The sequence below is a fragment of the Schistocerca gregaria genome, chromosome 2 (genome assembly GCF_023897955.1).
Source record: "Schistocerca gregaria isolate iqSchGreg1 chromosome 2, iqSchGreg1.2, whole genome shotgun sequence".
Lineage (NCBI taxonomy): Eukaryota > Metazoa > Arthropoda > Insecta > Orthoptera > Acrididae > Schistocerca > Schistocerca gregaria.
In genome coordinates, this window is record NC_064921.1 from 682,794,919 (window position 1) to 682,928,152 (window position 133,234).

General features: G+C 43.0%; 1 protein-coding gene across 1 annotated transcript; it reads left to right on the top strand.

The window, feature by feature from the left end:
- Positions 1–19,723: 19,723 nt before the first annotated feature.
- Positions 19,724–64,707, top strand: LOC126334753 (uncharacterized). The gene is made up of 3 exons (XM_049997321.1): positions 19,724–20,630; positions 58,372–58,729; positions 64,382–64,707. The coding sequence occupies exons 1-3, from the start codon at positions 19,867–19,869 to the stop codon at positions 64,532–64,534; spliced, it is 1,275 nt and encodes a 424-aa protein (XP_049853278.1). The 5' UTR covers positions 19,724–19,866; the 3' UTR covers positions 64,535–64,707.
- The last annotated feature ends 68,527 nt before the right edge of the window (positions 64,708–133,234 follow it).

A 133,234-nucleotide genomic window follows, 5' to 3' on the forward strand; every position in this document is an offset into this window, starting at 1 on the left:
ACACGTCGGTCAGGGGGCCTGAAGATGGCGTAGGAAATCGCCGAAACTGGTAGCGCAATAAAATAAGAGTTTGAAAAATAGACGGCTGAAAGGTGTTTAATTTGACAAAATTAATATTTTATGAACAATATGAAAGTTTCATTGTAAGTGAAAACAGTCTTACATTTCCTTTTTTCAGTGCAATGACGCTGTAAAGATACTACGTGTCATTGTCAGATCATTCGCCACAAGCAAATGTCCCACATGTAATGATAAATGGTGGCAAATATAATCAATGTGAAGAGCAAATAATAAACTGCTACATCTGCAGGCAACGTCTGCTTATACTATGTGTGTTGTTGAAAAATTGTCTGAATATGATGGTGGCTAGGTAGGGAGAAGCTACGTGAACAATGTGGCAGGGTCACCAAATGAAAGACATCTACTATAATGGGGAATTAAACACAAGTGGTCAATTATTAATATGTGGATAACATCCCAGTAGGGTGAACTAAATGAAATACGTCTACTATGATCCTGGCAGGGTGACTTAACTGAAAGAACCCTGTCGCCATACTGGCAGGATGAGCTAAATTAAATAAATCAATGTTTATAAGGAACTATGCGAGCTGTTATTTTCTCTACTTATTCACTTCGAGGGTCGCCAGATGCTTGAGCATCGATGATTAAAACAGAAATGAAGTAATATTTTCCGTTGGCCGTAGGCTGACCAAGAGCTGTCAGAAATATAAGAGAAATTAAGCACCACCTAATAGTCATAGAAAGGCAATGTTCTTCACTTACATGTATGACTATTGACCTTGTGTAATCTGTATAGAAATGTCAATGGGGCAAGTAGTTACTGAAATGATATTCAGAGGAATTCGATTAATATACGTTTATTTTATAAATATTTCGACACATGTGATAAACTGAACATGGCGCGTGTCGTCCAAAAATTACGTGAAATACGATAATGTTTCAAAATGTTTCAATTACAATTAATTACAATGTATTGTCAGGCCACAATGTACAAAGTGCCGGGAAACACTACGTAAAAGAGACGTTATTTCCTAAGATCGCAACTGAATATGCTTGGTATGATGTGGCAGAAGTAATCACATTACCCATGGCATTAAGATGAGGTTACATGGAGCAGAATTAATAAATGAATCAGATTAGTTAACGAGAAAATCAATGGTCACTTACAGTTCATTGCAAAAAAAATGTTAAGACCTGATACTCGAGAGAACTTAAACGAAAAGTTAAAAATCATGAATTCGGCCGTGAGACAATTTTAACTTGATCTTAGGGTGTCTAAAGTTCACTTGGTGTTGAATTGGATTAAATTCACAGCGCAGCAGCGTAAACACTCGCTATTTTAGCTGCCGCCTCAGATAAAGAACGAAACCAAACTGCTCTCTGCCGATCTCCGACAACCAATCTTCTCTCGACCACCCTTCAGGACAGAACATTCTCCCGTCTTCTATCCAGAATAGAATGTCCTCTCGAACTCTTCGATCGCTTCTGCATACCGATTGCCCTCTCCATTCTCTCGTTTAAGTCCGGTGTCTCAACATTATAATTCCTCCAAAAACTCCCCCAGTCCTCCAGGGCTTGTAAAAAAAAATTCATAACAATCCCTTCCTCTCGTCTTAAGAACGTCAGAACGAATTATGTCAGATATTAGAGGCCACTGAGAGCTCTAGTGCTGGTGTTAGCCTATTAGACGTGATCAAATGATTTTTCTTCCCCTACCATCTATAATATTTTTTGAAAGCGTCTCAATTCTTCTCACAGTTTCAGGTGAACATCTCTGGCTTCAGTACATCTGTTGAGTGCGTAACTCGCACCTTTATCACCAAGCTGTCAACTTTCGCCAGCATGTCGCATATGGGCGTGATTTCTCACTCAATCAGCAAGCTGTATATCTCGTACGGCGCCATCAAGTCACCTGGGGGCATAAAACTGCCTTCACTTTCTGAGCTGTCCCTTAGAAAGAGCACCAACGAGACTGCAAGTAGCATGTCTCTTCTGGTTATCAGTGGAACTTCGTGCATGTTGCGTGCAGCTGAAACACATCATAACGAAAACGCACTGTGGTACTCTCCAGGGTACAGTGCGTGGAACTCCACCGTGCAGAGCGGACTCATGGATACCTGGTCGTAAGGGGCCGCTAAAAGTCAAGCGCGACATTCAGCTATCTCAGAATTACCTCAAAAATGGTTCATATGGCTCTAAGCACTATGGGACTTAACATTTGAGGTCTTCAATCCCCTAGTCTTAGAACTACTTAAACCCAACTAACCTAAGGACATCACACACATCCATGTCTAAGGCAGGATTCGAACCTGCGACCGTAGCAGCAGCGCGGTTCCGGACTGAAGTGCCCAGAACCGATCGGCCACGGCGGCCGGCTAGAATTACCTCGTGTGGAAGAAAACGCTATTACTTCAGGTGCATTTAACTTGCTTGTACTTGACCAGTATCAAACTGTCTTTCTAGGATTGATTACGATGGTAACTGGAGTTGTTTCCTCTCCATTCATATTGAAATTACCGCTGGAAACCAACCTTAACTCGCATTTAATCACAGAAGACCAATCTTAATTGACTAGTAATCACGGCAGGTGGATGCCTCAGTCGATGTGCATTTAATGAGGCACACGTCAGCATCTTCCCATGTTCTTTTTACTAATTTACCTCTCGTCTTGGTCGCTTGGTGTCAGGTTGGATTTACATACAAGATGTATCAGGAAGGAAATGAAGAGAGACACATATTATCATTTATTAACATCTAAAACCTAAAGAAAACAATGGCACACGCTTCCTTCCGAGACATTGGTGATATTTGCAGACAGTTAGCAAATAGCAAAAGCCAATGATTGATTTAGAAAAAGCAAACGATATTAGAAAGATCTTACAGATCTCTCTCATCGTTAAAGTTAACTCCTCCGACATACATCTTGCGAAATGATTGGGACGAGGAAGTCAGAGAAATTAAAGCTCATATGAAGCTTCACCGACATTCATTCTTTCCAAGCTCATTCGTAAATGGAACAGGAAAGGAGAAAAGCGCCCTCCACAACACACCATACGGTGTCTTATGAAGTATAGATGTAGACGGAATTGATTATCTCTCTTGAATAAATTCAGAGAGAGTTGATCATGTCAGATATTAATGCCGTTGAGTAACTGTTTATCTTACGATTACATTTTGTTAAAACATGTCGTCAAACAGTTTTATAAGACTATCGACAGTCACAAATATTGAAATGTTATCACGTGTTCATTGAAAATAAACAGAGTTGCCAGTCTTTTAGGACCGAGGAGAACGACGGGTTGTTGGAGACCCAATCCATCGTAGATTCTTTCCAACTAAATTATAGGCGAGCTGGTAGTGGGGAGAAGGAGAATAACTGCGAGGAAATTATCAATCCCTGCACTTTCCTTACTGCCAAGGCAGTCCTCCCAAAAACCTTCTCTTGTTTCGTTAAAAGTATTTTTACTAATTTATTCCGTTTCTGTTCTTGACGGCTCCTTTCATCTCACGTTGGCCAGGCTTGTGGGTACGGTTCCTGTTGTCTTTCGCAAACCTTTCCTTCCTTCAACTAACCAACCTCCAACATCGCTGTCTCCCACCGATTTTGCATTACTGTGGTAATACTAGCTGTCAAACCTGTTAATCACAGTATCAAACTTGAGAAAAGTAGTACGCAAAATATAAATTCTCTGTACTGGCAGCTGGACGCACCTGGTTCGCATGTCTATAATCTGAATTTGTAAACGTCTCTATGGCAACGCCACATCATAGCTGTATAGACGGCTATTGTTTTCGGCTACAGCCGTTTTCGCTTCGCAGCTGAAAGAAGTCAAAAGCTCTGCTAGGTAGCAGACATATCTTTAAGCTGACTCGACTATAGGGATTTCTTAGTAGTAAAGAAAAAAATGTACTGAGACGTCATGCATGATTCGTCATTTTTCAAGAATCTCAGTGTTTATAAAGTTGTAGCTTTTGAACTATGTGCCATATAATGATATATTTGTGTAGGTATCTTCAGCGACAATGTCTGCGAAACATGTTGGGAGTATAGTTACTAGCAAACAAGTAATAAACTCAAACGTCATGCTTGAGTGGCCGTTTTTCACTCATCTTTTCGCTTATGACGTCTTATCTTCTTAACTATCATAGGTAGGTGGTTCTTACTCCCACAGCAATTGTTGGCGACAGTAGGGGATACGTGTGCAAAGTTTGATTGAAATCTGTCCACTGTTTCAGGAGGATATGTGGTACATACACTTACATATAACGTACAAACATATCTACACTGATACATTTTTGTAATACGTGTAGATGTTTGGTCATAGCTTTTAACAATAAATATTGCGTACAACTTTTCATACAGACCCTTACATGACGAGAAGTATCTACAAAATTTCGTCTTTCTTGTATTTATATCAGCAAAAAAAAAGTGGCAGTCATGAAAAAAGCTGTATGGGGCATATGGTTTACCCTGGGTTTCGGCTCATTAATATCTTAATTTTATTGCACGTAGCTTTAACAATAAACATTACTTTTTTCAATTTTAGATTATTTCCGTCGGAATTTTGGTTGTGAACTTATGAGAGTTGATTTTCTGTCTGTATGCTGTCCGTGTGGTTTCTAGTGGATCAATACTGAGTTCCGTGAGCTCATCTTGGGTTTCTGTTAGCCAACGTACCCTGGTTTGGTGAGTTCCTTTGATGATAAGGAAGATTTTCTTGGTCATTCTAGAGGTGTCCATTCTTGCTAAATGTCAGTAGAATTTGGATCGGCTTTTCCGTGCAACTGACGTGAAACGTTCAGCTTTTGTGCATCGAGGTACCATCTTCAACATTGGGTCCAAATATTTTCCTGAGTATTTGCCTTCCCATTTTCTCAATGTCCTTGCTTTTGATGGTTAATGATGATGTTTCAGTTGTATAGTGCGCTTCTGGAAGAGTGACTGTATGATAGTGGTGAAGTTTGGCTTGGGTGGATAGCGATTTCTTATTGTATGTGTTCCAGGTCGTTGTATAAGCTTTAGGTAATTTTTCTGCTGGCGTTTTGTGAGCTACTTTTTCGTTGCCAGTGTTGCTGAACATTTCACCTAAGTACTTGAAGTACTTAACTTGTTTGATGTCACCATATTTCGTTGCAAGTGGTTTCAGATTTGAATTCTTGGAATCCATGAATTGTGTTTTCTCGTAAGAAATTTGGAGTCCGGTTTTGATGGCGACCTCATGAAGTTTCCCGATGGCATGTTTGGCTTCCTCGGGAGTCCGCGTAATTATTGCTAGATCATCAGCAAAAGCAAGGTATTTTATGTTGATTCGTTTGTCCTTTTGTCCCACATTTATCCCAAGTATTTCTTTCTCCCACGTCTTGATAATCTTGTCCAGTACCAGTTTAAAGAGGAGTGAGACAACCCATCAACCTGTCTCACTCCTATCTTAATTTGAAAAGGTTCAGAAACGTCTTCCAGGAATTTTACTTTTGAGGTTGTGTCTGTGAAAGCCTACTTAATTCATGAAGTAGTTTTATTCTCTACACCATATCCACGAAATGTATTGGACAGACTGGTGCTATGAATCGAATCGTATGCTTTCTTGAAATCTACGAATCTGACTACTGTGCGTTTCGACTGATGGTGCTGCAGTGTCATCTTCAGGTTCCAAATCGATTATGCACAGGATCCATGTGGTTGGAAGCCTGCCTGATATTCACCGATCATATGTTCTGTCTGTTGTTCCAATCTGGTGGAAGAGCACGTGAGAGCACTTTGTAAGAAACTTATAGGAGTGAAATGCCTCGATAGATGTTGGGATCGGTCGGCTTGCCCTTTTTGTGTAGAGAGTGAGTCAAAGCAGTTTTCCAATCTGCTGGTAGGACTTCACTTTCCCTTATACACTCCTGGAAATTGAAATAAGAACACCGTGAATTCATTGTCCCAGGAAGGGGAAACTTTATTGACACATTCCTGGGGTCAGATACATCACATGATCACACTGACAGAACCACAGGCACATAGTAACAGGCAACAGAGCATGCACAATGTCGCCACTAGTACAGTGTATATCCACCTTTCGCAGCAATGCAGGCTGCTATTCTCCCATGGAGACGATCGTAGAGATGCTGGATGTAGTCCTGTGGAACGGCTTGCCATGCCATTTCCACCTGGCGCCTCAGTTGGACCAGCGTTCGTGCTGGACGTGCAGACCACGTGAGACGACGCTTCATCCAGTCCCAAACATGCTCAATGAGGGACAGATCCGGAGATCTTGCTGGCCAGGGTAGTTGACTTACACCTTCTAGAGCACGTTGGGTGGCACAGGATACATGCGGAAGTGCATTGTCCTGTTGGAACAGCAAGTTCCCTAGCCGGTCTAGGAATGGTAGAACGATGGGTTCGATGACGGTTTGGATGTACCGTGCACTATTCAGTGTCCCCTCGACGATCACCAGAGGTGTACGGCCAGTGTAGGAGATCGCTCCCCACACCATGATGCCGGGTGTTGGCCCTGTGTGCCTCGGTCGTATGCAGTCCTGATTGTGGCGCTCACCTGCACGGCGCCAAACACGCATACGACCATCATTGGCACCAAGGCAGAAGCGACTCTCATCGCTGAAGACGACACGTCTCCATTCGTCCCTCCATTCACGCCTGTCGCGACACCACTGGAGGCGGGCTGCACGATGTTGGGACGTGAGCGGAAGACGGCCTAACGGTGTGCAGGACCGTAGCCCAGCTTCATGGAGACGGTTGCGAATGGTCCTCGCCGATACCCCAGGAGCAACAGTGTCCCTAATTTGCTGGGAAGTGGCGGTGCGGTCCCCTACGGCACTGCGTAGGATCCTACGGTCTTGGCGTGCATCCGTGCGTCGCTGCGGTCCGGTCCCAGGTCGACGGGCACGTGCACCTTCCACCGACCACTGGCGACAACATCGATGTAGTGTGGAGACCTCACGCCCCACGTGTTGAGCAATTCGGCGGTACGTCCACCCGGCCTCCCGCATGCCCACTATACGCCCTCGCTCAATGTCCGTCAACTGCACATACGGTTCACGTCCACGCTGTCGCGGCATGCTACCAGTGTTAAAGACTGCGATGGAGCGCCCTATGCCAAGGCAAACTGGCTGACACTGACGGCGGCGGTGCACAAATGCTGCACAGCTAGCGCCATTCGACGGCCAACACCGCGGTTCCTGGTGTGTCTGCTGTGCCGTGCGTGTGATCATTGCTTGTACAGCCCTCTCGCAGTGTCCGGAGCAAGTATGGTTGGTCTGACACACCTGTGTCAATGTGTTCTTTTTTCCATTTCCAGGAGTGTATTTGCAGTGATAGTTTTTAGTCTATCAATCAAGAGTTCACCTCCGCAATTACACCGTCTTCCCCTGATGCTTTGTTGTTTTTCAGATATGATGCAACGTTTCGGATCTCCTCACTCGTAGATGGAGTTGAATCCTGGTTTTGGGGTGTCAACATGGGAGTCAAGTTTGTCTGCTCCTGGTTCACAGTTGTGTAACTTCTCGAAATGCTGTTTCAGGATTTCACAGTTGGCCTTTGGGTTCGTCTCAAGTGTTCCATCACGGTGCCGAAAACAAAGAGTACGTGGCTTGAAGGTTGCTGGTTCTTCCCTAAATGTCCTATAAAAGTTTCTCGTGTTGTTTCTTTTAAAACCATTATCAATTTCCTGTGTTGGTTTGTGATGGTACGTGCGTTTAATTTGTCTGGTGGTTTTGGGTGTTTTCTTCTGTGTTTCCAAAAAGTTCTGCCAATTCCCCGGTGTTTGATGGCTCTGCCAAATCTTCCACGCTTGAATACGTGATGCAAGTGCTCTGTCGCAGTCTGTTGTCCACCACCTATGTATCCTTTTCGGTGACGGTTGACCGAGTTTTCTTGATGACTGCTGGATGGTTCCAAGAAGCTCTTCCCATGTTTCCCTGTTAGCATCTAGTGATTTTGCAAACTCCTCTGCATGTTTCAGCACTTCTTTCCATCAGGTATGAAGCGGATTTTGACTTGTGAGAGATAGTGATAGGACTTCACGAAACCTTTGCGTACCGGCACCCTCACGCTCATTATTTCTGGAGAGAATTTTCTAGTTATTGCTACATGGTAAATTTGATATTCCCCAATGTGTTTTTTTGCAGATTCCCATGTGGTTTCTTAAAGTGAGTGGACATTATTTATAGGCTGGCAATCACACATATGTTGATTAAGCGATGTCCATCGGTGTTCGTATTTTGGTTTGCTGGAAAACTTCCAGTTATATGTCTGTGTTCACGTTCTTTGCCAATTTGTGCATTGAAATATTCCAAAAGGACTTTGACATGGTGTTGAGGGATCTTGGTGAATACACGCTCGAGTTGTGAGTAGAACTTCTCCACTTTGTTTTTGTCAGCATCGTTATTGGCTGAAGCATGTACGTTTATCAGTGAATAGGCGGCCGGCCGCGGTGGCCGTGCGGTTCTAGGCACTTCAGTCCGGAACCGCGTGACTGCTACGGTTCCAGGTTCGAATCCTGCCTCGGGCATGAATGTGTGTGATGTCCTTAGGTTAGTTAGGTTTAAGTAGTTCTAACTTCTAGGGGACTGATGACCTCAGATGTTGAGTTCCTTCGTGCTCAGAGCCATTTGAACCAGTGAGTAGGCCTTATTAGCACAGTTAACTGTGAGTATATTCTACATATATTTATATTATAAAAATAAATGATCACTGTTTGTGATAATGAAAAATTTATCACAATATAAATGGTAAGAAATTTCCCCTATATTTCAGTCGGCCGCATCACCTTCGACTGTATACCCTTCCTTCCTCATTTAATGTGGACTACGAGCGACTGCGTTATAGTCCCATTCACGAATGATCGCTGTCCGCGCAGATAGCGGCACGGTCGGGAATTGCAGTGTTGTCTGTTCCAAGCTGCAGTTGCGGTACGAAGATAGAGCGGCTTTGTTCCTGAAGGAAGCCTGTACCCTGTATATCATATATATCGCTTACTTATATACTGTAGAATGCCGGCCGCGGTGGTGTCGCGGTTCTAGGCGCGTAGTCCGGAACCGTGCGACTGCTACGGTCGCAGGTTCGAATCCTGCCTCGGGCATGGATGTGTGTGATGTCCTTAGGTTAGTTAGGTTTAAGTAGTTCTAAGTTCTAGGGGACTGAGGACCACAGCAGTTGAGTCCCATAGTGCTCAGAGCCATTTGAACCATTTGAACTTATATAGAATTTGTCGCTTACCACCCTCATCGACCATGACAACGAATGGAATCTTCACTAAATAAGTCGCTATAGTCACATTAAATCAGTGGTCATCCAACTGTGCCCCAGGGTTCTCAGCCGTATTTTATAATAATATGCGCCTAGCAACTAACACCCGAATCCAAACACGTCAATTAACTGTTAAGAGCTTCTTAAGAATGTAGCTTTCCCGCTCAGTGACAAACGAAAAGACTTAAGAAGACAGTCATATTTTAAGTAGTGTTTAAATTTAAATGGTATGGGTGAATTCGCCAGTGAACTAAGTACAGTTGGTAGCTTTCGTCAGTGGCAGAAGGATGGTAGATACGGCGGCCACTGAAGAGTTAGAGGATGTGAGAAATGGACTGTTTAACTGTATGTCTTCCAGTACTGACAACGCACGGGCCTGCGCGACTCGTACGGTTCAGCTGCTGCGGCAGAACTTTTGAAACGTAAATATAATGTATTGGTGAATGCACATATAGAGGTGGTCACCTTCAAATGTGTGACAGATTAACTGTGGCTGTTGTGAAAAACGTAATGAGTATAAAAAAAATGACATCAAAACATTAACAAACATTCTTGATCGTGTTTCATTCGCTTAAAGCATTTAAATGTAAATACAGTTATTGTTATGAATCAATTAATCATCAGCTCACACACACACAACACAAAAACACTTTCTCAGGAAAGTATAGTATAACAGCTTTTGGGGTCGCTGAGGGTGGCAGCTATCTGAAACAGGGAACAGCCGACACGATGTCTTCGAACTAGTGCCGACTTCTAACAGTCAGTACTTGGTAGGCCGACAGCAATTTACAGCGCGCTTATTACGGGAAATCTATTGGAGGTTTATTATATGCTAATTTATGTTGTTGTTGTTGTGGTCTTCAGTCCAGAGACTTGTTTGATGGAGCTCTCCAAGCTACTTTATCCTGTGCCAGTTTCTTCACCTCCCAGTACCTACTGAAACCTACATCCTTCTGAATCTGTTTAGTGTATTCATCTCTTGATCTCCCTCCATGATTTTTACCCTCCACGATGAACTCCAGTACGAAATTGGTGATCCCTTGATGCCTCAGAATATGTCCTACCAAGCGATCCATTCTCCAAGTCAAGATATGCCACAAATTTCTCTTGTCCCCAATTCTATTCAATACGTCCTCATCAGTTATGTGATCGACCCATCTAATCTTCAGCACTCTTCTGTAGCACCACATTTCGAAAATTTTATTCTCTTCTTGTATAAACTATTTATCGTCCACGTTTCACTTCCATACATGGTTACACTCCATACAAATACTTTCAGAAACGACTTCCTGACACTTAAATCTATACTCGATGCTAACAAATTTTACTTCTTCAGAAACTCTTTCCTTTCCATTGCCAGTCTACATTTTATATCCTCTCTACTTCGACCATCATCAGTTATTTTGCTCCCCAAATAGCAGGAATTAATTAACGACTTTAAGCGTCTCATTTCCTAATCTAATTCCCTCTGCATCAACCGATTTAATTCGACTACATTCCATTATCCTCCGTTTGCTTATGTTGGTGTTCATCTTATATCGTCCTTTCAAGACACTGTCCACTCCGTTCAGCTACTCTTCCAAGTCCTTTGCTGTCTCTGACAGAATTATAACGTCATCGGCGAACCTCAAATTTTTTATATCTTCTCCATGGATTTTATTCCTACTCCGAATTTTTCTTTTGTTTCCTTTACTGCTTGGTCAATATGCAAATTGAATAACACCAGGGAGAGGCTACAACTCTGTCTCACTCCCTTCCCAAGCACTGCTTCCCTTTCATGCCCCTCGACTCTTATAACTGCCATCTTGTTTCTCTACAAATTGTAAATAGCCTGTCGCTACCTGTATTTCACCTCTGCCACCTTCAGAATTTGAAAGAGAATATTCCAGTTAACATTATCAAAAGCTTTCTCTAAGTCTACAAATGCTAGAATCGTAGGTTTTCCTTTCCTTAATCTATTTTCTAAGATAAGTCGTAGGGTCAGTATTGCCTCACGTGTTCCTACATTTTTACGGAATCCAAACTGATCTTCCCCGAGATCGGCTTCTACCAGTTTCTCCATTCGTTTGCAAAGAATTCGTGTTAGTATTTGGCAGCCGTGTCTTATCAAACTGGTAGTTCGGTAATTTTCACATCTGTCAACGCCTGCTTTCTTTGGGCTTGGAATTATCATATTCTGCTTGAAGTCTGAGGGTATTTCGCCTGTCTCATAATTCTTTCTCACCAGATGGTAGAGTTTTGTTAGGGCTGGCTCTCCCAAGGCTATCAGTAGTTCTAATGGAATGTTGTCTACTCCCTGGGCCTTGTTTCGACTTAGGTAATTTATGTAGGTTACCAATTAATAATAAGATCGATGCAGGTACTGCCCAAGGTGCCGCTCCACCATGTCACTGTCGGTTCTCGAGCAACAAATTTTGACGATCTCGGCATTAAATGCTCGCACTCGTTACGCGTTCACAGCAAAGCGCTCAGAGCACTAAGAAAAGTGGCAGGTAACGGGTGACGTCAGACATGCAAAACGAGTCTAAACTCGACTGCCGTCATTCGTGACTCCAACTACAGCACAGCATAAGCTGACGCGTCAACAACCACCAAGAGCTTTCCAGGCAGTTAACTGTTACAGACTGAGAGTATCTAAGGTGGTACTGGATAAGCAGTGAGGAGCGTAACTAATTTAATACGCAACATAGCATTCATTTTCTAGAATGAGGAAAGAGAAAGCAGAGCACAGTGAGCTCTGGAGAGACTGAATAGGTTTGTGAAAGCACACTATCCATCAACGTCACATCAATTCCCCTGCCATTATCATGATGAACGGTTCTTTGTGTGTTGGTTTTATTTTTCCTGACCTTTTCAGCTAGTGTTGCCTGTAGTAAGGTTCTCCATGCCATGCGTTGAGCGTCACAGGAAACCAGTAATGAGGGCAAGGGATAGGTAAAAGCCATAACAAGGATCGTCCCACTGCCTGAGGAAGCAGAAAAGGTGACTTCCCGCCCTTAACGAGGCGTCTGTCCTCTTCTAATGAGATACTATCAGTTTCTCTGTACGTAACTCTGGCGTTACCGTGCAGACGTATTTTGATAGAATAGTTGCGAGTAGGATTCTTCTGCAGATCCACAGATTCCGATAACGGCCGCTTCATGCAAAAGTTATTATTGATCTTAAATTTAGTCAAATTTAGGGCACGTTCATTAGTAAATTAACTGTCATATGGAACAAGGGAATCGAGAGGAGAATTATATCGTTGGTAACTTAATTCACCTTTTTCTACGTCTGCATCTATACAAATCATTGTGAAGCGAATGGCAGAGTGAATTTCCCACGGTAGAAGTTATTACGATTTTTTTCCGTTCCATTCGCGTGTGGAGTGCGAAAGAATTAGTATTTAATTGCCTCTGAATCTAAAACCGCCTTCGCGGCCCCTACGGCAGTACATTTCTAGGGACCTCACTTTACAATGGTTTTCGAAATTTTATAAGTAGGCTTTGCCATAATAGTTTTAATTTATTTTCAAGTGTCTGCCATTCAGGTTTTTCAACATCTACGTGATGCTCTCACTTAATAAAGTGCAATGACCCGTTTCAGCAGTGTACGTGTAAGCGTAGTTGTGCATCGTTCTGAGCTGGCGTTCAACGTTAAAAATTAAATAGTTCGTTGCTTAAGGATGGTAAATATACTTTCTTTCCGAAGTTTTCAGTTGCAGGTTCGTCTAAAATCATGGTTAGATGAAATATGGGCACAAATGACTTTTTTTCTCATCAGAAATAAATCCCAGTGAAAGACTTCATAAAACCGGCCGATGTGGCTGAGCGGTTCTAGGTGCTTCAGTCTGGAACCGCGCGAGTGCTAGAGTCGCAGGTTCGAATCCTGCCTCGGGTATGGATGTGTGTGATGTCCTTAGGTTAGTTAGGTTTAAGTAGTTCTAAGTTCTAGGGGACTGATGACCTCAGATGTTAAGTCCCATAGCGCTCAGAGCCAATTGAACCATTTTTTAACTTCATAATATCTGTGCAGTTGATTGTCCGTTGTTTTCATATACGTAATAAACAATCCACATTAAACGAATCTGGTTTTTGTGATGACTCGTAAATATATACCTCTCCTTTATATTAACAATTACTTCTGTAATTTTGTAATTTCAGAGACTCTTCAAACAGTCCATACTCCTCAGTACAATCTATAAAACAGCAGCGATTATAGTGCATTTTGCACTGTCTCAAGTTAAGTAATGTGATCAAATTAAAGGTTGTGCAATGAATATTTCTTTTATAGTGACTATACTGTTGACTTAGACTAACAAATCTGCTCTTGTAACACGAAAAGAACTTTATCTGTATGTATAATGTTAAATGCATGGTGAGACAAACTTTCTTCCTCTTGTAACAGTGAAAAGAAATCTGACTGCTGAATATTTTGCTATAGGAACCAGAGATAAGACTATGCTGCAACTCTGTGAGTTGCAGTAACCTCTCGATACGAATTAATGATTCTCAATTAAATTCAAATTCTTTTAAAGTTGCGTTCTTACAGCGATCAGTTTTCAGAATATGAAGTATTGTACTTTCCAGCGGTAGACCATTTACAACTAACTTCCTTTCAGGTAATATCAGAATAGTCTGTAATAAATCCACTGGATTGTTACGCTGCAAAATCACAGACATGATTAATTTTGACTCTCCACAATATTCATTACTGGTTTCTTTTTTTCTTTTCAAATATGAGAAGTCGACGTTTAACTGATCATGACAGCGCAAATGAAAATGGAGTTTGTTACTGCTATTCACTATCAAAATCCATAGTGTCTAAAATATTTTTTGTCTTCCCCAAAATAATTTTACGTTTTGAGCATGTGACAAACAAAAGCGACGACAAAGATTTTGTAGTTTTTTTGTAAATGACAATCGGCAACACAGCATTCATTAAAACTAAAGTAGATTATAAACATACCTGACCATGTACCATCTAGGTGCCAAACAATACAGTGGTCTAGCGTCTTACGATGTATAGACAGAAGAATTAAATTTGGGACAGGTGTCTGCAATGATACTCCGCAATGGTTTGAAAGCATAGTACCCTGCAACGTCATCTTCTGGCTCAGTGAGAAGTTGACACATGCGGAAAATGGTAGAACTCCTTTCATCTGAGGTGTAATGTGGGTTAATGACGTAACTTTGGCACCATTACACCAAAGTTCTGCCCAACGCCACCGAGGATGTGTGACATGATGAGAAGGTCATCAAACTTCCCCTTAACCATATCTGATCCCTTTTCTTAATGATTCTACGTTGAAAGTTGGAACCGTTAACAGGAAAACGCCTCAGGATGTGATATAAAGGCATCAATGAAAACACTCCTCCCTTTGAGGCTTTCATTTACTCTCATTTCGTTGTCAAAACCGACGGTACTTGGTGCGATGTGCAACAGATTGGCGCCCTTGATAACCTTTGGCAACTGCAATATGATGTGACTCCCTTGGAGTATAACACGACCACAATTTTTGATCTGGTATACAGCCGAGAACCACTAGGAACTTTAAGTAATATCTAAAAGTGATCCGAAGCAGTGAAGGGTATTTATGCTTTTTCAGCCCTCTTATTTCGCATCCTCCTTTGACATGACGATGAGGGTGTGCCACATTGACACAAACATGAACAAAATGACAGAGGTTCCCTCTAAGACACCGCCTCCTCGTTCGGCAACATACCCAGTGCGACCCACGCACCGTTTTTGATCACTTCAAAAATGTGCCTGTACAGGGACAATTCTTCACCGGTTTTTAGTCACCTGCACACAGGCAACCCCTTTGGTACACTACAGCTCAGTGGCGCTCCACTGCTGGTCTACCACCTGGCTGCAGGCATGCACAACCTGAGAGGTGTTGAAGCAGTTGCCTGCCTGCAGGTACCAATTATTCGGTCAAGAGTTTTCTGTGTATGGGTACGTTTTTAATCCCAGAACATTAAAACAGAGAACATGTTACATTGTTACTAAACCATCGTAATTTTTCCTATTCCATATTCTATTCAAAGGACGCATAACATATAGTTTGTGTACTAATTAATTACAATTACAAGGCGTCCAGAGGTATGTAATGTACAAATACCTACAAAGTGTTCTGTTTTACACAATACACTGACAGTACCACATTGGCGAGAAGAGCAAAGTGGTACCAACTTCAAACGTTAATTTCACGAGGGTCTAGTAATCTAGGGTTAAAGTCCTCAATAAAGGTGTGCAGGTGTCATTGATGGTGGTGCCCAACTGGGAGGAGGTCTTAGAGAGACTCTTTGCAATTTTTCCCATTTTGCACTCCCTCATGGTCACACCAGAGGAAGACATGAAACAAGAAGGCTGAAAACCCATAAACACCCTTTGGTACTTCGCATTACGATCAGTTTTCATCATATGGTTTTGAATGGTGTCTGTAGTTCAACCCTGTATGTCAGAGCAAAACCTGCAGTCGTAGAACGCTCCAGAGGGATCATGTCACGCTACAGCTCCTGGATGTCCTTAGATAAGGACTGAATCGTCCGAGGAGTGTCACCGATGTCAGAGGTTGCCGTAATCGACGTTCTGTTGCACATTACAGTGCGTATTGTCTTCTTCGAGCACGAAATTAAGTGAATCAGTGTCCCTTGACGCCCTTTATGCCATCTTCTCAGGCTTTCTCTCGTCCGTTCTGAGAAGCAGTGGGTCTGAAAAATTTTCCTCGGTCACTCGCAAGAAAACCGCCTCATTTCAATGCTAGAAGTCGCGCTTCTGATCTCCATAGCAAAGACGGGAAGACAAGGAATGAGAAGTGGTTAAGGCGGCGGTGTGACGACGTTCTCATAGTATTACAAGTCAGCAGTGACGTTGGGCGGAACTGTGGAGTAACTTTGTGCCAATGTTTCACCATAAACCCGCATTGCACGTCGCATGGCAGACCTGTGGCTATCTTTTCGCATGTTTCGACATTTTGCCATTTGAAGCGTCGCTGAGGCCGAGTGTGATGTTGCAGAGGGCCATGCGTTTGCCTATTACTTAGGAATGCCGTAGGCACCTTTTGCCTAAATTTTATTCTTCTGCATCGCAATGGGGGAAAAGACAGGATTTCAAAAAAGTGACTCTAAAACTTTTTGTGTAGGACGAGGGTTGCCCAGAATGTAATGAACCGCCTTTTTCTTCTTCAACAATTCTTTATTGAACATAATGAGAATTACACACAAGGGAGAATGGGATTTTATATTCACACCCCGTTTTTCCACGTAATCTCCATTCCGTTCTATCGTCTTCCTCGGCGTGTGTGCCCCTTCGGTACTAATCCTTGTCCTGGTGGCGGAGCCAGTGCTTCACTGTGTGAATCACCTCCTCATCGGCTTCAAAATGTCATCCACAAATGGCATCCTTTAATAGAAGTGGGAATGCGAGGACGCTAGGTCAGATGGATGATCTCCCCGATCGCCGCAAATCGTGGAGCTCCGCCGAACCGCCTTCTTATGACCTCACCCTCCGTGCACAGCGGCTAACTGTACTTCTGTCGACAGCACACGCTCCATAAACTTTGCACGAGCGTTTGTGAATATTCGCCACAGTTTCTTTCTGTGCAATTTTGAAACTGCCCGGTTGCTACGCTATGTGTCGGAAGTGACGGAAATTTGGCGCGCTCACTCAGGAGACGTCAAACAAAACAAACGTAATGTTCCAATTCGTAGCATTATTTTCGGCTGAGTAAAAAAAAAAAGCGGTGCATTACTTTCTGGGAACACTCATATATGGACTCGTAACACGAGGTTGGATGCACCCTCACATCACGCAACAACTGCTCCTTCGTTTCGTTACTGTAGAAAAATGTCTTTAATATATGTCATTACTGTTTAACGATGCTATGCTCTATACAAATGGACCTTGCTGTTTTCCGTCTTTAAAAACGACTTATCTTAATAATGTATACGACACTACCCACAAGCGATGAAAATTTCGCCTTGACAGCAGCACGGGGAACTGATGTCTATAATCGGCAAAAATGTATGCGCTTTACTTCCCTTTCTTACTTTTACTTATTGGCTAAATAATGTCTGCAAGAATATCATTTAATTTTTAAATAGTGTGTGGTTAATAGTTAGATGCTGCTATCCCTGAGATGTACAGTGTGTCCATAATTAAAGTTCCAGTTTCAAAATTTTGTAGAAAAAGAACCACTGCTCACAATGACGTCATGGAACAAAAAAATTAATGAAAATTTGTTAAATAGATGGAATCATAGTATGCGCACCAACAGACGCGCGGCACACGGCTGTTCCACTGCTTTCCTCCGAAACGCCCAACATAACTGTCTCCATGACGGATCGTGCACTGATGGTAAGGTCTTTTATAAGAACGGTGACTGTGCGTCAATAACACCACAGAAGTTCCGGGCACTCAAGCGTATGAACAAAGCCGTGTAATAAGCGTCTGCCGGCCTGTGTGACCGAGCGGTTCTAGGCGCTTCAGTCTGGAACCGCGTGACCGCTACGGTCGCAGGTTCGAATCCTGCCTCGGGCATGAATGTGTGTGATGTCCTTAGGTTAGTTAGGTTTACGTAGTTCTGAGTTATAGGGGACTGATGACCTCTGATGTTATGTCCCATAATGCGCAGAGCCATTTGAACCATTTTTTTGTAATAAGCGTCTGCAGAAAATGATTGCAGAATTCGAAAAGACAGGTTGTTTTGAAGTGCAGTGTGGCATATGGAGGAAAGCTGTTGATCTGACGTCTGTCGAAGATGTGGCCACAGAGTTGCAGGAGGCGTCGAGCAGTGGTGTGCAAACAAGCTGTGCCGAACGCTGGACATGCCTGCGAGCACGGTGGATTAAATCCTACGAAACATACTGCTTAGCTTTCCATACAATATCACCTATGCTCATCAGTTGTTTCCTGCTGACATGGCAGCAAGACAAACGTTCGCTGTGGAAGTTCTTGCTCACATGGAAACGGACAATGAACTGCCATAGGATATTCTGTGAACATACGAAGCCCATTTCCATCTTCAAGAACGTATCATTACGCAGAATTGCAGAATACGGACAACGGAAAATCCTTAGCGCACCTCTTCGTTCTCCAAAGGTGAATGTGTGGCATGTGTCGACTGAATCGTTAATAAAAGTTTAATTTATTTATTTTTTTCGAGTAAACGCGTCCTGTGGGTCCTGTTACGTTTAGCGTCACTAGTAAACGCTATAGAGTCTTCTTCGAGCCAGCGTCATTCCAACCCTTCAACAGCTTGGATGTGTGGGTAGGATCATTTTTATGCAAGATGGCTCTTCTCCTCACATTACACAACCATTGAATTGCCTGCTGCAGACGTATTTCGGAAATGTTAGAATTGTCAGCCGCTATTTCGCTACAGCCTGCACGTGACCTTAATCAGTGTGACTTCAGGCTGTTGGGTTATCTGAAAGATGTTATGTTCAATGGTCTAACTACGACCGTAGCTGAACTGAAGGCACTCACTGCGCAACGCATTTAAGAATCTGACCTGATCCCGAGACACACTGATCTGTTGTGGAACAGGCTCTTTTCCGATTTCTACTTTTTGCAGGAAACGATGGATAGCATATTGAACACGTCTTACGCCAATCTCATGACAACGAGAAATGTATATCATTTGACTTTTTATGAAGTTTTTGGCTAGAGAACAATTTAAAATACCTAAAATATTCCGTGGGAGCAGCGGCGGTTTGGCTCGGAAGGTCGATGTTTTAGGATTCCACAGAAAATGCCGTTTGGAAAATCTCAGATACATGTGCACCTCTTCTTGTATGTTTCTTTTGTAGAATAAACACAATAATTTACTTGCTGTACTGCACGTCTCCACTACCGTTAAACTTATATAATTTGTGGAGGAAAATTAATTGAGCATGTTTGAAAGTAGAGCATAAAACTAATCGCAAATATACAGACACAATGCTGAGCCAACAGATCGAAAGCACAACTTGCAAATTGTCAACTTAACCAGCTGGTATGTTTGTCATTTAGTATAGTTAAAGATGTGAAAGAAGTAGAAAAATAGAAGAGAAAAAATTACCTGCCGTGTTACCTAAGTAGCGTGTTCAAAATTGAGATGCCTTCCTACTGTTTAACGTTGCTACAAGACCTAGGAAACGAAAACTCCATCAACTGAGAACTTTGTAACGGACTCAGCACGTGGATTTTTATCAAAAGTTCATGAAGCGTGCCAGGTAGAATGTTGCATCATCCTTAGTATGTCGGTTTCTCAGATACAGCGATGTGGAGGTAAACATGCCACTAGCAGCAACGTAGATAATAAAGCGGACGACTAAACTTCTATACACGCAAACATCCTCCTGTCTTTATGAACAATGACTCGGTCTGTGTATACAACGTAATATCAAGGGCGCAAATCCACCATAATGCGTACGTGACAGGAGAGGACACGCTGAGCACACCATGATGAAACACTGTGGCTCAGTTAACAGCTCGTTCTCAGGGAACGTCATGACGAAACCCTCTAGTTCGTTTAGCACACAAGTTTCGTACAACTCCTATAAGTGAAGACGCTATCTCTGGTAGTCAGTAATCACTGCCGTCATCCGCGAGAAACAAGAAGCAGAAGTATGGACACCGCATGTCCACTGACTCGTGAGGAATGTCAGAAGATTGTCGAGGCCCATTTCCAAACGGACACCGTGGCGATGAGAGAATTTTCGTTGACGTCGCGAAGCAACGATATACAAGGCTTCATGGGCGACCATCTACAGCTTCGTGTATCGGTGTCAGTCAAGGGTAAAGACGAGAAGGACAGCACTGAAGACGTGAAGTTCTTCGTGAAGAGCGTCCCAATGGAGGAAGGCTACCGACGGACGTTCGCCACGTCTGGCGTGGCCTACAAGAAGGAGGTGCTATTCTACGGCGAATTGTTGCGGGGTTTCCAGAAGCACTTGCGCTGCGCGGCCTACGAGTCGTCTACATTGTTGCGAACGGTCCCGCAGTGCTACCACCTGCGGCCAGATGTGCTGGTGCTCGAGGATCTGGCACCGGCCGGTTTTCATATGCTGGACCCTTCCGATCCGTTGGACGTCGATCACAGCGAGTGTGTGCTGAAGGCGCTGGCCAGACTTCACGCCGCCTCGCTCATCTTCGAAGAGCGAGAAGGTCGGAGACTAGCCGACACCTACCCGCTGCTGCTGGAGGAGTCTCTGTTCCTGAAGCAACCCGAGCTGCCGTTCTACCAGTGCCAGAGGGGCTGCGTGGATGGCATGCACGCTGCCGTGGACCTGGTGGCTCGCTACGCGCCGGGCACGCCGCTCAACCAAGATCTGCACCGCCTGCTGCGGCCCACCATGGACACTATCTACGATCTCGTGCAGCCCACCGACAAGTAAGTTCCCCTGTGGAAGAGCGATCGTCCATCTAAGTCTCTCACTCAGATTTCACTGTTTAGGACGATGATTTTACAATGAAATGAACACCCTTAGCTGCTTACAGGCGTTAACATACGTCAACGGGGACAGATGAAAATGTATGCCCCGACCGGGACTCGAAACCGGGATCTCCTGCTTACATGGCAGACGCTCTACCCATCTGAGCCACCGAGGACACAGAGGATAGCGCAACTGCAGGGATTTGTCTTGTCACGCCTCCCGCGAAACCCACATTCTCAACGTATTGTCCCGCACTACATTCGTAGGGCCCCCGCCCATTATACTCATTACTCGTGGCGCGTCCCGTAAAGAGTTCGGACACTGTTTGTGCATTCGCACAGAATAAGAAGATGGTCAAGTGGCCGGTGAGCCTTAACTACATACCGGGTGATCAAAAAGTCAGTATAAATTTGAAAACTTAATAAATCACCGAATAATGTAGATAGAGAGGTAAAAATTGACACACATGCTTGGAATGACTTGGGGTTTTATTAAAACCAAAATGCAGGATGGCGCTCCACCCCATATTGCTAGACTAGTGAAAGATCTCTTGCGTGCGTCGTTTGGTAATGATCGTGTGCTCAGCCGCCACTTTCATCATGCTTGACCTCCCAGGTCCCCAGACCTCAGTCCGTGTGATTATTGGCTTTGGTGTTACCTGAAGTCGCAAGTGTATTGTGATCGACTGACATCTCTAGGTATGCTGAAATACAACATCCGACGCCAGTGCCTCACCATATCTCCGGACATGCTTTACAGTGCTGTTCACAACATTATTCCTCGACTACAGCTATTTTTGAGGAATGATGGTGGACGTACTGAGCATTTCCTGTAAAGGACATCATATTTGCTTTGTCTTACTTTGTTTTGCTAATTATTGCTATTCTGATCAGATGAAGTGCTACCTGTCACACATTTTTTGAACTTTTGTATTTTCTTTTTTTTGTTCTAATAAAACCCCATGTCATTCCAGGCATGTGTTTCAATTTGTACCTCTCTATATACATTATTCTGTGATTTATTCAGTTTTCAAATTTATACTGACTTTTTGATCACCCGGTATATACCAAGATGGTATCAGTTCTTTCGGACAATATATATACGATGATGATGTTGCGGTCTAATATTCTTTGAAAAGGAGACCAACTGCGAAGCATCGCAGCGTGTCATCTAGGAATATAAATTGCTTATTAATTTCCCATCTTTTCGATTAATTAACACCTTCTTCGCAAACTTTAGTCCGCCGAACTCAAGAAAACAGTTTTCAAAGTCAGCTAGAATTGAAGAGTCTAGTCAGCCTTAGACAAAATATAGGAGCACAGATCTAAGCTGTCATCGCACGGGACGAGTTAGCTATGATGATGGGAGCTGTACGAGTTTTCAGACGTCACTACCTGCTGTTTCACTTTGAGAAGCCATTTTGGCACATGAAACACAAAAAATTTCTGCAACAATTCGGAAACGTGTGGCGTGAAGCAGAAGCAGTAAGATGGAAGAACGGTCGCTACATCACTTTTTTCGGTTGAATCCTTTGACTTCTTTTTTTTTTGTTATAAATTACAGCCTATCGATATATCCTGTTTCTAAGCGCCAGAACGTGAGAAGCTCTCGAAAATGATTTGATGTAAGAAAATGACGAGAAACTTATTATTGGTGGTTAAAGAATACTGAAATTTAGTTACTTTCGTCCTACAGCTCGTGTGTTAAGAAAGTCCGCTGTTTTAAGGCAATGGAACATTGAAGATTTACCGGCCGCAGTGGCCGAGCGGTTCTAGGCGCTACATTCTGGAACCGCGTGACCGCTACGGTCGCAGGTTCGAATCCTGGCGCAAGGGACGAAATGGTTAACGTGATTCGCACTCTCAGGGCTCTCCAGAGGCAGTTGTCGGCTTTATTTCGTTCCCAAACCAAAATTTATTACAAAAACAACTTGACCATTCGAGGCGATGCTGTCGTGGGTTATTTTGAGTCAGTTGGTCGCAATTCTGGTTGCAACGATGTGTTAAGTAGAATTATGCCTTTTAAGGATACAAATTCAACAATATATATTTAACGGGGCATATATGCGGTATTTGTTAGTTGGAACTGTACTGCCCACATATTCCATTTTACGCGAAGAGAGGTGGTGAAGCGTTGCGCAGCGTTTAATTGTAGGAATAAATTCTAGAAAAGAATCGACAGTATATTTCATAGATATGTGGATACGTTTTTGATGTTTTATATGTTAATACACTCGTCCGACAAATGTGTCTACGAACTGATAATATAAAAAACGTGCATTTAATTGCAAGTTTCCTGTTTCAAAGCCTCAACTCTTAGGAACATCGTTAAAAGCCGTTAGAAGGTAAGGTTTATAACTGAGAAACAACCATTTTCTATGTTTGGAACATTTCGAGGATACTTGTTCCCTTGCGAACTACGTGAAGACTGGAAGATGATGCTGTTCCTCCTTCCTGCCGTTTTTCTGTGGATGTATGGCAGAATGTAAATTGTTCTTGTAAAAAATAGGGACTAGGGCCTATGATATTTTACTTTAACCGTAGACTTTTAAAGACGCTGAAGTGTAGGCAAGACGAGATTTCGCGCTTAACTTTACCAACGCAGTGGTCGATATTCAATTTGTCCACAGTTCACCGTAGACCACTCACGAGATTGTGGGGCATTGCGCAAACCGCACAGTTTGTTTACAGAAATGAACTCTACTTAGAATTCCTATGATAGCTTTATTGAAACACACATCTCCCCCCTTGTCTATATGCCAGTCATGTTGTTCTGTCTGTAGTATACCTGAAACAAACTTCAGCATCCGTGAACATGTTATGACAAAAAAGAAAGTTTCACGTTCAGGCACAAGGGACATCAGCTTATAAACTTCACAAAATCGGACAAACTTATTCCTGGGAGATAGCACGTATATTTACGCAACATCGAATATTGTAGAAACTATTTCTGTCAATTTAATAAGAAAGTCCCACAACCTGTAAGAAATCGTGAAAGTGAGAAAAAAGGTCTGTGTATAACGGAATGTGCACCCGCTACATGATGTATCGAAATTTGGCGCCGCTACCAATTACACTACGCAGAGTTCGTCAGTCCGTGGCCTCGTATTTTATGTTACGGTCTTCTGAAGGCCGCTGAAATGTTGTTAATTAACGTCTCTTGTGCCGACAGCTCTGTGTCTTATGAGATCGAACGTTCCGTCCGTGTTCACGTCAACGCTAGCTGTCTCGGCCCGTATGGGAATGACTTTAAAAGTAATTAGCACACGATCTACGGCTTATTCTGTGTGCCTTATTTGTACGTATTGGATTTACTATTGCCGTCATTTAACGGAAAACAATGATCCTATTCCCTATTCGTAAACCTTTGGGAATAAGTAAGGGTCACACATAATATGTCCTGTTACCAATGACGATATTTATCACCTAATTGCCGAAGATATACCTCGCAGAGTTATCTTTGGTTCTAGTGTATAATTGTTGACAGCCCACAGATTTAGTCCACTCATTTTTCTAACGTTTTAATACACTGTTATTAATCTCATGATCACAAATAAAAAACGTGCATAAATTAATGAGGAAAGAACACAAATATTTCAGATAATCTTAGAGAATTGTGAAGTTCAGTGAAGGTATTAAATCCGATAAAGAAACGAACACTTTTTTACACAATGCAAATTTTTAAAAATATGTTTGTATTAATATATTCATCTCCAGTATGCTTCAGTACGACAAAGATAAGTAATCCTTTTCCTAATTTATGATTTCATAAATTGGTTACTGAAAAAACGCTTTCACATAGGAATTTCGTTCTGAACGTACGATACACTCGAGCAGCTATTTAAACAACTGCGGCAACTGATTACGAAGAAAATTCTTACAGAACAAATCAAAATTTTCTGCAATGCGAAACCTCTCCCTCTCCATACGGTGGCTATAAAGTTATACAAGCTGAACAGTATTTGAGGACATGTGTTTCCAATGCCCACTGCAAAGTAGTTGCAAAATATTAAAATCAAGTTCATACTGATTGATGCCATTAAATTCACTGTCATAAGTTTCTCTTAGAGCCTGAAGCACAGCAACAAATGCATCGAAATGTTCGTTCAGTGCCTCCTTTACCACATTTTTTTCCATTTTCAATCACTCTAATGTTTGGCAAGCACATAAACGAATATAGTGACAGTTGCTTTTTCTTTAGCACTAATTTTCAAGCCAAATATGAACTAATTATGGAAGCAGTTGATATCATCAGAAAGAAATTCTTGTCATTTTGAATCTGGACGGTAACGTTATACAGATTCACTAGGAACAGCGCTGATGTTAGAATTATAATCCAGCAACTTGTTGTAGCAATTAATCCAGAAATCGAAGCTATGAGAAAAAGATAATTACATCAAGCAACAACATAAACTGTATGGGATATAGCAAGATAGAGAATGGTGGTGCCAGAAAGTCAGAGGAACAAATAGCTCCAAAAATAAATGGGACTTTGGTAAAAAGTGTGTATAGTGTTGCAAACCTCTTAAAAAAGTACTTCGTTTCTGTTACTGCCAGCTTGGGGGTTATTTGGTTTGGTGAAGAACGCAATGGAGTATCTGAGGCCAGCCTTTAAAAATAACTTCAGTAAAATGGAAATGACACTCACGTTTCCCAAAGAAGTAGCATCCATCATGAAATCCTAAAAATCTAAGTATTCCTGTGGATATGATAACATATTGACGAAGTTAATCAAAGAGTGTTCATGTGAGTTGTGTTCTATCTTAAGTTATCTGTGGAATAAATCTCTTATCAGTGGAACATTTCCAGACTGGCTAAAATATACTGACGTTTACCCTGTTTACAAGAAGGATGATATAAAGAGGAACCAGCAAACTACGGACCATTTCATTTTTGACGGTTTTCTCAAAAACATTTGAAAAGACTGTGTTCAAATGACTCCTTAAGCATCTGACTGCAAAGAATATATTGCCCAAGTCACGGTATGGATGTCTTAATGGTTCTGATACAGAGAAAGCTATTTACACTTATAGCGAGAATGTACATAATTCATTAGATAATACATTAGAGATACTGGCATTTTCTGTGACCTGTCAGAAGCCTTTAACTGTATGAACACCAGCATTCACTTAAGTAAATTAGAATATTATGTTGTCACCGGCAATGCTGCGAAATGTTTGAGTCTTACCAATCTAGCAAGAAACAAAGGACGTCATTGCGAAATACCTGTGCAGTAAGCAGTCATGCTTCATCTGACTGGGAATTAATTACATGTCGTGTTCCTCAAGGTTCCATCGTGGGTCCATTCCTTTTTCTTGCATAGATTAGTGACCTCTTATCTGTCACATTGCCAGACACTAAGTTTGCTTTGTTTGCAGATGATGTAAACATTTCAATAAGTAGCAAGTCAAGTGCAGATTTAGAAATGACTTCTAATCAAATTTTCACTGACATTAAAAGCAGTTTAAAGCTAATTTACGGTCATTAAACTTTGAGAAGACCAATTATATGCAGTTCAGCACATGTGAGAAATTTCCTTCCAGCACGTGTATTACGCATGTAGACATCTACATCTACAACCATATTCCGCAAGCCACCTGACGGTGTGTGGCGGAGTGTACCCTGAGTACCTCTATCGGTTCTCCCTTCTATTCCAGTCTCGTATTGTTCGTGGAAAGAAGGATTGTCGGTATGCTTCTGTGTGGGCTCTAATCTCTCTGATTTTATACTCATGGTCTCTTCGCGAGATGTACGTAGGAGGGAGCAATATACTGCTTGACTATTCGGTCAAGGTATGTTCTCGAAACTTTAACAAAAGCCTGTACCGAGCTACTGAGCGTCTCTCCTGCAGAGTCTTCCACTGAATTTTATCTATCATCTCCGTAACGCTTTCCCGATTACTAAATGATCCTGTAACGAAGCGCGCTGCTCTCCGTTGGATCTTCTCTATCTCTTCTATCAACCCTATCTGGTGCGGATCCCACACTGTTGAGCAGTATTCAAACAGTGGGCGAACAAGCGTACTGTAACCTACTTCCTTTGTTTTCAGATTGCATTTCCTTAGGATTCTTCCAATGAATCTCAGTCTGGCATCTGCTTTACCGACGATCAACTTAATATGATCATTCCATTTTAAATCACTCCGAATGCGTACTCCCAGATAATTTATGGAATTAACTGCTTCCAGTTGCTGACCTGCTATTTTGTAGCTAAATGATAAGGGATCTATCTTTCTATGTATTCGCAGCACATTACACTTGTCTACATTGAGATTCAATTGCCATTCCCTGCACCATGCGTCAATTCGCTGTAGATCCCCCTGCATTTTAGTACAATTTTTCATTGTTGCAACCTCTCGATACACCACAGCATCATCTGCAAAAAGCCTCAGAGAACTTCCGATGTCATCCCCCAGGTCATTTATGTATATTGTGAATAACAATGGTCCTATGACACTCCCCTGCGGCACACCTGAAATCACTCTTACTTCGGAAGACTTCTCTCCATTGAGAATGACATGCAGATCGAAGAGATTGACAGTGTTCAATTTCTGCAATTACAACTCGATAGTGAATTCCGTTGGGAAGGGCATACCACAGAATTGTTTGAGGGCGTAAACAAGTCTGTATTTGCAGTGAGAATGATGTTGGATGTAGGAGTTATAAATATAAGAAGAAATTTGTATACTTTGATTACTTTCGTTCTATTATGTCATATGGGATCATATTCTGGGGCAACTCATCAAACTGAGCAAAAGGTTTTAGGGTGCAAAAGCATGTGATAAGAATCATTTGCGGTTTAAATTGAAGGAGATCATGTAGAAAAATGTTAAAGGAACTTTGTATTATAACTACTGCGTCTCAGTACATTTATTCCTTAATGAAGTTTGTTGCAAGTAATACATCTCTATTTCCAACCAATTAAATACACATTTCAGCACTAGCACATTACTAAAACATTGCAATTTACACCATGAAAATATGTACCGAGTTTAATGTTAATAGGTGAAATAACATTATCGTCCTTTTGAATTCTTTTTACATTGCATGGTATGAAGAATATCATATTCATTATTCGATCGACATGAAGTGTAATGTTAATGAAACTCTTATGATATGTTGAAGAACGAAGTGAAAGTATCGTTTAGGTCAGGGTAAAGCAAATGCTCTCTCATATGTCCGCAGAACCTTTCCGTACCTCCTTCTTCTCCTCCTCCCCCCTCCCTCTCCTACTGGAACTCCAACAGCCCTAGTTTCCCGTTCCCATCCAACACCAAAACACTTCTAGTGCGGCTCTTTTCAAACCTACAAGCGTGTTCTAACGTCGCTTGTTAACTTGGTGTGTAAAATTGTCTATGCTGAGCTCTCGTTTCTAGTAACAAGTCAGAGCTAGAGAGAAGAAAATAGCCGTGGAGTAGTTAAGTTGCCCAAAACGGAAATTTAACGAATCCTTACGCTTTAACCCACATTAGGAAGAAAATTATTTTATACTGAAAAGCAAATTAGCCCTCGTTTGTTATGTAATACAAAATACTGACCTCGAACAAGGATGGCATGCAACAATATTTCCATCTTCTTCAGAAGGAAATACCCATCAATTTGAATACTGAAGAAAGGAAAGCCAAATTTCTAAAGATAAGACAGAATAGAGAGAATGAGGTAAGTATTCATGTAGCATTCATATACGTCAATTTTGAAATTATTATTGTCACTGATTTCACATTATGGATGTTTGTCCTTGACGTAATCTCGTCACTTAAAGCACTTAAATAAAATCATACGAAAATGTGTTATCACGTAGCTCTCAAAACAGCTATAGTAGTATGCCCCTTCAGCGACGGAGAATTTATGAAATGCTGCCTTGTGGCTGCCACGACAACTGTACGCTTAGTGGAACTTTCTCTTTTGGAAAGTTTCGTGGTAAATGATACTTTCTCTTTTATCGAGATCGGTTTGCTGGCATACTGGATAAATGGCGAACGATATGGAAGCACGACGTGGAAGCATAGCTGATAGACAGGAATAAAAGTATTTTTTGTCTTTGGTTTTGTGCGAAATCAGTGATGTAACCTGTTGTTTAATTTAGCGTGTTTCTGAGAGTTATTATTTTATTTACGGCTCTTACTTTTTCAGCAACAGTAGTATATATTTCACAATGAAATCCAGTCGTCAGTTGGACAGTTATTTTTATTTTGCTTTATCGGTCTCAATACAGTAATCTGTCATTCTCAGAAGCCTACAAAATTAGGGATATTGTAACTTGCCCATACATTGCCCATACATTTATGTAAAGCATAAGAAGTGTATCATAAGAACTTACGTGTTATTGGTTTAGCAGAAGTCAGTATCTTCTTCACAGAAGCATAATGCTTCCGGTAGTTGAGTGGAAAGCGCGACAGAATGTCAATCCTAAGGGCCAGGGTTCGATTCCCGGCTGGGTCCGAGATTTTCCTCGCTCAGGGACTGGGTGTTGCGTTGTCCTAATCATCATCATTTCATCCCCATCGACGCGCAAGTCGCCTAAGTGGCGTCAAATCGAAAGACTTGCACCCGCCGAACGGTCTACCGACAGGAGGCCGTAACCGCACAACATTTACATTTACAAAAACACAATTTGACAGATTGATAATTAACAGTAAACGATTCAAATTTGTGTACGTAGAAAATGTGGTAGCAGAAAGGAACATATATAAAAGGATATAAATGTTCTTACCCAAATTCAAAAGATTTGTTGAATGATTAGAGTGCATTGAGAAACAGACACAGATTGTACAGCACCTCTTACAAAACGTGACAGTTTAGATATTAGAAATATATTGTTTTTCAAATATATTGTATGTAAATTCTTTGTACACGTTAGTTATACTTTTTGTATGCATTTATATATATTCCTAGTTGCTGGCACAACTTGACCATGTACATAAGACTAATTTATTTACTATAAATTTCGTATCTTATCTGTCTGCCTGCGTTTATAATAATCACATACAATAAGTACATATTTGGACATGTCTTGAGATTATACTTCTGTGAAGAAGATTTTTGACATCTGCTAAACCAATACTAATTTTTCTGTAATACACTTCTCATACTTTTCATAAATGTATGGCCAAGGTACAGTTATTTATAATATCGCTAGTTATGTACGCTTCTGAAGATGACGGATTAACCTGTTGAAATTGATAAAGCGACATAAAAATATATGTACATCTGTCACTGAATTTTATTCTGAAATTTCTGAGAGTTGTCGATTCTGAATTCAACGTGATGGGGAACTGTTTGGTTTGATCACAATGTATGACACAACTATAGACTACGGCTTTAGTTGGGAAAAACTTCCGTCGATCGGTACCGATGGAATTGCTGCAATGATTGGTCACAAGTCTGGTGTAGCTTTTGCGAGGAAAGAGTTGAAAGAAGTTGGTATAAAGTAGGAAATACAAGGAATGTACTATGTCAAGACGATCTGTTTGAAAAACGTTCAATTTCAAATCACGAATAATGTAGATTATTTAATTTTCTTTGAAGTACTTGGTGTGCCTTATTTTTCTGAAGAACACTGGTTGATTAGAGGTGTTGTTTACCATTATATCTGCGTGAAATGTAAATACATGACGCTCTTCATCGATATAAGAAAGCTAATACAAGAGTTTGACAACTGTCAGTAGGTATTGGATGTACGTACCATTGGTCCACTATCATTAGCTTCGATACGTAACTGACAGCTAGCTCTACAGAAAGACTATCCAATACTCGCAGATCCGCAACAGATCAACCTAAAAATTCAGGTAATTGCACAAATCCTGACGACATATCTGAAATGCCTTTCTAACCTAATACAAAGTACGAGACAACACATAACGTTTTTAGGAAGGTAAATAAACAGGGTGAACCAGAACTCCACAGGCGAACTTTCAGAAATCGTAGTATGGACCAAAACAAGAAATAAGTTCCTAGTTAACATGCCACAGAATAGACAAAACTTTTTAAGCATAGGAAACCATTGAGCAAAAATATCAAAATCATAAAAAAGTTGAAGAACACCAACTTCAATGAAGAATTTATCAAAAACAAGACAAGGAATTTTTATAACACTTTTAAACAAAAAATAACAGCATATAACCCACCGACCCTATAGCTCCAAGACAAAAAAGAAAATATTATCCACAACAACAAGGGTAATTGAAAAATATTGGCAGAATATTTCAGAAACTTTCTCAACTGTGAAGAACCCATAGAAAAATGGACTTTAGATTTCAACAATCACCAACGCTAACTGAACCATCCTCCGCCGAGGAACTATAGTCATTTCAAATCTCGAACAAAAATGCCATATACTCTCTTCTCTCCAAAACATCTCCGAAGAAATCTGGTTAAATGAAAGACTCTCAAATGAATAGAAGATGGCTCTCATCCACCCACTCCATAAGGACGGGTCCAAAACTGACCCCAACAACTGCAGAGGAATCTCACTTCTAAATGTAACGTGCAAGATATTCTCTAAGGTCCTGCTAAACAGGGCAGAATCCCAATTAGACCATCAATTTAGAGAATACGAAGCAGGTTTCAGGAAAGGAATATCCTGTCTAGAACAAATATTGAACCTCAAAAACCTCATGGACCAATAAAAATCAAGAACAAAATCATATGTTACCACTTTTATTGACTTTTAGAAAGCGTGCTACTCAATACACCGTGAATCTCTCATCTCTAAACTTAAAGTATATAAATCTCGACAACAAGACCGAAAACCTAATCAGAGACACCCTTACGAATAAATGCTCAAGTCAGATTCGTGGGAGAGCTCTCCGGCCCTTTTGAGGTTAAAACTGGGGCACGGTGAGGAAATGGGGTCTCTCCACTGCTTTTTAACTGCACCCTAGGAAAAGTAGTCAGAAGGTGGAACATGGAGGTACATAGTGGAAACCGACTGGGAACAAATACCAAAGGCATCAAAGTCAATTATCGAGCCTTTGTAAATGATATAGCCCTACTAGCCGAGACCTGGAAAGAATCCAAATAACAGACCCTCGAACCATAAAAAGAAGGTGAAAAAATTGTATCTCAAAATCTCCTTTCGAAAGATCAAGATAATAACAAACAAAAAAAAAACAACCAAAACATATTAAAGTAGGAGAACAAAAAAATAGAGATCGTCAAAGAATTAAAATATCTTTGATAATGGATTCGGTGGAATGCTTCGAGAAAAAAAGCAATGGAATTTAAAAGAAGTACAGATGAGCTGGCCTTACAGTGCACCAAAAACACATAAAATGAAACGGCAGTCTCATGAAATTTAAAAATTAGACATTACAATACATTAATCAAACAGGAAGCGTTGTGTGCAGCGGAAACATTGTCCATTACCGACCATGGTCCAGTTGAAAGATTGGAGATAAAAGAAAGGAAGATATCAAGGAAAATCCTTGGTCCCAGCTTCCACAAAAAGAAAGTAATTCGCATTAAAAATAAAACCATTTAACAAACTACCGAAAGGCTTTCAGACATAATGAGGAAAAGAAGAATTTATTTTTATGAACATGTCCTCAAAATGAACTCAAATAGATTAACAAAAACATTTTAACTACTTCTGAAAACACCAAAAAGCCAACCAAATAAGTTTAAGAGAACTTCAGTCCACATAAAATATGCTCATAGGTGAACAGCAAAAAAAAAAAAAAAAAAAAAAAAAACAGGAACCAGAAAGAGAGCTGACAAGTCAAAATGAAAACCAAACGAACAATAAAGATCTCTAAACAAGAAAGGAAAGGAAGATATGGAAGATAAGAAAGAATGAAACAATACTGGGCTAATAGAAAGTCACACAACACTAAAACCTGATTGTTTTTAAGGTATCCCAAAGTAGGGCAGAGCAAAAGAAGAAGAACCGTGACCTGTAAAATGCATACTTTAAGAGCTGTGAGCACTTGTCCATCTTCAGCATTGTGAAATGCAACTATTTGCTTTAAGTATTATGGTAGGTGGCAGTACCGACCAAGACAAGAAGCATAATCTCTAAAATATATACTTAATAGCTATGAGCGCTTGTTCAGTAGAAGAGGTGTGTTTCATGTATCGAAGATGAACAAGTGCTCATAGCTCTTAAGGTATGCACATTAGAGCTCATGTTCATTCGACATTTATTTTGGTCCATACTCGAAATGTGGAAAGCAAAGAACCTACAGAAGAAGAAATCTCTCAGACAGCTCACAAGCTCTTAAATTATGCATTTTAGAGCACAATTTTATTTCGTATTTTTTCTTCTTTTGGTCCGTAATTCCACGTATGAAAGTTGTCGGCGGAGTTCTGTTCATCCCTTTAGATATTATGGGTTCGTGTCCAAGATTAAGTTATTTAATGGTTCATCATGCTGGGTTTAAATCATTGACTTTGTTGCCGTCTGACAGTGCCTGATGTAAGTATGGTATTCATATATCATTTCATTTTTTTGCATCACCTCGTTTCCGAGAGTTTCGGAACCTGTACAGAAAACAGGAATTGAGATCAACATACACATCACTTCCGCCCTCTTAATTGCTCATGGAAACCACACACTGCATGTTGTAACACCATACACCGAGACCTTCAGAGGTGGTGGTCCAGATTGCTGTACACGCTGGAACCTCTGATACCCAGTAGCACGTCCTCTTGCATTGATGCATGCCTGTATTCGTCGTGCCATACTATCCACAAGTTCATCAAGGCACTATTGGTCCAGATTGTCCCACTCTTCAAGAGATATTCGGCGTAGATCCCTCAGACAGGTTGGTGGGTCACGTCGTCCATAAACGGTCCTTTTCAATCTATCCCAGGCATTGTCGATAGCGTTCGTGTCTGGAGAACATTCTGACCCCTCTAGTCGAGCAATGTCGTTATCCTAAAGGAAATCATTCACAAGATGCACACGTTGGAGGCTCGAACTGTCGTCCATGAAGACGAATGCCTCGCCAATATGCTGCCGATATGGTTGCACTATCGGTCGGAGGATGGCATTCACGTATCGTATTGCCGTTATAGTGCCTTTCATGACCACCAGCGGCGTACGTCGGCTCCACATAATGCCACAACGAAACAGAAGGGAACCTCCACCTTGCTGCACTGGCTGGACAGTGTGTTTAAGGCGTTCATATTGACAGGGTTGCCTCTAAACACGTCTCAAACGATTGTCTGGTTGAAGGCATATGTGACACTCATCAGTGAAGAGAACGTGATGCCAATCCTGAGCGGTCCATTCGGCATTTTGTTGGGCCCATCTGTACCGCACTGCATGGTGTCGTGGTTGCAAAGATGGACTTCACCATGACGTCGGGAGTGAAGTTGCGCATCATGCAGCCTATTGCGCACAGTGGACTGTAACCCGGCGTCTTGTGGCTGCATGAAAAGCATTATTCAAAATGATGGCGTTGCTGTCAGGGTTCCTTCGAACCATAATTAGTTGGTAGCGGTCATCCACTGCAGTAGTAGCCCTAGGGTGGCCTGAGCGCGGCATGTCATCGACAGTTGCTGTCTCTCTCTCTAACTCCTCCATGTCCGAGCAACATCGCTTTGGTTCACTTCGAGACCTCTGGACACTTCCCTTGTTGAGAACCCTTCCTGGCACAAAGTAACAATGCGGACGCGATTCAACGGCGGTATTTATCGTCTAAGCATGGTTGAACTACAGACAACACGAGCCGTGTACCTCCTTCCTGGTGGAGTGACTGGAACTGATCGGCTGTCGGAGCCCCTCCGTCTAATAGGCGCTGCTCATGCGTGGTTGTTTACATCTTTGGGCAGGTTTAGTGACATCTCTGAACAGTCAAAGTGACTGTGTTTGTGGTACTATATCCACAGTTAACGTCGATCTTCAGTAGTTCTGTGAACTGGGGTGATGCAAAACTTTTTTGATGTGTGTATTATTTTACGATTGCTAAGCAGAAGAAGCATTTCTAAAAAAAAAAAAAAAAAAAAAAAAAAAAAAAGTGTTTCTTAACATCGAATGTAAATTTAAATATTAAGAGTTTTTTCTGCAGGTATTTGTTTTGTGTGCTTTCTTGAACAGAAGTGAAACGTGAACGATAAGCAGTTCACAGATGAAGAGAATAGAGGTGTGGTGCTACAGAAGAATACTGGAGGTTAGATGGGTAGATCAAACAACTAATAGGAGCTAATGAATTGAATTGGGGAAGAAAGAGATTTACTGCAAAACATGACTACAAGAATTTCACAAGATACATGCTGGGGCTTCAAGGAATAGTCAATGTGGTACAAGAGGGAAATTTGAGGAAGAGGGGAGGGCAAATTGGAGACGAAGCGATGAATATGGTAAGCGGGTTCCGATAGATGCAGTTTGCAGTATTCATTAAACAAAATGGAGAGACATGCACAATATAGACTAGCGTGGAGAGGTGCATGAAATCGGCCCAAAGACTGACACCAACGAGGAGCGGAACAAAAGGAGGCCCAATGAAGGATTTTCAATCTACAATTAAGTTAAGACCCCACAGCGTGTGAGTTTTATCGCTCTCCTGCAACGTCTCAGTCGCTTCTTTGCCTCCCAGCACGTGTAACTAGTTTCTGCTGAATACAAAGGAGGAACTCTGAGGCCACTGCTAAAGGTGATTAGACAATTCACTGCCGCAGCACTTTGCCGAGTCTGGGAAGGCATTAGCTAGCGTCTCTGTGGTCCACTAACGCGGAGGCGCAGCTTTACGCTGATAGCGTCTTCGCAAACTCGATTGTCTCGGAAGTAGCACTTCCGAAACTTCAAGGCGAACTGATTACTATAATGTTCACTAACAGGCTGCTCCTGTAATAGTGGCATACTGCCGTCTTCTTCTTTATAATTATCACTCTTCCGACTATTTTTTTTTTTCCCCAAAATTTTTTCCTAAGTCCGTTTAGCATATTCGCTTCTGTGTATTTGTCTCCCACAACATATGTTTTCGGAAATTTTTAAAAACAAAGATTTCCACTAGCATGGTATTTCCATTCAGACTTTATTCTTTTGGTTTCCGATCTGTACTTTGTCCACAACATTTCTAAAATTCTCCGGTATAGTATCACTGCATTCAAAATCCCAATTTTTCTCTTCTCTCTCCATGTGCCTTTGATTTAAGCACACTAGAACGCGTTAGATTTACAGTTCAGTTTCAGAAACTTATTTGTGAATTCTAAGCCAGTATGATCATTTCTTTAAAACAAAGCTTTCTTCCCATGTATCAGTCTGATTTCCTCCATTTCTCCATTGTTTTCGTAGATTTGACCTTTGCTAGCTTTTAATCTTGTTTGTTATACTCATCGTTGTTTTCGTTTTCCTTTCTTTTGTGTTTCAAGAAAACACTTCTGCCGTGATTTACACCTAATAAGAACCTTTGTAACACATGTTTCATTGCTTTTTTAACTATAGTTCTCTTAAACTGCGAGCCGGCTTTATCGGCTTTGTAATGGTAGTTTGTCTCTCTGGAATGTTTATTCTCATGATTCTCATTCGGTTTCGTTTACATGAAATAGATACATAATTTGTGTCCGTACTTCATGCATACTTTCATCAGTTATCTAAACAGCTTATTTCATTTTACATTGCCACAGACTTTTAATGTCCCAAATTCCATTAGTGTATACCGACTTCATCCACTTGTTTCCTCAAGCCAAAGTTGGAATGATTCCTTCCTTTACTGTTTGTCAAGCCGAAATGGTATTTATCCAGTGTTTCTTCGACACTGTATCATCTGCCACCATTATAATCAGCTAGAGCTTTGTTGTTTCAGTCGGATGACAGATTTTAATTCGACCTACTTTTGTAAAAACAAGAATGTGAATACATACGTACATATAACTCATTATATGCGATACGTAGCATAATGTTTACCTTGGCATACCTCGGTTCAGAGCGAAACGGCTTTTTTCCCATAACTTTCACAAAGTTAACGGCTTTTTTTTGGTAAAAGTATAGATTTGCACCACCGACTTCAATTTGGTAATGTCCAGAATATTCTGGACATACGTGTCAACAAAAGAATATGAAGTTCATCTGATGTACGGAAATCATCCACATCAACAAAAATGCTGCCATCTGGGTGTTAAATGCTACAACTTCTACTTAAATCACTACTGTGGTGCGCGTTAGTATGTCGCAGCTATAACCCTGGACTGTTCCAACGTACCACGAATCTGTTACCTGTACGCTGTAAATACGCTGATAAAGAGGTAAGCAAACCGTTAGAACACGTGCACAGCAGTTTCCGTGCTGGAATATGGCGCTACTCTCTAGTCACAACCAAAAGCAGCCCCTGAACAGACATGTAATTGGGGGCATCCATTATTATTTTACTGAATGGCAGAATAACAGCCGATATAAAAGTAGAAAATATCAAGAATACCTTCAAATGTAAGTTCCTCCCGAGTTTGTTTAATGGAAAACCGTTTTCGGCGACATTTTACGCCTTTATCAGACTGTGTACACTGGAGAGCGGCTGAATTTTCATGTGACAAATGTATGTATGTCGCACGTGAAAGTAACCAATCTTCGCACCAGCTTATCCACGCATGACATCAGCGCTGACAACACCTCGTGTGATAACGTCGAGGTGCTTAAGCTGGTGCGAAGATTGGTTGTTTACACATATGACATACACACTTTCGTTATTGGAAGATCCAGCCGCTGTCTTTATAGAGGGTTTGAAGATGGCATATCGCCGAAACCAGTAGCTACAAAATAAATTGGAAATAACTTGCAGCTGACGGTGTTATTGATATTTTCTACAAATCTATAAGTGGTCACTGCCGGACCATTCAATGACGGGTCACAAAGTTCCACACTTTGATTTCAAAGTTAATTCCTCTGAAAACCTTCAAAATGCACATAATGGTAACGTTATTATTTCAAACACTTCTAGGCAAATAGTGGAGAAGAACATATTCGAAGAAAAATGACAGTAAAGTACGCAGTGCAACTTCGCAAATTCGTGTTTTAAAGTACATCCTCAGGACACTAATATGTTTTAAGCTGTTATAGAGTTCCTTATATTTCCTCCTAATGGAATCCAGATCGTGAGGTTACGGTGAGCGTGTATTTGTGCTTGTGCTCATCGGCAGTAGTGAGACAAATAAATACTCTTAGTCGTCGATTGACTCTAATGCTATAACAAATATTTAAGATTTGAAAACGGAAACTGGTTTGATGATGGATTTTCTTTTTGCATGGCTTTACAAGCCTCCGCGGGTATTAATCTCTAGTATTCCCTCTGCAGCCCGGTTCTCCGCCATCCTCACGTTCCGAGAAAATTTATATCTTTTCCATGTCATCTGTACACCACTCTTCTCTCTTGACGCAATTCGTCTTCGTAAAAGTAGTCCACTATTCCTTGTTAGGTTATTCGTGACTGCAGGCTTTTTACAAGGCAATCACGTGCTCGGCGCCCGACATGGAGGATCAGGCTTTCATTTTTAGGTTAGCACCCACAGGGCTCCTTGACGGTCTTGTCTATAGAGGTCCTCCCTCTCGTATGGTGTGGGACACATTCCGTCTCGTTACTCAGGTGGGGCCAGCTACTCTACCGTCGACATAGCCACCACCTTTTTATTATTTATTTTTTATTTTGGGCCTCCCATCTCCCCTACAGCCCGACCGTTTCCACTCCAATAACGCCGCCATCCACTAGTGTCGACGCAGCACGCGAAACGTGGCGCTACCAGTGGCAAGACTCATTGCAAAGACGAGTAACAAGGGTAGGCACACACTGCTATGCCTCATAAGGGAGGCGACGCTCAGTAGAAAACACACCTCCCTCTGCAGATGTGAGGCGGGAGACGAATTAAGGAAATATGAAGCAAAGAAACAAAGAAACAAAGTAAAGCACAGGAGGGCGGCACACTCAAATGGAACTGAACAGGCGAGATAATCCCATCGCCTATCGGAATAAGACAAAATGTATACCTCTAAGAGAAATTACAGGTTTTCCAACTTTCCAAAAATTTTCACATTACCATTATCATAAGAGAATAGACTTCCGTAACGCCCAGAAGGGCAAGTCAAATCAAGTTTAAGGTGGAAGGCCGAGGTACAGAGTTCCCGGGCCGCGCTCAGGCAAGCCCCGTACGAGGCGACTAAGCCAACCTGGAAAACCTTTTGATATCCATGAATCATTGCCGCTTTAAGAATCCCTGCAAATGTAACGGTATATTGCCGGTTGGTTTCCGCCATACGATGCTGCCTCCAAAGGTAGTCCATGAAGGAGACAGCATCAGTGAGGCGAAGGTCATAAATTGTGAAAACGGTGTGCCCCAACACCATTGCGTTACGTCGTGTTCGGGGGTTTGTCTGAAGGTCAGGGGTGAGAAACCAATCGGTTGACACGTTGTCCGGTGTAGTGCCACCTAGCAGCGCCAGTAGCACACGCGCGAGGTCCCACACATCCGTGACGTGAGGGCATAAGAGACGACGCTCTCTGGTGTCCACGTCGCCACATCGGCCACAGGCAGCGGAGGGGCGCAGGCGGATGGCCGTCAGGCGGTGGTTTGTGGGTATTAGATTGTTGACCAAAACAAGCACACACATCCGGCACAAAATGTGCCTTCGGCAAGGTGGTGTCACCTGGAGGGGAAGAGAGAGGCATGTGATCGTGGATGGTTAAGGTTTAACGTCCTGTCGACATGACGGAGCAGAAGCGGAATCATGGGGAAAGAAATAGGCCGTCCGCTTTCAATGAAACAATCCTAACATTCGTCTTAAGACATCTAGTGAAACCATGGAAAACCAAAACGTGGATGGCGAGGCGGGAATTTGAACCGGAATCTTATGTAGTGTCTTACCACTGGCTCTTCTGTTCGATATAGAGGAAACCAGTCTTTTGAAATCACGAACAACCAGTAATAAGAGCTTTATTTAAGCAAGTTAGATTGTTTGGTGTAAGGTTCCATAATACAAACTGTACAAATTTATTCACTCGCTGTCAGCAAACATTTACAAAATACTCGCGTATGTGTTCCTGCCTATAGCGTTAACACTTCGTTAACCGCTGAGTTGATTGCAGCATGTGTCTATAACAACAACGGAGTGCAAGTAAGTATTGGTAATTATTTCATATTATCTGTTCGTCCATTTTACGTAAATTATTTTTGGTCCAGACAACGACCGAAAATTACAGGAAACAAGTCGTGTTGTTCCAAATTTTCATACAGTAGTAGGTGTGACTGGTACGAACAATATACTAAAAACCGTGACGAGTATGAGAGACCGTGGTGGCAGGGGAGCGTTTGAAGGTTACCTTTTTCCGTTGTTTTTTTTCGAGTTACTCGAAAATCGTGATCTTTATCGAAAACGTGTCCCAGTACAAAATTGAATCAACTTAAATATCCCACAAGAACATTTCCATTCGTTTTTACTCTAGGACTCACAACATGTGCGATGCAGAGGATTGAAAACAGTATTTTAATCGTATGAAATTAATCTTTATTGTTAAATGAAGTGGGCTAAGAGCGATTAAATACCAGTAAACCTCGATTCTCTTAAAGAATCGAATACCCATGCATTAAAGAGCTTCAACTTACGATTAATTTATAAATGAGCGCCACAGCGAGAAAGTCTTCCGTAAAGGTTTGAACTTAAGTGTACACATACATCTACATCAGCGTGATTACTTTGCAGTTCACAACTAAGTGCCTGGAAGAGGGTTCATCGAACCACCTTCAAGCTATTCCTTTACTGTTCCATTTTAGAACAGCGTGCGGGAAAACGAACGCCTAAATCTTTCCCTTCGAGTTCGGATTCCTCTTATTTTATTGTGTTTATTATTTCTCCCTACGTAGGTGGGCTCCAAAAAAATATTTTCAAATTCTGAGGGGAAAGTTGGAGACCGAAATTTTGTGAGAAGATGCTGCTGCGATGAAGACGCCTTTGTTCTGATGATTGCCACCCCAATTCGTATATCATTTCAGTCGCGGTACTCTCTCCCTTATTTCGAGATAATACGAAACAATCCGCTTTTCCTTGAACTTTTTCGATATCCTCCGTCAGTCCTATCAGACGTATTTCTAAAGCCCAACAGTAACAGTCTAGAACAGGGCGGACAAGCGTAGTGTAAGCAGTCTCTTTATTAGACCTGTTGCACTTTCTAAGTTTACTGCTAATCATTCATCGTCTTTGATTTGTTTTCGCCAGAACTTTATTTATGTCATCATTCCAATTTAAGTTATTTTTAATTTTAATCCATGTATTTAGTTGTATTTCCATCCTTTAGATTTGTGTGATTTCTCTAGTGACGGAAATTGGCGGATTTCTTTTAATACTCATGTGGACGACGTCACACACACAGTTTGTTGTAAGTCAAATATTTCTTTCATTCTCAGATACCGCCCGCAGCTCGTGGTCTAGTGGCTACCGCTCCTGCCTCTGGATCACGGGGTCCCGGGTTCGATTCCCGGCCGGGTTGGGGAATTTCTCAGCCCGGAGACTGAGTGTTTGTGTTGTCCTCATATTTCATCATACTCATTATCATTCGTGACAGTGCCTAGATTGGATTGTGTAAAAACTGGATTGAGTAAAAATTGGGACTTCGCACGGGCGCTGATGACCGCGCAGTTGAGCGCCCCACAAACCAAACGTCATCATCATCATCACCATCCTCAAATACTGGATGAGTGTAATCTGGGTATTTGTATGAAGACATAGAAACTAATTGTATACGGCAATTTTTCACACATCTAAATGTTCATGACGTCATATTTCCTAAACTATGTGTCGTAGAATGATATAATTTTGTAGGTACATTCACTAGTATATGTGGACACCGTTTGAAAAATGCCTTGATAATACAGTTCGAAGTAAAGAAGTAATGAATAAAAGCGTCATGCGTGATGCGGCTACTTTAATACATGTACAGCGAAAATGTAGTGAGCTATAAACTTTTTCTATTTCATCATTTTGCTGTGGTCTCAGCGAGGAAAGGTTTCCCAAGTGTTTGAAACGATGTGTAATGTTTATTGAAAATCTGCAAGTGCTGTGACTCTGAGATACTGGATGAACATAAACTGCGTATTTGTGTGTGGTGAGTTGCGCTCTCTCATGGTGCACAGGCGGACAGAAAAATCGGTTAATATTTGAAAATGCACTAATTCGCTGAATAATGTACGAGTAGATAGAGAGGTAAGAATTGGATACGTGCCTGAAATGATATTGGGTTTTATTGAAACCAGAAAACTACTGCAAAAACTGGCCATCAGATGACGCTGGACAGTTACACTGCAGTGACGCCACATGAGAATCGTGTATAAAATGACCTGTAGTGAAAGAAGGACTCACATTCTAGAGTTGGACCTCCTCTTCCTCTCGGGAATTAGACCTGCCTGGGATGCCCTCAGGGTTACAGTTCCTATTGGGACACGTTTCCAGCTGTCTTATGTCACCGTCGTCATCTTTGCTGCCAGTGTACACTGCCAATCACCGCTTTTGCTGCCAGTGCTCGCTACCTGTCATCTTCTTCGCTGCCAGTCGTCATCGACGCATCCCGACGTCGCCCTCGCCACCGGTCATCGCTAGCTCGCACTTTCACTGCCAGTCTTGGTCTCCATCAGCCAGTTATCGCCGTTTCGTCGTCTATTTGTCACCGCCGCCACCTCAATCTGTTTATCGTCACCACTCCATCTCATCGGAGACGTTCTTATCGCTTGCAACTCCATCCCAGCTTGTCACTGTCGTCACAGAGCGGCTTCAGCGGCCATCCACCCCACTCAACGCCGCTCATCACTGGCGGCCATCATGGACCATCCCACAGAAACCACTGTCTTTACCTGTCCTCTTCCTGCTCCGACAGTCACCACATGGAGCACATCCTCTCACCGACCCTCCCTATACCTATTTGCCCTTACTTATAGTATCCACTCCCACCACAGCAGTAACTCGTGCCTCTCTCTCCATCCTCAGCTCCCACCACAACAATACTCAATCATTACCCACTTTATCAATTCCTTAACCATCACCTCTGCAACGATTTGCATCTGACCTTATCACCCCAACCCCCTATGACTTCCTCAGCCACACAGATCATACCTTTCCCACCTATATTATTGTTGCTGACCTCAAGATCCATAGTAAATCCCCTGCAGAACTCTACTGGCGTCAGTTTACTGTCCCCCTGAAAGGTGATATTGTTTCCATGTCACACCACACCCATCCTGAAATCAAGATGACTCCTGATGTCATCCTAGTTCACCTTAGATACCTCACTGATTCTCCTTGGATACCTCCTTCATCTGACTGGAAGTAACTACCTACCAGTACTCCTCGCCATCCCCTACACACAACCTCATTCTGTGCACGCCATCACAATATCCATCCAAGAGTTATCCAACACTTCTCCTGTACCAACTGGAATGCCTATCAGGATTCCATGGAAACAGATTAGAAGCCACCCTCGCCCTTCCAACAACCTGACAATATGCTTCGCACCACTTCCTTCTTGCAGCTGACCTTGTCAGACGCTCTATGCATCCACATCCCCATCAAGACCATATATTCTCACCAGCCCACCCTCCTCCCCGTAAGTCCCACTCCTCCTTCGAGAATCCTATCGTATGTACCACTCCCTCGTGTGAACTCATCATTGATGAGAGATATGCACCAGACTCATCTTCCCATTCCCCACAAATTTTTTCAAGTACTGGAAAGCATTCCATCGACACGACCCATACCTCACTACCTGCTCCTCCACAACAGTCATCTCGTACCTGATAATTTGAGCAAACGTGTCCACTTTGCAGCCTACTCCCATCCCCGACGAGCCTCATTTTGTTTACACCTTGTTCCCTTCCATCCACAAACGTACTAACACTGTATCCGTCCCTGCCTCCAGCTGCCAGTACTTGAGCAACATATCACATATAGAACTAAATACGCCAATCACAGCGTATGGCTTCATATACTTCACAGAAAGTTCAACACACCGCCTGGTTATGAGCACACCACCTTAAAGAATACCCCCTCTTCTTTTTTGTCACCCTTGTACCCTTTATACAATTGTCTTCTCCACAGCTAACTAACCTGAACTTTGGAAAATCTCCAAAATCCTACTTTTCCTGAAACCAAACAACCCTCGACGCCTCCACATATCGCCCCATCCGTGGTCGAGTTGCATGCCCAGGGATACTCACTTACTAGTATAGATGTGTACCGTGTATAAATGCAGTAGAGCCTCATTAAAGAAGGGGAGGAGGTTAGAAGCATGAGGAATGCTGGTCGCTGGAATGTGGTCGAGCGCTTCTCTCCTTTCTGTGTCTGCAAATTGAAGAGGAGGAGGCGAGTCCTAGTTCACTCTACTCCACTAAGCCACAGGAAGCAACTACAGGGGGTGTATCACCAAGCTATATCGATCATTTTGTGTTTGCAGCATTTTTTAAATTCAGTTTTGGTGCTGTGCACAGACACTCCGGAGGATGGAGGAGGGGGCGGTGAGGGGACTATATTTTCTACAAACTGCCTTAACATTAAATGGAATGCAGAAGTGAATTAGTAATAACACTAAAGCAAGAAGTGCATACAAACAGAATCAACGTAAATCTCTGCACACTACTAGTCGGGAGGTTGGGTTTTAGTCATCCTGTACGCCAGCTGTAATGTTGCTCCAGGAAAGTCCATATCACCCACCACGAGCGCAGCTCGGTCTTCACTTCACAGGCTGACTATGCCTCGCCAGCATTTCCAGTCCATTTCCCTTCCGTGCCCGCACAAAATTTCAATGTTGTCGTGTTTATATAATGCAGATTTTAATTTTTTATTGAGTACTTTCTAGCAGTAATTGAATATTTATGCATATTTATTTGCATATCATAGCATCTTCTACCTGTTGGCTAAATTTTGCGTCTGTAGCACTTCATCTTCGTGGTGTAGCAAATTTAATGGCCAATAGTGAAATTATGGAGCCACCAACAGATTGCACATTGCCTTGTTGACAATATTTATGCTTTTCAGAGCATTCACATAAGGTTGGCGCCGGTGGCGACACCTAAAACGTGCTGACATGAGGAAAGTTTCCAACCGATTTCTCATTAAAAAACCGCAGTTGACCGGCGTTGCCTGGTGAAACGTTGTTGTGATGCCTCGTGTAAGGAGGAGAAGTGCGTGCCATCACGTTTCTGACTTTGATAAAGGTCGGATTGTAGCCTATCGCGGTTGCAGTCTATCGTATCGCGACATTACTGCTCGCGTTAGTCGAGATCCAATGACTGTTAGCACAATATGGAATCCGTGGGTTCAGGAGGGTAATACGGAACGCCGCGCTGGATCCCAACGGCCTCGTATCACTAGCAGTCGAGATCACCGGCATCTTATCCACATGGCTGTAACGGATCGTGCAGCCACGTCTCGATCCCTGAGTCAACAGATGGGGACGTTTGCAAGACAACAAACATCTGCACGAACAGTTCGATGACGTTTGCAGCAGCAAGATCCATCAACTCGGAGACTATGGCTGCGGTTACCCTTGACGCTGCATCACAGACAGGAGCGCCTGCGATGGTGTACTTAACGACGAACCTGGGTGCATGAATGGCAAAACGTCATTTTTTCGGATGAATCCAGGTTCTGTTTACAGCATCATGATGGTCACATCCGTGTTTGGCGACATCGCGCTGAACGCACATTGGAAGCGTGTATTCGTCATCGCCATACTGGCGTATCACCCGGCGTGATGGTATGGGGTGCCTTTGGTTACACGTCTCGGTCACCTCTTGTTCTCATTGACGGCACTTTGAACGGTGGACCTTACATTTCAGATGTGTTACGACCCGTGGCTCTACCCTTCATACCATCCCTGCGAAATCCTACGTTTCAGCAGGATAATGCACGACCGCATGTTGTAGGTCCTGTACGGGCCTTTCTGAATACAAAAAATGTTCGATTGCTGCCCTGGCCAGCACATTCTCTAGATCTCTCACCAACTGTAAACGTGTGGTCAATGGTGGCCGAGCAACTGGCTCATCACAATACGCCAGTCACTACTCTTCACGAAACTATGGTATCGTGTTGAAGCTGCATGGGCAGCTGTACGTGTACACGCCATCCAAGTTCTGTTACACTCAATGCCCAGCCGTATCAAGGCTGGTATTACGGCCAGAGGTGGTTGTTCTGGATACCGATTTCTCAGGATCTATGCACCCAAATTGCGTGAAAATGTAATCACATGTCAGTTCTAGTATAATATATTTGTCCAATAAATACCCGCTTATCATCTGCATTTGTTCTGGGTGTTGCAATTTTAATGGCCAGTACTGTATTTGTGCTGTGTTTATATGAGATTAACTGCGTCCTCTAGTCCAACTGAACCAACCATTGACTATAAATGGTTATGTCTGATTACTTGGAGACCATTTTCAGCCATTGAACGGTGGAAGTTCTATGGATGACAATGCTCCATGTCACTGGGCCACAATTGCTCACGAACGGTTTGAGGTATATTCTGGACAATTTGAGTGAAGGATTTGGCCACACAGGTAGCCCGATATGAATCCCACCGAACTTTTATGGGACATAATGGAGACGTCAGTCCGTCACAAAATCCTGCACTGGCATCACTTTCGCAATTATGGACGGTTACAGAGGAAGCATGGGTCATTTTCCTGTAGGGGACTTCCAACGAGTTATTTAGTACACACCACGACGAGTTGTTGACTACACCAGGCGAACGAGGTCAGTTTATGTGTTAAGCATTTAAAGTTAAGCATGTAAGCGAAAAAAAGGTATAGGAAAAGTTTGAATATATGTTTGAAGTTTTTTGGAAGTCACTAAGTGCTCTCATTGTCAAATACTGGATTGATGTAGTGTGGGTAATTTGTGCGCCATGAGTTAAGTTGCCTCAAGACATACACATAAGCGTAAGTGCTGTATCTGTTGCCTTTGTTAAACTTTTAACATAAAACGATAATTCATAATGAATAGGTTATTATAGCATTTTAAATTTTTAAATTCTGTGTTTAATTACATGACATACCCAAAATCGAATTTTTGTTGCCACTGAACGCCTTTAGATACAACGTGCAAGTCGGACTGTGTCTGTCAGTGTGATGTAACAATCATTTTCCAAATAACTAATTCGCGGGAACATCGCAGTCACCGGAGCACGCCACACGGCATCGTGGCAAGATGTTCTTCATCCGATCAGATCCCCAAAGTGCCCATCTAACTATCGTCAGAAGTATCCAGCAGATACGATGCTGCATGAAGTCCAGGACGCTTTCTTTCTCTTGCAACGGAAAGAAGTGGGAATAATTTTCTGCTAGGTCTTAGAGTGTTTACAGATCCGAGGCAAAGAACTCGCTGAAGCGGCTATCAAGATGGCTTGCTAACTTCCACCTGCTCTCTGTTGAGTCACTCTTCAGGCTGTTACAACGTACGTTACCCGGAAGACCATGTGCTGGAGGGAGGTTCTATGGTTGGAAGTGGAGAGTAATAGGCTGTGATCAGTGAAAGTTTCACTACGATCTTGTATCCTTGCTACCATTACGCCATGAAGAAGTAGCCATGACGAGGATCAGATATAGACATTGGCCATTGACACATGGTTTTCTCTTCCGCCGTGAGGAACCACCCTTGTGTCACTAATATGTATCACAGCTGTCATTGCAACATATTTTAATTGAGTATGTTCTATGTAGTAACACTAGGGCAGATCTAGGTCACACAAAGGACCTACAATCTGTCGTAAGTGATAATCAGGCGAATGTGATTGGCATTTTAAGTTTTTTTGCGATGTCAGGATTCCTTCCCATAATACTAGGTGTGAAATTTTAATGTAACGCAGACTGGCTCAGTGAACCACTATTTATAAATATTTATTTAATTATTTGGGTCACTTTCTGCCTACCTTTACTTGTATTTTATCCCTGATCTTGTCTTTTTGTTATCCTGTGGTTTATCTGCATTTTATGGTAGGTCTTTTATGAATATCAATATGCCAGTGTTTTATTTTAAATTTTTGTTTGTTTATACAGGATGCTTTTAATATTTGTTGTGATTTTTATAGATTTTCATCACCCTGGACTATATCTATTTCATGCAAGACCGCTGATAACCTCGGCGTTTAGTTTCTCAAACCACTAATCATCATCGTCATCATCATCATCATCATCACCAGTGCTGACAGACTGAATAGTTAGACATGTACCCAAGTGACAGAACAAGAATCGAAGCAACAATATCGAAATATACAGTTTTAATAGTGATGCATATATGTTTGTCATTTCTGTCCATAAATTCTTGTCTTCAACGTACTCAAGGCGTCTTTGTTTCTTATCCAATGATATTAACTTTCTGTGAAGAAAAATAATCCCAAATATGAGAGGTTATTATTAGCGCTTAGTTTTCTATCGGTTCACATCAGAGGAATTGCTGCCTTTCTTTCAAGCCTCACCACAACCTAGCACATTACTGCTCTCTTCAGCCTCGAGTTTCACTGGATAGTGCTGTATATGCCAAGATGGCGCTCTACGCATTACAAACAGACCCTGTCTTCTATAGAAACCTCATTAATGAGACAGATATTAGCTACGTGGATACTGTTACAGGAACAATGATCAGCTGCAGGTGTAAATCACAATGTGAATCAGTGCGTTCAGAGTAAAGTAACAAAAGACTGCAAAGGTACGTGGTGGTTCAGTGATACTAACTAATCGTATAATGTTGCAGAAACAGAGACTATCGTAGTCTCGTTGCAATGGAGATGCAGGGACACTGACAGAGAAAACTTAATAGCATCCCATGCATCTGTAAGAATGGGCAAACCTGAAGTTTATAATAAGTTTGACTAATAAGTTTCTGGGAGATCCCTCAGAATATTTTAGGAAGTTCCGGTCATGTATAAATTCAGTAAACGGAAGACATCAAATTCCGCTATTGAAAATGTATCTACACTAGAGGATACCACCGTAGCCATCCTGGAACGCAACGCTGACTTCCAAATGAACAAAATAGATCTTAGCACCTCCAGTATTGAAAACAATTAAGAGTACTTAAAGCGAAAAAGGCACAATTATATCCAGTTATATTTTTACTGAAAACACAATTGAATTAACTTCTCTCGTAGCTGAAGTTGTAAAACTACCGTAGGCTACTGTAGGCTATCGTAAGTAAGCGTAGACTACGGTAGTTTTCCTGGTATCTTTGGTCAGTGAAGGCTGTAAGCCTCATTATGATGTCTTTCTTTAAACATGCGATCAGTGTCTTACTAAACACCCCTGAAAACCAGAAGCGGTAAATTGTTTAGAAACTGAGTGACGATGTATAAAGAATTGTATGACTTATAGAAGATTTTTCTTATACTTAGTTATCCTCCTGTCTGTGATTTAAAAATGAACAGCATTTATACTAAAACTGAACTTAAAATTAAACTAAACTCTGTCCGAACAGACCTTGGAATTCCCAACGGTACCGACCAGCCGCCGAGTCATCCTCAGCCCACAGGCGGCACTGGATGCTGATATGGAGGGCCATGTGGTCAGCACACCGCTCTCCCGGTCGTATGTCAGTTTACGAGACCGGAGCCGCTACTTCTCAATCAAGTAGCTCCTCAGTGTGCCTCACAAGTGCTGAGAGCACCACATTTGCCAACATTGCTCGGCAGACCAGATGGTCACCCATCCAAGTGCTAGCCCAGCCCGATCGCGCTTAACTTTGGTGATCTGACGGGAACCGGTGTTACCGCAGCGGCAAGGCCGTTAACTAAACTGAACGTGTCAATGTATAATTGAGGTACCATTCGAAAATTATACGTCTGTAACGTGGAACAGACGGATGTTGTAGTGATGAAGAGGTCCCATCCCTAGCGGAGATGGTTTGCCATTGCCTTCCTCCGACCACAATGGAGATGCAACATGGTGATAAAAACGACACAACAACACCCAGTCATCTCGAGGCAGGAAAAATCCCTGACCCCGCCGGGAATCGAACCCGGGACCCCTTGCGCGGGAAAAGAGAACGCTACCGAAAGACCACGAGCTGCGGACGATCTTGTCGTAAACGTAAAGAAAACATTACAGATTTATGATATAGCGCTAGAAAATGCATTGCCCTCAGAAAAAGTTAAAATAAAACAGACGCGGAACATAAATATATCAAATATCGTTTCGTCGAACTTTTGTAAAAGATATTCATAAAAAGCTTTCGCATTTATCAATAACAAATAGAACCTTTAGCCTTTGATCTATTGAATATAAAATACAACAATAATTATATATATTATGTTTGTGCATATAAACTGCACATTCATCGAAAGTAATTGCTTTGGCTACATAAGAACGTAGAAGTTACCCTATCAACTAATTTTTATTACTTAAAAATGCAGTTTGTACTCTGTAATGATACAAAATACACAATGGACTAACACTGAAATGTTCCAACTATGTGCAAAACAAAGAACCAAACAAACAAGACCCAAAGAGAAGTCGTCGGCTCCCAGTTTCTCTCTTACACATTCATTTATCTTTCTTCTCCTACCAGTGCTACCAATACTACTGGTAACAGTACCATTAACTACGTCTTTATGTAGTGTACCAAAACCATCGAACCGTAGTTTTGGTAGCGCACAGCTCTAGTTATAGCTCATATCTATTAAGAATGGATTGCGAACGAACAATGTCGTGTGACTGCAAGAGGACACATTCCACTTCCGTCTACGAAATGCGTAATAGATAGGTTGCACGGCAGTACATAATAACTAGCGTCCCGCCCTGGCTTCACACAGTTAGCACTAAGTATTTCCAATTGGACAACTTGTCTGGCGTAGTGCTAATAAATTGTACACACAAGCCTTCCTTGTGAATCAGTCTCTGTATTCGTGAAAACCGTATCAAAAATCCTACAGTAGTTCTTCATATTAGCATTCACGTACAGACGGAAAAACGCAGCAGGAGACCTCAATATACACTCATAGTCGGAAAAACAGAACATCTTGAACGACTGGAGGTAAAACGTTCATAATCACATGACATGTACATTAGTATGTTCCGCAGAAGTGATCAGAATTTCAGTCACTTCGGTTCAGCATGTCTCCTGCTGCCTAGTGGGCACAAGGTCTGCCCTAGGCCCTGATAACTTGTTCCATGCAAGGTGGAATCGACGCGTACAAGGAGCGAATGGCGTCCTGTGGTACAGCCATCCGTGCTGCACTCACTTGTTTCCAAAGTTCATCTGTGGTAGTCGGCGTTGGGTCATATCACAGCATCTGTCGTTTATCCCTGGCGACAAGTGTGGTGATCTGGAGGGCCAGGGCAAAAGGCTGAACATGCCCGTGCAGCAACATGTGGCTGTGCATTGTCTTGATGAGACATGTCGTCTGGTGTGTTGGCCAAAAGTCTGTGGTTATGCGTCGGCGGATGTCATTTAAGGGCGGATGTCATTTAAGGTACGCGCAGAAGTGGGCGACGTAACCCATGCAGTAATTTACGGCGACGGACTGTCGCCCTTGGTAGTGTACGATGTGTTACACTATTCCACTCTTGCTCCAGAGCCGAGAAGGACTCAGATCTCTCCTGAAATGCCATTCGGATCAGGTGTCGATTTTCTCGGGAGGTGGTCTGGTTGGTGCGGCCTGACCCATCTAGTTGCGTTCTACTGCCTTCCGTGAACTATTCGGCACACACCCGTTGCACTGCCGAAACACTTCGTCCCACGCGAGCACCAATTTCCCTGATGGACGCATCACATTCTCTCATGCCAATAATGCCCCCTCTTTCAGACTCACTGATTTGACGATGCGGTTCGCGCATTCGACTACGAGGCATCCTGCACGTCCGCTCAAGTCACACTGTTGCATAAGCTTCGGTTTACAGCGACAACGAGAGCCCTAGGCACATTGCGTAATTTTTTTCTCTGCGGTGGTTTATATTGGTTTCTTATTCTGTTAGTTATTACCTTACAATTTTCTTCAGCTACTGCACTGCACCCCCGATTACAGCGCCGCTTAGCCCCTGTCGTTGCTACTCGCCCAGTACTTGTCTCGTGCTCTCATCACTCATACTAGGTGTCCGGAAGTTCCCATTACAAACTTCTAGGACTTGTAGAAGGTAGTGAGCACATAACATTTTGAATAGGAACTCATGTCCGGAAAGATCATCCAACGACGCTACAGGGCGTCAATGTTATAGGAGCCGACGCCTGTAAATGTATGTATATGCAAGGTGATTCCGTGACGACGTTACGAACTTTTCTGAGGTAAGGGTCCCCGTAACGGAAACGACCGAGTCTGCAGCCAGTTTTTGTGTATTTAGATAAATTTAATGTGTAGCACTGAGATCAAACTACCGTTATCTACAACCCTATAATTTGTTTGATTAGTATCAATAAGTGAGGTGTGTGTATGTTAATAATTTATACACACAACGTAGCAATCGAAATAGTGAGTTTTAAGGTCGATAGTGCTTGTGTCGTACAGCAATCGAATTTGCATTGTCAACAAGTGCTACATAATCTAAAAGTTTTTATCATTAGTGTCAATAGGCAATCTGTGAAAATTTTAATAAATAATACAGACTATACAGTTTTGAGGATATTTATTATGGAGGTCCGTGGTGCCTCCAGAGTGCGTTTTGTGCTCAAAATCTAACAGTTTTACATTTATGTGCAACCTACATATGTTTTTTGTACTTGATACATGACAAATAATATTGCTTTCGAGATATAGACTCTGTCACCCTTGTTGGAGATATAACGTCTCTGTCACTATCTTTCTTCATGTTGCGTGTAAAAATTGGAAAAGTTGTCCAGTTGAAGTGATAAATCGTAATAATAACACCTTCTTCCGTCCTTCCTTAAACAAAGTTCGAATATATATATATATATATATATATATATATATGGTGAGTCACCTAACATTACCGCTGGATATATTTCGTAAACCACATCAAATACTGACGAATCGATTCCATAGACCGAACGTGAAGAGAGGGGCTAGTGTAACTGGTTAATACAAACCATAAAAAAAATGCACGGAAGTATGTCTTTTATCACGAACCTACGTATTTTTAAATGGAACCCCGTTAGTTTACCCCTCATGGTAATGTACATGTGCGTCAGTGAAAAAGACCAATAAAAAGGTGTTAGCACGTGGACGCAGTGTGTTGTTCCAGTCTGTTCTGTACCTAAGGTCCATCACCGTTCCCTTTCGATCCCTACGCAATTCGGTGCTCTCCGATACACACGATCGAACAGCGGAGGAGTGGTACTCTAGCGTCAAGTTTAGGTTACAATATCTCCGGATGTAATTAACATTTTACAATGCAACAAACGGTACTGATTACGTATTTGTTTATATGTTCAGATGTGCTAACAAAACTAACGGGGTTCCACTTAAAAAAAAACGTAGTTTTGTGTTAAAAAACATACTTCCGTGCATTTTTTTATGGTTTGTATTAACCAATTACACTAGCCCCTCTCCTCACGTTCGGTCTGTGGAATCGATTCGTCAGTATTTGATGTGGTTTACGAAATATATCCAGCGGTAACGCTAGGTGACTCACCCTATATATATATATATATGTGTGTGTGTGTGTGTGGTGTTTTATGTCACGTGTTTTTATTACAAGTAGGTATTACTTAGTAGCTAATTACAGTATAAACACTCTGCCAACGTTTTAGAATGCCTTGGGACTGCATTTCCGATTGGTAAATATAAAAGGAGTTCGTTTGGTGCTTAGCCTCGACTGTGGTTAAGTCAGTGCTGGTTTATCTCTGACAGCTGCAGTGAACTGGACATGTCAGCTTCACGTGCCTTCATTAATGCGATCACGTAATGCGATTTTGTAAACGACTTTATAGCAACGCCGCAATGTTGTCACAGTTCAATAGACGGCTATGTTTTCACCTACAGTCATTTACAGTTGAGAGCTGCCAACAGAAATGCTAGACGTCAGGTGTCGTCTTACACTGTCTCGAGAAAGGGCACTATTATCGGTAACAGAAGTCAATAATTGTCAATCAGTATTATCGATTGTATATTTCAAGTGATAAGTAATCTTCTTCTGAGCTAAAATGGTGGTGAAACACTAGTAAGAAACGTTGGATGATGTCAGTAATTTGTATAACATTTTCTCAGCTTGAAATGATAACATGCTTTTTGTATTTTAGAGAACGTGGTAGCATTGTAACACTTGATAAGCATCATAGAATTTGTGGGTGTATTGTGACTTACACCAAGAGTAGACCTAATTAATTGCATTCAGAATGGCTGTTTCTTTGTGAGTTTTCCTAGTGTTGCAACTTATTTTCTCTAGTTATAAGCCTCATCATGTTACTATTACAATATCGATCATTTAGGCCTGACTTATAATGTGATCTGTCTGTTTAGCAGGTGTTTAGTAATGTAAATAGCGTTGCAGCACTTAATTGGAGAATCTGCAGCGATTTTTGAGGCACCAGTTCGAGGGACGTGTGTGTCTATGGAAAATAACATTTTGCAACATGATGTAAACACTGAGCTTTTTTTTGAATCAATGTGCATTTTTTCAGACAATTTAATGTTTGACTTAACATTGCCGTGAATATCATAGATGTGACAAATAATTAATTTTTGATTTGTTATGCTTTGCACTATAATTCATTAATCGAATCATGAGCGTTTAGCAGTTCAGCTTTCTGTTGATGACGACAAGCAACTGAAGCATAAAGCAGTAGTTGACTTTATGAAGTGTTTTGAAATTTTGCAGAGTTGTATTTAAAGACCAACTGTGTATTATTAATTTGTTAATTACATTCCATAAGCAAATGTTGGTTTTTAACTATTTATGGAGAATATTTGCTATACTCGTTCTGATATTCCGTAAGACGTTTACAAAAAATGTTTCAAATGGCTCTGAGCACTATGGGACTGAACTGCTGTGGTCATCAGTCCCCTAGAACTTAGAACTACTTAAACTTAACTAACCTAATGACATCACACACACCCATGCCCGAGGCAGGATTCGAAACTGCGACCGTAGCAGCAGCGCGGCTCCGGACTGGAGCGCCTAGAACCGCACGGCCACCGCGGCCGGCAGACACTTACATGCACGGTTACCAAGCCACATGTGTTTGGGCGTGAAAACAGCATGGAGGTACTTATTTTGGAGTTCACAGTCGTGTTCTGGATACTGATTTCATGAATATGTTCGTTGTGTGCAAGTTTCAAGTAGCACTGTAATAAAATACGTGACAAAAGTATTACACTTTTCTGTGATGCTGACATACTTTTGCAGACGTATTACTCGTGGAAAGATCAGTGTGACACTTGGTAAGCATCATAAGAAAACAAACACCGTCTGAACAGGCCATGAAGGTCCAACAGTACCAACTGGGCCGGCCGCGGTGGTCTCGCGGTTCTAGGCGCGCAATCCGGAACCGTGTGACTGCTACGGTCGCAGGTTCGAATCCTGCCTCGGGCATGGATGTGAGTGATGTCCTTAGGTTAATTAGGTTTAAGTAGTTCTAAGTTCTAGGGGACTAATGACCACAGCAGTTGAGTCCCATAGTGCTCAGAGCCATTTGTACCAACTGACCGCCATGTCACTCACAGTCCTTAGGCATCACCGGGTAGGAAGGTCATGTGATCAGCACACCGCTCTTCCGGTCGTCGTCAGCTTTCGTGGCCGGTGCCGCTGCTTCTCAATCAAGTAGCTCCTCAATTGGCTTCACAGGGGATGAGTGCACCTCGTTTGTAACAAAACTTGGCAGACCAGTACGTTGACCCAACCAAGTGCTAGCCAAGCCCGACAGTGCGTAACTTCGGTGATCGTACAGGAACCAGTGTGACCACTGTGGCTACGCCATTGTCCGATAAGCATCATACATGTGTAAAATAATTTGTGGTGACTATACTTTTTGACTGACTTTGGTGTATGGCAGGTTTTTGAGGTGGGAATAACATTGTCTACTCTCGCCAATAAGTGTGCTTCAAGCTGTAGAGCCCATGTCTGTTTTGCAGTGTGGCATGCACATCACATTATCCCAACTGGACGTCACAGCAAGACAACAATTGTTGGTAGAAGCAAAATGCCCAGTCAGTTTAGTCTTGCCTACGGCTACCTCCCTGTCTTGTGACACCTGACGAAATTTTAGATCTGGAAAATAAATCATTTAAGGCTTCGTTTGCGCCTAAGTGGTTTTAGGATAAATACACTGACAGAAAAAGGTCACAACACCAAGAAGGAGACGTGCGACATGAAGTTGGTAAGAGTTTTCTACATCTGAAAGATAATATTTACTAAAATTTCGTGTCAGTTGCGTAAAAGTGGCGGTAGTAGCGTCACTATGAGGATGTGAATCAGGTTCTCTTTATGCATACACTGTAGCGGTCGTGAGCGTTTGGTACCTTGAGATTGGACATGCTGAGCTGATGTTAGTCAAGAACGCCTTTAAGCCGACGAAGACGCCATTATCAATACCTCACTGAGTTTGAAAGAGGTCGTGTAACAGGATTGCGAGAAGCCGGATGTTCCTTCTGCGATACGGCACAAAGACTTGGCAGGATTGTAGCCACTGCGCAGGACGCTGGCAGCTGCGGTCACGAAAATGTACGGTAGCAAGAAGACAGCCACGTGGTACTACTGAGAGGGAAGACCATCTTGTTCGGTACATGGTTCTGGCGATTTCTACTGCATCTGCAGCAGCAATCTGAACAGTAGTTGGCACCTAAGTGACACAACGAGCTATTACAGATCGGTTATTTCAAGGACAGCTCAGAGCCAGATGACCCGTAGTGTGCGTTCCACTGACCTCACGCCATCACCAGTAGCGACTTCAGTGGTGTCATGTGAGAGCTCATTGGAAGAAAAGATGCAGATCTGTTGTGTTTTTGATGAAAGCTAGTTCTGTCTTGATGTTAGTGATGGCCGTATGTTGCTTAGAAAGAGACCAGTTGAGGGCATGCAACCAACCAGTCTGCATGTTATTAGATGCATTGCCTCTACACTTGGAGTTATGGCCTGGAGTACGATTTTGTGTGACAGGAGGAGAACTCATTTGGTTAACTCATGTACTATGACCGCAAATTTGTACGTCAGTCTGGTGATTCGACATGTTGAGCTGCATGTTGCCTTGGCCTTCTCGATCACCAGATCTGTCTCCAGTGAGGCACATATGGGACATCATGGGACAACAACTTCAACGTTATCCACAACCAGCATTAACCGTCTCTGTATTCGCCGACCAAGTGCAACAGGCACGGAACTCCTTCCCACAAACACACATCAGACGTCTGTACAACACAATCCATGCAGATTTGCATGCTTCCATTTAACGTTGTGGCCGTTACGCCGGTTATTAATGAGCCAGCATTTCAGATGTTCAATGTCTTATCTCGCACTTACATTGACTTGTGATCTTTCAGTGTTAATCACTCAAATATCTTATCCAAACAAATCTATTCCCAAAATTTCATTACTCTAGATTAATTAATGCTTGGTGTTGCGATTTTTTCCGTCAGTCTAGTTTCGAATACGGCGAAAAATATTGAGAACTTTCGGGCACTTTTGAGCATGGGCAAAAATACTGCAAATTATACCCTTTGCACAGTTTTTTGAATACATTATTTTGAATGTGATGCGAAAAAATCACTGTGTTGGCATACTTTTGAGGATTCTGTAAATTATTACAAAATGTTTCATGTTACACCCTTTTCACCCTTTACATAATTTTCGAAGGAATAGATGCATGTATGTGTGTGTGTGTGTGTGTGTGTGTGTGTGTGTGTGTGTGTGTGTGTGTGTGCAGTATGAAATAGAGCATCCTAAACACAAGTGGATTACATTGTAACAGAGATGTCATGTGCAAGGAGAGCTTTTTAAGATTTATTTTACGTATTTCTATAAACTACATTCTGATTGGGTTGCCTTATTTTAATACTACACTGTGACTGGCTGGAGAGAAGAGTGCAAGGAGGAGGGTCGGGACGTTTCACGTGACGACGTCATAGGGGGCATGGCTTTGTCGTAAATGTAAACAAAATGTGCCAGAACATTTAATGTAAGCAAAGTGTGTAAGACTCCCTGTAGGCTATACTACTAAAATGTTAGAATTACAATGAAATCTTGTTTTTAGTTTTAATTTGGACAGATATCCCTAAGTGATTCGACATTTAAAAAATGGTTCAATTGGCCCTGAGCACTGTGGGACTCAACATCTGAGGTCATCAGTCCCCTAGAACTTAGAACTAATTAAACCTAACTAACCTAAGGACATCACACACATCCATGCCCGAGGCAGGATTCGAACCTGCGACCGTAGCAGTCGCGCGGTTCCGGACTGACGTGCCTAGAACCGCTTGGCCACCACGGCCGGCGATTCGACGTTAATCGAAGGAATTGCACCGTGACATTGTGAGATAGATATCATGTGCAAGGAGAACTTTTTAAATTTATTTTACGTATTTCTTTAAACTACATTCTCATTGGGGTGCTTCATTTTAATACTGCACTGTGATTGGCTGAAGAGGAGGGTGCGAGGGGGAGGGGTGGGGCTTGTCATGTGATGACGTCATAGGGGGCGTGGCTTCGTCACAAATGTAAACAAAATGGGCCAGAAACAAGTCCTGTAGGCTATACTATTAAAATGTTAGAAATTGTAGTGAAATCTTCTTTTTTCTTTTAACTTGGAGAGGTGTCCCTAAACGATCACACGTTAATCGCAGCAGCTACACGCAGTCGTTGTGATTAGGCACAGTATCGTTCCGAGGTTACTCACTTGCCACTCTCCCTCTGCCATGCAGGTACCGCAACGTGGTCTGCCACAAAGACCTGTGGCCGAACAACATGCTGTTCGCAGAGGATGCGCAGCGCGGTCTGTCGGTGCGGCTGGTGGACTTCCAGACGGCTAAACTGGCGCCGCCGGCGTATGATGTGCTCAGCTTCCTGCACCTCAGTTCCATGCGAGACCTACGGCAAGCGCACGGCCGCAGACTGCTGGAGCTCTACCACCAGACACTGGCCGACGTGCTGCGCCAGCATGACCTCGACGTCGACTCCGTCCTGCCCCTGCAGGACTTCCTACAGTCCTGCGAGGACACCCGGCCGCTAGCTGTTATCGTCGCTGCATACGTTTTGCTGATCGTCATGATTCCTTTACAGGTACAAACAGCCACGTCATACGACAACATCCCGTAACAACGACAAACGGATCAGACTAATGTAAAGAATTGTGACAAGAGGTTGCTAAGTCCTAAAGTGACAATGAATCACATTTTCAAAAGGGGGTAAAAGCATTAGTCGTGTTTATAGCTTTTTCGTTGCCTGCGACAGTAGTTCTCAAACGTTTTTCATCAGAGCTCCCCATGACTCCAAAAAATTGTGCCAGCACCCAGTCTATTTTATTAATAAAAATAAGCACTTTTTATATTTTATTTGCCTTATTCGGTGTCTTAACTAACTCAATTTCAAAGGATTACACACAACTGAAACCAAACTACATCAATTATTATAACGATAATACGGAACGAACTGTTTGTCACATTTTCATTTATTCTAAAACTTTGAAATAAACAATATTTATAATTCAGAAAACAGGGATTGCAAGAGCAAAAAAATTTAAATTACGAAGTTCAATGTGATGGATGAATTTATTTTTGAGAAAAAATTACTCAAGGCGGATGTAAGAGCAGAAACTCGAAGTTCTTTGTTTACGTTTAGCCTCCAATGGTAGTTCTACTCCCAAAACTGAAAAGCCAGCCTCATCTAAGTTTGTTGTTGCAAAAGGAATCAGGCTCTTCATTGCATTTTCGTTCAGCGCTGGGAATTCCTTGCTAATATCTTTCCCAAACCCCAACAAAGATACTTCATTAAATTTAGTCTTCAGTGAAGTATCACAAGTGAGATCAATAAGTTGTTCTTTCTCTTTTATATTTAGACTTGATGCTCCAGGAGCAGTTTCGAACGGATTTTTCATCGAATTAAATTTATCAAAATCGACGTATTTTTCGAAGTGTTGCAAGATGCTGAAGAAGGCAGGCTTTTATCTTCATTGAAAGTATCGGATTATCTGTGTTGATTAACTGCTCGAGTAAATTGTCAGAGATGTCTGAAATTATTCTGTGTACTGTATTTTTACAGTAGGGAACATATCTACCATGTCGCTTTCCATTCGGTTTTACCACGGGTCTAATTCCTTTATGAACACCTTCACTTCTTCGTCCCAAGATTGCCTAATTACCTTGCAATAAAATGTTTATACTATTTACTTCCTCCAAAAAGTCAGTGAGGTAAGCCACTTTAAGTAGAAAATTCCTTAGTTGATAGTCAGCCAGAGAGTGACTTTTCTCCTTTAAAAAACGCAGTATCTCATTCTTCATGAAGAGGCAGGCTCATATCTTCAGCGGTCAGACCTCCCGATGGACTGTATCATGCAGTGAGTCCATATTGCTTCAGGAGCTACAGCTTTAACTTTCGCCTGCAATCGGCCATGAATTCCAGACACTGAGCAAGCTTCAACTGTGCATACTCCAATGCACCTATTCCATTATATTTAAAAAAAATTTAAAGAAAGTATCGATAATGTCGAAAACGGTTTGACCTGTACCTGTTCTCGCTGTCGGCTTAAAGAAAAGAAAGTTCTCTCGAATGTTAAACTCATCAACGAAACGAACATTAACTATCAAATGAGCGTCTTTACGAATATCAATCCCTTCGCCCCCATGATCGGCAAAACTGTTGTTAAGCAATTTATTGATTAACTGCTCGAGTAAATTGTCAGAGATGTCTGAAATTATTCTGTGTACTGTATTTTTACAGTTAGAAACACAATTCAACTGTCGAGCGATTAAGTCATCAAACATTGTTGATAATATATTAATAGCTACTAGTAAAACTGAAGGTTATGTAACCGTGTGCGGTTTCTTGCGTTTAGCAATACTATGTGACACCTGATAAGAGGCTGAAAGGGCCATAAAAGTGCCATTCGTTGATTTAGGAAAGTTCTTCTGGGGATAGGCAATAACACCTAGATTTCTGATTAAAATTATCTTAATTTACCCGTTAATTTAGGATGCCTAGTTGCAATATGTCTCTTCAACTTCTTAGGCTATCACTAGCTAAAATTGGTAAACAAATTACACACTAAGGACGTTCTTCACTATTCATTAGTTCTCATCATACCTTGTCGTTTACGGCTCAAATGGCTCTGAGCACTATGGGACTTAACTTCTGAGGTCATCAGTCCCTAGAACTTAGAACTACTTAAACCTAACTAACCTAAGGATATCAGACACATCCATGCCCGACGCAGGATTCGAACCTGCGACAGTAGCGGTCACGGGGTTCCAGACTGCAGCGCCTAGAACCACTCGGCCACACAGGCCGGCTAGCACAAGGTACTCGCGTTCGGAATGAGAGGGGTGCTGATCCTTGTCCGGCTGTTTAGGTTTTTTTTTCGGTATTTCCTCCTGAGTGCATGCTGGAATACTTCCTTTGAATAACCCACAGCCCACTTCCTCCCCGATCGCTGTCCATTACGGCCGGCGGCGAAATTCAATCTCGCTCGACTGCATCTTCTTTTCTCGAACGGAAAGATAAACGTAAACTGTTTGTTAGTAATTTTTTTTTAGAATATACCATGCCCCCCACCCCCTTCGCCCGCCTGTGTGTCGCATTCCACTGTTTCAGAATACTGGCCTACATTTGTTGTGCCTGGGCCACGGTCTATGATTTCAGAATAGCACCTGCACAGAACTGGAATGGGAACTTTCCTTTTTATAAATAGTTTTACTGTGAGTTTTGCTGTATACACCTATAAATCCCTCATCCGCCCTATCCTTTGTTACGCCCATCTGGCCTGGATCTCAACCCCCCCCCCCCCCACCTTTTATAAATCCCTTCAAATCCTTGAACGCCATGCTCTCCGCCTCGCCTTTCGCATCCGTCTCCCCTCCCCCACACGGATCCCTTACAATCTCATTCCGTTCCCCCACCTCCTCCTTTTCCTTGAAAGGATACGGATCCTGTACACCACCCGCAAACTCGATCCTCCTCACCCACTTGTCTCGCCCATCCTCTCCCACCCCCGCCCGCTGCCGCGCCTGTATTCCCATGTCCCACCCGGTATTCACCTCTCCACCCTCCTTACTCACTCCCAAGGTGGCTTCTGCCAGCTCCCCTTCCCTGATGATGTCCTCCTCCCCTCCATATACCCCTCCTACCAACTTTGGTCCTCCCCGCCTCACTTCCTGTGTCCCTTCCTTTAGGCACCCTCACTCCCTTCTCTTTCCTTTTCCTCCATCCCCTTACTCCACCCCTCTTCCCCCGGGCTTCCCCCCTTCCTCCCCTCCCCTATCTTCCCTGTCCATGGCATCTGCTCTACCCTTCCCCTCTCCCAACCCCTCCCTCTCCTCCTCTCTTGGCAGGTCCCCAGAATCGTACACTGTTAGTGAACATTCGAGCGCTGGAGATCAACGACTCATGTTTCTGTGTGTGCCGTCGTTTGTGCTTAAGTGGTTCCGTGTTATTCGTTTTGTGCACCTAAGTGTTTGTCTCCGTTTATATGTCCACCATATTTTTATCTCACATTGTCTTCATTTGTATCTTGCGTGTTTCTCTGAGGCCAAAGAGTGGTGTAGTATGCTGCTGCAGGCCTGCCTGTAAACAGGTTTGAAAATAACAATAAAGAAAGAAAAGAGAGAGAGAATCAGATGCGCCAGCAGTCGCAGCTTGTTGACGTTACCTGACAAGGCGCTTTTAGTGAATCTGTGTTATCAGAATGGGGAAAGTGCTAGTTCAGCTTTACGATCCTATCCTCTTAGGAAGGGGATTCGAAGGAGTAAAGGTCCGTTGACAAATGCAGCTGTGGCGAGAATGATTTCGAAGTTCGAAGCTACGGGTTGCTTAGACGATAGACCGCGTAGTGGCCGACCGAGCACAAGGCGTAATGCTGCTGAGACAGTTCAGGAAGAAATGGAGACTGTAGCGGGTTCGTCTATGCACGGGGAAGTCAGCGCTCGTGCAGTCGCACGTCGCACCGGCATTCCCTACACTACTGTTTGGTTGGCACTGAGGTGTACCCTCCGATGCTATCCGTACAAAATCCGTCGGCATCATGAACTGTTACCTGGCGATTTAGTGAAGCGGAGGGCATTTGCGGTGTGTGCGTTTCAAAAGATGGCGGAAGATGACGATTGGTTGAGTAACGTGTTGTGGACCGACGAAGCTCATTTCACGCTCCGAGGGTCTGTCAACGCCCACAACTGCAGAATTTGGGCTACCGAAAATCCTAGAACTGTTCTGGAAACTCCATTCCACGTCGAGAAAGTCACGGTATGGGTTGGATTTACCACATCTACTATTATTGGGCTTTTTTGTTCGAGGAAATGCGTGATTCTGGTTTGTAACTGCTACCGTGACGGGTGAGAGGTACCGGTACGCCGGTATGTTACAGAATCGCGCCATCCTGAGCCTGGCTGATAAACGCCTGCTGGAACGTACGATGTTTATGCAGGATGGCTCCCCACCCCATATTGCTAGACGCGTCGAAGATCCCTTGCGCGCGTCGTTTGGTGATGATCGTTTGCTCAGCCACCACTTTCGTCATGCTTGGCCTCCCAGGTCCCCAGACCTCAGTGGGTGCGATTATTGACTTTGGGGTTACCTGAAGTCGCAAGTGTATTGTGATCGACTGACATCTCTAGGGATGCTGAAAGACATCCGACGCCAATGCCTCACCATAACTCCGGACATACTTTACAGTGCTGTTCACAACATTATTCGTCGACTACAGCTATTGTTGAGGAATGATGGTGAACGTATTGAGCATTTCCTGTAAACAACATCATCTTTGCTTTGTTTTACTTTGTTTCTCTAATCATTGCTATTCTGATAAGATGAAGCACCCGGTACGTGTGTAGTTCGAAGAGCCCTCGGATGAGTTTGCCGTACTCCCTTAGCCAACAAGCCTTTAGGATTTGAATCCAGTCGAGAATCTATGGGATCACATAGATTGGGCTGTTGGCTCCATGGCCCTCAACTGTGAAACATAGTGCAGGTTATCACGACCCTGGAGTCGGCATGGCTCCACATTGCTGTCGGTACCTCCCAGAACCTCATGACTCTCCCCTGCACGTCCGCGCTGTGCAAAAGGTGGTTATTCAGTCTTTTGACTGGTGGTCCAACTAATGTGACTGGACCGTGTTGTAGTCTAATTGGACTTTGCCAGTCCCACAGAGAATTTTGAACAGCCGGCCGGAGTGGCCGTGCGGTTCTAGGTTGCAGGTTCGAATCCTGCCTCGGACATGGATGTGTGTGACGTCCTTAGGTTAGTTAGGTTTAATTAGTTCTAAGTTCTAGGCGACCGATGACCTCAGAAATTAAGTTGTTTAGTGCTCAGAGCCATTTTTTTTTGAACGATGTACACAATATTTATTTACTAAGCTATCATTTAGTTTGCCGGCCGCTGTGGCCGAGTGGTTCTAGGCGCTTCGGTTCGGAACCACGAGGCTGCCAGAGTCTTAGGTTCGAATCCTGCCTCGGGCACGGATGTGTGTGGTGTCCTCAGGTTAGTTAGGTTTACGTAATTCTAAGTCTAGGGGACTAATAACCTCAGATGTTAAGTTCTATGTTGCTTAGAGCCATTTGAACCATGTATCAGTTTATATTCGCAGGAGGAATTAACCAACGATAGAAAGTTTAAGTCCTTTTAACTGGTGAAGTGAAATCTAATTAGTGTGATACCGAGAATCAGAAAGCCTGAAGCAGTGTGACTGATCGAGCTGAAGGTGTTCATTGAACTTTATTTCTTCACAGGACGGCGATATGCACAGATTCATGACGGATCGGCCGTCTATGGTGAAGGAAGCGTTCCAGCGAGATGAGCGTTTCCGCCAGAGGATCAGCCAGGCCCTGGACGACCTAGTTGAGGTCTGCATCCTGCCTCGCATTCAAGATCAGCAGAGGTGAATGCGCGCGGAGACAGCTCCGTACCTTTGCTTGGATGTATTTTCCTCGGCGGTGCGCTGAAAGATATGGAATTCCAGCACAGACCTGGCACGAAAGCAAGAGCGATCTAAGTATTTGTAAAAGATTATTTTAACCAACTTTGAAGTATATAAATAAAACGTATTTTTTTGAAAGTTTAGTGTTGCTTTCTTACCATTTTCTTCTATATAGTGACATCGCTTCTTATTATTAGCTACTCAGCGTGACATGTGATAGTGAACACCAACTTATCTTAAAGTTTTTACACAAAATACGTGAAATAATGAACAGCCTAGAGATGTTCATCTCTCTGTTTACCACTTTCCCTAGAAACTGTATATCGACATCAATCTCCGCCTCCGTAGCGCAGCGGTAGCGTTATAGGCCTACCACGCAAGGGAGCCCGGGTTCGATTCCATACAGGGGACTGGGTGTTGTGTGTCCGTCACCATTTTCATCATCATTGAAACTCAAGTCACCGAAGTGGCATCAACTAAAATACTTGTAATACGGCGGCCGAAACCCGAAGGGGATATACCGGCCAATAAATGCCATATGATCATTTCATTTCATCAACATCGATTAAACGTGAAAGTAGTAATTTTGGGACAGCTACATCTATAAGCTCATGTCATTAGAGATATGAATATTGTAGGGTGAACCACATGCAGTACGATGTAGGTTCATCAATGACAGCTGCCTTAGTTGGGCACGATTCAAACTGATGTGTCATGTGTGAAAATTAGACTGATACATTCTCCGCTCCCATTATGTTTCCACAGATATGATGAACACTGATAGCTCTCGCTGCTAAGAAACACAGGGTATCAGTAAAATAATACTATACGATCTGGGATGCTTTTCTTGCAACAAAATGTGGAAAACTTGTGGCCCAAAACCCGCCTCACATTTGTGACAAGCGATTGGCATGTACGAGGGTGAGTAAAATGAAAACCTTACATATTTTTTAAATATTATTTATTGCGCAGAAGTGGTACAAAGCTGTATCAGTTTTCAACATAATCTTCCCCATGCTCAAAGCAAGCCCTCCAGCACTTACAAAGTGCATTAATTCCTTTAGAAAAAAATTCTTTTTCTAGTCCGCGCAACCACTCATGCACCGCGTGGCGTACCTCTTCAACAGGATGCAACTTATTTCCTCCCATTGCATCTTTGTGTGGTTCAAACAAATGGAAATCATTTGGGGCGAGGTCTGGTGAGTATGGTGGATGAGGAAGACACTCAAAATGTAGTCTGTGATTGTTGCAACTGTTGTACGGGTAGTACGGGGCCTTGAATTGTCATGTTGCAAAAGGACACCTGCTGACAGCAATCCAAATCGCTTTGATTTGATTGCAAGCCGCAGATGATGTTTAGGAGATCTGTGTATGATGCACTGGTGGCAGTGGTCCCTCTAGGCATGTAATGCTCCAAACTGACGCCTTTTTCGTCCCAAAAGAGAGTCAGCATAATCTTCTCTGCTAATGTTCTGTTAGAAACTTCTTTGGTTTTGGTGATCAGGAACGGTGCCATTCCTTGCTCGGTCTCTTCGTTTCCGGTTGGTGGAAGTGAACCCAGGTTTCGTACCTAGTAACGATTCTTGCAAAGAAGCCATCACCTTTTCGTTCAAAGCGCCGAAGAAGTTCTTCACAAGCATCAACACGTCGTTCTCACATTTCAGGAGTCAGCTGCCGTAGCACGCATCTTGTAGACACTTTGTGAAACTGGAGATCATCATGCACAATGTGGTGTGCTGACCCATGACTAAACTATAAAGATGCTGCAATGTCTTTCAGTTTCTCTCGTCGGTAATCTTTCTCTATGACTTCAACTGCTGCAATGTTCTGTGGAGTCATCGTGAAGATCATTTCTCCCTATGTAGGTGGGTGCCAACAGAATGTTTTCGCAATCGGAGGAGAAAACTGGTGACTGAAATTTTTATGAGAAGATCCCGTCGCAACGAAAAACGCCTTTGTTTTAATGATTGCCGATCCAATTCACGTATCATGTCTGTGGCACTATCTCCCAGAATTCGCGATAATACAAAACGAGCTGCCCTTCTCTGTACTTTTTCGGTGTCATTCGTCAGTCCCACCTGATGCGGATCCCACACCGCACAGCAATACTCGAGAATAGGGCGGACGAGCGTGGTGTAAGCAGTCTCTTTAGTAGACCTGTTGCACCTTCTAAGTGTTCTGTCAATGAATCGCAGTCTTTGGTTTGCTCTACCCACAACGTTATTTATGTGATCGTTCCAATTTAGGGTATTTGTAATTGTAATCCCTAAGTATTCAGTTGATTTTACAGCCTTCAAATTTGTGTAACTTATCGCGTAATCGAAATTTTACGGATTTCTTTTAGTACCTATGTGAATAACTTCACACTTCTCTTTATTCAGGGTCAATTGCCACTTTCCGCACCATACAGATATCTTATCTAAATCATTTCTCAAGTCGTCTTGGTCATCTGATGACTTTACAAGACGGTAAATGACAGCATCATCTGCAAATAGTCTAAGACGGCTACTGAGACTGTCTTCTATGTCGTTAATATAGATCAGGAACAATAGAGGGCCTACAAAATTTCCTCGGGGAACGCCGGATATTATTTCTGTTTTATTCGATGACTTTCCGTCTATTACTACTGTGTCCTTTCTGACAGGAAATCACGAATCCAGCCCCACAACTGAGGCGATACTCCGTAGGCACGCAGTCTGGTTAGAGGATGTTTGTAAGGAACGGTGTCGAAAGCCTCCTGGAAATCTAAAAATATGGAACCAATTTGACATCCCCTGTCGATAAAACTCATTATTTCATGAGTATAAAGAGGTAGTTGCGTTTCGCAAGAACGATATTTTCTGAACCCGTGCTGACTACGTCTCAATAAACCGTTTTCTTCGAGGTACTTCATAATGTTCCTATACAATATATTTTCCAAAACCCTATTGCAAATCGACGTTAGCGATAGGGGCCTGTAATTCAACGGAATACTCCTGCTTGCCTACTTGAGTAATGCTGTGAGTTGAGCGATTTTCCAGTCTTTAGGTGCGGATCTTACGGTGAGTGAGAGGATGTATATAACTGCTAAGTATGGAGCTATTGTATCAGAATACCCTGAGAGGAACCTAACTGGTACACAATCTGGACCGGAGGCCTTGCCTTTATTAAGTGATTTAAGCTTCTTTTGCTACACCGAGGATATCTATTTCTATGTTTCTCAATTTGGCAGTTGTTCTTGATTGGAATTGAGGAATATTTACTTCGTCTTCTTTGGTGAAGGAGTTTCGGAAAATCTTGTTTAATAATCTGCTTTAGTGGCACTGTCATCAGTGACTTCACCGCATCGCGCAGTGAAGGTATTGATTGCGACTAGGCACTGGTGTGCTTTATGTATGACCAGAATCGCTTTAGGTTTTCTGCCATATTTCGAGACAGAATTTCGTTGCGCAAATTATTGAAAGCATTTCTCGTTGAAGTACTCAGTATATTTCGAAATTCTGCAAAACGTTGCCGGTATTGGAGACTTTGCGTTCTTTTAAAGTTGGCATGCTTTCTTCGCTGCTTCTTCAACGGCGATCTAACCCGTTTTGTGTACCATGAGTGATCAGTACCATCACTTATTAATTTATATAGTATATATCTCTCAATTGCTGTCGATACTATCTCTTTGTAATCTTTCCACAACTTTTCTACGCTTACATGATCAGATTGGAAGGAGTGCAGACTGTCTCTTAAAAAGGCGTTAAGAGCATATTTATCAGATTTTTTTATTTAAACAGATATACTTTGCGTTTCTTTTTGATGGTTGCAAGAATTACGGTATTCATCAAAGCAGCTGCTGCCTTGTGGTCGCTAATCCCGATATTCGTCACGATACTCACTATTTGTCCTGGATTATTTGTTGCTAAGATGTCAAGTAAGATTTCGCAACCATTTACGCTTAGAGTGGGATCTTGAACTAATTGTTCAAAATAATTACCTCGTGTACTGGTGGACAAGGACCGTGGAGGATTGCGGTGGAATCTTTCGTGGGTGCTGAAGTGCTATCGGCAGTCCAGGTAGCTCAATGACTGTGGTATAGTGGTCGAGCAAGTTTATGTAGTCATTGCTAACAAGGGAAACTTCCCATCGCACCCCCTCACATTTAGTAGTAAGATGGCCCAGTGGATAGCCCGTCAAAAACTGAACACGCATCAAGCATTAAAACAATAACAAGCACGCTGTCTTGGTTGTGTGGTCACGGTGTCGAACAGTGTTCAAACCTCCCCTGTGACCCACTTTTTTATACAAATTTGTGAACTATCACTCCGGTCATTGACATGTCTTATTCTCCTGTGGTTTTGGCAATTGTAACACTATGCACTGGTTATAGGATATGAATCATGTGGTGGGAATATACACTACTTGCCATTAAAATTGCTACACCAAGAAGAAATGCAGATGCTAAACGGGTATTCATTGGACAAATATATTATACTAGAATTGACATGTGATTACACTTTCACAAAATTTGGGTGCATCGATCCTGAGAAATCAGTACCCAGAACAACCACCTCTGGCCGTAATAACGGATTTGATACTCCTGGGCAATGTGTCAAACAGAGCTTAGATGGCGTGTAAAGGTACAGCTGCCCATGCAGCCTCAACACGATACCACAGTTCATCAAGAGTAGTGACTGGCATATTGTGACGAGCTAGTTGCTCGGCCACCAGACGTTTTTAGTTGGTTAGAGATCTGGAGAATGTGCTGGCCAGGGCAGCAGTCGAAAATTTTCTGTATCCAGAAAGGCCTGTACAGGACCTGCAACATGCGGTCGTGCATTATCCTGCTCAAATGTAGGGTTTCGCAGGGACTGAATGAAGAGTAGAGCCACGGGTCGTAACACATCTGAAATGTAACGTCCACTGTTCGAAGAGCCATCAATGCAAAGAAGAGGTGACCGAGACGCGTAACCAATGGCACCCCATACCATCACGCCAGATGATACACCAGTATGGCGATGACGAATACACGCTTCCAAAGTGCGTTCACAGCGATGTCGCCAAACACGGATGCTACCATTATGATGCTGTAAACAGAACCTGGATTCATCCGAAAAAATGACGTTTTGCCATTCGTGCACCCAGGTTCGTCGTTGAGTACACCATCGCAGGGGCTCCTGTCTGTGATGCATCGTCAACGGTAACCCCAGCCATGGTCTCCGAGCTGATAGTCGCTGCTGCAATCGCCGTCGAACTGTTCGTGCAGATGGTTTTTGTCTTGCAAACGTCCACATCTGTTGACTCAGGGATCGAGACGTGGCTGTACGATCCGTTACAGCCATGCGAATAAGATGCATGTTATCCTGACTGCTAGTGATACGAGGCCGTTGGGATTTAGCATGGCGTTCCGTATTACCCTCCTGAACCCACCGATTCCATATTCTGCTAACAGTCATTGGATCTCGACCAACGCGAGCAGCAATGTCGCGATACGATAAACCGCAATTGCGATAGGCTACAATCTAACCTTTATCAAAGTCGGAAACGTGATGGTATGCATTTCTCTCCTTACACGAGAACAACGTTTCGACAGGTAACGCCGGTCAACTGCTGTTTGTGTATGAGAAATCAGTTATAAACTTTCATCAGGTCAGCACGTTGTAGGAGTCGCCACCGGTGCCAACTTTGTGCGAATGATCTGAAAAGCTCATCATTTGCATATCACAGCATCTTCTTCCTGTCGATTAAATTTCGCGTCTGTAGCACGTCATCTTCGTGGTGTAGCAATTTTAATGGTCAGTAGTGTATAACCGTCACAAGTATGGGAGATGAATGGTGGGAGCAATCGAGATACCTCATAGACCTCTCACAGAATTTGAAAACCACAAACTGGTGTGAATTATTTGAGAACGAAGGAATTCAAGTGTCAAACATTCCAAAATGGAACGCAAGAGCCATAACATACGTACTTTTGTAGAGCAAATAGGAGGTCCGTACGTCTGAAGGTCCCTTCGTTACACATTTCTGTTTCAGACAGACGTTACGCTCGATACAGACAAAAATTTGAGTACGGCGTACAGATACCCCAGTTACCGGACGGACAGTTCATAATTTTGCGAAAAATAAGTATGAGAGAGATTTGAACCCGGATCTTCCCCTTTTTTAACGCTACCCCTTGTTATTATTATTTATCATTAACCAATGCGCCACTTTTTTTAAAGACGTTACCCCTTTCTTTATTTTTTACCCTAACCACCTTCATTACACGTTGCCACTGAGCTTTTTTTTCTTTTTTTAAGACAATGTTTGAATAAGGAAAACATCTTTCTTTTTCCAAAATGAAATTTTCGGTTTGCAGCAGTGTGTGCGCTCATATGAAACTTCCCGGAAGATAAAAACTGTGAACCGGGACGGCACGCGAACTCGGGACCTTTGCTTTTCACTGGCAAGTACTCAACCGACTGAGCTACCCAAGCACAGCTCACGACCCGTTCCCGCATCTTGAATTCCAGGAGTACCTCATGTCCTACCTTCCAAACTTTTCAGAAGCTCTCCTACGAAACTTCCGAACTAGCACTCCTGGAACAAAGTATATTGCGGAACCATAGCTTTGCCACAACCTGAGGAATGTGTCCAGAATGAAATTTTCACTCTGCAGTGGAGCGTGCGCTGGTATGAAACTTCCTGGCAGGTTAAAACTGTGTGCCGGAACGAGGTTCCGCAATATCCTTCCTTCCAGGAGGGTTAGTTCCGAAAGTTTCGCAGTAGAGGTTTGGAGTCTATGAAACGAGATTCTTCTGGAATTGAAGCTGTGGGGTCGGGCTATCAGTCGTGCTTGGATAGCTCAGTTGGTAGAGCACTTGCCCGCGGAAGGCAAAGGTCACGAAACACTTTTTATCCTCACAATTAACCATATGAAAGGAGTTGGCAAGTTGCTGATGCAAATTGCATTCGAAAAGGTGGTACTGATAATAACCAGAAAATGCTGTTTTTTTATGATCTTCATGCGATGCCCCTAATTCATGGTCCCCAATTCACAGGTCTGTTGGTCCTCCTCCGGCCAAGATTATCTAATGTCTCTGTCGTATTAGGCACGGGTTAGACGTATGCAATCCTATTCTGATAGAAACAGTGTTAGTAACTGCCAACTTACGATTTCTTTGGTGCAATGATGACAGGTGCATACTAATCGCTTTTACTTCTTCAGCGATGTCTTCTTGAAGTTGTTGGTCTATAAACTCTTACATGACGTGCCATGGGACTCTATATGGTTTCTTAGAGATGGGTAACCCATTCCTAGTGGGAAAACGAGGTTCAGTTAGTGTTATTGCAAGCAATGGTCCTGGAGGTTGAAATAACTCAAAGTGTTCTAGGAGTACTCTCTAAATGCCCTCCTTATCATATCCTTCTAGACGTGATACTCTTCTCCACAGTGTGGTTCACCCTTTCGCAGCTGCCAGCCCCGAGCGTTCATCCTGCCCGACCAGCTAAAAGGGGCAGAGGTACTGTGCACCTCGTGTTGGCGGGCAGCCGACTCGGCTCCTTGACCTGTGCAGTTCGTGTCCATTGCACGTTCCACTGGACATTGACCCACTCTTCAGTAACATTTTTTATGAAATCAGTGTCACACTGTACTGTCACAGTGGTTGCATTTTTTGATAACCATAAAAAACTAATCCAGTCTTTCTATTACAAGTTAATATTTGGTTGAGGAATGGTTAGTTTAGATGAATGTTGAGAACGTTTCCATTCATGAATGGAAAATTCTGTAACTTCAGATTCACACCAGAAATATATATACCCTTTAACGTGTCTCGAGACATAAGGATTTAAAGCGAACACTTCCTATCTAAGACGCCCAAAACTCGGATTTCTTCTGTTACGCATGGCAGAGATTGTTGCTGAGATACTACATGTATTTCGCTGCAATGCTTTCCTTTTGCAACATCTCATGCGTGATTTACTTAGAATAACCCATCCCCTTTCACACTATGTGTGTTTGTATCATACTTATTTTGTAGATTAGCAAATAAAATGACTTTTACTTGGGCACAGTTACTTAGTCATTCGTAACGCTTCCCGTTTCTTATGGCCAGGTGACTTCTTGAGAAACTGTGTAAGGTGTCAGGCAAATTCAACACCTTCAATGAAAACCCTGACATGATAAGCAAATCCAGTAGTATGTTACATAGCTCGGAATAAATCGTGACATTAAATTAACCAAAGTCATACCAGTAACGAGTGAGCAATTGGAATACCACAGACTAACACAAGAATGCCTAAATGCATGTCATACCTTCCCACTGTGAGACCGACGCAGTTCCAAGGGGAGAAACGAGAACAGAAGCCGAGAGCAGAACCGTGTTAAGCTAGAAGGCCCTACGATAAGGTACGGACTGGACACCCACGTCGCCAGCCTACCTCTAAGACTACCACCCGCACGTTTTAGCGTGAGACTTTTTCGCGTCTCCGTTACGTCAAGGACCACCCACCAGCCCATGTTAAAAGCTAGAGCCCTCCTGAAAAACAGTATAGATCTTACGATAACGCAAAAGGGCTACTACCACCCACAAGTTTTAGCGTGAGAGTTTTTCGCGTCCCTGTTACATTAGGACTACCCCGCAGCCCATGTTAAAAGATAGAGACCTCCAGAAGAACAGTATAGATCTTACGAAAACGATAAAAGGACCACACCAGCTACAGGTTTTAGCGTGAGACTTTTTCACGTCTCTGTTACGTTGCAAACTTTAAAAACATTACCCCACCACGAAAAGTATAACGTTTCTCATAGGAGAGACAGAATTTTTATAGGCGGAGCTTAAGGTTAACATTGAGACCCTGATTGGTCAGATGAAAACACAGCCAGATAGTTTTTTTTTAACCAACTTCGGTAAATGGTAGTAAGGAGAAGTTAGGACAACAGTTGGTTCCGAGAGGGCGAGCTAGAAGAAGCTGCGCCAGCCGCCGTCCCGCTGACGAAAACCGACAACGTAATGAACGTACGTGATGCCGCATAACAGCGCATAAAGCTTCACTCAGAACTGCAGAAGTCTCATCTGTTACTGCCCCTTTTTGCGTGACACTAGTGTCGATCGTAAATTAAAGCTCAAGGTGTTCACATTTGCCACTTGAAGTAAAAATCTGAAACACGATGATTTCTCTGTTATATAGTTAATGAAAAACCACATCAGCCACTGTAATTTACGACAAGTTAGATAAGTAATTAAAAATAATTGAGGGTCACTGAAGACCATTTTGATAGTTTTCTCTTTTGTGAAACTTAATTTAAACCTAGAGTATAGATGAGATATGGCATAGGTCATCCTTCGATCGATTGTAGAACTTGGAAACCCATTCAGGGAATATTCGTTCACATTTTTGTTGAACGCAGTTGGTTTTTACCATCCTGTGTTAAAACATTTCCTTTTATCAATAGTGCAACTTATAAACGATGTTTTGTGAGTAGAATAAAATTTCCAATGGTAAACTTAAACGCTTTTTCGCCGTTATTTTACCAGCTAACTAAAAATAGGAGAGCCTTGAACCCCTTCCACTACATTTAGTTAGTATTAAGATTCTTTTATAGGGAGTCCAGTGGAGCTGCCGCTGAAATCATTAAGTATTTGGTTATATCATCGCTAGTCTCGCTGAACTCTTCTGCATTCTACATATCATGTGTGGTCTGGCGTCTCCTGACCAGCAACAGGTCCAAGGTTGAAACTAGTCAATTCCTTAAAAAACATGCTCAGAGCGTCGTTGCGCGAAAGTGGTTGGGAGACACGATATAGAACAAACAGTCACCACCATGAATGATTAGAAAATGGCGACCCTGCCAGGATGGTAAAATACCGTGATTGAAGGTCGACAACATGCCTAACTAGGTCAGAAAAATACCTGCTGAAAAATTTTCGTAGTAAATTTTTTTTTTCTTAAAGTTATACATAGTCGAAAACAGTAGCTGCAGCTATAGATAATAAGAAATTATTCAACAAATAGTGAGACATTGTAGCAGGGGCAATAGCATAATTAAGTTATGAATTTTAATATTGTTAGAATTAAGTTTTCTCTCCAATGCAAGCGCACAGGTGACGGATACATCGTTGACAAGTTGGTTCTGACCCAACAAGTAAGTGAATGGTTTGTCAAGTCGTGTGAACAAAAAGTTTATGAAACGTGTGACATCGTATGAGCGCATGTTGACGCGAAGTTGGGCGCGTGAATTGCTTTTAAAAGAGAAAATAAGGGTTTCGGAAAGATTAGCAATGGCAGATCGAGACCTTGACCGAATTTAGGTAGAGACCCAGCATGAAAATGGCGAGAGAATAGAGGACAGTACAACAGACGATGCAGTATCACGAGAAATAGGACATATAAAGCACTATAACGAGGATAATGTACGCCAAGGCACAGAAAACATAGGTCAGCATATGACAGAGGAGCAGGAAAGTAGTGAGACAGTTGATGACGATTCTAACTTGCGTCTTGAATACGTAGAACCCATAGTACAAGTAATCAGAGCTCCCTCGCCACAGAGTACAAGGAATGCGAGCAGAAACGTGTCACAGCACACTTCAATGCCCAACACTTGGGCGAAAACACAGAGCGTAGGACGTCGGAAGAAAACGCAATAGGACCCACCAATTTGGCAGAATTATTACAATTAATGACGGAAACCATGACAAGAAAAAATAAAGAAATTGCGAACCGAATTAAAATTCAGAATGCAGAAATGACGAAACAAAATTCAGAAACCACGAGACAAATGCGTGAGATTAAAGAACAAAACAAAAAAATTCAGTTACACCTAAGTCGTATTGAAGACGAGGTAAAACAATCTCGAGAAGTGATAAGACACTTAATAACAGGTCACAATCAGTTGAGAACAGACATTGAGAAGGTACAAGCGGAGGTACAAACATTGCGTAATGACACTCAGGACGAGATCAAAACATTACGTAACAACACCCAAGGAGAAGTCAAGAAACTAAAGAAACAGATAAACGTAATTACTAGACAAGCAGCAGATACAGCGCGTGAAATTGTCGAAAACAGTGTGTTACACAAACGTATCACAAAAGTAGCGCTGAAAAGATATGATAACCGCATAGTCAAAATAGAAGCGCAAACGAAGCGACAATTTCAGAAATTGCGAACAGAGTTGTTGCAAACCAATGAAGAGCGTAGTGAACAGGATCGAACAAGCACAGAGTACGCAACCACATCCGTATCTGTAACAACACCGGAAAAACAAGCAATTAACGAAGATATTGGGCATTTGCGATTCCAATCACAGACGGAAAGTAACATGCGTGAAATCAGACAGCCTGCACAGCAACAAACACGTTTCGAAATTCTTGATGAACAAACATCATCACAAACACATGCGGAACTACAAATGTATGTTTCAAGACTGTTTTGATCGTGCAGTGAAGCAGCAAGGTTAGCCAGACAAGATACCCAACCAATACGTAACAATGGAAAGCCAGGTCGCGAAGAGTACAGTGCAGTGCATTCAGCTACATGTTCACAACCGATGGAAGAAAATAATTGCGTACCACTCCACTGATACTACGCAAGGGTAGGCGAAAGTTACAGTGGACAATATCCAATGGATCTACCACAACCGGAAAGAACGACGGGAGAAATGATCAGAAACAAAAGTGGCGAGGAATCGCAAATTTCATGTGGAACTATGACGAAGTACGACAACGATCATTTCTTCACAATCAGAAAATTTCAACACTTTCGAAAAGGAAACTACCAGAACACTGGACGCCAGCACACAAATTAGGCTTTATATGTGCACACATGTCAGGAATAGTCGCAGAAACCATGCAGAATGTTGCAGCGACATGCCGATCATACGAAGATTTCAGAGAGAAGTTTCTCTCACGATATTGGTCCAGCGAAGCACAGAACAGAGTGAAGTACGAATTATTACTGAACCCATATTTTGAAAATTCAGGAGAGAAGAGTCCCGTGAAATTTTTCGAATTAATGGCAAAGAAAAATCGATGTTTAGATGTACCATACAGTGACGGAGAGTTGATTAAATTATGCGCGATGAAACTACCATTGAAATACCAGAAATCATTAGTAGGTCGCGGAGGCAATGACGTCGAAGCATTTAGAGGTATTCTAAGGGAACTAGAGTTCATATTTTCGGAAGATGACGCGAGAAAAAGACGAAGCGCACGTGAAAACGAAAGCAAAAAGCAGTGGAATCCACAAGACACGGTACGAAGAAACAATAATTACGAACCACATGATAACTTCGCACCAAGAAACGACAATAGATTTGAACCATGAACCGGTTATGGATTTAGAAGAGAATATGGCAATAATTACAATTCACCCAGAAACGGCAACAACTATTACAGAGGGAATAACGACAACTGGAACGGGTACTGGAGAACCAATAGACCGACAAATTATCAACAAAGAAACCACTATCAACAAGCTGCACAAGAAAAGCGAATACATATAGAAGAGGTGGAAGTAAGTCCACCAAACTCCGATAAACGTTCGAATTTACAGCTAAGTGCCCATGCCAAAGATAATGACGCACCTACCCAGGACAATTGCAGCACCTTGAACAGAGAAGTAACAATCTTATCACGAGAAGAGAAGAAGGAAGAAACAAATCCGCAGGGACCAGATGAAAACGAAGACAAAAAAATAACAATATCGTGTTGGGACAAAAATAATTGGGAGAATACTGACGAGGAAGATGAATTACCAGAGGCATGCACAACGAATGTAGGAGGAAAGGACGAAGTAATGAATATTGCAGAGCTATTTGAGATGGAAACCAGGGAAAGCGAATTCAATGAGGATAATGCGCAGTCGACAGACTTTGAAAATAAGTTACGAGTGGGTACACAACCCAACATATATAATGAAGGAAGTTATGAAGCGATAATTAGAGCATTTAGATGCGATTATGTGGAAGTAGCCACGAAGAAGGAGAAGATAGACGAGGATGAGGAAAAAGTAGAGGATATAGAAGAAAGCGTAAATGAAGGAAGAAATAGGGAAGAGGAAATAAAAGAGAGAGCTGTAGCATTCGAAGCTTATCCTACAGAAAGTTCGAATTCACAAGGGAAATTCCTAAAAAGACTCATGTATGATTCAGTGGAGGATTCGTTGATGCAAGAAGAAGAAGAACAGAACCAACCCTTTCAAATTCAACAAATTGTGAAGGCCATGGTAAAGCATATCCCAGTCAAAATTTTAATTGATAGCGAATAGTGAGCTGACTGCGATCTCAGAAAATTTATTCATGTAGTGTCTACATCTACATCTACATGACTACTCTGCAATTCACATTTAAGTGCTTGGCAGAGGGTTCATCGAACCACAATCATACTATCTCTCTACTATTCCACTCCCGAACACCGAGCGGGAAAAACGAACACCTAAACCTTTCTGTTCGAGCTCTGATTTCTCTTATTTTATTTTGATGATCATTCCTACCTATGTAGGTTGGGCTCAACAAAATATTTTCGCATTCGGAAAAGAAAGTTGGTGACTGAAATTTCGTAAAAAGCTCTCGCCGCGACGAAAAACGTCTATGCTGTAATGACTTCCATCCCAACTCGTGTATCATATCTGCCACACTCTCTCCTCTATAACGCAATAATACAAAACGAGTGTAATGCCTGTGAGGAATAGCCACTTCTGAAAACAAGTATTAGAAACAATGCTGCGGAAGTTACGAGACAAACAAGGTTAACTCTTTCGTGCCAAGGTCAAAAGATCGAAGCCAACTTCGTGATTATACCTCAAGTAACTGTAGATTTGATTATAGGTGCAGATTTTTTAAATGAGAGACGAGCGATAATAGATATGGGGAAAGGTAGCGTAACATTCGGAATGTCACACTTCTCTTTGAGCAAACGCTAAAATTAGAAGAAATACCAGTTATAAACAAACAATTATGAATGACGTGAGATAAAGAGGATGAAGAATTAGAATGGTATGCACAAAAGAAGAAATCGCCTCAACTCATGTTAGAAGTCCATAAAGAAATCGACGAAAAATTGCAAGATGTTCAAGGTATTTTGGAACACAGTAAAAGAGAATTAGAGGAAAGTAGAGGTATTTTTACCTAAGACTGGCAGTATCAAACACTCTCAGTACAAGCCTGAAGATTAATTTTATTACTGGTAAATAATCAGCACAATATTTCAAAAAATTGGTTCAAATGGCTCTGAGTACTATGGTACTTAACTGCTAAGGTCATCAGTCCACTAGAACGTAGAACTACTTAAACCTACCTAACCTAAGGACATCACACACATCCGTGCCCAAGGCAGGATTCGAACCTGCAACCGTAGCAGTCGTGCAGTTCCGAACTGAGCGCCTTAACCGCTAGACCACCGCGGCCAGCTCAATACTTCAAGATAATGTTGCAGATAAGATCGTCAGGAGAAAGAAGAATGAAGAAAGAGGAAGGCGGGAAAAAGAAAGTAGTTCCAATAATAACACCAATAGTACCACAGATTAAGGTGAAGGGATAAAGCGTAGATAGTCTAACAGCATGAAATACTAAAATGCTATACACCACGACACTACACAAAAATAAAAAACGAATTTGAGGATTCAAGAGTAGACATTAAGACTCCAAATATCTTAGAATTGTAACATGGAAAGGGCACCGAAATTTGTAAAGCTTTTTAAGAAGGCGTAAAACAAATAGGTTAAGTAACACTTTTTGAAACAACCATTGTAAAAACTCCAGCAAGGAAGAGATCCAACGACCCACAAGTTGCAACGCCAGAAATATCAAGAAAGAGAGGGACATAATTAGCAAGAGAAGAGGACAGCGAGACCAACAAAGTGATCTTCTTGTAGCGAAAGTGGGCAATAAATTTGCCCGCTAGGAGGAACTCTGCTGAGACGCGACGGGTCGCCGAACGGCAGTAGGGACTGGTGCACTGACAGACAAGCAGGCACCCGACGCTCCTGAACCCCGGGGCGCCCCTGACTCAGCGGAGCGAGCAAAAAACGGCCTGACGAGAAGACCGCTTGGGCAAGCCACCACTGACAAAAAATATGCATAAAAGTCATACTAGTGCTATTAAACAGCACGCTGATGCACTGAACTGAAGAAGAACTTCCAAAAATTAAAAATGACACGCCCAAGCAATTTATCAAACTGTTACTAAGAGGAGAACTTCAAAGCGACTAGTTATCAAGAAATATTTCCATATCCTGCCCAGAGAAGAACGAAGAAGCATGTAAGAAGCAGAGAAAAAGCAGGAAGAACAGAAGTTGAAGATTTGCAAGACTGAGACCAAGAAAGAAGATGGGTGAAGAATAGACGACATACCTTCCCAAATCCCTATCCTATTGTAAACTAGTGGCCTGCGAAGTATTACAACGAAAAACGACCGCTTTCAGCGACACATAACAATGACTTTCATGTATACAAAGCCAGTAAACTACGAGATTCTGCACTCACAGCTCCATTCCATTATGGGACCTCCACAACAGCAACACACACTTGCAAAACCAACAAGGAACGACGAACGAAGCTGTACATCAACTACTTGCCCACATCCATCTCGCTCAATTCCATCACCATGCAAAAAACATTCGCCAACCTCATGCTTAAACATTCATAGGATTGTGTGAATGTGTGAAATCAAATTATTTGATGTAGGAATTGTGCAAAAGAAATGTGTGAAAAACTAAATAAGTTAAGCACACCAGACTGATAATAAACTACAAAATAACAGTCATTGACTATGGACATAAATAAAGAATAGACTATCGATAAAAATAAGTCATTAGTTCTGAAATGAACAGTATATAAAGAAACAATATGCCACTTACTTTCTCCTCATAAAAATAAAAGAATAACTATATTTTACTTATTTTCTCCTTATAAAAAAAAGAATAAAAGATTATCTTGCTGGATGTTTTCCCTTTTTTAACATTTGTACCATTTGTCAGGATAATATCTCAATACTTGTGTATTTATATTTCTTTGTCAAAGCAATTCTTGGAAATAATTCTTATTTGTTAGTGTAACAATATTGAAATGAGTGTCCAGAAACAAAAATATTTTACTTGTACATGATATTTAGAAAATGTGTTAGGAATAGATACTTAATTACTACATTTATAAAAACAATATTTCTAAGAAAGTCAATGTGAAAGACTCCTCACTTTCGATAACAAACTTCTTAAAAAAGAAACTTAACACTTAAATAAGGAAAGAAAATAATTAAAAACTAATAACAGCATAAAAATATTCTTCTATTGTCACTTTTAATTATAATGTGGAAGAATATAAAAATATAAATTAGTAATACAAAGTAGCATAGAACAGAATAATGTGGCTGAACAATACGCAACAAAATTTAGATAAATTAGAAAATTTTTGACTGACTTAGCAACGATTCAATCATTTCCTAAATTCAGTGCAAAAATTAAGTTCGAACGATGGTGATATGTAAGGTGTCAGGCAAATCCAGCACGTAGTATGTCACATAGCTCGGAATAAATCGTGACATTAAATTAACCAAAGTAATACGTGTAACGAGTGAGCAATTGGAATACCACAGACTAACACAAGAATGCCTAAATGCATGTCATTCCTTCCCACTGTGAGACCGACGCAGTTCCAAGGGGAGAAACGAGAACAGAAGCCGAGTGCAGAACCGTGTTAAGCTAGAAGGCCCTACGATAAGGGACGGACTGGACACCCACGTCGCCAGCCTACCTCTAAGACTACCACCCGCACGTTTTAGCGTGAGACTCTTTCGCGTCTCCGTTACATCAAGGACCACCCCCCAGCCCATGTAAAAGCTAGAGCTCTCCAGAATAACAGTATAGATCTTACGATAACGCAAAAGGGCCACTACCACCCACCAGTTTTAGCGTGAGACTTTTTCGAGTCCCTGTTACATTAGGACTACCCCGCAGCCCACGTTAAAAGATAGAGACCTCCAGAAGAACAGTATAGATCTTACGAAAACGATAAAAGGACCACACCAGCTGCAGGTTTTAGCGTGAGACTTTTTCACGTCTCTGTTACGTTGCAAACTTTAAAAACATTGCCCCACCATGAAAAGTATAACGTTTCTCATTGGAGAGACAGAATTTTTGTAGGCGGAGCTTAAGGTTAACATTGAGAGCCTGATTGGTCAGATGAAAACACAGCCAGATAGTTTTTTTTTAACCAACTTCGGTAAATGGTAGTAAGGAGAAGTTAGGACAACAGTTGGTTCCGAGAGGGCGAGCTAGAAGAAGCTGCGCCAGCCGCCGTCCCGCTGACGAAAACCGACAACGTAATGAACGTACGTGATGCCGCATAACAGCGCATAAAGCTTCACTCAGAACTGCAGAAGTCTCATCTGTTACTGCCCCTTTTTGCGTGACACTAGTGTCGATCGTAAATTAAAGCTCAAGGTGTTCACATTTGCCACTTGAAGTAAAAATCTGAAACACGATGATTTCTCTGTTATATAGTTAATGAAAAACCACATCAGCCACTGTAATTTACGACAAGTTAGATAAGTAATTAAAAATAATTGAGGGTCACTGAAGACCATTTTGATAGTTTTCTCTTTTGTGAAACTTAATTTAAACCTAGAGTATAGATGAGATATGGCATAGGTCATCCTTCGATCGATTGTAGAACTTGGAAACCCATTCAGGGAATATTCGTTCACATTTTTGTTGAACGCAGTTGGTTTTTACCATCCTGTATTAAAACATTTCCTTTTATCAATAGTGCAACTTATAAACGATGTTTTGTGAGTAGAATAAAATTTCCAATGGTAAACTTAAACGCTTTTTCGACGTTATTTTACCAGCTAACTAAAAATAGAAGAGCCTTGAACCCCTTTCACTACATTTAGTTAGTATTAAGATTCTTTTATAGGGAGTCCAGTGGAGCTGCCGCTGAAATCATTAAGTATTTGGTTATATCATCGCTAGTCTCGCTGAACTCTTCTGAATTCTACATATCATGTGTGGTCTGGCGTCTCCTTACCAGCAACAGGTCCCAGGTTGAAACTAGTCAATTCCCTAAAAAAACATGCTCAGAGCGTCGTTGTGCGAAAGTGGTTGGGAGACACGATATAGAACAAACAGACATCACCATGAATGATTAGAACTGCAAGTATTTTGCCTTACTGTTCGCCCGTTTAAACATGTTATATGTCATTTCTGTAGGATAACTCATACATATTTCACAATACATATGTTTGTATCAGGTGCACTTTGTACACCAGGAAATAAAATTACAGTTACTTAGCCGTGTATACCTGTTTCTGTGTGGTATGGCCGCAAGAACTGCTGAGAAACTGGAAGAATTCTGCTGAACTGTTCACCTTTAGTAACATCTGATACATCAGTTCTGTAGGATAATTAGTGCCCTACAGATTATGTTTATTTGTGTCATTTGACTTGTATATATTGTGTAATCAAATTGTACCAATTCGATCCACTCACAAGCAGAAAGGAACCAGGGATAGTGAAAGTTGTAGCGCTTTCTGACATTACAAGGAAGAGCAGTTAACGATGGCGTTGGTAGGAATATTGACATGCGGACGACAGCAAGTCTACATTCTATTGTGTACGGCCCAATGTCAGGCCTTCCTGCCTGCCGGGCATACATGAATCCCATAGTTGTACGTGTGCCTTACCTGCTAGGGACACATGTATGCCCATAGCTGAGGTAGGGTTAAATTGACAGTCATGGCATCGTACAGATTAACATGAAATTTCTATCTAATTCATATCCAGTCAATACTCCTGAGCTGTCTTAGAGTGTGGTTCGTGATAGGTTCACCTGCTCAGAAGTAAAGTGCTGTCTGGTAGAACTGTGCTTCTAACAATTTCACTTTCATAGGGCGATCTAAATTATGTACAACATTGCTTCCTTCTCCCCGTAAAATATTGTGTTTTATCCTGTAAAACGTTGTGGTGTATCTAAACCTTTCTTTCATGCAAAAAAACTCCACTTTACACACAGAATTACACGCACATAATTATATATGTTTGACAATGCTGACGCTGATTTGGTGTTTAGCATTTGACGATGCCACTATAGCTCTACTATATCAGGACATTTTTATGAAACAGGTATGTCTCATCATATTTAAAGCGCACAAATGCACTTGTATGTAAGTAATACTTTTCATCATTGTCTATTTTTTTTTCGAGCTGTAGGCAATGTGCTAGTTGTATTTGGGTTTTTCCCATATTTTTCTGCAGATCTGAAGATGTTCGTTGCAGACCGAAACCTGTAGTCTGACAAAATAAAACATATTTGACCATAGACTTGCAGTAAAGAATATTTATTTGTGTCAACAGTGCCATCTAAGACATAGTACTCATAGAGCAACAGTTCATTGCGATTGCGGTTAACTCGTCCATAGTGAATAACAGGTGAACTGCTCATCGTCTCGTGAAACTTATAAACCACAGTTCGTGGATTTAAGTCACTTCCTGCCCCCTAGAGTCAAGTGTCACACATGCACACAAATAACCGAAGAATAATAAATTGCCGTTGTCTTATTTGTAGTGGATCAAAATATTGTGCACATCAGTTCAGAATTTTACGGTACTAGGTTAAGATAATTAATTGTGTTGTAACTCCGACCAGGACGGTCTCGGGGTAGCGGAGGTGGAAGGCGCAGCGGGACCCGCGGAGAGGCCCACGAACAACAACACAACGGGAGAGGCCGGACATGACTAACGTAGGACGGAACGAATACAACAAGACCGAACAACAGAGCCACAAGGAAACAAACTCGTACACGAACCAGGAAGTAAACAGTCTAGACAAAGCGAGGTGTAACCCGACGTAAGCGATATTTGACTGACTTACCTCATGATAAACAAAATTGAAATGCTTTGAGTAAAGATATCGTAGCTATTACGTACCTTATCGTGATCAAGAAAATACTATAATGTAACGTATTGTGCTACGGAAAAGGCTGTCTCATTGTAGCTACACCACAAAAATTACTCCTAAAACATGTTTTACTTTCCAGAATAATACAGAAAAACTGTGCAGATATAAAACAGATACACCACAAAAGCACAATGTAAATTGTGTCACACATTAGTACCGTCGTGATATAATCGTGTAGCTATCAAAGAAACCAAATGCTAAGTCATCTTTAATCTCACGGAAAGTACTTCAAATAAAGAATGTCTTTTCAACTAAACCAAAATGTTGCATTAAAATCTCATTAACAGCATATGTTCTAAGTATGTAAGCCTCATAGTCGTTACGTAATCGTGCAACTAACAAGCAAAAATGTATAAATAACAACACTGTGTCGTCTGTTCACTATAACAATTCATTCGTAATTTCTGTTTAAAAATGTTCCCTACTTTCTAGACTGAATAGTTAACTTCAAAACATTGTTGCATGTTAACAGTTTCTCAGTGTGACAAAGCATACTAGAAATGTGAAGTGAACTGTTTTATGGCAAAGACAAAGTTAAAAAGCAGATTATCTTTCAATAAACGATTTTACATGTGAAATGTGGTGCAATCTTTTATTCTTCCTATTGCGCAGAGTTTCAACTTCAACACAATTATAATGTGGTATACGTCGGTAAAGAATATTGGAATTTTTCTCAAGGTTAGCGTCTATGTTATTTTCTCTGAGTCAGCCGGGGTACGCGGCTGCCTGCGGCGCAAGTCATTGTCTGTTCCTTTGTTGGCGCGCGTCGTTATTGGGATTAGGAGACCTAACTTCTACAAATTCACCTTGTCGAGAAGGCCCTGCCCTGTTTGAAGCCCGCCAGTTCTGATGAAATTCAGATCTCTCGTTATGATTGTATCGTCTGTCGTCATGTCGGTAGTTCCTGTTGTTTCTTTCTCGTCAGTTAAGTGGTGGAGAATTTCTCTCTGAATTATCACTGCACGGTGGACCGTTGCGTCTGAAGTTATTCTGTCTCCCGTGATAATAATTGTTTTGCTTCCCATATTGTCTGTTTCTATGGATGTCTCTGTCACTTTCATTACTATGGAAATACGATCTTTCTCTGTAACTATTAATACTCTGCCAGTGGTTGTCATATGGGTGGTGTCTGTTTTGGTCACGATTTACGTTGTAAGAATAGCCTTGTCGTGTATTATTTCTGTTATCGCGGAATTGTGACAGATGTGACCTGTAATTGTTGTGCTCCTGTTTTCGCGTTCCGCGATTGTCAATGTCAATTTCCAGTTCTTGTAACAGTCCCTGAAAAGCTTCAATGGTTCTTTGCAACGTCCTGCCAAAATAATATGTCGTAAATGTTCAGGTAATTTAGTTAAGCAAATGCGGATGAGTTCTGAGGGGTTGTATGGGTTTGAAAGATATTGATTCTTATGCAACATGTCTTCAAAATATTTGACGAGACTGGAAAATTCAGATTGTTCATCATCATGATGCTATGTTTTACTCGGTCTTGTGTAGCTTGAGACCAATATGCTGAGAGGAAGTCATGATAAAATTCTCCTTCACTGTGACAATCGTGAATGACCGATCGCATTCTTACAGCTGGTTCATTCTCTAAATAGCCACACATAAATTCTAATCTGTGCTCTAATGACCAGTTGGGGGGGAAACAATGAGAGAATTGATGAAGCCACGCTTGTGGATGAATGTCGTTGCCAGAATTCTTAAATGTTTTGAATTTACGTGTAGTAATGAACAGCTTATAGTCAAAATCATCGTGTCGGCGAGTAGCATATCGATCATTGTTACGTCGTGTCGGCGGTTCCATCTCAAAATTCGGTGCACCTTGCCAATTTCTTTCATGATTTCCGAAATGCCCTGAGTTATTATTTTGTGGCTTTTCCGTACTTCTAAGTTCCTCTTCCCGTGTTGGAGCCTGAGTGTTCTCTGAAATATGTAATTTTTGTATTACCTGCGTCAACTGATCTTGAACTTCCCGTATTTCTCTTTTGTATTGCGTGTTAATTTGATTCTGATTTTGTTTGAATTTCTTAATTTGTTCATACTCTTCTGTGTCGGTGATGGCTACAGGTCTTGTGTCATTCAGATCATCATCTACCTTTGCAGATAAATTAGTGAACTGATCCGAAAGTTCGGCTACTTTCTCCGATAGTGAACACATTTCCTCAGTGTGTTTTTCTGAACCAAGTTTCAGAGAGTCCATTTGTGTTGAAATCGAATCTACTGTGTCCTTTAAGTTTTCCTGAGTTCTTGCAAGTTGCTTAACCGAATCCGTGGATGCAATTGAGTCCATTTTAGCTTGCAAGGTGTCGTGATTTTCACGAACAATAGTTTGCAGTTCTTTTATGGCTGCTTCGTGATTCTGTAATGCATTTTCATGCCGCGAAAAAAGGTTGAAAATGCTCACAAATTTGTGTTTTTACGTCATTACAGATTTTTCGACATTTCGATTCAGTGTTATGTAACTCAGTAGTTAAATCTTGACGTGTTTGTTCAAGTGTGGTGTCTAACGTCCGAAGATTTTGTTTCATTGTGTCTAACTTTTGAAGCTTTTGCTGCGTTTGTCTCTGATTTTGTTCCATTGTGTCTAACGTTTGAAGCTTTTGCTGTGTTTGTCTCTGATTTTGCTCCAAGTTGTCTAACTTTTGAAGATTTTGTCCCATTTGTTTCTGATTTTGTTAAAGCGTTGTGTCTAATATTTGTGGCCTTTGTCCCATTTGTTCCATTAACTGTAATAACAGTGCACTGGTGTCTGAAACATGTTCCTCATTACTGTTCGGCAGTGCATTTGAACCGACAATATTCGCATTTTTAAAAGCAGAAAATGTGTCTTGATTTATTTGAGAAAACGGTGAGGACGCAAAACCTGAATCTACAGTGTTTGCAAGATTGTGTCCTGTCATTTCGGAATCCTGAGGCGAGCTGTTGCCGACCGATCGATCGATAATGCTTCCCTGTTCACTAATTGTTTCACTGCCTACACCATTATTTGCAGCCCGCTCCATTTCCCTATGCACTATTACCAAATTACTACTTTGAACATTAGTTAATTCATTACATGGTGGCGCTAACACACTGCTTTCGTCTTCACTGTCATGTCTCAGTTTACTTTGGAGCCTAGTATTACGTTTTTCACACGCCATTATTGTCACAATATTTCACACGATAACATAGAAAAGCTCAATTTGAAGAGCAAAATAAGAAAACACATTAACTTAGCACTGAAAATAATATCTAGTTAATTGCAAGCCCAGCTGCGAAATACTTGGTGCAAATTTACGTGCGTGCCACACCTGTTTTACTGTACAACAATGAATGACGACAACTACAAAGGAGATTCTCTCTATAATTACACGTTAGCAATAAACAAAATCTACACTAATTACACAAAGTACAAGAAAAAAATCAGAAGATTCCAGTGAGGTATCCTCGGCTAAGGGTCGACATATGAAACGTCCCCTTTGAAAAATTATACAAGACTGTGCTTAAACTGACACGCAATATTTTTAGCGCAACGCTATCTGACTTTAAAAAATCCCTACAAAAGAATGGCCCTGATTAACATTAAGCTATACCTTTCACAAATCACTTACCTCACCAAAAATCTTCGTTACTCGAACTACTGCAATACAGCGAGCGCCACTACTGCCAGCTAAATAAAAGATTCAAACCACGGAAGGCACTAACTACTGATAGGGACAGTTAGCAAATGAAAGATTTTAATAAAGGACAAACAATGTATTTACCTTAATAATCATAATATATAAAGCAGTTCATGACATCCATTCTTACAAATTTCAAAACTCCGCCATCTCTCTCTCCACATCCACCACTGCTGGCAGCTCACCTCCAACTGCCCAACGCTACGCGCTGTTAACATCCAGCTGCCCAACACTACAATGGCAGACAACAATGCAAACTAGCCACAGACTGCACACAGCACAGCCAGTGATTTTTATACAGAGCGCTACGTGGCGTTACCAATATAAAAAAACTAAACTACCTACTTACACCCTATGAAAGTGAAATTGTTAGAAGCGCCATTCTGTCTGACAGCACTGATTATTTTATTTCCGTACAGGTGAACCTAACACGAATTACTATTATATGAAGTCTTCACGGGTTGTCAGCCGAGTAGCATCGTCGTCTCGTAGCAACGTTTCGATGGAATGCGTCTCCATCATCTTCAGGCGAAGTGTCGTGATATGACGCTGATGTTGAAAAGACGAGCCTATCCTTGGCTCGAGGTGGTGCAGTTTAGACAAAATTTGTCATTCCTGCGGTTCCTGTAAAAGAGAGAAAGATATATTACCAGTCTTGTTGATTGGACCTAGCTGGTGTAACCTGAAAAAGAGAAAGACACACTCTGTTGAGGGATTAGTAAAACGTGGTTGGCCTGTGATGAGGTTGTTGGCCCAGTCCACGGATGAGCCGGTCGCGGGAGCGTCCCGTCTTCTCGTAGAACTTCCTGGCGATGGCGCGAAAGCTGTCTCGGAGAGGCAGGATCCCAGTGTCCTCGTGGAGTTGGTGCGTCGAGAAGAGCCTCGGAAGATGCATAGCAGTCTTCAGTACGCGGTTCTGTATCCATTGCAGAGTCACAATGTGACGATCTGCGGCTTTCTCCCAGACCAAGGCCGCATAGTCTAACAGAGGGCGAACCAATGTTAGGTAAAGCGTGATGCCGTGTTGCGGTGGCAATGACGACTGCGGGTTTAGCAGCGGATACAGGGCGCGAAGCCGTCCTATTGCTCCCCCTTTCACACCACGATTGTGATGCTTCCAGTTATTCCTGGGTCTAGAGTAACCCCTATATATTTTGCCGTCCCACACCATGGGATAGGTTCTCCTAGGATTTCGACTGGCGTAAGCCCTGGCGGCAGAAGTCTTCGGGTGAAGACGACTGTCTGACTCTTTGTGGCGTTGAATTTCAGCCGCCACTTTGTTGCCCATGAGCCCAAGGCGTCGCACCCGCGTTGGAGGTGGTTTCTCAGCACTTGGGCGTTCATGCTGCGAGTGAACAGGGCTGTATCATCAGCGTACAGCGCCAGTTCGACTCCTGAAACTTTCGGCGCGTCGGCGGTGCTCAGGGAGTATAGCGAGGGCCGAGAACCGACCCCTGCGGCACCCCTGCACGTATCTGCTGGTCTGTGGACGTACCGTCGTCAGCCCTCACGTGGAAGGTTAGCTCAGACAGGTACGACAACAGCAGCGTCATGTGGGACGTCGGTATCCCTTGTTCAAAATGTTGGAACTCGAGACCGTCGTGCCACACCGAGTCAAACGCTCGCGAGTTGTCGAGGAACACTGCCCAAACGTATTCCCTTGTTTCCAATGCCCTCATCGCCGGTTCTACCACCGACAAGAGCGGTTGGGAAGTGCCATGTTCTTCTCGAAACCCGAACTGCTCGTTCGGGATGATGCCCTCCTGGGTGACGTGTCGCATCAGTCTTCTCGCGTACAGCCTCTCGTCTCGAAAACATTATGGAGGAACGGGAGCAGGTTGATGGGTCGGTAGATCGATGCCTGGCGTGGGTCCTTGCCGGCTTTCAGAATGGCCACTACCTCCGCGTGTTTCCACGCAGAGGGGTAGACACCTGATCGGAGAATCTCGTTGAAAAGAAGTTGCCGGTGTAAGCCCGGTGGAAGGTTCTTCAGCAGGAGATTTGTGATGCTATCGCTGCCTCCAGGCTTCTTGGGGTCGGGCGAGAGAAGCTGCACAGCAACTTCCCCCTCCGTTATCGGCTCGATAACGTCGCCTTCCTCCCTTGCGGCGCGCAAAGGTAGGTAGTTGCTAGTGGACCCGCCGTATGTGGTCGTCGTCGATGACGTCTGCCACCGGTGTGAAGTTCGCTGCAAATGCGTCAGCCAGGACGCTGGCTTTCGCGTCGGGGTCGATAGCGAAGTCGTTACCGACCTGTAAAGGCGGTATTCGCTGTCGCCGGCGCAGGATGGACTTTACCACCCTCCATGCACTGCCATCCTCAGGATTGAGTGTAGACACAAGGTCATCCCATTTCTGGTTCCGGTGTTGCTCGACTGCTGCCTTAATTTCCCGTCTCATGAAGTTTAAGCGGCACTTCGTGTCTGGTTGGCGAATGAGCTGCCATTCACGAAACAGTTGGTTCTTCTCGGTGATCGCGTCCAGGATAAGGCGCGGTAGCTGTCGCGAGAAGTCTCGTGGTCCTTGGCGATGTCTCGGCGTGGCTTCCTCCGCTGCTCGGAGTATTCTTAAGGTGCAGAATGCTAGGGCGGCGTCTGCCCCTACCACGGCGGGGTTTGGCGCATCCTCGAGCAGTTCGAGCGCTTTCATCTGAAAGCGCTCGGCGTCGAGCCTGCGATAGTTCGGACGGCTCTCTGGAAGAGAATCTCAGGCCACGTCGAGGCCAAAAATGACCGGTACGTGGGCGGAGGTGAGGTCGTTACGCGTCTCGGAGGTCGCGAAATGCCCGATGCCCTTCAGAAGAGAAATATCGAGCACGTCCTGCTGTCCCCGTGCAGGGAAGATCGTGGGGTCAAACGACCCCGTGGTGATCGCGCCGTTGCGGTGAACAACGCGGGAGAGGCGGCGCCCGCTGCGGCTATCAGTTCGCGAGTTCCATTCGGTTTGTTTCGCATTGAAATCCACAGCAATGAAAGCTCCCCCCTCCAGCTACAGCAGGACGTCGAAGTTGGCTTCGTCTAGCGGTCTAGCGGTCTGGCGGGCTGTCGGTACACCGACACGAAAAGAATCTTTCCGGCGGTGGTGCTGATGGCCACTCCTGTGGCCTCCAGCGAGTTGAGCGCCGGCATTTGAACCCGGTGGTGGCGCCGTGACTTCTTCACGTAGATGGCAGTGCCGCCCCCGTGGGTGGCTCTTTCAGTTCGGTAGCAGCAAAAAATTGTTGCTGCACGTCGGCCCGTGTTTGAGGAAGGTCTCCTGCACAAGGCAGATGTCGGCCACCTCGTCCCGTAGGAATTGGCGAAACTCACCCTGCTGGGGAGGGAGACCCCGAGCGTTGAACGTGCAAATGGTTAACCCATAAATATGGTCGTTATCCGTTTTAAGGCTGGCTTCTCCCGGCGGTGGAGGGCAACCGTTACTGCTCCGACGAGGACCGGTAGCTGAGTCATCAGCTCGCTGAGCGACTGCAGAAGCACGACCAGCTCGGTGGTGTCTCCCTTCGCTATTTCGGGAAGGTTTGACTCCTTCGCGGCGTTTCCCGTAGTCGGCAGGGGAGCGACGTGCTGGGAACGCCCTGCGCGTGCGGCAACCCTCCTTACAGCCGCGGGCACCGGCAAGCCGACTGCAGGCGGCGCCGCGGGCGAGGAAGCTGTGACGGCTGCGGCGCCGGTGCGGCCTCCCCTGCGAGCGGCCGTGGCCTCCCGGAGGGGGCGGCCGGCTTCCCCTTAGCAACGTCCACGAAGCTGCGGCTCGGGTTCACACGGCTGGCGCGCTCCCCGCTCTCGAATGCGGCGCATCCCCGGTAACAGGCGACGTGGTGCCCGTTCCAGTTGCAGCACGTCGGTCGGTCTTCCTTCTTCTTGGGGCACTCCCGCGACGGGTGCTCCTCGGCGCACTTGCAGCAACGCACAGGCATCCTGCAGAACTTTGCCACGTGGTCCGTGCGCTGGCAGTTGAAGCACTGGGCTCGTGTGCCTTTCGCCCGGAGTGGCTCGACATTCAATGTTCTCAAGCTGAAAAATTTTCCGGTTGTCCACATTGTCAACTAAAAGCACAAGGAACAAGCGCATGTCACTGTGGGTCCTGGGTGACCTCATCAGGCCGACGTGGCGGGTCTCGAAGCCGAGTTCCCGCAACTGCCGCTGTAGGAATGCCGGTTCCGTCTTCAGCGACGAAAAACGACCTTCAGCTGTTTCACCTGCTCCGTGCCCTGCGTGAAGCAGTTCCAATTCTCGGTGTCACAGAGTTGCATGAGTTTCGCATGGTCCTCTATGCACTCTACTCTGACCTTGTAAGTGTCGGTCCCCGCGATCATCTTCCGTGGTTTTGCGACGGAGTAGAGCTTCTCTCTGAGCTCACTATAGCCCTCACTCCATTGGATGGTAATCAGCGGCGGGCGGCGGGGCTGTTTCGTCGCCTTAGCCGGTGTGGTATAGTCGCCGTCGGTCTCGGCTACTTACGGCAGATCTGCAAACCGGTTTGCAGCCTTCACGTGTTCCGGCGTCACCGGTCCAAATGACCTGTCTCTCGCTGTGTGGCACCGGAAGGGCGCGATGAAGCCTTCTTCGTCAGGCTTCCTCGGCGATGCGGTCGTCGTCCTGCGACGTACCCTCCTCTTCTTTCGCCTGGCGCGACCGGAACTTGCCTGGGGGGAGGGAGAGTCCTCTGCGGCCGCGGCTGGGGGCTTCCGTGAGATTTGCTGCACCTCTAGAGGCTCGTCGGGTGTAGCCAGCCTGGATGTTGGTGAGGGCTGGTGCGACTGCTGGAGCGGCAGCTGTCGTGGCAATTGCAACAGGTAATTGCCTGTCGCGACTCACAGGTACCAGGGACCGGAGTCTCGTCAGTACCTCCACCCTGTCCGCATCGGTACCCATGGCCAGGCGTTGCACGCAGATGCAGCTCTCCTGGGGAGTCACCATGGCGATGGCGGCGGCAAATTCCTCCTTTGTCACGGGGATCGGAAGCTCGATGCGTCGTCTCGGCACAGAGAGAGTGCGGGCGCGGCGGCGTCCGTTCGCGGAAATTTCCGCGTCCATCTGGCGGCCGCGAGCAACACTCTCACTCGTCGTCCTCGTCGGTGATGGGGGCCAGACGCTGCCGTCGTCCGGGAAACTTTCCTTGGACCGCTATCTGCCGCAACCTGCGTCTCGCCGGAGTGATCGTCTCGTTCCCGCTCCTCCTGCATGTCGTGACCCCCGACACTTTGACTCTCTAAGACACGACAGTTTCTGCTTTCTCAGAGAGTGGGGTCACGCCATGTGGATTTTGCCGCTCGAGTCCCTAAAGGCCCTTGCAGGCAGATGTCGACTCTGAAATAAAGAGACAAAACGCTGGTTAGCAAGAACACGTAAGGCGAGTAGCCAAATGCGTGAACCCGCGCAACCGATCGTTACAAAATCACGAGCGAGAGGATGTGTGTGTGTGTTTGTGTGTATGTGTGTCTGTTTCAAATACATTTATCAATCATTGTAAAAATATTTCCTCAAGTTAAATTTCGCGTAACGTGTATACTTATATTCTGATCTCCCTAAATATTTTCAGTAATGCTCTATTTTCTTATTATCGGTTCCACTAGGATTACTTTTAGTCTCTCTTCATTAGACTCATTCATTAATTTGTCACCGCAGGATACTATACATAATTTTCATCAATTTGCAGTTCCTACCTCAGGTTAGAAATAACAATAAAATCGAATTTCTAACCTTAATCTGTCCGTAGCTCGTGGTCTCGCGGTAGCGTTCTCGCTTCCCGGGCATGGGGTCCCGGGTTCGATTCCCGGCATGGATTTTCACCTGCCCTGAGATCACTGGGTGTTGTTGTGTATTCTTCATCGTCATAATTCCTCCCCATTACGGTCGGAGGAGGGCAACTGCATACCATCTCCATTAGGACCTTGCCTAGTACGGCGATGTGGGTCTCCTGCATCGTTCCCCTACGCTCTGTCGAGAAGCATAGGACTTCATTGCCAACCTTAACTCGTATGTATATTCATTTACTCATTAATTTATTAAACTTATTTGTTGCTCCCAGAAAATCATGTGGTACAAGGTCGTTTAAAGTCAGCGTACGAGAGATCATAGCATACTAATAAATGAATGAGTGTTAAGGAAGGAGCTAATGTGCCTGGTAAATCTGTGTGCATAGTAGAGGTTTTGTCTGAAAGAAAGGTTTAGATACACCACACTCTTTAACAGGATAAAGCATAATACACTCCTGGAAACTGAAATAAGAACACCGTGAATTCATTGTCCCAGGAAGGGGAAACTTTATTGACACATTCCTGGGGTCAGATACATCACATGATCACACTGATAGAACCATAGGCACATAGACATAGGCAACAGAGCATGCACAATGTCGGCACTAGTACAGTGTATATCCACCTTTCGCAGCAATGCAGGCTGCTATTCTCCCATGGAGACGATCGTAGAGATGCTGGATGTAGTCCTGTGGAACGGCTTGCCATGCCATTTCCACCTGGCGCCTCAGTTGGTCCAGCGTTCGTGCTGGACGTGCAGACCGCGTGAGACGACGCTTCATCCAGTCCCAAACATGCTCAATGGGGGACACATCCGGAGATCTTGCTGGCCAGGGTAGTTGACTTACACCTTCTAGAGCACGTTGGGTGGCACGGGATACATGCGGACGTGTATTGTCCTGTTGGAACAGCAAGTTCCCATGCCGGTCTAGGAATGGTAGAACGATGGGTTCGATGACGGTTTGGATGTACCATGCACTATTCAGTGTCCCCTCGACGATCACCAGAGGTGTACGGCCAGTGTAGGAGATCGCTCCCCACACCATGATGCCGGGTGTTGGCCCTGTGTCGTATGCACTCCTGATTGTGGCGCTCACCTGCACGGCGCCAAACACGCATACGACCATCATTGGCACCAAGGCAGAAGCGACTCTCATCGCTGAAGATGACACGTCTCCATTCGTCCCTCCATTCACGCCTGTCGCGACACCACTGGAGGCGGGCTGCACGATGTTGGGTCGTGAGCGGAAGACGGCCTAACGGTGTGCGGGACCGTAGCCCAGCTTCATGGAGACGGTTGCGAATGGTCCTCGCCAATAACCCAGGAGCAACAGTGTCCCTAATTTGCTGGGAAGTGGCGGTGCGGTCCCCTACGGCACTGCGTAGGATCCTACGGTCTTGGCGTGCATCCGTGCATCGCTGCGGTCCGGTCCCAGGTCGACGGGTACGTGCACCTTCCGCCGACCACTGGCGACAACATCGATGTACTGTGGAGACCTCACGCCCCACGTGTTGAGCAATTCGGCGGTACGTCCACCCGGCCTCCCGCATGCCCACTATACGCCCTCGCTCAGCTGCACATACGGTTCACGTCCACGCTGTCGCGGCATACTACCAGTGTTAAAGACTGCGATGGAGGTCCGTATGCCACGGCAAACTGGCTGACACTGACGGCGGCGGTGCACAAATGCTGCGCAGATAGCTCCATTCGACGGCCAACACCGCGGTTCCTGGTGTGTCCGCTGTGCCGTGCGTGTGATCATTGCTTGTACAGCCCTCTCGCAGTGTCCGGAGCAAGTATGGTGGGTCTGACACACCGGTGTCAATGTGTTCTTTTTTCCATTTCCAGGAGTGTATTTTACAGGAAGAAGGAAGGAATGTTGTACATAATTTACATCGCCCTATGAAAGTAAAATTGTTAGAAGCACAATTGTGCCTGACAGCACTGATAAATTTACTTCTGAACAGGTGAACCTAACACGAATTACTCTTATATGAAGTCTTCACGGGTTGTTAGCCGAGTAGCATCGTCGTCTCGTAGCTACGTTTCGATGGAATGCGTCTCCATCATCTTCAGGCGAAGTGTCGGGATATCACCGGTCGCGGCCTTATATCTCTGCTGGACCGCTCTCCGCTTCCCGCGGCCGGCCAATCACGCGCCCGTGGAATCGCCCGATGCGCCTGGATCGGCCAGTGGTGGAGGGGACGTGTGCGCGAGGTTCGAGTCCCGGCGTCCGTCTCTATCTGCTCTGTCCCCGGCCCTTGGTGGAACGGAACGTTCTTCTCTGATTTTCCTGATTGCAGGCTCCCAGGCTGTGCTGAGATGGTAGCCACTATCGCGGTTGATTAGTGGCAGTCCATGGGCCGCGGACGGAGCAGACAGAGACGGACGCCGGGACTCGAAACCCGCGCACACGTCCCCCCCCCCCCCCCCACCACACCCCCCCACCACCGGCCGATCCAGGAGCACCGGGCGATTCCGCGGGAGCGTGACTGGCCGGCCGCTGGAAGCGGAGAGCGGTCAAGCAGAAATGTAAGACCGCTAGCAGGAACGTCCGGCACGGACGCACGCAATCCGCTGCTCGACTCGCTGCGGCTCACTTCGTTACCGTCGCTCGCGCACGCCAACGCCACTAGCCCTACGCCATATTGGGACGCGGAAGGGGAGGCAAACTTGCTGCTGTGGCCAAGCTTCTGCTCACGCTGGCAGGAGATGGCCGCGGCAGCAACAAGAAGAAGCGCAGCCGACCGCAGCACAATAGGCAGTGCTACCGCTGCCAGAAGATGGGACACGTCACCAGGACGTGTAGGGACGCAGTCGCGTGTCTGAAATGTGCAAAGGCACATGATACACGCGATTGCGATAAGCCACCACACGTCGCGCCAACGTGCGTTAACTGCAGCGGCGCGCACGCTGCAAACCCACGCAGTTGCGCATATTTGAAGCAGCGGACATCAACCGCCAAGAAAGCGGTACACGGAGAAGAGGCAGCCGTCCCGCCAGCCCCTCCCAAAGGGGAAAACGGGGAGGCCGCAGCCCCGTCCACCGACGACGCCGTGGCCGCCCTCAAAGCCGCGATGGCGGCAGAGAGAGAGCGGCAATGCAGAAGGAGGTCGTCTGTCTCCACCGGCAGCTGCAAAAGTTGCTGGAAGAAATCAGGACGCTGCAAAAGATGACACTCGCCCCCGATGCCACCCCACGGTGGTACGACAAGCTAGGGTGGATGTGTCCACGCAAACGGACGTCGCCCCGGAACCTGTAGCCATACAGGAAACTGGGGAGACGTCCAAGGACGTGGTGCAGCCTGTCCCGCCGCCGCCGTCGCCGCCACCGCCGGATGTGGAGAAGAAGCAGCAGCAGGACAAACAAGAGGGGGGAGGGATGTACTCCGAAGTCATTCCTTTCCCGGACGTCACCAACCTGCCAGCGGTTCTCAAGAAGATCGCAACCATGGTGCGAGATGGGCGGTACGACTTCCAAAGAAAACCCTACCTTTTCGAACTCCAGCCCAGTCTTCACGCCGCGTGACTGGGTCTTCATCTTGGAGGATGCGGTCGCGCGGCTGAAGAAAGAAGTCCGAGACGGAGAGAGGAAGCTCTCACCCGAGCTGGAGTCCGCGCTGAACAACATCGCGCGCGATGGGAAGACCAATTAGTACTGCATCAACAGCCGACGTCACCGCCAGCATGCCTGCACGCTGGCAACGAGGACTTATCACCAACAACACGCAAGGACCAGCCAGAACGAGATGCAACACTATTCCAACCCGTGAGGATCTTGGAGGAACAGCTATACACAGCTTGGACTCCAAACCTCGGGCCAAGGATTAGGCCCGTATGTATAGCGTCAGCGTCAGCGTCCCGCAACTAGAAGAAGAATACTGCATCGCAATGCTTTCGATGCCAAAAGCTTGGCCACGTCGCCAAGAACTGCAGCGGCGCAGTTGCGTGCTTGAAGTGTGCGCAAGCACATGACACACGCGACTGCAAGAAGGCGAAGGACACTCCTTGTAACTGCGTCAACTGTGGCGGCGTACACGCGGCGAACGCCCGTTCCTGCACCTACAAGAGGAATTGGCGCGGAGCGGACAAGAAGAAGACGCAGAAGCAACTGACCACCACACATGAAGAGGCGGTCTCTCGCACAGAAGACGTCGTCTCCAGGCCTTCTAAAGGACGCAGTACAAGAAGCCATGTCCGCCTTCAAATCCGCCATGGCGGAAGAGAGGGCGGCCATGTCGGCGGAACTGGACGAGGCTCGGCGTCGGATTGCTGTACTGACGCAGGAACTTCGCTCAGCCAGAGAAGATTCCGCCACAAGAGAAGACACCGCCACCCAGACAACTCCTGCACGAGACAAGGAGTTCGCAAAGTTGGCCACACAAACTGACGAGCCTTCCGAAAGGGAGGCGACACAGCTAAAGGACACCGAAGCAGCTGCACAAGAGGAAGAAGAGTGGGAAGAAGTACCATTCCTCCCGCTTCCGGACATGTACAGCGCAAGTGCTGTAATGAAGAAGATCGCTGGCTCGCTTCGCGACGGTACATACTCCCACCACGAACATCCCTATCCTTTTGTTGCACCAGCCACTTGGCTATCCAGAAGGCCTTACTGGACTTTCCAGAAAGGATTTCAATCTCATTGATTCCTACCTTATCTTCACAGCAATGCAGATGCGTTGTGTAATCATTTCTCTGGTTAACGGAGAACATGCGAAGAATACGTTACGTATGAAGCCAACACCGAGGAACAGACCTCAGCCACCAGTAAGAAGAAAACGAAAAACCGTCACATCGACAAGCACAAGAAATAGATCATCGGCACTCCTTGCCCGTTCCAGATACATCAAACAGTCCCAGGAAAAAGTTTCAACATTTTCAGGGAAGTAAAGGCCAATAGGCCACAAACTTTCATTCGAACTTCCTCATAGTGAGGAAAGTCAAAAAGGAGCAGCCAGCCAGTGATATCCCGACACGAAGATGATGGAGACGCATTCCATCGAAACGTTTCTACGAGACAACGATGCTACTCGGCTGACAGCCCGTGAAGACTTCATATATGAAATTCGCCGAGAAAGCCTGCACTCGCATATAACGAATTACTCTGATTGCCAGCTTAGGGTAATTGCCTGAATATCAATTAGATATGAATGTCACGTTAATCTGTACGATGCCATAACTGTCGATTTAACTCTATCTCAGCTATGGGCATACATGTGTCCCTAGCAGGTAAAGCACCCGGACAGCTATGGGCATTCATGTATGCCCGGCAGGCAGGAAGCCTGACATGGGGCCGTACACAATGGAATGGCGACTTTCTGTCGTCCGCATGTCAATATTCCTACCAACGCCATCGTTAACTGCTCTTCCTTGTAATACCAGAAAGCGCTAAAACTTTCACTGTCCCTGGTTCCTTTCTGCTTGTGAGTGGATCGAATAGATACAATTTTATTACACAATATAAACAAGACAAATGACACAAATAAATATAATCTGAAAGGCATGAATTATCCCACAGAACTGATGTACCAGATGTTACTAAAGGTGAGCAGTTCAGAAGAATTCTTCCAGTTTCTCAGCAGTTCTTGCAGCCATACCAAACAGATACAGACACACAAGGCTAAGTATGTGTAATTTTATTTCCTTATCTACAAAGTTCACATGACACAAACAAAGGTATTGTGAAATATGTACGAGTTATCCTGCAGAAATGACATATAACATGTTTAAACATGCGAACAGTGTAGCAAAATACTTGCAGTTTCTCAGTAACTCCTATGGCCACACGAAACGGGAAGCTTTACGCATAGCCAAGTAACTGTGCCCAAGTAAATGTCATTTTATTTCCTAATCTACAAAGTACGTATGACACAAATATACATAACGTATCAGATGTTCCAAAAGGAGAGCATTGCAGCGAAATACATGCAGTATCTCAGCAACAATCTCTGCCATGCGGAACAGAAGACATCCGAGTTTTGGCCGTCTTCGCTAGGAAATGTTCGCTTTAAATCCTTATGTCTTGAGACACTTTATAGGGACACATATATTTCTGGTGTGACTCTGAAGTTACAGAATTTTCCTATCATAAATGGAACGGTTCTAACCATTTATCTAACTATTCCTCAACCCTAGATTAACTTGTAACAGAAAGATTGGATTAGTTTTTTTATGGTGATCAAAAAATGCAACCACCGTGACAGTTCAGTATGATACTGATTTTATAAAAAATATTATTGAAGAGTGGTTCAATGCCCAGTGGAACGTGCAATGAACACGGACTACACAGGTCAATGAGCCGAGCCGGGTGCCCGCCAACACCAGATGCACTGTGCCTTTGCCCTTTTTAGCTGGTAGGGCAGCATGGACGCTCGGGGCTGGCGGCTGTGAAAGGGTTAACCACACTGAGGAGAAAAGTATCACTTCTAGAAGGGCATGATAAGGAGGGCATTTAGAGAGTACTCCAAGAACACTTTGAGTTATTTCAATCTCCAGGACTATTGCCTGCAAAACCACTAACTGAACACCGTTTTCCCTCTGACAATGGGTTACCCATCTCTAAGAAACTATATAGGGTCCCATGGCATTTTAAAAATGTCATGTAAGAGTTTATAGATCAACAGCTTCAAGAAGACATCGCTGAAGAAGCAAAAGCCATTAGTGTTCACCTGTCATTACTGCACCAAAGAAATCGTAAGTTGGCAGTGACTAACACTGTTTCTACGTGAATAGGATTGCATACGTCTAACCTGTGCCTAATAAGACAGATACCTTAGATAATCTAGGCTAGAGTCATAATTTTACAACAACAGACCTGTGAATTGGGAACCATGAATTAGGGGTACCGCAGGAAGGTCACACGAAAACAGCATTTTCTGGTTATTATCAGTAACATCTTTTCGAATGCAATATGCATCAGCAACTTTACAGCATCTGTTAGAAGGTTAATTGTGAAGATAAAAACTGAAGCAATACATGGTCTGCTTAGATGACATCACCGTGTTTTGTAAGGATATCTAACGACATGTAATGCATTTATGCAAAATCTTTGACTATTTATTTGTAGCACAACTAACATTTGATCTGGAAAAATCATTTCGCTTTTCAAGAAGTTTTGTTACTTGGACCACATAATTTGCCACAATGGTATATCTGCTGATTCACATTTGTTTTATGTCATTAATAATTTTCTGACACCAGCTACAGTAAAGTAATAGTTATCACAGCTAGGCTTAGTTAACTTTTATTGAAAATTTACTTCATTATTTGGTGAAACACCGAGAATCCTCATCCAGTTGTTGGAAAAATGAGTAAAGTTTCATTGGTCTTCGGACTGTGAAACAGTATCTACAAAACTAAAAAACTTATTGACCTCTATTCCAGTTCTCACTTTTCTATATTACTAAAATCAGTTTCTACTGTCATGTTGTGTTAGCAGTATTGACTTGGATACATTTTAAATCAAGGACTAGGACTCGAACATCCTGTAGTATATGCATCAACAGAGTTTCGTAAGGCATAAATAAACTATGCGACTACTAAGAAAGAAATGCACACATTAATGTGACCGTGGCCTATATTCAATGTCAACATGCAACAACTAATCTCAGATGGCAGGTGGCAACATTGTCAGTGGAGAGTATATAAAGTGTATCAGAGGGATGCGCAAAACAGTGCAGTTGTTTGTGTAACGTGGAAATGGAACGATTTGTCTGATGTCCGAAAGGGCATTACCATTGACTTCTTGGCCAATCACTGAATCATTTCCGAAACAGTCAAGACTGTAAGCTGCTCATGTGCACCTGTCGTTAAAGTTTATCATGCATGGCAAAATGGTGCTATCCATACTGCCACAGGCCATAGATGACAGCCATAGATGTAGAAATGTGTACAGACCAACATATGTTCAATTTTTGAGCAGCTGACCACCTAGATGAAACAAGGGCTACCAACAGTGTCACCTCAATGACCATTCAGTGAACATGGCTGCATATGGACCTCTGCAACAGGTGTGTGGTTCGTTCATGCACCCATACTGACTGCCGTTCGTCAGCAACGAAGGCTGGAATTTTCACATCAGTATCGCAACTGGAAGTCCACTGAGTGGTGACAATTGCCCTTTAGAGGTGAATCACATTTTATGCTTAATCAGATAGATGGTTGTTTGCGCGCACAGCATGAAACGTCTCAAAGCAAACACCTTGCAATAGTAATTTGATGGTCAAGATCAGAGGGCACTCCCTGGGTCATCTCTCGTTCTGAGAGGCACAATGGATCAACACAAGTATACATCTCTCTTTGGGAACCTGTCCGCCCCTGCATGTAGTTCGTTTTTCCTCAGCACAGTAACATTTACCAGTAGGACAATCCAACATGTCACACGGCTCGCAGAGCATCAGAGATCATCAGAACGAGTTTAACATATTCCTCTCGCCTCCAAACTTCCAGAATTTAAACTCAATCGAGAATCTGTGATGCTTCCTTTACCAGGCTGTTTGCTCCACGGATCCTCAACTGACAAACCTACTGCAGGTGGCCAAGGCATTGGAGTTGGCAGGGCTCCACATTCCCCTTGTAGTACCAGCCAGAACTTTTTTATCTCTGTTCCTGCATATCTTGCAGCGATTTACGCAGCGAAAGGTGGTTATTCATATGTTTGACAGGTGGTCACATCAATGTGACTGGACAGAGGATATGGAGTAACTTACTTTCGCTGTTATTTGTATAAGCTACCCGTAAAAATAATAAATAATGGTGCAGTATTAAAATAGTACCTACTACTTGAAGAGCCAACAAGTCCTTTAACTACATGGGCGTTATAAATGCGTCAATTCGATTTTGGAGTACTACATTGACCAGGTAGATCGCACAGGAAAGCGGATGACCTCGCTCGCAAAATCCGTGGTATGGAATGCACCAGGTTTGACTTGGAAGAGCGGACAGAAGCACAAAGCACTGACCCAAACGGCCAGTGGTTTGCTAGCCAAACACAGTTTGGTATGGAAGACAGTCTGTTGTACAGGAAGAAAAGACAAGGGTTAAAAGTAGTGGTAGTAGCAAAATTACGAAACGAGGTGATGAGGCAGGCTTATTATTCAATTCTAGCAAGACACAATGTTTACCGAGTCAAAAAACACAGAGTTGCGCAAAGTTATTGGTGGACGGCACACAAACAGGATATCGATCATTACATGAAAAGTCATGTTTCATGCACTAAAAGGGCAAAACTCAGACATCGAAAGATTACCTTGCAGTGGTTAACGAGGACAGATACGAGTAAACCAATTCAGGTGACTGGTATGTGCATACTCAGGCCATTTGCTCAAACACCAGCAAGAAACCATTATGTGCTACTGATAAATGGTCATTTCCCGTGTTTCGTATACACGATAGCATTATCAAACCAGCAGACAAAAACAGTGCAACGAGCAATGGTGATCTAAAGTTTGGAATATCTGAGACAGCGATGATTGACGAAGGGACGAGTTACTACGCATTATGAAACTTAGAACCAGTGCATTGCACCCACAGGCAAACAGACGTAATGAGAGAGTCCATCATATTGTAACGAAAATTTTGAGTTAGTGCTTTATCAGTAATCACAATGATTAGGTAGCCTTAATCAAGTATGTAGTCTCAGTGTATATGTTAAAACTCCGCAAGAGTACAGAGTTCTCTCCCTATGAAGGGATATATCGCCAGGAAATTTTTTTACGAAAAGTTAAAAAAATTCGTCTCTATTTAAAAAAGCTGAACCGAAAAGCCTTGAAACAACAGATAAGTACCCATAATAAAAAGCAGTATTACCAAGTGTCATGACAGATAAGGCGTGATGGTAACCAGATGCTATGAACCATAAAACAAAGACTCAAAAATTTGTTTCGCTTTACCATGAATCCTTCAAGTCGTAAAAATTATATCACCTGCTGGTGTTAAACTACAGCTTCCAGCTCACACCATGGAAGTTCATGTAAGTCATATCCAGTCTTTTAAAGAAACCGCAGAAACTCCCATTTCTGGCAGCACCTTCAGGAGGAGGTTATCATTCAGTGTGATTGTATATATGTGGGTGTTAATCAAGTGTATTTAGCTTTAGGCTAGAAAGTATTAGGCAGAAAGTAACTACGCACTACTCTCCAGTAGCTGCTGAGCCGCGTCGATAACTATTTGCTCTTCACAACACCATTCCCAGGTCATGCGAGTTCCGTTTGTTCCGCTCCCGGAAATCTACAACAGTATGGATAAAATCAAACTACAACAGAATGTTCTAAGAAGTTAATCACAGACAACACAGTTCCTCTAAAAAGTATGTTGGCAGTGGATATACTCGATGGGAATACTGTGGCCATTATTTTTACTCGTTATAAACAAGAACATTACAGTGGCACACAGAGCATGGAGCTATAGGGTCGAGGATTATTGATAAACGATGGTCAATGCGTTATTTCTGTGTTAACTTTTCGATTACCCCCTACCATCACTGCAAGCTGGACCCTAATTATCACAGAGCACTTTACCTTCCTCACCTCCCGTTAAGAGATCCAACTTGCTGAAAAACGGTCTTATCTGAGTAACTCTTTAGACCCAACATTGCTCAACTCCCTAGATTGCATATTAACTGTTCAGTACGGTTGCATATGAATAGAGCACATTCGAGGTGTGATTCGAAAGTTTTAAGAATGGATCCGCTACTGCTTACTGGTTTGGCGGGAAGGTACATAGAGGGTGGAGAGTGAGTCATTGCCTTGTCCTTGAACACCCTCTGACAGGAAACTGCGTTTCCTTTATTCAGTTCGTTGTGGCTGCTGGTTGAATGAGGCTCTGTTAGGGCTTGTTGCCGGATTCTGTATGTGTGAAAATGGACGTAAAAACAGAGCAACGAGTTTGTGTGAAGCTTTGTTTTAAAACCGGGAAATCAGCTTCTGAGACTTGCGAACTATTACAAACAGCTTTTGGAGGTAACTGTATGAGCCAGTCTAATGTTTTTGCCTGGTTCAACAGATTTAAAAAAGATCGCGAATCATTTGAAGATGGACCACAGACCGGCCATCCTCCCACTTCAAAAACGAATGAAAATGTTGTGAAAGTTCGCAACTTAGTACACTCTGATCCTAGACTTACAATTAGGGAGATTGCTGATGAACTTAATTTAAGTGTCTATGCAGTTCAGTCAATTTTAAGTGAAGATCTGAACATACATCGAGTGTCCGCAAAATTCATTCCAAAAGTGTTGTGAAGTGACCAGAGACAACACCGACTTGAAATGTGCCAAGAACTGATTAATCGGACTAAAAATAACCCAGATTTGTTAAATAGGGTAATTACGGATGACGAATCGTGAGTAAATGGATATGATCCTGAAACCAAGGTGCAGTCTTCACAATGGAAGACTCCAGGTTCACCACAACTGAGAAAAGCACAGCAAAGTCGGTCGAAGGTGAAGACTACGTTGGTGTTTTTTTTTTTTCGATTCTACCGGTATTGTGCATCATAAATTTAGCCATGGAGGACAGACAATTAACGAGAAATACTAAAAATTATCCTTGAGCGTTTGCGTGGAAAGGTGCGGGAGAAAAGGCCTGCATTGTGGAAAGACAGGAGATGGGTGCTACACCGTAACAATGCTCCGGCTCATCGTGCCTTCTTTATCGTTGAATTTTTGACCAAATTCGAATTCCTCTGCTTCCACACTCGCCATATTTCCCTGATTTCGCCCCTGTTTCCTAAACTGAAATTTTCAATGAAAGGGAAGCGATTTGACTCGGTTGAAGACATACAGGCAAATACAGAGTGTGTCCTTAACACACTTCAGGAAAAAAATTCCAGGGATGTTTCTGAATGTGGCAACAGCATTGTAGTTGGTGTGTGCAGTCAGAAAGGGACTATTTTGAAGTAAATGCATCACAGTAGCATGTAAGTAGCACCACTGTACAATAACAAGCCCATTCTTACAACTTTCCAATCATACCTCGTATTAGGCCATGTAAAATGGTATTGTTTCAAACACCAGTTCCAACTTGTAACTATACGAATCTTATCCACAGCTTCTTGCATGATTTTGGCTGTAATAGGTGTTGCTTATTGTCATTTCAAGCGGACAGCTGCCAAAACGCCATCCCTGCCAACCTTCAACCTATTGGTTCAAACTAATAATAACGGCACCAACAAGTACACAGCCTCAGAAATGACAGAACCAACAGTGACCAAAAACTCTATATGTAAGCCAAGTTCCAGGGAGGTCGAAAAATAAGTGTAAATGATCAAGTGTCACTGCGAGTGAAGTAGGGCACACAAACTGTAAATACTTCTAAATATATCAGTTCATATGCTACAGACAGTTTTTAATAGAAACACGTGGACCAGATTTTTCATAAGAGAAAGGAGTTATAATGGGATGAACTTTAGCACTGCTTGGAGCAAAAGACAGCATGCTAGGTCCCAGGCATTGGCCACCACGGCTCGTCGTACCTGTCTGATGAGCACCCATCAGCACCATCAAGACAATTCCGTGACACACTCTTCAAGTCAGTGCCCTGGTACCATTCTTTGGAAAATCACACCAGTTTTACCGACTTCTGAATGAAGACGGCCACCTTGGTCATCTGTTCCAGAACATTTTCACGTGATGTACAAAAGGGGACTCTTGTGCAAAGTCAGCTGGAAGCAGCTACACTTAAACCGTTCGCAGACCATCTGTCATCGTTGTACCTCTAGGCAGCAATGTGGCATCTAACGCATGCTGAATCAATGGCATGGCCAACTCTTCCATTACTGGGCTTCGAATCTCTTTCTGCCAACTGGGCATTTGCGTAAAGGGGCAGCTCAGCATTCTGAAGACTTCAAGAAACCATGACATGAAGAACATACCCATTCCTGTTTCTACCCAGGTATCAAAAGATTACTCACATACTCTGTACCACTGAGTATGCCACAACCTGAAGAATTCACATAGGATCAGCTACACTGAACTGGTAAGTCAGGGCTGGGAAACCTGAGCCTTTCCTTCAGACTTCCATTGACACAGCAGCCACAGTGTGCCACACGCACAGTGCTATCACCTACCGTCACGAAGCCAGAGACGCCATAACATGTACTAGTCTCGCTTACAGCTCCAAAGCCCAATGATTGTAAACAAACAGTAATAAAAAAGTACCTGTGCCTACGAACTATCTTCTCGTTTTGCTGCTGAATACATCTTCTGTAAAGAACCACTGCCCACACCCAGGCATCTCTGCAACTACATTCTAGTAGTATGGTATGATGATTTGCAAGCTTTATTATATACCACTTGTATACAGTCCACTCACATTAATGTGATCGCTGCATATGTTTGATGGCAACAGACAATAACCATTCACAGACGGCAGGTGGGAGCACGAGCAGTGCATGCTATAAAATGCGTATCAGGGGGACACAGAAAACAGTGCAGCCATTGTTGTAATCAAGAAACGGAGTGATTTACATGATGTCCAAAACGGTATGATAATTAGCTTTCAGGCCAAAGGTGGAAACATTTCTGAAACAGCTCAGTTTGTAAACTTTTCGCGTGCCGCCATCGTTAAAGTAATCAGGGCATGACAAAATGATGCTGTCCAAAACTAGAGCCGAGGCAACACTAGTGCACCATGCATCATAGATGACAAGGGTACAGAGATGTATACAGGCGAATAGATGTGCAACTGTTGGGCAACTGACTGCCCAAATGAAACAAGGCGCTACCAACAGTGTCTCGTCAACGAAAGTTCAGCACACATCACTGGGTAAGGACCTACACAACAGTTTCCTGACTGAATTAATCTGAGGCTACGTTGTATCTAGAAATTTTCTCAAGAAATGTCGGTATAAACTGCACGTCAACAGAAAGAAAAAAATATGTCTGGTGAGTCTGTCACCTTTATTTGGCGATTTTCCCTTCAAGTAAACCACTTATTTATACTTTTACGCCAGTACTGTGAGGTAGAATTGATTGTGCGCTCATGGCCTTGCGATTAGGGTCTGCAATCTTTGAAAATGGATGAGAATATTTCCATATTTCAAAATCAGAATACAACACACACATCGTTGGCCGTTAGTCGCAAAAGTATCGTACATTGCACTATGTGCAATATTTCTCTAACTACAGAATCAGTTACCTCTGTAAGTGACGCCCTTATAGACGGGACCTGTATATTAAATTACTAATGCTGTATTATTGTGTTGCATGACTATGTAATTGAATTGTGAAGCCATACAGATTAAAGCAGTGACGCGGCATCAGCCGCGTGAACTTCAAGCAAGTTGACAATGTTTCGTACTTACTCTTACCATTAATCTGCTTGTACAAAGTCCAGTAGGTAGTATGCATTTTCCGAATGTGAAGCAGATTGCATATACTAAATTTTTTATGTGAGTGTCACTGCACTGCACCTCAAAATCAGTAAAGGTTGTTTTCTGATCCCAGTTACAAATTCTAGTGGAATTTTATTGCCATTGTTAGTCAAAATATATTTTTAGGTGATTATTATTGTTTTAATTGTCACTTAAACAGTGTTAATATAATTTGATTTTTCACCTTCGTTTGTGGGTCTTGATTATTCAGTTCGATGGTGTTTATCTTTTTGTCCACATTAACGAGCTTGGCATGAGCGAGTCAATGGCGTGGGTACAAGATATTGTCATTACACCAGGTCCATCCCTCCTACGGAACTTATGAGACTGTCTTCTAAAATCGGTATATGTATACAGTAATTATCTTCCTCTCTAGCTGACACTTCAAATTTTTGAGGTGTATATTCTTTTTTTATTCTTGATTAAACGTCCTTGTGATTGACGTTCAAGCACTTAAGCTGGACTATTGGATTCGTAAGTGATATGGGATTAGAATAGATCCACTTGTAATTTTAGAGGGTTATATCATTTGTTAAAAGTGCCTTCTTGCATCACGAGTAATCATCTTCAACTTCGTTATCACCAAGTGAAGTACTGATACAAATGCTGTATGTTCTATGAACTGATGTGGATAATATTTTGATCCACTGCAACTAAGACAAGAGCAGTTTATGATTCTTGAGTTACTTGTGTACATGTATACACTTAACTTTGTGGTGAAGGAAAGGATTCATATTCATGAACAGTGATTTATAAGTTTAGTGAGAAGGGAAAGCTCTTCAGTGATCACAAACTTTTGACTAGTTAGCCGCTATCGTTGTCAATTTTTGCTCAGTTCATACTACGTCCTGGACAACACAGTTGACGCAATAGACGAATAATCGAATTTTTCTATTTAAGCCGCTGTTGATAATTCTCTGCAGTGCTCAGCAAAGACACTCCGTGCGTGCGCTTGCAAGTTCCTGAGCAAGGTAGCTGAGATTCTCGACATGTTGTAGTCATAGTGCTCAGAGCCATTTGAACCATTTAGGACAATTTGGAAGTTAAACATGTTACTTCAGTCTATAAAAACACTGTAACTCAAGTTTGCTAGATTCGTTCAAGGTTTTACATTTTCCTTGGGCCTTTTAGCTTGAGTGGGAAGCGCAACTGATATATCTACCTAAGGCCGCTAAATTCGAGTTCTTTTGTCAATTTTCACTGACCGAGAAGGAAAAGTATTGACATTGATTTTTTACCGACCAATTGCGACGAAACGGACATACAATGACAAAACGGACTTAGAATTATTCTGACATCACGTCGTCTGTAAAAACTTTCCAGAAGAAATGTACTCATCTCAGAGCAGCACTTGCAACCTGCGTCCCCAATTATTTTCGGGATGTATTGTAATCTCTGTCTTCCTTTACAGTTTTTACCCTGTTGAGCTCCCACTAGTGCCATGGAACTTGTCCCGTGTTGTCTTAACAGATGTCCTACCATCACGTCCCTTTCTCTTGTCACTGAACAGTGAGACTGCTTCGGTCGCAGGTTCGAATCCTGCCTCGGGCATGGATGTGTGTGATGTCCTTAGGTTAGTTAGGTTTAAGTAGTTCTAAGTTCTAGGGGACTGATGACCTCAGATGTTAAGTCCCATAGTACTCAGAGCCATTTGAACCATCTTGTCACTGTTTTCCATGTATTTCTTTCCTCGCCGATTATCAGGACAACCTAGAAATGTTTATCATTAAGCTTACCACAATGATCGGTTTGATGGTAGTGTAACTTTTTTGTGTCGACATACAGATGGATGTTCTGTATATGTACACTTTCAGGTTCAACATGTGATACCTATGCAAATTTGTCATGGTGTAATGTGTTAAGGTGTATTTATGTCTTCTTTATTTACTACAGGGTGAAAATTATTGACCAGTATGTAGTAAAATCGTCATAGCTTCTGAAAGGTTTGTGTTAGGGCGTCCAAACTGCGCGGTTGACCGCGGGGCATGATGGGAGTTAGCATGTGCATGCATAGTTTGGTTCAGCGTTGAAGCCCACCTACGCTTGGATGGGTTCGCCAATAAGCAAAATTGACGCATTTGTGGGACTGAGAACCGGCATTTCGCGGTCGAGAAATCTCTTCACCCTAAACGTGTGACTGTGTGGTGGGCATTGTCCAATCACTGAATAATCGGTGCGATATTCCTTGATGGCACGGTGACTACCGGATCGTACGTGAAGGTTTTGGAAGATGATATCATCCCAATTATCCAGAGTAATAGTGATTTCTACAAGATGTGGTTCAGTGCAAGACGGAGGTCGATCCCATCGAAGCAGGAGAGCGTTTGATATCCTGGAGAAGCACTTTGGGGACCGCATTCTAGCTCTGGGATACCCATAAGCCACTCTTATGGACGTCTATTGGCCGCCGTGTTCTCCGGGAATGAACACATGCGACTCGTTTTTGTGGGGTTAAATTAAAGACAAGGTGCACAGAAATAACACAAAAAAAACTACTGAGCTGAAAACAGCCACTCAGGAGGTCCCCGACAGCATCGATGTTCCGACACTTCAGCAGGTCATGAAGAATTTCGATATTTCTCTGCGCCACATCATCGCCAATGATGGCAGGCATATCGAACATCTCGTAATCTAAATTCAAATATCTGTAGTGACGTTTACTTGTTGAATAAAGTGTGTGCACGCCTTAGTTGGTAACTAGTTTGTAACTGTATGACAGGGTGTTTCATGAGGAACAACTTCATTACAGACAAAATGTTAACTGATGCTTCCTGACTATGCAAGGTGATCTTTAGTACTTGCTGGCCGCGGATTGGTGAGTTTTCACCAAACTAGCATGGTCTGGTAACTAGGTATGCTGCATACTACTACCCCAGTGAACTGATAGCGATTTTCAACAAGAAAACCTTAAGTATGAGTGCCGGTAAGCAGAGAACGATAGTTTAGAATCTGTACCAGGTTTAGCAATATTTTGCTTGAGTTTCCAAGGTTGTCACTACCTCCTGTGATTTGCTACTGACTACGGTGATGACTCTCTGGTGGAGGAACTATTTAGCTGCCGGGGCAGAGGGTTGAGAGCAGAGTCACGAGTTTGGACAGTGCTGTTCGGCCATCGGTATAACTCTGGAAACAAGTCGAGAATAGGCGTGTTTGTGTGAAATCGCCCACACATGTGGCACTTACTCTGGGCCTGCTGAGCAGAGCAGACTTGAGATGTTGGAACCTGTGGCTTACGGGTGATCGTTAAGTGTGTAGGTGTTCCTTTCATGTCACACACACAGAGTTATACACTAAGGTAATGGAAAGATGGAATGCATGCTAATACCGTGTCGGATCTCCTTTTGCCTAGTACAGCAACTCAACGTAGCTGAACTCAACAAGTCGTTGAAAGTCCCCTGCAGAAATATTCAGCCATGCTGCCTCTATAACGGTGCATAATTGCCAAAGAGTTGCCGACAGGATTTTGTGCATAAACTGGCTTCCCGATTGAACCAAGGATTTATTTTCAAAGAATATTCTTAAGAATTTATTTTATTTACTAACAATTCATCAAGAACATAACCACATTTAATCACACTATGTGAGCGTGGAAGTAGTTGCCAGGGAGTAATTGATGAAATCATAAACAAATGGTAATTTAATCACTTTAATGGTGACTAAAGAAACACATTTAAAATTATAATCAGAAAGTACCCTCTAAATATAAAGTTACAATTTATTCAGAGGCAGAAAGAACAAATTTTTGACTGTATGAGCTTTTGGGCAGAGAACCTTGCCGCTCCCTTTTGACACGGCTGTAGCCACGACCGCTCACGACAACCTCTGAAAGACTACACTGGTGCAAATCTGCAACACACCAGATTACTTTAAATTAAAAGTTTTAACAATTCACACAAGCACATAAACTGTGCAACCCGTAGGAAGGATGGAAATGGTACAAAACACTAAAATTAAAATATTAACTTGCCACCGAAGGTGCAACTTCTAAGAAAAATCTTACGGTGGAAGGGTGGCAACTTTATATACTAAAATGACCATTTAAATAAAAGCCCATGAAATGCAATCTTACATAAAAAGATACAAGGTTGGCCAGACGAGTTAACATGCTCTACAGAACACATATACCGCCTCTCAAGAAGATAGGCGAGACCAACACATATTTCAGGGATTAGGCCGTTACACTCCAAGCAATAAATTCGTTAACACACTAAATCAGACAATCATGACAGAAGCAGCTCCGAACGACAGACCGACACTAACTGCATAACAAATGCGGACGAGAGAGACGAGCAAGCTGGAGACGAGAGACTGACCAAGAAAACCAGTAAAATTTAACAAGAGTAAATCACCAATCACTTAACTTCTAATAAACTGCGATATCTCGAGAAGACCTGCCGCAGCACCCCCCAAATCGCTCTCCCGAACCGTCCGCTGCCAGCCGCTGCAACGGACGAAGGAAGGCGCGCCGATCTCCCGTCTCACGGCGTCACAGCTCGAACCGGCCAAACCGATGCCGTGCGTTGACTTCTGTTGCTCTCGTGTCAACCGTGAAGCCACTACCCCTCGCTATACGGCGCGGCCCACTGGACTCACGTGGCGACCTCACACGCGCCGACCCTTAAAGCGTTATCTTGTGCCCCAGTCGGCGACCGACCAACCGATCGATCCCACCGCCAATGACCACTGCCTGAGCAATTCGAGCAGACTGGCGGCCTAACGCGCAGACTCAGATGCAGGAAGTAAGCCCCAACCGGGCGACCACTTGCTGAGTTCTCTTACTGGTGGAGTGGAAAGACTCATTTATCTGGCTTTAAAGATTGATCCGAACGAAAGACATACTAACTCTCCGGATGACAGACAGACACTAACTGCCTCATAAATTTGGACGAGAGACAGACTTGCAAGCTGGGGACGAGAGACTGACCCAGACTCCTCAGACTGACTCCAGACTCACCCAGACTGACCAACTGGCGAGCTCATAGCGCCCCTTAAATGCACATGAACAGGCAACCTTTCCCCTTTCCCACCAGAGTGAGACACCAAAGCTGCGATTGCCACATCCGCGCCACCGCCAGAAACGGAGGGCGACTGCTTCACACAACGCGCTGCGACGCGCTCTTCAAAACAGCAATTTTTACCACGTCTCAACGATTACGTCCTATTAATGTTCAATTGGATTCATGTCGTGAAGTCTGGGCAGCCAAATCATTCACTTGAAGTGTCCATAATGTTCTCCAAACCGGTCTCGAACAATTTATGGCCCAGTAACATGTTGGTGGGAAACATGAAAGCCATACATGGCAGCAGATGATTCAAGTAGACGAACATAACCATTTCCAGTCGATGATCGGTATAGTTGGACCAGAGAACCAATTCCATTCCATGTAAACACAGCCCACGCCATTATAAATCAGCACCAGCATGCAGAATGCCTTGTTAACAACTTGGCTCCATGTCTTCATGGGGTCTGCACCATACCCTAACCCTACCATCAGCTCTTACCAACTGCAATCGGAACTCATGTGACCAGGGCACGGTTTTCCAGTACGTCTAGGATCCAACCGATATGGTCACGAGCCCACGACAGGCGCTGCAGGCGATGTCGTGATGTTAGCAAAGGCACTCGCTTCGGTATTCTGCTGCTATAGCTCATTAACGCCAAATTTCGCAGTATTGTCCTGTCGGATACTTTCGTCATACGAATTGAAGTTATTTCATGCTTGTCTGGTAACACTGACAAACTCTACGCAAACGCCGCTGCCCTTGGACATTAAGTGAAAGCCGTTGGCCACTACCTTTTCCATGGGAAGGGGTAATGCATGAAATTTGGAATCCTCAGTAGACACTTGACACTGAGGATCTCGGAATTCTGAATTCCCTAACGATTTTCTGGTTGGTATGTCCCATGCGTCTAGCTCCAACTACCATTCCCAGTTCAAAGTTCGTTAATTCCCATTGTGCGGCCATGATCACGTCGGAAACCTTTTCATATGTATCACATGAGTACAAATGACAACTCCGCCAATACACCTCCCTTTTATGTCTTGAGTACGCTACACTACTGCCATCTGTATATGTGCTTCTCGCTACTCCATGACGTTTGTCATCTTAGTGTACTATGACCAGGATGTGTTAAGCTAGCTGCTCCAAGCAGTTTTACGTACTTAGTAGGTACCGTAATCAGGTGTTTGCTAAGTCTGACATTACCTAACAACTACCTACAGACACCGTGTCACTAGAGCATGTTAACAACTGATGCTGTGCGGTGGCTGCCCACACTGTGTTATGTTCCCTGTGTAGGATACAGATTAACTACAGATTGTATGTTATGAGTTGCACAGTCGGTATGCTAGACGTTTTTATCTGTTATGATTAATAAAGCTGCTATAGCGATCATGTGCAGCTTACTCATAGAAAAAGACATGGCAGTTTTCTGTTTCAGAGACTGAACTGTTTCAGGTCAGATTCTGTGGCATTATCTTGTGCCTTGGGCGTTAGGATGTGGGCTGTGGTTCATGTATGAAGGTTCACGTTCATGACAGTTATCAAATGCAAAACATCCATGGTCCCTCAAAAGGTAAACTAATGTTGTTAACTATTATAGAATTTATGATAAACATTTTATATTCTAGACACTTTATATTTTCAAGTTGCGTTGCACCAGCAGCTCGTTTTCTTATGCCGTTGTCATTTTTATTATGATATAAATTGATTTAAATTTTATTTAATCAGACTTTTTAATAATAATATTATCAGTTTTTTATCTGAGAGAAGGACGTTACCGAACGATTCGGTGCAGTGGTTAGTACACTCAACTCGCATACGGGAGGACGACGTCCGATCATCCTGGTTTAGGTTATCCGTGATTTCCCTAAAACGCTTCAGGGAATGCAAGGATGGTACTTTGAAAGTGTACGGTTGATTTTCTTCCCCATCCATCCCCCATCCAAGTTTGTACTCCGTCTCTAATAACCTCGATGTCGACGGGACGTTAAAAACTAATGTCCTCCTCCTCTTCGCGAGGTATGTTTTCCTAATCACCGCGAGAGTGAAACTAGCTTACTCGCACAGGTTCTTCATTAATTAGGATACAGAAGATTATTTTCCAAATATGAGAATTTTACGTGTTTTAGTCTGTGTCCTGAACTTTATAATTAGAGAATCTCAATAGGAGAACAAAATCTAGACCATTTCGGGAAACAATTGAACCTCCAACTCCTTTGTTGTCAAGCAAGTAGTATTTTTATCGTAGCAACACAAGGGACGTGTTTCTTAAACACTGCTCAAACATTGCTCCAAGGGCACTGTGTCAGTGTCAGAACTTCTCATGTTTTGTGTGCTCACGTCTTCACTTTCACGTACACATCGAAGATAACACGCGTGGATCCCGGCGTACTGCTGTCTTATACTGGGCGTTTTAACTCTAAATGAAGACTGTTCTCATCATCTTGTATAATATTTTTGCATGTTCTGGTCTTATTATAACCTTTAATTTTCTCGTTCCACTGATCCTTCCAGCGCCAGGTGAAATGTTCCTGGATGCAGTAGAAGGCTGCCAGTAACCTGCCCTGAGATAGTTTTCTTTCCTTGCCTATTATTTTAGTAATTTTTCTTTTTGTAGTTTTCTCTGTAATCAATATTTAACATTTACACAAATACAGCGCCACATTTCGGATGCTTCCACTTCCTTCTCCCTCTTTCGTACCGAAGGTCTACTATCTTCTCCAACACCATGTTATTTCCCAGACGTACACATTTAGGACCTTCTTCCTTATTTCGGTATCGATATCTGATGCTAGCAGAATTACACTCCTGGAAATTGAAATAAGAACACCGTGAATTGATTGTCCCAGGAAGGGGAAACTTTATTGACACATTCCTGGGATCAGATATATCACATGATCACACTGACAGAACCACAGGCACATAGACACAGGCAAGAGAGCATGCACAATGTCGGCACTAGTACAGTGTATATCCACCTTTCGCAGCAATGCAGGCTGCTATTCTCCCATGGAGACGATCGTAGAGATGCTCGATGTAGTCCTGTGGAACGGCTTGCCATGCCATTTCCACCTGGCGCCTCAGTTGGACCAGCGTTCGTGCTGGACGTGCAGACCGCGTGAGACGACGCTTCATCCAGTCACAAACATGCTCAATGGGGGACAGATCCGGAGATCTTGCTGGCCAGGGTAGTTGACTTACACCTTCTAGAGCACGTTGGGTGGCACGGGATACATGCGGACGTGCATTGTCCTGTTGGAACAGCAAGTTCCCTTGCCGGTCTAGGAACGGTAGAACGATGGGTTCGATGACGGTTTGGATGTACCGTGCACTATTCAGTGTCCCCTCGACGATCACCAGAGGTGTACAGCCAGTGTAGGAGATCGCTCCCCACACCATGACGCCGGGTGTTGGCCCTGTGTGCCTCGGTCGTATGCAGTCCTGATTGTGGCGCTCACCTGCAATGCGCCAAACACGCATACGACCATCATTGGCACCAAGGCAGAAGCGACTCTCATCGCTGAAGACGACACGTCTCCATTCGTCCCTCCATTCACGCCTGTCGCGACACCACTGGAGACGGGCTGCACGATGTTGGGGCGTGAGCGGAAGACGGCCTAACGGTGTGCGGGACCGTAGCCCAGCTCCATGGAGACGGTTGCGAATGGTCCTCGCCGATACACCAGGAGCAACAGTGTCCCTAATTTGCTGGGAAGTGGCGGTGCGGTCCCCTACGGCACTGCGTAGGATCCTACGGTCTTGGCGTGCATCCGTGCGTCGCTGCGGTCCGGTCCCAGGTCGACGGGCACGTGCACCTTCCGCCGACCACTGGCGACAACATCGATGTACTGTGGAGACCTCACGCCCCACGTGTTGAGCAATTCGGCGGTACGTCCACCCGGCCTCCCGCATGCCCACTATACGCCCTCGCTCAAAGTCCGTCAACTGCACATATGGTTCACGTCCACGCTGTCGCGGCATGCTACCAGTGTTAAAGACTGCGATGGAGCTCCGTATGCCACGGCAAACTGGCTGACACTGACGGCGGCGGTGCACAAATGCTGCGCAGCTAGCGCCATTCGACGGCCAACACCGCGGTTCCTGGTGTGTCCGCTGTGCCGTGCGTGTGATCATTGCTTGTACAGTCCTCTCGCAGTGTCCGGAGCAAGTATGGTGGGTCTGACACACCGGTGTCAATGTGTTCTTTTTTTCCATTTCCAGGAGTGTATTTTACTGAAGAAAGCTTTACTGACCAGTGCTAACATACTTCCGATATCTCTCTTGTTTGCGCCATCTTTGTTTAGCTTCCTAGATAGAAGAATTCTATCGCTTCTTCCGCTACTGCGTCACTTTTAATTCTGAAGTTAAGTAAGTTGTTATTCTCCTTTCTGCTACCTTTCGTCACCTCCTTCTTTGCTTTTTCGTCCTCGAGCCATATTCTGTGCTAATTACACCCTCCATCCATTTCAACAGTCTTCTAACTGTTCCTTGTCTCCGTCACGGAGTCACGGAGGGATGTCTCCTTTGCAAACCTTATAATTAGCATCTCATCTCCTTGCACTTTTAGTTATCTATTAAAATTTTCTTTGCTTTCTTCTGTGCTTCTTCGATGCATAAGCTGAGCACTACTGGTGTAACCTCCATCCGTCGCTTAGGATCTTCTTACTCGAACTTGACATCATACTTTTATTTTGCAGATGTTGTAGATTATTCGCCTTTCCCTGAACTTTAACCCTAATCTTCGTGTGCATAGGAAGTATGATCTATGTGTTACTTGTAGTGAACGTACCGGAGAAATTAACCACTCCCAGGAGATATCGCGCTGATGCCGCGTAACACCTAGTCTAGCCTAGGTAGTGGACTCATTTCAGCGATGAAAAGGGCCCCTGAGTTTCTTGATGTGTGCCATTGACAATCATATCTAGTAGAACTACTAAACTGCGGAGACGTTCACTGGAAGATATATCGCCAGGCCCGGATTGAATCCCAAATCGGTTTTACAAAGAGTACTCGACGGCATTGGCCCTTACTTACCTTCCATTTATCTTCGCCCAGCGGGAAGTCCCAAATGAGTGGAAAAAGAAAGAGCGGACTCACACAATTACAGACTAATATACTTAACGTAGATTAGCTGCAGATTTCTAGGACGTCTAGAACGTATTCCCAGAGACCATAAAGCTTATGTTCACGAATCAGTACGGTTTTGGAGAGCATCGCTCGTGTGAAACTCAGCCTGCCGTTTTCTCGCATAGTACACTGCGAACTATGGTTGAAGGCCAACAAGCAGATTCCATATTCCTAATTTTCCCTAAAGTATTTGACACAGTGACCTACTGCAGATTGTTAATGAAGGTACGAGCATAGGAAAACGTTCCCAGATATGTGAGTGGCTCTAAGACTTCTTAAGTAACAGAATTCAGTAAGTTGACCTCGTCGACGAGAGTTCATCAGCGACAAGGGAATCGTCAGAAAGGCTCCAGGGAAGTTTGATAGGACTGCAGTTACTTTCTATGTACATACGTAGATGATCTGGCGGACAGGGTGAGCAGCTGTTTTCTGATGTTGCTGTGGTGCATGGGAAGGTTTTGTCGTTACGTGACTGCAAAAGGACACGAGATGACTCAAACGAAATTCCTAGTTGGTTTTATGAATAGCAGGTAGCTCTAAATGTAGAAAAGTGCAAGTTGATGCAGATGAGGAGGAAAAACAAACCAGTAACATTCGAGTACAGCACTGGTAGTGTGCTGCTTGGCTAAGTCAAGTCGATTAAAAACCTAGTCGAAACATTGCAAAGGGATATGAAATAGAAAGAGCCTGTAAGGATTGTAGTAAGGAAGGTGAATAATCGATTCTGGTTTATTGGGAGAATTTTAGGCAAGTATGGTTCATCACCAAAGGAGTCCGCATAAAGAACATTAGTAAGACGCATGCCTGAGCACTGTTCAACTGTTTGGGATCCCTCGCATGTCGGACATCGAATAAATTCAGAGGCGGGTGCTAGATTTGTTACCGGTAGGTTGGAACAACAGCCAACTACTACGCAGATGCTTCTAAAAATCAAATGGGAATGCTTAGAGGGAAGGCGACCTTCTTTTCTGGGAACGCTGTTGAGAAAGAGAACCGGCCTTTGAAGCTCACTGCAGAACGATTCTTCTGGCGCTTATACAGAGTGTTTCAGAAGTGATGGTCAATAATTCATCCATGGAAGGTACAGGCCTAAAGTAGATAACAGTTCCAATAAACATGAGTCCACAAACCAACCGTTGGCGAGATACAATACATTTTCTGTTGCTGTTCATCATTGTCCAGGAACGCATGGCATCTCTAAACGTTGAAGTAGGTCTTCGAAATGTTGTCCATGCGACTCAATGCAACACTGAACGCGATTCAGAAATAACTTGCGAATCCTCTCAGACAGTCCTGGGGAATTCTGTAAGTGCTGGAAGGCTGATTCGATACGGAAGCATAATTTTTTCAAGATAGTTGATCTCGATTGCGTAGATCAGGCTTTTGACAAAACTCCGCACACAAAAATCCACGAGATTTAAATCCGGAGACCCTGGAAGTGATGGCACACGTCCTCCTCCATCTATCCAATGTTCACCATAAGTCCGAGTTAGATCCCTGCATATACGTAAATGAAAATGTGCTGCGGCACAGTCATCCAAGAACCGTATGTTCAGGCGTTGATTCAGTGGAACACCATCATGTACATCATGAACTCCAGTCCGCAGAAACCGCATCTACTGCTGTCTGGTTAGTCTCCTGCTAGGAAGTGTGGTCCGATTATGTGGTCTCCGAGCATTACTGCCCAAAAGTTCAACGAATAACGCTGCTGATGTGATACGTATGTCGCATTAGGATTGACATCGTCCCAAATGCGACAGTTATGGTAAAATGGTAAAGACTTATACAGTGCATGTGCACACTATGTCATTTCATAATATATTCTGTACTCACTGCGTATGCACTTTATATGTCATTATTTAATATGTTCTGTATTTATCAATAATGTTATTTATATGTATATACTCGGTGACTGTAGACTTAGTAAACTAAATAGGTTATAGAAAAATTTGTTGCTCATGGCGAGTCCAATTGACTCATCATCGCTGCCAAATTTCCCCCCCCCAATGGAGGTTTATGTAAGAGGTCCATGGTTTAGGAATTAGTTGCTAGCGCACTTGAGCAGATGTAATTTCGATGGATTGCTCAATTGCTGCCTGCGATATGTAAGCTATAAGAGAATCTCAGACCAGAGAGCAGTGTTGTATGCAGTAAGAGTGTCTGTAGCAGTAGGAGTAAGTGGTAGCTAGCAGTCGTGTTATAAAGTTGGCTGGGCCGGTCGTGGGGAGCGATGGCGGAGCCTGAGCATTGCAGTATAAGGTAAAAGCAGCCTCGCGGATGTGTAGTATTGTTATATCAAGTGCTATGTAAATGTTTAAAAAAATCACTTAATAATAATCTTTCTTATAAAAATTAACTTTTGACAATTATTCATCTCAATTTAAAGAATTTACTAATTTCTCCAATCCATGGTCATCCCGATTATTGCAAAGAAACATCAGTTGTTCTTTTATACATGACAAATCTATCGGCCAGCATTGCACTAGGCTGTGCCAGAAAAATTTCTTATAGGAGCAGGTATATATGCGTTATCCACCGACTTAATTGAGGTAAGAATTTTCATTTTTTATTCAGAATGATCTTTCATGGCCATGACGCAGCGCTGCTGACGTCCAAAATTTACCAGTTTAAGTTCACAGTCAATTATTGAAAGGTTATCTATGACTCCCTTTTTTTTGTTAAGCGATTAGTCACATTTTATTGTTCCAAGGTTACGGAATTTATCTGTGGGAGGTTACGCTGAATGTGAATGCTATGCTTCTATTTTTTACTGTTGAGAGGTTACGGAATTTTTTTCTTTTGGGAGGCTGCAAGGGTACACTGTTGTTGCACTGATTGGCATAAATTCTCTCTAGGAGGGAAGTCTGCACTGTTGAGGACTTGCACTCTCTGAAGAGTGCATGGATAGAGTACTTGCCGATGTCAAATCCTCTACCCACTGACATGACTCAGAAGACGCTCCTGAGTGGCAATTCTTTTTGTTGAAGTATTTGGACGTCCGTGTACAATGATTAACACCGTTTCCACAACATTGGGTGTTATGGATCTGAGTCGACCTTCTCGTAGACAGCGAGCGAAAATACGGGCTCCTCTAAGGCGCTGATGTAACCGTGTAAGTAGGCTGTTTAGGTTTTCTTATTGGTAACGCCGCTTAGCGCTCGGTATGAAAATCACTGGCTGTGCCGTGTGCAGTCTGTGGCTGGTTGGCATTGTTGTAATACTCGCCATTGTAGTGTTGGGCAGCGACAGCTGGATGTTAACAGCGCGTAGCGTTGCGCAGTTGGAGGTTAGCCGCCAGCAGTGGTGGACGTGGGGAGAGAGATGGCGGAGTTTTGAAACTGATATATATATATATATATATATATATATATATATATATATATATATATATATATATATATATATATATATATTGTGACTATAAAGGTAAATACATTGTTTGTTCTCTATTAAAATCTTTCATTTGCTAACTGTGCCTATCATTGGTTAGTGACTTCCGTAGTTTGAAACTTCTAGTTAGCTGGCAGTAGTGGCGCTCGCTGTATTGCAGTAGTTCGAGTAACGAAGATTTTTGTGAGGTAAGTGATTTGTGAAAGGTATAGGTTATTGTTAGTCAGGGCCATTCTTTTGTAGGGATTTTTGAAAGTCAGATTGCGTTGCGCTAAAAATATTGTGTGTCAGTTTAAGCACATTCGTGTATAATTGTTCAAAGAGGACGTTTCACATAGACCAGTCGTGTACAATTTTTCAAAGGGGATGTTTCATATGACGACCCTTAGCCAAGGATACCTCACGGGAATCTTCTGATTTTTTTTTGTGGTTTGTGTAATTAGTGTAGATTTTGTTTCTTGCTAGCGCTTAATTGTGGAGAGAATCTCCTTTCTAGTTGTAGTTTTTCATTATTGTACAGTAAAACAGTTGTGGCATGCATGTAGATTTTCACCAAGTATTTCGCAGCTGCGCTTGTAATTAACTAGATATTATTTTCAGTGCTATGTTAATGTGTTCTCTTAATATTGCTCTTCAAATTGTGCATTTATGTGTTATCGTGTGAAATATTGTGACAATAATGGCGTGTGAAAAACGTAACACTAGGCTCCAAAGTAAACTGAGAAATAATAGTGACGACGAGCGTCGCTTATCAGCACCACTGTATAGTGAATTAACAGACATTCGAAGTAGTAATTTGGTAATTGTGCATAGGGAAATGGAGCGGGCGGCAAATATTGGTGTAGACAATGAAACAAGTAGTGAACAGGGAACAATTATCGACCGATCAGTCGGCAACAGCTCGCCTCAGGAATCCGAAATGACAGAACACAATATTGCAAATACTGTAGACTTAGGTTATGGTTCCTCACCGTTTTCTCAAATGAGTCAAGACACATTTTCTGCCTGTCAAAATGTAAATGTTGCCGGTGAAAATGCACTGCCAAAAAGCATAGAAAAACAGATTCCAGACACTAATACATTATTATTGCAATTAATGCAACAAATGGAACAAAATCAGAAACAAATGGGACAAAATCTTCAAAAGTTAGACACAATGGAACAAAATCAGAGACAAACACAGCAACAGTTGGACACAATGGAACATAATCTTCAAACGTTAGACACAATGGAACAAAATCAGAGACAAACACAGCAACAGTTGGACATAATGGAACATAATCTTCGGAAGTTAGACACCACACTTGAACAAACACGTGAAGATTTAACTACTGAATTACATAACATTGAATCGAAATGTCAAAAAATCTGTAATGACGTAAAAACACAAATTTCTGAGCATTTTCAACCTATTTTTTCGCGGCATGAAAACTCATTACAGAATCACGAAGCAGCCATAAAAGAATTGCAAACTGTTGTTCGTGAAAATCACGACACCTTGCAAGCTAAAATGGACTCAGTTGCATCCACCGATTCGGTTACGCAACTTGCAAGAACTCAGGAAAACTTAAAGGACACTGAAACTTGGTTCAGAAAAACACACTGAGGAAATGTGTTCACTATCGGAGAAAGTAGCCGAACTTTCGGATCAGTTCACTAATTTATCTACGAAGGTAGATGATAATCTGAATGACACAAAACCGGTAGTCTTTAATGACACAGAAGAGTTCGAACAAATTAGGAAATTCAACCAAAATCAGAATCAAATTAATACGCAACACCAAAGAGAATTCCGGGAAGTACAAGACCAGTTGACACAGGTAATACAAGAATTACTTATTTCAGAGGACACTCGCACTCCAATACGGGAAGAGGGACATAAAAATACAGAACTGCCACAAAATAACAACACAGGGCACTTTGGAGTTTATGAAAGAAATTGGCAAAGTACACCGAATTTTGAGATGGAACCGCCGAAACGACGTAACAGTGACCGATATGCGACCCGCCGACACGATGATTTTGACTATAAGCTGTTCATTACTACACGTAAATTCAAAACATTTAAGAATTCTGGCAACGACATTCATCCACAAGCGTGGCTTCATCAATTCTCTCATTGTTTTCCCCCCAACTGGTCATTAGAGCACAGATTAGAATTTATGTGTGGCTATTTAGAGAATGAACCAGCTGTAAGAATGCGATCGGTCATTCACGATTGTCACAGTGAAGGAGAATTTTATCATGCCTTCCTCTCAGCATATTGGTCTCAAGCTACACAAGACCGAGTAAAACATAGCATCATGATGATGAAACACTTTGAACAATCTGAATTTTCCAGTCTCGTCAAATATTTTGAAGACATGTTGCATAAGAATCAATATCTTTCAAACCCATATAGCCCTTCAGAACTCATCCGCATTTGCATAATGAAATTGCCTGAACATTTAAGGAATATTATTTTGGCAGGACGCTGCAAAGATGACATTGAAGCTTTTCAGGGACTGTTACAAGAATTGGAAATTGTCACTGAAAATCGGGGATCGCGAAAACAGGGACACTACAATTACAGGTCACATCCGTCACAATTCCACGATGACAGAAATAATAACTGGACACGACAAGGCTATTCTTACAACGCAAACCGTGAACAAAACAGACACCACCCATATGACAACCACTGGCTGAGTAATAGTTACAGAGAAAGATCGCATTTACGTAGTAATGAATATAACAGAGAGAATCATAGAAATAGACAATATGGCAACCAGAACTATTATTATCAGGGCAGGCAGAATAATTTCAAACGCAAGGGTCCACCACGCAGTGATGATTCAGGGAGAAATTCTCCACCACGTGACCGACAAGAAATTAATTACAGAAATTACCGACATGACAACAGACGATATGATCGTAATGACAGACCGGAATTTCGTCAGAACTGGCGGCATTCAAACAGGGCAGGGCCCTCTCGGCAAGGTGAATTTCTAGAAGTTAGGTCTCCTAACCCCAATAACGGCGCGCGCCAACAAAGAGACAGACAGTGACCCGCACCGCAGGCAGCCGCGTGCGCCGGCTGACTCAGAGAAAAATAACATAAGCTAACGTTGAGAAAAATTCCAGTATTCTTTACCGATGTACCATATACCACACGATAATTCCGTTGAAGCTGGAACTCTGCGTACAAGGAAGAGTAAAGGTTTACACCACATTTCACATGTAAAACCGTTTATTGAAAGATAATCTGCTTTTTAACTTTGTCTTTGCCATAAAACATTTCACTTCACATTTCTAGTATGCTTTGTCACACTGAGAAACTGTTAACATGCAACAATGTTTTGAAGTTAACTATACAGTCTAGAACCAAGAGAACTTATTTAAACAGAAATTGCGAATGCATTGTTATAGTGAACAGACGACACAGTGTTGTTATTTGTACATTCTTGCTTGTTAGTTGCACGATTACGTAACGACTATAAGGCTGACATACTTAGAACAGTTACCAGTACTGCTAATGAGATTTTAATACAACATTTTGGTTTACTTGAAAATAAATTCTGGATTTAAAGTACTTTCTGTGAGATACCAGATGACTCAGTGGTTAGTTTATGTGACAGCTACACGATTTTATCACGACGCTACTAATGAGTGACAATTTACAATGTTGCTGTTGCACTGTATCTGTTTTATATCTGCACAGTTTTTCTGAATTTTTCTGGAAAGTAAAACATGTTTTAGTAGTAACTTTGTGGTATAGCTACAATGAGACAGCCTTTTCTGTAGCACAACAATACGTTACAGTACAGTACTTACTTCATCACGGCAATAAGCGTAGTAACTACGATATCTATACGCAAAGCATTTCACTTTTGTTTATCATGAGGTAAGTACATTGACTTCTGTAGAACTTAGCTTTCGAAGGACGATAACTACGACACTTCCACAGAGATTATCTTACAACACGACGCACAGTTTAGCGCTACAGTACGCGTATTTCAGTGACTAATTATGTACTTAAAACATTTATTTTTAAAGATATTTGAAATACAAAGATACAAAGGTTTTCCCTGATACATTTCATTCCATTGCTGTAATCTGTAACATCTGAGGATATAATTACATTAATCCTCAGGGGGGTACACACTTACTTTGTGTACCATGTGTTTGGCAAGCACAAGGAGCCCTAGCTAATATGGTATTTACTTATACAACTTTACACATCGGTACCATATTTCTCTAACACATAAATTACACAGCTATCTGATAATTTAACTGAGAGACAAACTTTTTTTACTACATCAGTGACAGATGTTTACGTAATTACACAGTTGGATAATTTCACACTTATGAAATTGTATTTTGTCTGTACTGTGTGAACCCTTCATATTTTTTTCGGAACCATTGTGATACTATGAGAGCTTTGAATGATGTATTTGGTATGGAATCATGATTTTTAAAGTACGTTTGAGGTAGTTGACACTTTTGACATGAGCAGAGAATTTTTATTAGGTTTTGAAATTATTGGAGGAAGCTACGACGATTTAGAGAGTTGACTGAGGTGTTGTGATGTTATTATTACGACGACGATGTGAATTATGCTGCTGAAGTATGTTTAAGCTGATGCTATATGAGTTGTTTGATTATGCTACGTATCTGTTATGATGAAATATTGAAGAAGTGTCGACGAGTAAGGTAAGTAATAATGAGTAGTGGTTAGGGACTCTGGTTTGTGAAAAAGGTTGTTGAAAACCAAGAATCGTACTTTAAGAGTTACGAAATGTATGTAAATGCTTGAATGTATTACAATGCCGACGAAAATTTTTTGGACACTATTCTATTTAAAGGATTTTGTTTCTACATATTTGTAACGCAAATTCTTGACCTGTGAATTTTTTTATGTGAGACTGCCACTGTAGTGGAAACTGGTGTCGTAAATATTTCGGTAAGACAATTAAGTGACCACCTGCACGTAATGCGTCGTGGGCACCCAGCTGCGCGACAACCACCTGACAAAAGAGAGCCATTAGTGTGTGCCTTTCAGAGGCACAGGTAAAAAAAAATGGGCCATTATCCTCTCTATTGACATTCCTTTATAGAAGGCACCGCAAATACGACACCCTCATTACTGAGAAAGATACTTACATCTGACACCTGATTATAACAAACGTCTTTCTAGGAGAGTTGAGAGAATTCTACTAACTTATGAAATGTCACATGACTATTGAATGATATTTTTATGCTTTGTCCATAGTTGCTTATTTCATTTGATATCTGTTTTCCAGCTATGTTGCATCATTGATTTTATAAAATAAAATTAAATGCATTTGCTAATGTGAACACTTTCTGCCAACAGATCTATTAAATAATAATTTTATGATCCATATTCTTCGAAAAAGGAGCACTTTGAATAGAAAGAACAATAAGAAGGGATTAATCACAGTAACTGAATACAAAATTTTCTTTTCAAGTACATGGTAATATTTTTTTACAATAAATTTTTGTGGTGCACCACTTTAATTGCATAGACATTAAGATGTGAATAGACATTGTCATCTGTATTGTTGTCTTTAGTGTAACATTTTTTCTGCTTAAGCTTTGTCATGTTTAGGTATAAGTTATAGCATTTGCTGTGGCTGTTTGCCATTCATAGTGCTACTGAATGTCACTTTGTATTACTAGGTTAAGCCAATTTTATTACTGATTTATTTTTCTTGTTTGCTGTGCATTGCCTTATATTAGTTGTAATATAGCTGCCTTTTTTTTGCCAATTTCCATTTTTTAACATTGCTGTTTGTGTAAATTGTTTTGTGCTGCTGCATTGCCTCATCCCTTAGTTAAGCATCTGAGCTCAGTAGATTTAAGTTAGCTTAAGAGGGGGTAGACTATATAAGAAACTAACTATGATAAATTGGAAGAAAAGCATTGAGAAGCTATAAGAAAATGGTTTGGCCAAAAAAAGTGGTGTACAGTGGAGGAAAACTATTTTTGAAAGAGGATGTGAACAGAATACAGAAAGTATGCTTGGATAGGATTTTTTTGGCGGAAACAAATGTTGAAATAGACGAAAGATCTATGGACTGAAGTTTTGGGTTGGACTACAGTACCAAATGTTACAGTGAAAACAAACCCTGTCCTTTCCTTGTGTTATCCCGCTATGTATTTGTGTACCCTTGTGTATTTATGTTCTTCCTGTCTTTATATGTTCATGTGATAAGACTTATGTTGTAGAATTTTCTAATATTCAGCTACATTCACTATGATGAGGAATACTGTTATCCTCAAATATAATTTGCATTAATAATGTGTTGTTTTCTTTGTAAATATGTTTAGAAATTATTTATTCTGTTCTGTTTTAATGCTCATGTGTGAAGTTGATGTTTCAAAAGTTATTCTGATCTTTTATGTATGTACTTATGTCGTAATTTTTGTAACACTGATGTATTTGCTATTTCGATTCTTTTGTAAAGCCTGTACTACTACAAATGTTATCTGTATTGTTTTGTTCTTTAATGATATATTTTGTACCTTTGTTATTGCATTCTTATGTTATAAAATTGTAATTGACACCAGTTCATCAAATTAAGTAACTTGTAAATTACATTTCACGGCACACGTTTCTGTTGGTCATAGTATATGGACAATATGTGATGTGAGAGGTAGGGACTGATAGTGTTTGCACGTGTGTTAATAATTCAGTAAGGGACTGGATAACAGCATTGCTGGTTGTAAGGACATTTCAAAAACAATTTTTCTGAGTGCACAAGTGGTGGTTATGGACTTGTTATATTATCCACAAGACTCTTCAATGGTGATTGTGCGCCTGCACAGTCAAACAGATGGCTGCTGGCCACCTCTACAAGGACTACAGTGGGTCTACACCTCTGATGACCCACCAGTTCCATTATTTCTACAAGGACTGCAATGGGTCTGCACCTCTGGTGGCCCACCAATACCGTAATCTCTACCAGGACTACAATGGGCCTATTCTGTGACGACCTACCTACCAATATTCTTCAAAACTTGGACTGACTCTGCTGTGGGTTTGCTCTATTGTGGCTCATTACCTGTCTGCATGTCAAGAGTCAGCACTGTCTTTCTGTTGGAAGGACAACGCTACTTCTTCAACACTGCATGGAAATCCACTACTTCCGTGTGAATTTTCTTTTACTACTCAGACTTTGAGAAAAACACTGCAATTTTACTTTGATGAATGATCATGACTGTCTTTATGGACTGTGAGAAAATTTTAGCTTTTGACCAACATTGTATCGATAAGTGTGTGCATTTCATTTCTTTGTTATAGTAATTATGAAAAATTTTATCAAATTATTATTGGCCACTGCCCAAAACAATTTGTAAAATTTTTTGTCGGGAGCATGGGGGCTATGTAAGTAGGCTGTTTAGGTTTTCTTATTGGTAACGCCGCTTAGCGCTCGGTATGAAAATCACTGGCTGTGCCGTGTGCAGTCTGTGGCTGGTTGGCATTGTTGTAATACTCGCCATTGTAGTGTTGGGCAGCGACAGCTGGATGTTAACAGCGCGAGCGTTGCGCAGTTGGAGGTTAGCCACCAGCAGTGGTGGACGTGGGGAGAGAGATGGCGGAGTTTTGAAATTTGTAAGAATTGGTGTCATGAACTGATATATATATATTGTGACTATAAAGGTAAATACATTGTTTGTTCTCTATTAAAATCTTTCATTTGCTAACTGTGCCTATCATTAGTTAGTGACTTCCGTAGTTTGAAACTTTTAGTTAGCTGGCAGTAGTGGCGCTCGCTGTATTGCAGTAGTTCGAGTAACGAAGATTTTTGTGAGGTAAGTGATTTGTGAAAGGTATAGGTTATTGTTAGTCAGGGCCATTCTTTTGTAGGGATTTTTGAAAGTCAGATTGCGTTGCGCTAAAAATATTGTGTGTCAGTTTAAGCACATTCGTGTATAATTGTTCAAAGAGGACGTTTCACATAGACCAGTCGTGTACAATTTTTCAAAGGGGACGTTTCAACCGGTTAAATGCAAGGCTGTCGGGGTGCCTGTGGAGAGGAAAACCTTCTTCATACAATCGTGCAACCTCAAGGGACTGCCATTCGCTTTGCCATACATAATGTGCATGTCAGAGCACTCTTCATTCGTGTGATCTCTGTGCATGGTGTCCTCACGTAGGTAAATGATTATGGGGCCGTTACGTCACAGTGCACGGAGGGGGGAAGGGAAATAGTTGCACATGTGTAAACAAACAGATAGTAGATCCCAAACACTGAGCCGGCTGTGATGGCTGAGCGGCTCTAGGCGCTACAGTCTGGAATCGCGCGACGCTACGGTCGCAGGTTCGAATCCTGCCCCGGGCATGGATGTGTTTGATGTTCTTAGGTTAGTTAGCTTTAAGTAGCTCTAAGTTCTAGGGTACTGATGACCTCAGAAGTTAACTCCCATAGTGCTCAGAGCCATTTGAAACCAAACATTGAGATACCAATGTAAATACCGCGCTATCCAGGAGCTTTACAGTTAGTTCCTAACTCGAATTAATGCGATACCTCGGCAACGACTGATTTGCGGATCCATGTGTATTGGCGCTTTTGAGCTACTATTTGCCTGCGAATTATTGACCATCACTTCTGAAACATCCTGTATACGTTTCCCGTAATGGCCACGAACTTAGGGTTCCTATGGAGGCGTGCAAACAGTCATATTCTCTCGCTCGATTTGCGGCTGGAACAGGAAAGGAAGAGACTAGTATTGGTAGAGGGTATGCTCCGCCACACACCCTCCTGTGGCTTTCGGAGGGTGTATGCGGCTGTAGATGTAGATGCTATCTTTCTCCTGCTGTTCCAAATAGTCCCGTACATCATCTACGATTTTAAGTGACGGTGTGGCTTAGCAAGTCAGTCCATGTGCGGTAGGGCGCCTGAGTTTCGTCACACCAGGAACGTACATGTGAAGTGCTGTAAACGCGGCTATAGGCTTGGGAAATGGGAATGTCACAGCAAACACATCATTGAGATATACACGAAATGGCAACACCTGATCACCAAGAATGTTGGAGGAAACATCTTAGTTCAATTACTCGGTTGCCTGGATGAGTGATCCCAAGTCATGGCACCAACACACAACCGAAAACGTTGGTCTCTTCACAATTTTCTATCGGAAACTGCCGAGGATGGACCTGCGCTCACCGACGGGTCTTGAGCCAAATGACAAATAGAATATCTGACAATGCGGTCTCCGAGCAGTCCTGCCCAAAAGATTTTTGCACTGCCATCTCTCTTGCAATTCGATTGGTACACCAGTACTTGCAGGTACATTGTACATTCTGTATAGCTACAGCAGTAAAGCGGCCAACTTGATTCACTGTGATGTCACGGCCACGTCAAAATGCGAAAGGTGGTTTCTGCCATGCTGTCGCGTCTTCACGTCGACCAGTCTTACTGATATGATTCCACACAACCGACTGGCAAACACAAGTTGTGTCAGGAGAAAAGGGATATGCTCGCAGGGGTGATAGTGTTAGTAATGAAACGTCCCGGCAGATTAAAACTGTGTGCCCGACCGAGACTCGAACTCGGGACCTTTGCCTTCCGCGGGCAAGTGCTCTACCATCTGAGTGAATCAAGGCAAAGGTCCCGAGCTCGAGTCTCGGTCGGGACGTACTGTTCCATAAAGCACTCTTGTGCTCTATCAAATCCGGAAGCTACCTCAAACTGGCCTACAGAAACTACCTAGGCAACAGCGCGTGCGCATCACGTGAGACTTTCAAAATTTTCGCGCTCTCTTTGTGCAGACCACTAGTCCCAGAGCGAAACTGAGCGGGCATTTTTTGTAGGAAATTCATTGTTGATTAATTTCGTACTGCAACACGTTGTTGGAGGGTGTGGCCTTCGAACTGTTGGAAAAAAAAATGTAGAAAAGTTATGTTGAATTTATTCCATCTCGGTAATCATAGGGTTCATAGATAAGTCCATATGAAGTCTGGTTGTACAGAATCGCTAATACTATAGCCTCTCAAAGCATGTACCCTTCCTGTAGACTCACGCTGTATACAGCACTTTGCTGCCATTACCTGCACCAGCAGTGGAGGGTCACATGGTCATGTGGTACCAGTTCTGCACCGCGTACAGCCCTTCAAAGCTAAGAGCCTGTTGTTGTCAGGAGGTAGCAAATACTCTATCCAGTAAATTTATGCTACATCGTTTTCTCGTGGTCATCTTCCCCGCCTCCCAGGAACAGAAGAGAATCGAAGCGTTTGAGATGTTGTGATACAGAGTAATGTTGTAAAACAGATGAATTGATAAGATAATGAATGAGGCGGTTCTCCCCAGAACCGGCGAAGGATACAGCAAAAGGAAAAACTGAGAAGAAGAAGCGACAACCTCATAGGACATGTGTTAAGTCATCGGGGAATAACGTCCATAGTACTACACGGAACTTTGGAGAGCAAGAACTGTATGGGACGACAGAAATCTGAATATATCCAACAAATAAATGAGGACGTAGGGTACAAGTGCTGTTGTGAGACGAAGAGATTAACGCAGGAGAGGAATTCGTGGCAGAAGATTGAAGGTTGGTTGGTTGGTTGGTGGATATGGGTGGAGGGAACCAAACAGCGAGGTCATCAGTCGCATCGGGATAGGAAAGGATGGGGAAGGAAGCCAGCCGTAGCCTTTGAAAGGAACACTGCCGGCATTTGCTTGAAGTAATTTAGGGAAATTATGAAAAACACAAATCAGTTTGGCCAGACGCGTGTTTGAACCGTCGTCCTCCCGAATGCGAGTCCTCTGTGTTAACCACTGCGATACCTCGTTCGGTGAAGACTGATCATTAAAAACAAAAACAAAATAAAAATAAAAAACTGTGTTGCAATTTAATACCAACAGGTCCAGTATAACGTAATAGCATATTAACATAACTCAGCTATAATGGACTTTTCTGTCAATAATACAAGTTATACAAGGGATACGGAGAAGACCTCAATGGCAGCGAATGCGAAGAAGATGGACATCGGTACGACGGAGCTGGCGCACCCTCTTGTCCGAGGCCAAAGTGGACACAGGGCACGACAGTTCCACATGTTAGAGGCGGTACCCCAACAGCGCCTGGTGCACATGCGGCTAAATTAGTAATATTCCAGGCTAACCACCTGGTCTTAAGTTGGAAATTCAGGGATGGTTTTGGATTCCCTACTCTTTACAATTCACAGCTTCCAGTCGCAAAATGTAAAGTTCGCACAATGGATGCTTTACCCCAGACGGTAACTCTGATGAGGGATCCACCATTACATCGTGTAATGCAATGTGACCCAGGATTCTGGGGAGTCCCAACATTTGCGATGAAGAAGAGATGGAATATATTGAAAAGCCTTCCAAGTTTCAGTTCAAGGAGAAGTACTGCTTTGGAACATTACATGTAAATTCTCTTCTGAAAATTGGGAAACAAAAGGAATTAGAATTATTTCTGCAGAAGAACG

What these genes read in the sequence shown, in the direction of transcription:
- LOC126334753 (XM_049997321.1), top strand. Translation starts at nt 19,867, where the DNA reads ATGGACACCGCATGTCCACTGACTCGTGAGGAATGTCAGAAGATTGTC. An exon ending in CTCGTGCAGCCCACCGACAA is followed by an intron (nt 20,631 to 58,371) that starts GTAAGTTCCCCT and finishes TCTGCCATGCAG; the next exon opens with GTACCGCAACGTGGTCTGCC. An exon ending in TCGTCATGATTCCTTTACAG is followed by an intron (nt 58,730 to 64,381) that starts GTACAAACAGCC and finishes ATTTCTTCACAG; the next exon opens with GACGGCGATATGCACAGATT.